Source organism: Lepidochelys kempii, chromosome 20 (assembly GCF_965140285.1).
Source record: "Lepidochelys kempii isolate rLepKem1 chromosome 20, rLepKem1.hap1, whole genome shotgun sequence".
In the NCBI taxonomy this organism is placed as follows: domain Eukaryota; kingdom Metazoa; phylum Chordata; order Testudines; family Cheloniidae; genus Lepidochelys; species Lepidochelys kempii.
In genome coordinates, this window is record NC_136399.1 from 6,810,341 (window position 1) to 6,952,523 (window position 142,183).

General features: G+C 46.5%; 7 protein-coding genes across 12 annotated transcripts in view; 6 read left to right on the top strand and 1 right to left on the bottom strand.

The window, feature by feature from the left end:
- Window positions 1-5,545, top strand: part of LOC140900770 (keratin, type II cytoskeletal 75) — an 8,409-nt gene extending 2,864 nt beyond the window's left edge. Inside the window, exons 3-9 of the mRNA XM_073318550.1 lie at window positions 262-322; window positions 860-955; window positions 1,829-1,993; window positions 2,182-2,307; window positions 3,455-3,675; window positions 4,698-4,732; window positions 5,232-5,545. Of these exons, the coding sequence (XP_073174651.1) occupies window positions 262-322; window positions 860-955; window positions 1,829-1,993; window positions 2,182-2,307; window positions 3,455-3,675; window positions 4,698-4,732; window positions 5,232-5,545 (1,018 nt within the window). The remainder of the gene's footprint in view (window positions 1-261; window positions 323-859; window positions 956-1,828; window positions 1,994-2,181; window positions 2,308-3,454; window positions 3,676-4,697; window positions 4,733-5,231) is intronic.
- An 8,977-nt stretch (window positions 5,546-14,522) lies between these two features.
- LOC140900769 (keratin, type II cytoskeletal 5-like) lies at window positions 14,523-24,049 on the top strand. Its single transcript, XM_073318549.1, is given in 9 exon segments — window positions 14,523-15,308; window positions 16,060-16,274; window positions 18,342-18,402; window positions 19,232-19,327; window positions 19,986-20,150; window positions 21,033-21,158; window positions 22,109-22,329; window positions 23,586-23,620; window positions 23,736-24,049. Coding segments are annotated over 9 exon segments (2,019 nt in total).
- A 13,920-nt stretch (window positions 24,050-37,969) lies between these two features.
- LOC140901137 (keratin, type II cytoskeletal 5) lies at window positions 37,970-44,954 on the top strand. 6 transcript variants are annotated; one of them, XM_073319452.2, is made up of 10 exons: window positions 37,970-38,497; window positions 39,665-39,879; window positions 41,075-41,135; window positions 41,577-41,672; window positions 41,927-42,091; window positions 42,312-42,437; window positions 43,032-43,252; window positions 43,781-43,815; window positions 44,611-44,742; window positions 44,815-44,954. In XM_073319452.2, the coding sequence occupies exons 1-10, from the start codon at window positions 37,970-37,972 to the stop codon at window positions 44,952-44,954; spliced, it is 1,719 nt and encodes a 572-aa protein (XP_073175553.1). The 6 variants fall into 6 exon arrangements, with proteins under 6 accessions (XP_073175553.1, XP_073175554.1, XP_073175556.1 ...); XM_073319453.2 differs by having other exon boundaries at window positions 44,611-44,718; window positions 44,791-44,954; XM_073319455.2 differs by having other exon boundaries at window positions 44,611-44,718.
- Window positions 44,955-51,545: 6,591 nt separating this feature from the next.
- LOC140901015 (keratin, type II cytoskeletal cochleal) lies at window positions 51,546-62,556 on the top strand. Its single transcript, XM_073319149.2, has 9 exons — window positions 51,546-52,010; window positions 52,985-53,193; window positions 55,263-55,323; window positions 56,956-57,051; window positions 57,312-57,476; window positions 58,568-58,693; window positions 59,580-59,800; window positions 60,857-60,891; window positions 62,330-62,556. Exons 1-9 carry the CDS (start codon window positions 51,546-51,548, stop codon window positions 62,554-62,556), a joined length of 1,605 nt encoding a protein of 534 aa, XP_073175250.1.
- Window positions 62,557-67,125: 4,569 nt separating this feature from the next.
- Window positions 67,126-77,412, top strand: LOC140901014 (keratin, type II cytoskeletal cochleal). Its single transcript, XM_073319148.2, has 9 exons — window positions 67,126-67,587; window positions 68,410-68,618; window positions 70,585-70,645; window positions 71,685-71,780; window positions 73,127-73,291; window positions 74,523-74,648; window positions 75,519-75,739; window positions 77,006-77,040; window positions 77,144-77,412. Exons 1-9 carry the CDS (start codon window positions 67,126-67,128, stop codon window positions 77,410-77,412), a joined length of 1,644 nt encoding a protein of 547 aa, XP_073175249.1.
- Window positions 77,413-88,909: 11,497 nt separating this feature from the next.
- Window positions 88,910-106,595, bottom strand: LOC140900811 (keratin, type II cytoskeletal cochleal). Its single transcript, XM_073318659.2, has 9 exons — window positions 106,090-106,595; window positions 105,079-105,287; window positions 100,621-100,681; window positions 100,318-100,413; window positions 95,571-95,735; window positions 95,312-95,437; window positions 92,901-93,121; window positions 91,562-91,596; window positions 88,910-89,167 (listed from the first exon to the last, which is right to left on the bottom strand). Exons 1-9 carry the CDS (start codon window positions 106,504-106,506, stop codon window positions 88,980-88,982), a joined length of 1,518 nt encoding a protein of 505 aa, XP_073174760.2. The 5' UTR covers window positions 106,507-106,595; the 3' UTR covers window positions 88,910-88,979.
- A 25,487-nt stretch (window positions 106,596-132,082) lies between these two features.
- Window positions 132,083-142,183, top strand: part of KRT80 (keratin 80) — a 23,079-nt gene continuing 12,978 nt past the window's right edge. The window contains exons 1-2 of the mRNA XM_073318955.2: window positions 132,083-132,409; window positions 137,856-138,070. Coding sequence (XP_073175056.1) covers window positions 132,083-132,409; window positions 137,856-138,070 — 542 coding nt within the window. The remainder of the gene's footprint in view (window positions 132,410-137,855; window positions 138,071-142,183) is intronic.

The following is a 142,183-nucleotide window of genomic DNA, read 5'->3' on the forward strand; positions in this document are numbered from 1 at the left end:
TGGTTAGTCTCTAAGGTACCACAAGTCCTCCTTTTCTTTTTGCGAATACAGACTAACACGGCTGTTACTCTGAAACCAAAAGAAGTGCAACTTGTAAAAAGCGTTACCCTATATTTCAGTAGAAAAGATAACTATGCTTCAAGAAAGGTCAATCTTAGAAACAGGCATTTGCAAATGGGAGCTCAGCCAAGAAATTCTTGCCTTCCTGCCTCTCCTATTCCATGAACAAGATCTAGCCCTGCTTCCCCTCCATCCCTACAGATACGAAGACGAAATCAACAGGCGCACAGCCGCAGAGAATGAGTTTGTGGTGCTCAAGAAGGTGAGCCGTGCTAAGATCAATTTCAATTTTCATAGTGTTTTCGGTATCGGAGGCTGAAATTTTCAAAGGTGCCTAAGAGAGCTTGGTGTTCAAATCCCATTGAAATGCCTCCTTGGCCCTACAAGGTTCAATTGTCCCACTAGGTCTTCCAAGGGGGCTGGAGGTAGCATCTTTTCCCCACTCCCACACCCCTGACACTACACTAGAGCTGGCCTGGACCTGACAGAAGGGTAAGGGAGAGATTGTGAGCAACCCCTATGTGAGCCCAGCTGGGTAAAAATGCACCCAAGGCTTTACACTCTCCCTATCTTTGGCCCAGAATGCTTCAGAGTTCTTCCCCTATAAGCTCTATGCACCCCTTAGGTGAGCTTTGCCCTTTAAAAGTCAGCAATGCAATGAAGTGTCTCTACCAACTTCCCCAGCCCACAAAGAGCCGGAAAAGCAGCTTGATCTTCACCCCTAGTCAATCCTTAGCTTCTTTTCTGCTCCAGCCAAGGCTGCTAGGCTGACGTTGTGACTCTGCTTGGTGTTTCTCAGGATGTCGACGCTGCCTATATGACCAAGATAGAGCTGGAGGCCAAGGTGGATGAGTTGATGGATGAGATCAACTTCCTCAGAATCCTCTACGATGCGGTATTGCTTCTTCTCTTGGCATCTTTGCTAGGAAATTAAATATGGCCTATGTTCATGAGCAGGCTTAATGTGGAAGGGAATCAAGACCACTACCACAGAAGGTGGTTTTGTCCATTGGATAGGGCATTGGTCTGGCAGTCGGTAGACCCTGGGTTCTGTTCCTAACTTTGCCACTTAGCCGTTGTGTGATCTTGGAGTCAAGTCATTTCATTGCTGTTTTGTCTACTTCTAGCATAAGGTCTTCAAGGCTAGGTCTATCTCATTCTGTGTTGATACGATGCCTGACCCAATGCAGCCCTTACCTCGGCTGAAGCCTCTATGTGCGACTGCAATATAAATAAAAACACATGCCTTTTTATCGTACGAGAGAATAATCTTTAGAATTTCTAAGTACATAACTACTGTATTACTTAGGGCTACTGCAGTGACTATGTACCACTCAGCTTTACCTTCTCAGACTGCTAGACTGTCAGACTTCACATCCCCTGATTGGTTTTGAATAATACCAATTCCCAGTGTGCTCCTGTCTCTGTGTTCAGCTTAAATAAAAACGCTAGAGTCCAGATTCTGATCTCAGCTACCCCTTTGTAAATCCAGAGTAACCTCATTGACTTCTGTGGAGTCACTCTGGATTGATACAGGTGTGGAGTCACTTTGGATTTACACAGATTTACACTGGAATCTGGACCTAAACTTCAAAAGATAGTGAACTCGTTTTTGATGTGCAACACCACTGTCAATCTAGAGCAGCTTCACTGGCCCAAATGGACTTTCTCCTGATTTGCACCTGTGTACATAGAAGGAGAATCACGTGCAGCATTTTCGGGACATTTCTGCTCTAAAGGTGACTCAGACGCTCATGTACTTCTGCAGGAACTGGCCCAGCTGAATGCCCAGGTGTCTGACACCTCCGTCATCCTGTCCATGGACAACAACCGAGACCTGGACCTCAGCAGCATCGTGAATGAAGTCAAAGCTCAGTACGAGGACATTGCTAACAGGAGCCGAGCTGAGGCTGAGTCATGGTATCAGAACAAGGTGAACGGATCTATAAACGGAGGACCCCGGATGCTTCTCTGGGTGTTCAGTTCTTTAAAAACAGTGCACAGAGCTATGCAGTTATTGCTGCCCCAATGGATGGCTGCTTCGGTAAAGTGCATGGCTGGGCATTAGGTTGTATATATGTGTATATATATATATATTTTGCTCTTGTTTCGGAATATTAGTTCGAGGAGCTGCGAGCCACTGCTGGGAAACACGGCGATGACCTGCGGACCACAAAGGGAGAAATCTCAGAGCTCAACCGGCTGATCCAGAGGTTACGGGCTGAGACTGAGAATGCAAGGAGCCAGGTAGGAACGGCTACCACAGGGGTGGCCAATCTGAGCCAGAGAAGGAGCCAGAATTTACTAATGTACCTTGCCAAAGAGCCACAGTAACATGTCAGCAGCACATACACACACCCCCCCGCTCCCAGCGCCTCCTCCTAGCTCCCGATCCGCTGTTTCGTGGCGTGCAGGAGGCTCTGAGGGGGGGAGGCGCGAGGGCACGGCCGGCTCAGGGGAGGGCGTGGGAAGGGGTGGAGTGGGGGCAGGGCCCGTGGCAGAGCCAGGGGTTGAGCAGTGAGCACCCCCCGGCACACTGGAAAGTTGGCACTTGTAGCTCCAGCCCCGGAGTCGGGGCCTATATTAACCTCTGAAGAGCCGCATGTGGCTCCGGAGCCACAGGTTGGCCACCCCTGGGCTATCACTAGAGACAGGAGAAGACAGAACTGCCTGCTCCTGTCGCCCAGTTTCCTGCCCTCCGCCCCACGCTATCAGCTGCAGTACAGTGTGCAGTACAGCCACACCAGCTGCAGTCAGTAGAGGGCGACATGTCACACTTAAGTAGTTTCATTCCACCCAGCAGAGGGCAGTGGTGTGCATGCGTGCTCACCCACGTACATATCTGCCTTTTCTCCATGGCACGAAATCATTCCTGCTAAGCCAGAGACTCACCCTTCACAACAGTTTGTACGCTGCAGAGATGGCCATAGCTCTAAACACTCCAACACAAGACTTATCAGCAGTACATATAAATCAGTCTCCACCCTCTGACTGTATCTTTTGCCTCAGTAGCATAGCCCAGATTAGTGGTGACGATGATGCAGCAAAGAGCTGCAATGAACATAAGAACATAAGAATGGCCCTACTAGGTCACACCAAGGGTCCATCTAGCCCAGTATCCAGTCTACTGACAGTGGCCAATGCCAGGTGCCCCAGAGGGAATGAACAGAACATGTAATCACCAAGTGATCCATGCCCTGTCGCTCATTCCCAGCTTCTGGCAAACAGAGGCTACGGAAATGTACAGGCCAGTCACCCCGCCTGGTGCTAACAGCAGCAAAGGCAGATAGGAGTCAGCTCTCTGCCTGTGAATTCTGCACTGTTAAAGGAGAGAGGGAAAAAACAGAGAGAAATGACTGGTAATTAAAAGGAAGCCAACTCCCTTCCCCTGCAGTGCACCAATCTGCAGACGGCGATCGCAGACTCCGAGCAGCATGGTGAGCTGGCTCTTAAAGATGCCAGGATGAAGGTGGCTGATCTGGAGGATGCTCTCCAGAAGGCCAAGCAAGACATGACGCGCCAGCTGCGGGAGTACCAGGAGCTGATGAACGTCAAGCTGGCGCTGGATATCGAGATCGCCACCTACAGGAAGCTGCTGGAGGGAGAGGAGAGCAGGTGGGTACAAGATCATGAGAGTGATCATAATGCTTCTGACTCACTGAGGTACAGCACTCTCCACTGACAGCTCTCAAAGCACTTTTCAATGGAGGGAGGGGAGTGTCTTTATTCCTATTCTACAGACAGGGAAACTGAGGCCCTGAGAGAGAATTGAGGTGTACACAGTGGTGAGTCTAATATAAATCCCTAGATAGATAGATAATAACGTATGCACATAGAGAGAGAGAGAAAGTTATATATGCAGATTGATATAGCAATTCAGGATAACAGATAGACAGATAGAGGAATGTGTATGGAGGATGGATGGATAGATAGATGTGTATGTATGGGGATAGCTAGATACTTCCTTTCCCAAGGTTACACAGCAAGCCAATGGCAGAGACAGAATAGAACCCAAGTCACTTTATTATTTGTATTGAAGTCGCACCCAGAGGTTCCAATCAGCGATCCAGAGCCCATTGGGCTAGGAGGTGGACAGTCCCTGCCCCCAAAGAGCTTACAAAGTCCTCACACAGGACAAGAGACAAGAGGTGGATACAACAAACATATGGAGGAGGGACCACAGGGAGCAGCATCTGCTGACTCTCAGTCCAGCCCACGGAGTGGCTAATCTTTTGCAAAATTACAATGACTCTGTTGGGGGCTGGTTTCCCTATTCAGGTAGGACGGATGGTACAGTGGTTAGTCTAGTCTACAATTTAGGAGAATCTGGTCTGGTTCCCTGCTTTACTGCACCCTTCTCCTGTGATGTTGAGCAATTCACTTTGGGCCAGATTTTTAAAGGCATTTAGGCTCCACGGACAGAAACAGACTAGCCTCCTAGGAAAACATGAAAACAGACTGTTTCGATGGACTAGATGAATATGACAGTCCATTCTGGCCTTTTAGTCAATGAGTCTTTGAAGATCTTAGCACTGCAAGGTGGCCGGAAAAAGCAGCTGTATTTACAGTATGTCGATCTTAAAAGCCGAACTCCTCCATGTGACTTTTACCTTCCTCTTGTCTGCCTTCCCCCGCAGGCTGAGCGGAGAGGGCGTCATCCCCGTCAGCTACTGTGAGTATCTCTCTCTTGTCCGGGGCAGTGTCTGGGCTTATGAAACCCGTGCTAGGCAAGTGTGGGTATTTGCTCCCTCTATGGCTGGCCCACATAAGCCATTAAAGGGTCTGCTCCTCTTGATAGTTACACGGTCTGGCCCCAGCTCATTTAGACAGGTACTGTCTCTTGATTTCAATGGAGTTTGGGTGCCTAGCTATCTCTGAGGCTCTGCAGTCTTTTATCTCCAGTGGTGGAGCCCACTCTTTTAGAGTCAGAGGTCCCAGGTTCAATACCCAATGCCGTCGGTAGGGTTGCCAACTTTGGTTGGATGAATTCCTGGAGGTTTCATCACATGATGTAGCCTTTAATTAGAGTGTCATCTTGAATTCTTGGAGACTCCGGGACAATCCTGGAGGCTTGGCAACCCTACCAGTAGGGCCAGTTAAGAGTCCATGTTTCACTGGAACCGAATATCTGATTCAACTGGGCATCTGACCAGGCTGTGGTTTTCTTGCAGCGGTGGTCAGCTCTAGTGCTGGAGTTGGTGGCGGAGCTGGTTTGGGAGGAGGATCTGGCGGCTTTAGCTCAGCAGGAGGCGGAGGAGGATTCAGCTATGGAGCTGGAAGTGGTCTCGGTGGCGGAGGGTTCAGCTTTGGAAGCGGAGTCAGCTTCGGAGGGGGCAGTGGCCTTGGCTACGGAGGTGGCAGCGGGCTGAGTGCCGGAGGAGGAAATTTCAGCACCGGAAGCGGGATAGGCGCTGGGGTGGGAACCAGCGTGGGCGTGAAAATTGTCTCCACAACCTCTTCCAGCAAAAAGACCATAAAAAGTTAAGCTTGAGGAATTCCCCACAACTCAAGTAATAGATATACACCCCCCCACACACATACCCTGCATAACTGCCTCTTGATACTAGCCCCTGCGGCAACAATCCATCACATTGCCAAGAAACCCCCGTAGCATCTTGAATTCCTTCAGCCACCCCTTTCATAATTCTAGTGTGAATGGCTGTTTCTTTGCCTCCTGGTATAGTAGTTCTTAAGCACTTGGGTCCTCATTCAGGAAAGCTGTTAAACATGCTCAAGTTACGTGTGTGCTTGAGCATTTTCTAAAAGGGACCTAAACCTTTGTTTAAACGTTAAGTCTCTGCGTAAGTGAACAGGGGCCTTTGTTGCATTCTGTGTGGCCTGAGAGGTTGTCAGCATTTTCAAACCTGGCACCCAAGCCTAAGAATCTAAGGGAGACATTTTCAAAAGAGCCGAGTGGATTTAGGCACATGCGTCCAGTTGAAAGTCATTAGGACTCGTGCTGCTAAATCTCTTTAGTGCTTGAGAAGATCTCTCCCAAAATCTATATGTAGGTTCCTAAAATGAGTAGCCTACTCATCACAGATGCTCGGCAGCTGCAACTGTTGTTGAAGTCAATGATGCTGTGAGCACTCGGCACTTCTGAAAATAAGGCCATATATTCAGACCCTGGATATTGATTAAGGAAAGGAATTAAAGTTGTGAAACTGACTTTAGATAACTGTGTTTGCAAATGTTGGCTACAGCCATGCGGATTAGATTTACAAATGGCTTATCAAATACTAATCCTCATGTTCTCTTATTGAAAGGAAAGTTTACCCCGTTGTGTTACATTTTCAAAACTAAACCAAAAGCAAACATGAGATTTACCATGCAGTTTACATGTAGTCTCACTAGGTGCCTAAAAACCTTTAAAAATCTGGCCCCAATTCGTACCTCCCATAAGTGCTTTTGAAAATTCCACCTGAGATCGCTGCACTGGAGTTTCCACAGTGTTGAAAGAGAAATACAAAGAGAAGGAGAGAAAGTGGATCTGTGTTTAAAAAAATACCTTTAAGAACAGTTAACTTTTCCAACAGGGCAATTTTAAGTCTGATTAATTTGATATTAAGAAAATTATAGTACAATTCCTAAAACACTTATGTGGAAAATTCAAGTAACATATACAGCAGATGAGAAGAATATCTTTGTCCAAGGGGGTTAGACTCTGATGTAAATTACATGGATGTAAATCTGGAAATATGTCCTTTGGTCTCGATAGAGTTATTCCGTATTTGTAATTGAAATTTGAATCTGGCCCAGAAGTACTCGATAATTTTATTTTATATTGCACTTCTTGTGAGTATAGTCATCAGTAGCAATGGTACCGCAAAAATCTCCAGAACTGTGTGTTTTAGCGAAAATTAATCTGAACAAACCACCTTCATGTGTACTATCCAGTTTATAAATACCAGGTTTGCCATGAAATTCCTTCATGTTATTTTTTGAGAATGCACCACTAAAAAAGGCTACAGATTTCTACACTTCTTCAATAATAATGACAAACAATAATTATACTCCCTTTTGACTGTTTGGTATGTGTCCAATAAAACTGGATTGTAATTTATGATGTGTTCCTGCCTATTTTTACCCAAGAGTTGAATTTATAGTACAGAATATTTCTGCACCATCTTTTACAGTAGAGGGATGTATTACTAAGAAGGAAAATGGGATTTTTTTCCCATGGCAAATGTTTAAGGTTTGTCAAAAACATGAACATTGAAAACCTGAAGATTGAGCTGACTTTCTTCTTCTTGTTGTTTTTAGCCAAATGTTTTCAGTTTTTGGCAACTGAAAGCCAAAACATTTCCTCCGAAAATGGAAACGTATTTGGCTGAAAACTGGAAAAACTTGGGTTTTGGGTTTCTGATCAAAAGTTGTCAAGGAAAGCAGATACTGTCTGTAAACGTTTTTATTTAGTTGAAAATGCATATTCCATCAAAATGTTTTGACCAGCTCTTCTAACTAGCAAAAATAATTTTGCTGAAAGATTTCGGGGAAAGACTATTATGGCCTGATCACAGTGGTCTCTTCTGGCCTTAGAAACTATGGATCTACATTTCTATTTCTGCATTTCTTAAGGTGCAAGATCAGAAAGAGACATTCACTGCATTTTTTGGTAGCTTTGGGGGAAATAACTCGAATTCAAGTTGTGCGGCTGTGGGGTTCTTTTGCTGGAACAGAGCATAAAACACCTAGATGCATTGGTAGACGTGGAGGGTGGAATATTTTAGGGCAGTGGTTCTCCACCAGGGGTACACGTACCGCTGGAGGTACGCAGAGGTCCTCCAGGGGGTACATCCACTCATCTAGACGTTTGCCTAGTTTTACAACAGGCAACATAAAAAGCACTAGCAAAGTCCGTACAAACGACAATTGCATACAGAGAATGACTTGTTTATACTGCCCCATATACTATGCACTGAAATGTAATTACAATATATATATTCCAGTTGGTTTATTTTATAATTATATGATAAAAGTGAGAAAGGAAGCAATTTGTCAGTAACAGTGCTCTGTGACACTTCTGTATTTTTATGTCTGAATGTGGAAGCAAGTAGCTTTTAACTGAGGTGTAACGTGGGGGCACGTGAGACAAATCAGACTCGTGAAAGGGGAACAGTGGTCTGGAAAGGTTGAGAGACACTGTTCTAGGGAACCTAAAGCAAGCATTAATTCCCGATTTACGTAACTTCTGAATTTAGGGTTTTAAATGACAGCATTTTTAGAGTGCTTCATGTAGCAAGAAAACACATGATTGTAAAACTATTTTAGAAATGTTTCAGAGTAGCAGCCGTGTTAGTCTGTATTCGCAAAAAGAACAGGAGGACTTGTGGCACCTTAGAGACTAACAAATTTATTTGAGCATAAGCTTTCATGAGCTACAGCTCACATCATGGGATGCATTCAGAAATGTTCACCTAGGATTTCTTCCTTGCACTTTTGTAATAACTGTTCACAGAGCGGATTGATGCTGTTGTGTTAGGCTTATCTTAAAGGAAGCTCAGGCCTTTATTTATTGATTTCCCCACCTAATTATAATTCTGACAATCACAGTTTCAATCCTAGTCCTTCTAAGTGGCGTAGCTTGAAGATGATGTGGATTAAGGATTGACTCGGTTTCGGTCTAACTTAAATCCAGTCATTACCAAAATCACAGGTGTCAGATGCTAATCTCAGTTACACCCATGTATATAAAATGTAACCCCATTATGATTTCACTAGTTGTTGTTGTTATTCCTACAACATGATATAGAGATCCTGGCCGAGCTCCAGGTTCCATTGTAACAGACCACACCCTACAACCACATAATAAACAAGAAAGAGAGTAAACATAGGCACAAAGACAGAACACGAATGCCCAGGGTCACACAGCAGGTGAGTGGCAGAGTGAAGAATAAAACCTGTGTCTCCTGAATCCCAGTTTAATGCCCTAGTTATTAGCCCACAATACCTCTTAATGATCTGGTCCAGTGTCTCTCTGTCAATTGAGAAATGCCTTATATAGAGACATTGGGCCAAATTCATCCCTGATTTACACCAGTGCAAATACAGATTAACTCATTTGAAGTCAGGTTTCAGAGTAACAACCGTGTCAGTCTGTATTCGCAAAAAGAAAAGGAGTACTAGTGGCACCTTGGAGACTAACCAATTTATTTGAGCATAAGCTTTTGTGAGCTACTGCTCACTCCAGATTTAACTGATGGCAGAATCGGTCCAGTTTTCCGGTGAATACACAATGTTGCTAGAACGCATAAATGTTCAGAAACAGAAGACGACAAATTAACTCTGTGCACAGCCTCTTTGCAAAATAGGCTTCTTTGAGAATAAATCACCTTGACATACAACAACCGCGAAAGAAACCTGTATCCCAGCAGCACAAACAACCCCGCAGGACTGGGAGACACTGGAATTCACTGTCTTTCCAGGAGAGCTTTCCTCTGAACACGAGAGCAAGATCTCAGACTGGGAGGAAATTCTACTGAACTAGAAACCTGATTTGGATGTTATAATGTTACAGAGAAAAAAACCCCAGTCATTTTGCTCAGCCCAGAAATCTGAAAAGTGTAAGAATCCCCGCTCAGCGTAGACAAAGTCTGAGATGTATTTGCATATAAAGGGGGTGCAGCATAAGACAAACAGGAAGGGAAAAGTTGCTGGGAGAAAGGCATGCCAGGATTCCAGTCTCAGCTGTCACTTCTTTGCCATATAGGACAGGGTAGGGCACAACTTTGATGGGCCTCAGTTTCTCCCACATGTAAAATGAAGATCACGATGGTGTACTTTGCAGAGGTGTTGCAAGGATTCATTGCAGTGGTTAACATGCCCCACCCTGGGAGGCGCAGTGCATTTTTATCTCCCTTTAAAGCTAACGGGAGCTGAGAACACATGGCCCCTTGCAGATTTGGGGGTAGATCCACCAGCTGGTGGCAATTGTCGTGACCAGCCGAGGAGCTGCCCTTGGGACTTTACATTTGCAAAGTGCTTTTGAGGGTTTAAAGTGCTATATAAATGCCAAGCAAATTCAATTTTCTTGCAAACTGAAATATAAACCCAGGGCTAAATTTTCATACCCAGGTGCCTGAAGTCAGTCCCCTAAAGCCAGATTTAGGCACCTAAATAAAACGACCTGATTTTCAGAGGTCTGACTTCAAGCTCCCATTGAAATCAGTGATTGGTGTCAGGCAGAGTGAGCTCTTGCATTTTTAAAAGGACCACCTAAGAAAACCTTACTTAGACTCTAAAATATTTTTGGACTGGAAGTATCTTTTTGTTCTATATATGTACAGAGCCTAGCACGCTGGGGTGCTGAGCCATGGATGTGCTGTTGGTACACAAACTATTAGTTTATTATTAATACTGGAATGCCATCAAACAATGACTAAAGCAAATAAACAAAAGGCATAAAACCAGGACAAGATATTTTCAAGTCTTTTTTTTTTCCTGCCAGAAGCCTAAAAGTATTAGGACCGATTCTTCTCTCCCTTAAAGAGGTGTCAGTGACTTCATTGACGTCAAACTAGACCTATTGCTCCTTGTTAGGATGTACCACACTTGATGTCTGATGCAAAAACAACACCACAGACAGAAATGGAAGTAGAAGCAACCAGCTGCCCTTCTGGATGACATCACTTCCTGCTGTGTGCCTCTGTTTCCCTAAATGTAAAAAGAGGATAATGATACTGCCCTCCTTTGTAAAGTGCTTTGTGAGCTATAAGCTTGGAAGGACTAGATTTTTATCGGTAAATGTCAGTAAAAGTCGACCTCACAGTACACACGCCAACCAACAAAATAATACTTTGATTGATAACCATCAGAATTCACAGACAGGCAGAGGAAGAAAAATGCAGCTTGAGAACTTATTAGAGTTTGATTTAAGGATAGTTATGTTGCATATTTAACCATGATAACGTTTTAACTTTTTGAATCTCAATGTCATTAAAAAAATATTGTGTGTGTCCCCCCCTACACGCACTCTCTGACCTCCACACAACTTCCTGCAATTTCTAAAATGTAAATAGATAAAAATAAAAACATGCTTAAAATCCATAATTTTGTGCAACTGAACATTTAAATTGAGAAACATTTTAAAAATGCCTAAAAATAGACATTGATATTGGTCAGATTTATATAAAAAAAATAGAAATCAAAGTCTGCCAAGCCTAGCTATAGAAAGGCCAGGTATTAATAGTATTATTATGAGGCAAACCGACACTTCTGATCTTTTAGTACCATGCCCTGGTAGCCTGATTTATGCAATCAGCTTCGCTCCTGATCATGCAGATGACAAAATGTGAGTAGAGGTTGACCCTCTGCAAAACAGCTGGACAATTCATGTTGGAAAGAAGGAGTGTACATTGCATTCTTTGCTCATGCAAACGTCCCACTGCTAGGTCAAACCCAACTCATGCTGGTGACTCAATTTACCTCAACAGGATTACTCAAGCGAGTAAAATGAGCAAGCTTTGGCCCTCAATCCATGGCAATATTGCCCAAGAGAGGACTTAGTAGACACTGCGCGACCTTTCCATGCCTTAGTGTCTCATGCCGCCAGTTGTTTTACATTTTGATACTCTTCGTAATGACCCAGTGAATGAACATTATTTGGTGGCAACATGCATACTTACACGTTCCAGTGTAGTCATTCATTCATTAAAATAAAAATGAACATTTTATACTTTTTAATTAAAACTTTTCATGAATACTCACACTGTGGTCCTGCTGGCATAACTTGGCATTGCTCCACTGGAATAAATGGGGCCAGATTCCCACCTGGTGTAAATGGAGGTAGCTCCATTGAAGTCAATAGATATACGCCAATTTACACTTGCTGAAAATGTGTCCCTTGCTGTTATGGGAAGGTATCGATTAATCTAAGACACTTTGGGCCTGATTCTCCTCTCCCTTTTACATCAGTATCGGTCCACTGAGGTCAGGAGACTCACAGCTTATGTCGATATCAATGAGAGGAGGATTGAAGTCTTGATATCGTCCATAAAGCCAATGCATGTTGGAATGGAATGCATGTTGCTATGGCAATGTCTGGACAGATCACATGGGAGCTGATGTCATTATCTTTGTCATAGATAACGTTACATTTATAAATGTAACCTCCAGATATGTAAGCAACCGAGCTCTTTCTAAACTCTACACTCCCGTGATTAGAGCACCCCCTTGCTACAACTCAGCCTTATCCCTACCATTGGAGGTTTAATTAAATGATTAATTTCCTGATTTCTTACCTGTTGAGCTTCAGTTGTTAATGACTCACATAACTGGCAATAAGTGGCAACAGGAATGCTGGGGGAACATACATTGTGCAAGCATCAGGTTTTCTGACTGCAATAAAAAAAATCTGTTTTAATTCAGATTCTTTCAAGTTCTCAGGCAAAGGAAACTAGTTTTGGAAAGTTACCAACAGAAAACAAGCTACGATACGATGACGATGCCCCTAAGCCTCTAATTCTGGATCCATTATCTGTGCTGGCTGCTCATGCACCTAACTCTGCAAAAATCCAGCTCAAGACAAGGTCTCAGCTGCCTGCTTTCGTTATGCAGAGCAGTATCCCATTGAAGTTAATGGAACTAACTGCATAGCGAAGTACCATTCAAGGCAGACATGGCTGGCAGAATCTGGCTTATGAGTAATTCCACTGGCCAAGATTTTCAAAAGATTTTCTTGTGATTTTCAGGGGTTTTCACAATTTGCGATACCTTCCAGGGGACCGCTTTTCAAGAAACTGCTCTCTGAGAATCAGAGCCCCCTTAAACTGGCTCAAGTAGGGCACCCAAAAGCCAAAGTGACCAAAATCACCAGAAACTTCTGAAAATCTTGACCAGTGCGGTAAGCGCAATGAGAGCATTAACCTGAGTGAGGAGGTGCAGCATTGGACCTAAAACCAGAACGCTGTGAATTCCACTAGCAAATGTCACTACTGTGCATTGATGACTGGAAACCTCCTGTTGAATATTGTAATGTTGCAGATCAGCAGGTGAAAAACAAGCACAACAAAAACACACCTTCACTCCTTTACTTTTAGGATTGACCCTGACTGAGAAGTCCAATAGAAATGAATAGGAAATGCTACCCTTTCTATACGTTTTTTTTAAAAAAAAGATTCCTATAGAATTGAATAGATAATTCCATCCCTCCTGTATCATTTCATAGGGTGGCTCAAACAGACTGTAGACTTCTCCTTATGTACCAAATGCCATAGACCGTATCCTCCGCTGGTGTAGCTCCAATAACTTCAAGGCTGAAGAGTCTGTCTGACCCCATAAAAACAATGAGGAGTCCGGTGGTACCTTAAAGACCCTGTAGAATTTAAGTAATTTCTATAGACCCCTATTGATTTCATTCCAGTTCAAATCTACAGCGCTCTTCCTTAGGGAGCATTCGCATATGATAATGCTTCTTAATGTAGTATCAGGTTTCAGAGTAACAGCCGTGTTAGTCTGTATTCGCAAAAAGAAAAGGAGGACTTGTGGCACCTTAGAGAGTAACCAATTTATTTGAGCATGAGCTTTCGTGAGCTACAGCTCACTTCATCGGATGCATACTGTGGAAAGTGTAGAAAATTGTGTATAAAAAGATCTTCTACACTTTCCACAGTATGCATCCGATGAAGTGAGCTGTAGCTCACGAAAGCTCATGCTCAAATAAATTGGTTAGTCTCTTAGGTGCCACAAGTCCTCCTTTTCTTTTTCCTAATGTAGTATCGATTTTTTTTTTTTTTTTGGAATGAACGTGATGAACGTGGCTTCATCTTTGAAAGCCATTTCAACAGTCAATTGCAGCTCTGTTTGCCATAGCTAAAAAAAAAAAAAATGAATTAAAGCTAAAAAAGCTTAAAGCTAAGCCTTTCAAAATTGCCTCGAGGATTTGCACACCCAACTCCCACTACAATGATCAAGAGTTGGTCGTCTAAATTCCCAAGGAGCCTTTGAAAAATCTCTCTCTCACATACACACACATACACGCACACCAGTGCTGTAATAGCTGAAACTGGCATTATTGGTGTCTTTAGGTATGCAGATTTCTAAGCAGATTGTGTATCATGTCCTCTGCAATAAGAACATGCAGCCCCTTTGCAATGTAAGAACCATCCCCCAAGCCCTGCAAAGACTTTGAGCATGGAAGTAACTTTACCGGTTAAAGTCAATTGTATTGTTCACGTCAATAGAGCAGCTGGTGTGGTCGTTTACAGACGCTAGCTCTGTGATAGTGGATGATCCAGCGACTAGTCCTGACACACAGGAGTAGCCTCTTCATGCCAAATCTCATGAGTCAGAGTTTCAGAATCAGGCCTACAATCTTGTTTAATTAAAAAAACAACAACCCTGTTGTGCAAGGGCAAGTAAGTGCACTCCGTTACTTTCTTGCCCACAAACAATGCATTTTTCAGAGCCAGGCGGCTACCTAGGTGTGTTTGACAAGACAAGTCGCTGCAAGGTACGTCAAGCCCATGAATGCAGCGGCTCAGCTCTGCATCCCATGCCAAGTGCTCTGAGCGGATAAAAGAAGCGGCTCCCAGCTCTCACCTCAGAGGGGTTCCATCTCCTTCGCTCTCTGCTCTTCTCCCTGCAGCACAGCTTCTATTCCTGCACTTTGCTCCCCACTCGTTTCGTTCTCAATTGAACGAGCCACCATGAGTCGAATCTCCATGAGAAAATCAACGAGCGGGGGTGGAAGCAAGACCTTCAGCTCAGGTTCTGCTGGCTTAAGTGGAGGTTTTGGTGGCGGCGGTGGTGGTGGCAGAAGCAGCTTCAGCTCGGTCTCTGTCTCTCGGGTCGGAGGAGGAAGAGCTGGCAGCTTTGGAGGTGGTGGCGGTGGCGGTTTTGGAAGCAGAAGCCTATATAGCCTAGGTGGAAATAAAAGAGTTTCCTACAGTACCGTCAGCGGAGGTCTCCGGAGTGGATTTGGTGGTGGTGGATACAGTTTTGGTGGAGGAGCAGGCTCTGGCTTTGGTTTCGGTGTTGGAGCAGGCGGTGGTTTTGCTCTCGGTGGAGGTGGTGGGTATGGGTTGGGTGGTGCTGGCGGTGGCTATGGGTTGGGTGGCCCTGGGTTCGGTGGAAGGGGTGGCCCTGGGTTTCCCATTTGCCCACCCGCTGGCATCCACGAAGTGACCGTCAACCAGAGCCTCTTGGCGCCGCTCCACCTGGATATCGACCCGGAGGTCCAGAAAGTGAAAGTGCAGGAGAGGGAACAGATCAAGACCCTCAACAACAAATTTGCTGGCTTCATTGACAAGGTGAGCACCTGTCCTGAATCCACAGGCTGCAAAGTATCTTCTCTGGATTGTTCAGTGTCTTCAAGAAAAAAAATTGAATGCTATCCTTTTCCATGAGCATGCATTGCCTGGGCAATTTCTGTATTCACCATGGTTTATCCACAGGCAGTGGATTATTAGTATTAGGAGAAATCGCTGATTTAAAAACCAGGAATTTTTCTTAAATCTCCATTTCACGCTGCGGGGACAATAAACTGTTGTTTTTTAAAAATCCTTCTCAGCCTTTCACTTGATGATAAACTCTCCGCTAGTAGAAAGAAAAGGAGGACTTGTGGCACCTTAGAGACTAACCAATTTATTAGAGCATAAGCTTTCATGAGCTACAGCTCACTCCATTGGATTCAATGGGGTTACATTGATTTGAAGTAGTTGTGAATCTGGGGCCAGATTTTCAAAGATATTTAGGCACCTAAAGATAGACCCCTAGTGGGCTTTACAAAAGTACCCAAGTAGGTAAGTGCCTAACCTGCTTAAGTTCTTTTGAAAATCCCGCTTGCATCTTTAGGTTCCTAAATGCCATTGGAAATCTGGCACCTGGTCCCAAAATGCCTATATGAAAAGTACCTGTCATATCCTCCCTACTCCCATCTCTCTCTCTCTCTTTCTCGCTCTCTGCCCTGAACTGAACAAATCAACTTTTTTCTCCTCAATGGTTTTGTGAATTGTTTGAATGGGTTTAAGCACCTGCCCGTGGGTTCTGTTTTTCCCCCAGGTCCGATTCTTGGAGCAACAGAACAAAGTATTGGAGACCAAATGGACTCTACTGCAGGAACAGGGCCAGACGACCATCAAACGGAGCCTGGAGCCTCTTTTTGACGCCTATATTAATAACCTCAGGAGGCAGCTAGATAACCTCTTGGGGGAGAGAGGAAGGCTGGATTCAGAACTGAGGAACATGCAAGACATGGTGGAGGATTTTAAGAACAAGTAAGAAAGTCTGCATTAAAATCTAGGCTATTGGCATGCATGAAAAACCAAGCCAGGCATTTCATACTGTACTGAGTATCAAAATGCCTTACATGGGCATCATGTGGCATTTGCTGCTACTCAAAGCAGATGCATACACTGAGCCAGATTCTGATCTCGGAGCATCTGGCTCTAGCTCCATTGAAGGTCAGTGGAATTACTCTAGCGTAACTGAGATCAGAATTTGACCCACTGATTTGTTAAAAATTAAACAGCAGAGGCTTTTAAAATTCATATTCACAAGTATAGTTGATGTGCAAAAATTTCAAAAGCACCGTAAGTGACTTAGAAGCTTAAGTCCCATTTTCAAAAAGTGACCTAGCACTTAGAACTAAGACCCATTGACTTCTGATTTTCAAAAGTGACAGGTACTTAGGTGCCTAAATCCTACTGGCTTTCAGTAGGACTTAGGCGCTTTTGAACATTTTACCCCATATCTAAAATGCCTTCTCTCCATCGCTGATATATACAAGACACTCTTAACCTTTGCATCCTATAAAGCATTAGGTAGCAAGACTGGCAAAGTGCCAATCTGAGAAAATTACACTTGAGGATCAGAAAAGTTTAAATAGATAGATGTGTTTTTAGGAATCTGCACATAATGTTGGCATGGTGGAATGGAATGAATTGGCTTCTAGTATTCATTTGTGTTTTTTGTATTTGTATCTTTCATTGGCTTTTTTAATGGTCCAAAATAATACAGTCTATTTTACTCATTATACTATGGTTTCTGGAGGATGGAAATACTGCATGGGAAATAGACTGTGTCTTATTTCAAATCCCTCTTCATTGCCTCTTTCATCTCATTCCCACGCCAAAATCGGATACAGAGTTGGCAAAAGCCTTCTGGAGACATCCAGATCACCTTTGCCGCAGCACGGTCAAGATAATGCTTCCTTTCTCCTATCTTTCCAAGATCCACCCTGCCTCTTTGATTTAGCCCTAAGCCATGAAGTTTCACAGAAGCATATTTTTAGCTTAACGAAGTGCTTTTGCAAAACTCCAGCTAAAAGATCTTGGAATAAATTGTACAGTTAGGTAGACAGGCTGATTTATGATGTATTTACAGGCATTTCCATGGCAGTTGCATCTAAAGCAATTAGTGACACTTGATAATGGGCCCTAATCCTGCAAAGATTTTAACCACATGCTTAACTTGATGCCTGGTGGGTAGCTCCACGGGTTTCAGCTGGGACTAATAAGAATGCAGAAAGTTAACCATGTGGGTAATTCTGTGCAGGTTTCAGGTGAGTAACCAACCAGTAGGTACCCTTACATCTGGGGCTAGATTTTAAGCAAGTGTGTCAGTTCTGATCTCTGTACTATTTTTCAAATGTAGACCCCTTCTTTCAGCAAGCCACAGCTAAAGAAAATTGGTGGTACTTATATGGCCCCAGGCTGCACAGCATCTGAGCAGCTCGCAGTTGTGAACGTATTTATCTTAACACCCCTTCACTAGCAGTGCTAGTGTCCTTCTTAAAGATGGGGAATGGAGGCATGGAGCCATGAAGGGTAACATTTTCCCAGTGCTTAAGTCACTTTAAAATGTATGATTCCATCAAAGTCCAAGGGAAGTTTGTAGCAGAGCAAGGATTTGAACTTAGGTTTCTGACCTCATGTGCCTGCACGCGACACACTGGACCATTTCCCTCTCAGGCAGTTGTAGGCGAAGTGCTACAATTAGCCACTTCACGATGTGGCTTCTGCTACCACCAGACCTGATACCACTAGCTAAGCTTGGAGACACAGTGGCGAGATTTTCATAGGCACAGGTTGCATCTAGGCACCCAACGCCCATTGATTTTCAGTGGGAGTTGGGCCCCTAACAGCTCTGGATTTAAAATCCTTCCCCCTCTCCCCATGGCCCCTATCGTTTGGAATAGGAGCGGCTTGCATCATAGAAATGTAGGACTGGAAGGGACCTTGAGAGATCTTCTAGTCCAGTCCCCTGCACTCAAGGCAGGGTCCGTGCCTTCTCCACTAGTCACTCAAGCTGATGGGTCCTGATCGAGCACTCTCTCTCAACAGATATGAAGATGAAATCAACCGGCGCACAGCTGCAGAGAATGACTTTGTAGTGCTCAAGAAGGTGAGTAGAGCAGCGTCGCTCATGGGCCTGAGTCCGAGAGGCGTGTGGTACCCGCAGAGTCCAACCAGCACCATTGGGAGCTGTGGACCCCCCCCAGCCCCTGCTCGACTGGGACCTGTCTGGGAATTACAGCTCAAACTGGCATTGGAATGTTTAGCAATGCATTGTGGACGAGGTCCTCAGCTGGAGTAAATTGGTATGGTGTCATTCACCTTGGAAATGAAACCCCTTCAGGGCTGAGAGGAAGAAAGCCTCTTCCCTACTGGCTGCATGCTCGTTACACGGAAAACAGTGGCTGGTGGCTATGCCTAGTGGTAAATCTAGTAGCCCCGCCCTTACCCTCTTGCACCCTAAACCTTTGCCACCCCCAAATCCAGGGTCTCCGGGGCTGAGAAGGGCTGGCACAAGGCACTTGGCACCAGCTACCCAGGAACTGCTCTAGGAACTGCAGTCAGAACTACCAGGATGTCCCTTTCCAGCCTGAGAGCTGGCTGCCCTACCCCCGTAACTCTCCTTGCTCACCCTCCTATCCCTCTGCCCACACCACACCCCTAACATCCCCGCACCGATTGGCACAACACTGCCCCTCCCGCACCAAGTGCTGCTCACCTAGGACCATCCCTGGCCACAAAAGAAGGGACCGGCCTTGCCCTTTAATCACACACTTTAAAAGCACTTGTACATCACGATAGAGTGACTTCTTAGGCAATAACACTCTGCTAAGGCTGATGACAGCGGACAGGTGGTTTTTTTGCTGTTGTCACCAGTGCCCTTTGGCTGACTCTGTAGCTCGTCAGGATGTCCGTGACCTTTGTCTTCTTTCCTTTAGGATGTAGATGGCTCCTACATGAACAAGGTCGAGTTGCAGGCGAAAGCAGACGCGCTGGCAGATGAAATTAATTTCCTGAGAGCTCTGTATGAAGCGGTAAGCAGCTGTCCCCCACTGTTTTAGAAACTTAGAGAGTTCCCCACCCTACTGCACCAGGCACTGATGCCAATCTATGGTATTTGTATGGTCCCCTTTAACATGGGACCTGGCACCTCATAGTCGTCAGTGTATTTATCAAAATTTTCAATGGTAAAATTTCCAAACATTTTTGTTGGTTTCATTCTGCTTTTCGAGTTCGGTTTTTGAAAAGCCCCAAAAAGGAATGTTGGTTTTAATTCAAATTAAATCAAAATGGAAAAAAAAAACCCCAAAAAACCTTGGTTTTATTAGAGGTTGAAATTGTCCACACCAAAAAAATCAAAACATTTTGAATGAAAAATTGTTGCTTAACATTGTTTATGACTACTTATTACCTGCATTATGGTAGCACCTAGGAGCCACAGTCACGGACCATGACCCCACTGCGCTAGGTGCAGTACAAATGCAGAACAAAAAGAGATCCCCTGCCCCAAAGAACTTGCAATCTAAGTATAAAACAAGAGGGGAAAGGCGGAGACTGACAGACAGACAGGGGAGCCCAAGGAAACAGAGAGACACAAGTAGTCAGCAGAATGGGCAGGGATCTCAGGGCACCAGCTGCCTCACGGGTGTCAGCTCTACAATGCAAATGACCCAGGCTTTGCATATCTTCTAGGAACTGAGCCAGATGCAGCAGCAGGTCTCCGACACCTCCGTCATCCTGTCTATGGACAACAACCGAAGCCTGGACCTGGACAGTATCATCAGGGAGGTCAAAGCGCAGTACGAGGAGATTGCCAACAGGAGCAGAGCTGAGGCGGAGTCTTGGTACCAGACCAAGGTGAGTAACCAGGATCATGAGTGGGACTGAAGGCCAATAATGTTCTGGGCTTTTTTTATTCCTCTTATTGCATTCAGTTCCTCACATAGCACCATGGTAGCCAATGGGAGCTTTATCCTTGACTCTGACGGGTACAGGATCACATTTTAGAATGATCAAGTTTGCCAGAAGCTGGGAGTAGAGGACAGGGGATGGATCACTCAATGATTGTCTGTTCTGTTCATTCCCTCTCAAGTACCTGCCATTGGCCACTGTCGGCAGACAGGATCCTGGGCTAGACAGACCTTTGGTCTGACCCAGTGCGGCCGTTCTTAAGTTACATCAGGAATGGATTTGGCTCATTGCACACAGTAATAACAATAGTAAATGACTCTGCAGAGATTTTCATCATTAGTTCTCAAAACACTTAACAGTGGTGGATAAGTATAGTTTTAAATATGGGGAAACTGAGGCAAGTACCGTTTAAGTGATTTGACACTGGTTGCCCAAAGAGTCAGTGGCAGAGCCAGCACTGGAAGCCAGGTCTCGTGACTCCCACATTACTGTTTTAACCACTAGGCCACAGTGTCTATAGTCCTTGGGGTGCAAGGCTGGGAATGCTTTCTTTATTGTAGTAATTACAAGTGTGTCTTTGCTCTAGACGCAACATTAAGAATAAGTGGAAACACATTTGGGTTCCAAGTCCTGTGATTACTAACGCTAGATGAACACACAAGGCCCAGCTGCATACATACACCTTTGCCCTGCTAGTGTCTGGAGGCTTCTGAAGTACAAGACATAGGGCTCCCAAGCTATTTAAATGGATACTATCCAGTTCCTCAAGCTGCAGTAAGTAATGGGTCGTGTTCTCCCTGCCCCGCACCCTTATGTCTGAATATTTAGTTTGAGGAGCTGCAGATCTCCGTCGGGCGGCACGGTGATGACCTGCGCAACACAAAGGTCGAAATTTCCGAGATCAACCGGGTGATCCACAGGCTGCGGAATGAAATCGACAATGTGAAGAAGCAGGTACGGTGGAGCATCTCGTGACCTGGGGCCAGCAAGTGGTTGGGCGTGAAGCAAAGGCCGGGGGCAGGAGGGAGCGTGTGCGCTGAACAACGGTTCGGCTGATGGGTTCGGAGCAGGGAGGTGGTTGAGGGTCGTCTCGTTTTGTAAGAAATGGTGATGCCAGCCTGAAGGAAGTGTGCACGGGACGCTGTGCATTGCATACCAAGCACTCACACTTGCAAGGCCTCCATTACCGTGATAGCTCATGTCTCTCCCGAATCTCTAGCCACTGACCCCTCCTTTCACTCAACTCTTCTAACTCTCAGTGGTAATTTTCTGGTGGTCCATGGAGCAGTTCTAGGCTAGTGCTCTAACCACTGGGCCATCCTTCCTCTTTCTTCCTCTATTAAAAACAGTAAAGCAGCTCTAGTTTACACCAGCTGAGGATCTGGCCACATCATGGCCAGGGGGACTCTACCCAAGATGCAATACACACTGCCGATAAGCTTGAGAACCACTGATATTGAGTACATATCTGTTTGCCCCTTACTTACACAAATTTGATTCACGTTAATGGAGGGGCTGCTGATTTACACCACTGTAAGTGAAAGGGGTCTCATGCCCATTCCATTCAGTGAAATTACTCCTGGTTTACAGTACTGTAAGCAAAAGAGGAATGACACCCAGTGGAGTTACTCCCAATTTACACTGGAGCATGCAAAAGAGAATCATACCCATTGACTTCAGTGCAGTGACTCCTGACTTACACTGTCACATGCGAAAGAGAATCATATCCATTGACTTCAGTGGAGTGACTCCTGATTTGCACAAAGGGGACTCATGCTAATGATTTCAGTGATCTGTTTATTACTCCAGGCTTACATGGGCTTACATGCCCAGAGTGAGCTTTCACTCTCACATTTGGTTACCCCATTAAATAATAACCACACTTCAATGTTCCCGGTTCGCAGTGCGCCAACCTACAAGCGGCCATTACCGAGGCCGAGGAGCGCGGCGAACTGGCCCTCAAGGACGCCCGAGCAAAACTGGCTGAGCTGGAGGACGCCCTGCAGAAGGCCAAGTCAGACTTGGCCCGCCAGGTGCGGGAGTACCAGGAGCTGATGAACGTCAAGCTGGCCCTGGATATCGAGATCGCCACCTACAGGAAGCTGCTGGAAGGAGAGGAGAGCAGGTGGGTGCACGATGCAATGCCACCACAGCCCTGAGGCAAGTGAGCAACCCAATTGCTCCCCTGAGCGCAGGATGCGAGATTGGAACCCTATAATTCCGGGTATGTCTACCCAGCAACGGCGACGTGTGACCGCAGAACCCGTGCTAGCCCTGACTGGGCAGTGACACAGGCTCCCCACGTGGGTACGCACCCAGGCTTGGACTCAAGCGGCTAGTCTGTACTGCTGTGGCTTTGCTGCTATTTTTAATGAGCTGGGCTGATCAAAGCTGCCTTGGGTATGTCTATCACACATGCAGCATTGACACCTCCCAACTGCAGCGTAGACATACACCCAACGAGGGACGGAACAAAGGCTAAATTTTCGTGTGAGCAAATAAGGTGCCTTCCTTCATGTTTGCACAGCTCCTAGCACACTGCGAGTGGCACCGGAAATATGTCCCAGTAATTAGAAGAAGATAGGTAAAATGCCGCTGTAATTGGAGCAGAGATGGGATAAGGTGCTGCAAATGCAATCCCATGACTGTGAGTACTGTGAGCTAGATTAGATGAGACTGATGTGTGATGCTTGACTGATGTTCAGAGTTTAAAGATGGGAATCCTAGTGCTGGAAGCTTTCATAAGGCTGAAAATCTAGCTGACAAAACTATATGTGTGAGGTGGGCTGGTGACTAGTCCCTCCTTTTCCATTGTTTTCATCCGCACTCTAAATGTTTTACCTAAACATCTCATCCGGACATTGGGCAAATTTCAGCTGGCTCCAAAGCTGGCTGAACAACGGGAGAGGGAAAATTCACCAAAATTCAGAAAACTTCCAGTCTTCCCCCTTTCATTTTTCCATGGCCTTAGAAAAAGTTTTTCCCTGAAATTTCCAATCCGGTTGGCTCTAATAAGTAATGGAGCTGGAATTTTCAAAGGGAGTAGGTAAGGCCTTTTTGAAAATTCCAGCCTATGCTCCTAAATCAATTCAGACTCGAAATAAGGTGCAACTTACCTAGGGCCAGGGTAGATTCTCCACCGCTATAGGTCTTTAAGTCAAGACTGGGGGCCTTTCTAAAAGATATGTGCTGGCTCAACCAGGACTTATGGGTGCAGGAATCCCTACAGGAGATTCTCAGGCATGGGTTATCAGAGTAGATGAGCACAATGGTCCCTTCTGGCCTTAATGTCTGCAAATCTGTCTGTATCGGTCATTGGCTGCCTGTGAGTTGAGGGCGCCACTTACATCCTTTCCTTCCTGTCTCTCTCTTCCCTAACAGGCTGGCAGGAGAGGGAGTTGGACCCGTGAGCATCTGTAAGTGATTCGAACTCTGACCTATCATTGGCTTTTCCAAATGAAGGGGATGTCTGGGTTTGGTTTCCCTCTGGAAAGCACAGAGGTCTCAGCTGTTGTGCTTGTCGTTTTGCAGCGGTGGTCAGCTCCTCAACTGGATACAGCACTGGAAGCAGCCTAGGAGGAGGATACGGAGGTGGGCTTTCCATGGGAGGTGCCGGAGGAGGTGGCAGCTACGGTCTCAGCATGGGAGGCGGAAGCGGATTCAGCGTTGGCGGCGGTGGCGGTGGCGGATTTGGCTACGGAGGTGGGCTCGGCATCGGAGTGGGCAGCAGTTTCAGCTCTGGAAGCGGAAGAGGCCTGGGTGGAAGTCTGAGCTCCGGCGGGAAGAGCAGCTCCAGCGTGAAAATCGTATCCAAGACCACTTCCAGCAAAAAATCCATCAGATAAAGATGAGGCCCCCAGCGATCCCTGCATGAATGAAAACACGTTTCCTAACTACTGAAAGCAAGTGCAGCCCTTAGAAATCCATTGTGTAAATAGCTGAGCTAAGCCCCTCACTCATGTCCTTTCACCTTTTCCCCGTGGATTGGGTTCAGCCAGGATCTTACCATGGAAATCTGGAAGGTTGTTGGCCAAAGCATTGGTTGCAATCTGTTTCACATGTGGGGTTCTGACCAGCACAGAGGCCAGACCGTATTCCTGATTCGGCACGTGCTTTATCGTTAATTCCCATGGGAATCGTGAACTTAAAGATGAGCTGAAGCGCTTTGCTGAATCAGGACCTGTCTGATCACCACGCCCAGTTAAATCCATCACTCACAGCTGATGGGAAGGGGGATTTCCATTTTCATGCTGTGCAAACGTGCCTAGATATATGTTGCCTGAAATCCCTTTCCTGTTTGGGCGTGTTCATTTAATTCACAGTAAAAAGAAAATTTGTAGCGGCAGCCTCACGAAATTACAAACCGTCTGTTCTAGCCAAAGAAAATAGTTACACGACACTATAATACGGTAAGATCTGTGCCCCAACATGCGTTCTAAGATGCGGGTGTCCTCCTTGCAACCAAAAACTATCTTCAGCGCTGTCATTTTCATGTGTGATCCGGAGGAAAAGGTGATTGCTTTTTTGGTGTATAAACTGAAGCACTGATTTCTAATTCTTTGTCCTCATGGCTACCGCCCCTTGACTTTCGGGCGTATGGTACCGTATGTCCAATAAACAGCATGTGTCATTTTTAAACTGTCGTTTTCCTGTTTTTTCCTCCCCAAAATATTCTGAGGTGTATTATCATAGCATCAAGAGGACCCCAATTGAGAGCAGGTCTCCATAGTAGGAGCGTCGCCAGCAGATCGAGGGAAGTGATTATTCCCCTCTATTCGTCACTGGTGAGGCCACACTTGGAGTATTGCATCCAGTTTTGGTCCCCCCCACTACAGAAAGGATGTGGACAATTTGGAGAGAGCCCAGCGGAGGGCAACGAAAATGATCAGGGGGCTGGGGCACATGACTTATGAGGAAAGGCTGAGGGAACTGGGCTTATTTAGTCTGCAGAAGAGAAGAGGGAGGCGGGATTTGATAGCAGCCTTCAATTACCTGAAGGGGGGTTCCAAAGAGGATGGAGCTTGGCTGTTCTCAGTGGTGGCAGATGACAGAACAAGAAGCAATGGTCTCAAATTGCAGTGGGGGAGGTCAAGGTTGAATATTAGGAAACACTATTTCACTAGGAGGGTGGTGAAGCACTGGAATGGGTTAGCTAGGGAGGTGGTGGAATCTCCATCCTTAGAGGTTTTTAAGGCCCGGCTTGACAAAGCCCTGGCTGGGATGATTTAGTGGGTGTTGGTCCTGCTTTGAGCAGGGGGTTGGACTAGATGACCTCCTGAGGTCTCTTCCAACCTAATCTGCTATAATTCTATGAGCTCAGGCCTGCTGAATTTCAGGCCAGGACATTAACCAGAAAAAATCCTCCTTTTCCCCTGAAGCTGCACACATTTGAAGAAGTGGACAAAGAGGAGTGGGGCGGATAGCAGGCGCCAAATGTTTAGCAAGATTTCATGCCTCAATGTTTATTGGCAGTGTCTAAACCATTATAACACCTCCCCCCCCCCCAAAATCCTTATTTAATTGTGGAAATGCTGAAATACACCAATGAAACTCAGTGCGTTCAGAATAAGAATTTGTGGAATACAGTGGGAACAGGTGACATCCCCAAACTGGCCCTACCCTAGCAGACACATGCAATGGGTACTGTGGCTGGTCCTTCACAATGGGTACAACCCACCCCTTACCTTTCTGGAGTTTAACTTTATTTTTACTGAAGGCTGAGATTTTCAACTGGTCTTAGAGAAACTGGATTCCTACCCAGATCCCTCAGGTGGCCAGAAATCTCAGCTTAAAAACCTACAACATGGCTTCACAAATGTCTCTTTGTCCCCAAGCGCCCTCTAGTGGTGGCTTCTCAAGCTTTCGCTCTGCTCTTCCCTCTAGATCTCTCTTACCCCAGAAACACACTCCTCCTTTTAATGGTGCGAATGAGACCCACCCAGTCTGAGTACCAGGCTGAGCCAGTATAACAGCTCTGCAATCTGACTCCCAGTGACAACCAGAGAAGCAACAGAATTAGAAATGTTTGTTAGGAAGGAAACACTGTCCATATTTCATGAACATAACTGTATAAATGATCCATGGAGGGTAATTCAACCCTGTTGTCTGTGATCAGACACCATAGCCAACAACTTGGCTGTGGGACAGACCAAGGGGAAATTCCAACTCCACTAGGTATTGTTTACATTGCAATGGCAGGGTGCTTTCCAGCAGCATGGTTTCTAGGGCTTTGTTTTGTTAAGCGGAAGAAGAGAATTACCCTCCTTCCAGGAGAAATGAAGAGATGTTAGACTATTGATGAACTAAGTGTTGCAAGAGCATATGGTCTGCCTTAAGTTGGAACCAGATCTCTTAGTCCTGTCGGCACCCCTGATCAATTAAGGTGGGGAATTTCTAAAGGGGCCTCCAATGGATGCTGGATGCTTAATAGCCTTTAGGTGTCTTTGGAAACCTCAGCTTACACACAGAACGATTCCCATGTAGCTTTTTGCTTCTTCAACCCACCGCTAAATAGCAGGGATACCAAAACTGAGGGGGGGGGGGCTCTTAGTGGAAATACCATGAAGGCTCCTTCCCCATGTAAACACATATGTGCTGGGATTGGGGGAGGTGACAATGGGACCCAGAGAGTCTGGAGCAGGTGCAATGGGGCCCAAAGGTGTTGGGATGCAGGTAGGAACCCCCAGGACCTGCCTGCCTCCCTCCTGCCCACTGAACCTCAGAACTTATCTTCACTCCCCTCCTATCCTCCCAAACCCTGGCCCCATTCACAGGGAGCTTTCACCCCGCCCCCAGCTAAATAGTCCTGTTCATAGAAAGGAGGCAACAGTACTCCACGATGTATTTAGATTCCTGCCTCTAGAGCCTTCAGTCCTATGCAGAGCTGGCTTAAGAGAACAAATCCACCTTAAACTGGATAGTGAAGACATCGGGTTTTGATGGCTCCTAATAGCCACAGAACATGGTTCTGGAGATGAATTAACAGTTCCCTAAACTCTACAGAGATGTTCTAGAGGAGCGTTAACAAATGCTCCCACAAGAATCACCCCCTGTGACGCCCACTGGATCTGTGACGGACAGTCCACGGGCTCAGCTGTAATTGACACATTTGATCTCTTAAGGAAATACAGCCCCTTTTAAAAGTGGACCCAAGAGGAGTTTCCTTCCGGCTGAAATGCAGGTCAAACCCAGCCAAGAATCTCCTAGGGCTGAATTCTAGATGCTTAGGGCCTGATCCTTCATTGTCCTGCTCCTTGTGCAGTGATTTACAAAAGTGTGAAGTGAGTGTGATAACTGCAGTGAGACCCAGATTGCACACTTCCCTGCAGAGCCCCCTAGCCTGCAAACAAGACCAGGAAACCCCCGGAGGATTTAGAGAGCCGGGAACCAAGCCGGGAATCATTTCTAATTCTGTTATTTTTCTGGTTGTCACTGGGAGTCAGAAGCCGGGAATCAAGCCCATAGAGTCTAATACATTGTACACAGACTAGGATAATGGGAACACTCAGCTAATCGCTATACAGGCTTCTAGATGCATAGATTCCAAGGCCAGAAGTCCCTGTGATCATCCAGTCTGACCTCCTGCATAACTCAGGCCAGAGAAATCCCCGCAAATAATTCTTAGAGCAGATCAACGGAGGTGGTTCAAAGGAGCCTCTGAAATATTACAATCTACAAAGGAGGAACTGAGACTGCAGATCTGCAGTATGGTGGCCATGAATAAAACCTGTGGTTCTGAAGAGGGGCAAAGAGACAGAGGCAAGTTACCCCACAGAAGGCTAAGTGCCAGCGAAGATTGCTGCCTCAGGAGAAGATGTCGTGGAGAGAGCAAGTCACACCTACACTTCAAAGCAATCTAAGAGCATGAGTGGCCTCCGGGTACCGCTGGCGGGCGGGGACATGCTAGCAAAGGAGTGGATCGCCCTGTTTCATGGTAACGCCCTGGTGGATTTCATCCCAGTTTGTTCCTTCAGGGAAGGAGGTTTTTTGGTCCTATGCCCCTCTGAGGTCATGTGCATCCTCCAGCTGCTCAGGAGCTTGTCACACAGCCCTCCCACGCCTAGGCAGTACCGATGGCTTGGAGACCTGGCCTCCTGCCATGATTGCCCCTGGCCAGGTCCCTACCACCTTTAAAGGGCTCTTCCCCAGTTAAAGGGAGCCCCCCAGGCTGTGTTCCCTTCTCTCTCTAATTGCTACAGGGAAAGCAGGAGGGGGCAATGCGTGTCTCACTGCCCAAACCCAGCCCAACCCCTCTTCCATCTCCCTTCCGATCCATGCAACCCTGACTCAACGGAGAACGCCCTTCAAGGCATGAGGCAGAGGGAGGTTGTACTGTGAAATTGTCTGACCTCCCTTTCCCTGCAGGAGGGGTAAGATCCATGCTTGGATGAACGGATTCGTACCTGGATTTTGGAGGCATGATCTGTCCTGGAGCAAGGGTGGCGTCTCACAGACAGACTTGATCGCTGAGCTTCTGTGATGCAAAGAAACAGAAGGCAAGACCGACACACACACTTGTATGGCAACTGTCAGTAGTTTAGCCATTGCCCCATCTCTGCTGTCGCTATGAAATTCCTAGGTGTGGCCTCTGACGGAGAGCTGCCTTAGACCAGTCATCTTTCCTTTGATCTTCTCTTGCATGTCTATTAAACTTTGCTTCATTTAAGACACTTTTGAAAGAAGCTGGGTTGGGAAATGACATTTTTCGAGAGGACATAAAAAAATAATTTTCCAGCCAAATCTGAAAAAAAAAAAAGTTTAAATGAAGCAAAGCTTACTAGAAACGTTTTGTCATTTTCTTTGAAAACCCCCAAACTCCACATTGTTCGGCTTTGGAAATTTTTCTAGGAAAACTGAACTTCAAAAAGGAACTCGATAAGTTCATGGAGGATCGGTCCATCAATGGCTATTAGCCAGGATGGGCAGGGATGGTGTCCCTAGCCTCTGTTTGCCAGAAGCTGGGAATGGGCGACAGGGGATGGATCACTTGATGATTACCTGGCATCAAGTGTTTTGTTCATTCCCTCTGGGGCACCTGGCACTGGCTACTGTTAGAAGACAGATACTGGGTTAGATGGACCATTGGTCTGACCCAGTATGGCCGTTCTTATGTTCTCATGAACTTGCTTTGGTAGAAATTTCCATTACATTGAAAAGGCATTTTCTATCCAAAAAATATTTAAATGGAACATTTTCAACCAGTTCTAATTCTTTCATCTTAGTCTGCTCCAGGGACAGTCACCCTGCTCTATTCTCAATGGCTAAGACAACAAATTTCTTCTCCGTGACAAAAAGGGGGAAGGACTCGAATAGTCCTTGATGCTAAGTAGTTGGTCCAAAATATTGCCCATCCCCAAAAGGTGCTTGCTCCAGCCAATGAGAAGCCATGAAAGACTAGTTGAATATTAGTGATGGGAATGGGGGCCCCAAGGTTACCAGTCAAAGTGGTCAGGGATTTTTTGACAAAACATATTTTATAGAAAAATGCTGATCTGGTGGAACCAAACCTTTTCACAGAAAAGCATTGGATTCAAATAATTAAAGATAGAATATGATACATTTATGAATGGGATTCGTGACAGGGTTTTCTACGATAGCAAGGGGCTGGGCTCAATGCTCCTGGAGGTCCTTTCCAGTCCTCCATTCTGCATTCCTCTGAATTTTCTCAGCTAAATTTTTTTTTGAAAAAACATTTCTACATCATCACAATGTTCCAGCTGGACATTTCTGAAATGGAAACTCAGCTGTTTGGTGGCATAGGAAGCTCCGGGAGGGACATGGGAGGAGTGGGAACGTGGCGTGCTCAGGGGAGGAGGCGGGAAAGAGGCAGGGCTGCGGCAGGGATTTGGGGAAGGAGTCTGAATAGGGGCAGGGAGGGGACGGAGTTAGGGCGGGGACTTTGGGGAAGGCGTTGGAATGGGGGTCGGGGCAGGGGAGGAGTCTGGGTGGGGCCAGGGGCCGAGTGGGGGTCAAGCACACACCGGCGTGAGCAGAAGTCGGCACCTCTGCTCTGGTTTCACCCCTCCGCTGGGGCTGAGAGGCAGAAGTGGTGAAGAAACCAGCAGGCCAGCGCTGCTTCAACTTAGACTTCCCCCGTGTAAGAGGAATTCTCAGCCGGTGGGATCGGGCCAGTCTCTGCTCCCTTTGCATGGATAGTTTGGGACTAAGGTTACATCTACACTTGGAGCTAGGGGTGAGATTCCCAGCTGGCACAGACATATTTGCTCTAGTTCTCATTGAGCTAGCAGGCTAAAAAAGTATGCTAGATGCCTGAGTATGTACCCAAGGGATCCAGGTGGGTTTGCTCTCAGGGCGGCTAGCCTGTGCGGCCGCTCCCTGCTACCGCAGCTACATTACTATCTTCGGCACACTAGCTCGATGAGAGCTGGCGTATGTGTACACAAGTGGGGAATCACACCCCTAGCTCCAAGTGTAGATGTAGCCACAGAGGTTGGAGCAGGCCAGGGGAGGGTGAGGAGAACCTCACCTCTAAGACCAGATGAGCTCAATGGCAAAACAGATATCTGCTTCTGAAAGGTGGATTCGTTCATGTGGTGTGCATAATAAATTTCTCCAGCCAGCTACTAAGAAACACAATGTTTCGACAACAGTCTAGGGTGGGGGCTGCATTGTCATGATCAGTCACCCCAAACCTGTGGCTGCGGCTCCTTGCACATTACTTTTGCCTTTTGTCTGTGGCTTCTTCTTGGAATTCCTTTCTGATGAGTGACAGCCACACCATCCCCGCCCTATGGTAAAAGCTGAATGGAAAGTTTCATTTATTTCCTTTTAAGTTGGTTAGAAGAGTTTTCTTTTGCAACAGACTCCACCCCAGCTAGTATGTTCTTTGGCTAGAAAGACATGTTGCAAAAGTAAAAGGGGGTAACCAGTGAGTTTTGAAGTGCAGCTTGGTATCGAGGGCTGTGATTTTCAAAGAAGTCTATGGGATTTCAGTAGGTGATTGACAGATGCATAGGTACAGGGGGACTGGATGCAGTCACAAACTACTTCGGGCTCCTTATTTTTCACTCATCAGGGGAGGAAACCATTTAAACCTGAGGTCTTGATTCTCCACTGTTGTGCTGTTTGTGTGGTCATTCACAGTTGTGCAAAGTGACTACAATGAGGGACCAATACGCTGTCAGCAGCATAAGTGAACAGAGAACTGATCTGGTATCATTCTATATCTATCAAGTGATGGGTGCTGTCTTTGCTGAAGCACTGGGGACCCTACAGAGCTAAAAGGATGAGCTGTTTCGCACACAAGCTGCTGTGATGATAGACATATCATAGAATCATAGAATCTCAGGGTTGGAAGAGACCTCAGGAGGTCAGCTGATCCAACCCCCTGCTCAAAGCAGGACCAACACCAACTTGATCCTGTGTGGATCAAGCAAAGAGGGGGATCTGTAACATGCTCACCAGTGGGTTACATCTGCACAGGTGCAACAGATGACCCTCAGTGCAAGTCGGATGAGAATCTGGCCCAGAATATTGTCTGCAAATCAAATATCCTTTGGGCTTGATCCTGCATTCTCTTACTTATGGGACTATCCCTTACTCATGGTTTCTGGGACTATGAATGAGTCTACTCAGATGAGTAAAGGTTTGCAGGACTGGGCCTCAGAGCTGCAACGCCCGATTGAGCCACCTGCATTGCTATCCTGGCATACTTATTGGCGATATTAGTGCAAAGGCAAGTCTATGAGATAATCAACCAATATGAGGGCTTGTCTGCATGGAGACTCAGTGCACGGCAAATTAGGGTGTCAATCTACAGCGCACTAGCTTGCCATGCACTAACTGGCCACATGGACCCTGCTACAGTGCACTAAAGTTCTGTTGTGTGCTTTGATCTACAGCTGCTTTCGGGATCTGGGCTAAAGGAATAACAGCTCTGGGGCCATGTCCTGCAATCGTCCTGGAACTCAAGGAGCCTGCTTCTCCTCTCACACCAGTTTTACATGGCTGTAACTCCACTGACTGCAACTGACTGGTACAAAGAGGCTGGAACAGGCCAGGGGAATGGGAGGGGAGACCCTATCTTAAAATGAGATTCACTCAATATCAAACAGGCATCTCCCTCTGAAAGACGCACTTGTTCACATGCCCAGAAGCGCATCATGTGTAAATGTAAAAAGAATCAGGCGCCAGTGGGCTGCTCAGATGAGTAAAGGTTGCAGAATCTGTCCCTTGCTTAACTTAAAAGTCCACTTTTATAGTATAAGAGGTGCAAAAAACGGACCTCATCCAGTGCACCAAACGCCCCAACGACAATGTGGGTGGAACGAGACAGTCGCTACACTCTCGAATGAACTCACACAGTAAAATGATAAAAGACAAAAACACCCTGTCACTGGTGGGTGACGACTTTTCACAAAGCGATCACTCCATATCTGACCTCTCAGTCCTCGTCCTCAAAGGAAGCCCGCCCAATACCTTCAAAAGACAAGCCTGGGAGCTGAAATTCAGGGTTCAAAAAAGAACTAGATAAGTTCATGGAGGATCGGTCCATCAATGGCTATTAGCCAGAATGGGCAAGGATGCTGTCCCTAGCCTCTGTTTGCCAGCAGCTGGGAATGGGCGACAGGGGATGGATCACTTGATGATCACCTGTTCTGTTCATTCCCTCTGGGGCACCTGGCACTGGCCACTGTTGGAAGACAGGATACTGGGCTGGTGGACCATTGGTCTGACCCAGTGTGGATGTTCTTATGTTCATAATTCTGGTAAACACCAAAAATGATGGACTCAGTAGAAACCCTGGTTTTATGTCTCATTACAACAATTTGTAACCCACAAAGGCTTTTGTCTAGCACTTTTGTCAGTAAAATTTTTGTCAGTCACAAGTGTGAAAAAAAACAGGCTCACGAGGGGCAGTTCAGTTATGCTGGAGGGAGAGCTCTGTAAGGTCTGGAGTGTAGCTCTAGCCTAAGGGTATGGCTACACTTGCAGCGTTTTTGCACTCTACGTTTCATCGATGACAGGAAACCGGTGAAAGAAAAGCGCTGGTTTGTGTACTCACTTAATTCCTCCGGCGTCAGAGCGTGTTTGCACCAGCAGCACTTCCATCGCCGATAAGAGCAGGGTTGTAGGGCAGCTACCCCACAGTGCAGCTCTCTCGCTAGGTCTTGTGGAAAGAAGGGGATGAGCGGAAGGCATTCTGGGTCCCTGCTCAATGCCCCGTGGTGCACTGCTTCCTAGCCCAGCCGCCCCATTACTTCCTTGTTTCTTTCGTGGCATTTTTAAAAAAGAAAACCCTGCTGTCTGGCTGCTTTCCCCGCCACATCTACCAGCAAAGGAAAAGGGAGTTTCAAACTTCCTGGGGCTTACAGGGGGAGGGGCGGACATCCCTTTACCTGGCGTCAGAGCAGCAGAGATGCTGGGCAGAGTGGTCACTTTTGGAACTGTGGGATATCCTCCGAAGGCCAAAAGGTGTTTACACAGGTAGAACGTATCTTCACTTTCACAACAGCGCAAAAAGAACAGCGGAAAGAGCTGTATGCCTCTCGTGAAGGTGGTTTTCTTTTTGTGGTGAAACTTCTGTGTTTCACCGCAAAAAAGTCGTTAACAAGTGTAGACGCTCCCATGGTTTTAGTGCAAAAAAGGGACTTTTTGCGCTTTAAATGGCAAGTGTAGACATTGCCTTACTCTTTGCCCTATGACTGCAGAGCTGTTAATTGCCCAGTTCATTTTGAATGGTTTCTTGCAACATATGTTAACTCCTTATACTTAACAGTCTGCTCCACCTTGTATTTAGCTGTGATTACCTTTCCCAGACCCGAAGAAGAGCTCTGTATAGCTCAAAATCTTGTCTCTTCCACCAACAGAAACTGGTCCAATAAAAGATATTACCTCACCCACCTTGTCTCTCATAAAAAAAAAATTAAACATTTAGCATTTCATTTCATTTTTCAAATAATATTTCACGCAATAGGTTTCAGATAAACAAAGATGAACATACATCAATATAGAACACAAACTCTTTCTGGGACTACAGGTGTCCCCCCACTGCAAGTTAGTGGGAGATCAGGGTTTTCACTACCATTCAGGACTCATCCCTAATTGTTGCACAATCCCATTATTACAGTCTGCAGATACTTAGCCATGTTAACAATAGGACTGGAGGTTTCCCAGGGGTATGTGCTTGTGAGATCACTCTGCCTGTATAAACAGATTTGGCATGAATCATATACTTCTTGAATTAGCTGGAATGCACATACTGTCTAAAACCACTGCCCCCCGCCCCCCATGAATGTCAGCATGAAACTGGACAAAACCCAGATTAATTATTTTTTCAATTTACCAGCTGAATCCACTGTGAATCCAAAAGCAAAGCAGGTGGCTTGCAGGAAGAGGAGCCTGGAGCAAAAAGCTGAGAAAGAGGTTTTCCATTGCTAAACCTCCTTATCATGTGCACTGAAAATCTAGATTAAAAGAGCCAAAGAGAACTGGTAACAATTGACTACACCCAAGTATAAAATATCAGCAGGTTGCATTCTAGCAGCTGCCATAAATAATGTTGCAAACCGATTTCAGTTCCAACCCCCTTGTCTTCACAAAGCATTCACCGCCTTCCAAAATGAGCCCCTTTTTCGCTTTCTGCTGCATGGTGATGCCCCAGCTACATCCCAGAAAATGCCAATTAAAGGTCTTCAGTTGTTTTTTGAGATTAAAAATATCCCAATTAGGCAAAGCTACAGCAAAACTGGCTGCAGTTTGAATGGCAAAATTAGGAAAGGCGTTTGTCCTAATTAAGGACTAGTGTCTTTGATTGATTGCGTGGCGGAGTAATGGTTTTAATTTAACAGGGACATGACTAGTTGAAAATGGCCTATTAAACACACTCAATAGACGATTTCCTTAATTTTACAGGTATGGCAATGCAATACAGGTGCACTTAACACATAGGCATAGCTCGTTATGGCCCAACCCTGTAAAACGCTGAGCAGCCACAACTCCCATTAAAGTCAATGGAAGAGGAAGGTGCTTAGTCAACGCCATGCAAGTTCAAGCATCGGGGTGGCCAACCTGGGGCTCTTCAGAAGTTAACATGCGGCTCCTTGTCTAGGCCCCAACTCCGGGGCTGGAGCTGCAGGCGCCAACTTTCCAGTGTGCCGAGGGGTGCTCACTGCTCAACCCCTGGCTCTGCCTCCACTACACCCCTTCCCACCCCCTCCTCTGAGCCTGCCATGCCCTTGCTTCTCCCCGCTCCCCGCCAGAGCCTCCTGCACGCCAGGAAACAGCTGATCGGGAGGTGCGGGGAGGGAGTGGGGGGGGGCACTGATCGGCAGGGCTGCCGGTGGGTGAGAGGCGCAGGGAGCTGATGCGGGGTTGCTGACGTGATACTGTGGCTCTTTGGCAATGTACATTGGTAAATTCTGGCTGCTTCTCAGGCTCAGGTTGGCCACCCCGATCTATGTGTGTAGCACCTGGTTTAAAGGGTTTACAAATTCTTCTGGAAAACCCATCAGAGTTTATACCCTGTGCAATGAGAATAGCAGCAGATAAGAGAGTTTTCTGAGTTCCACAGAGCCAGCAAAGTGTCAAAGCAGCGTCAATTGCCAGGCGAGTTTCTCCTTCTTTGTTCCCGCTAAAGAAACGAAGACTGTACTATTTCAAAGCAAGCTAGGGGACATGTGCACCCGGTTTCCATTGATTTTAATGGCAGCTGTGGAAAATCTCAGCCTAAATACATATAAAATATCCCGAATGGAGTAACCAAGCGGCGAGATCAAAATGCAGTGTAGTTGTAGCCGTATGGGTCCCAGGATATTAGCGAGGCAAGGTGGGTGAGGTCATACATTACTTCACCTGCCTTGTCACTCAAAACTCAGGGCATTCAAGGCTGTCTCAGCAACATTATCTCAACCATTCTCCACTTATGGGCCCAGATGGGCGGCTAGTGCAAATCACCGTAGCTCCACTGACTTCAGGGAAGCTGCGCCAATTTTCCCCCGCTGAAGTTGTGACCCACTGATTTCAGCGGGGGCTACACTGATTTACACCAGTGGAGGGGTGTGGCCCATTGATGCCAGTGGTGCAACACCAGTTTACATCAGCTGGGGTTCTGGCATGTGTAGTATTTTCTATTCCTTTTATTTCTTTATTTTTTGCACATCAGAGAAATAACATAATGCAGCGGCTCGCAACCTGGGATGGGTGCAGGGGGGGGGGGTGGGGATGTCATGACTCCCAGGGAGATGGCGAACACTTGTGTCAACGATTGACACCATCCTACTATTCTCATCCTCCTAAAAGGGAGAGAGCTCCTGGTTCAATCTTTGCTATACGGGAGGAAGTTCTTGCACTGTGACCCCATGGAAAGCATTGAGACATAGAGCCCCTTCGTGTATTATTCGTCTCTGTTTTGAACGCATACTATAAAATACACTGTAATGCTGGGTTACCATTGCTGGAGTGGCATTACCTTCTGGAATTCCCTGACTTCTTTTCAGTTGCTTGATTTAGCACCCCGAACATTGCACCAATGTTATCTACCTGCCAGTAGGGCTGGGGGTTTTCAATCCCATACAGTTTTCCCAGCTTTTGAAACATTTTCTCTTCCCAAAGCGAAACCAAAAAGCCCAAGTCCCAACAATGTTTGTGAACTGGGGGGGGGGGGGCATTGGGGGGCAGGTTATCCATTCAGGTCCATTCATTTCATTTGAAAATTTTGAATCTTTTTGTTTTGATTTTTGACATTTTGTCCTTTTCTTTTGAGTAGAATTTAAGTGAAATTTGAAAGGAAACCTCCCCCTCCAGAAAACATTTATTTTCCACACTGTCCAAAAGGGCCATTTCCACACGTTGACCCTTTTTTAAAAAAAGCCATTATTATAATTTTGACAAGTCAACAATGTTGGGGCACAAACCCTTTCGGTGACAAATTCTCCACCAGCGGTACCTGCCACGTCTACCCTTCCACCATATCCCTCGGTTTTATGGTTTTTATATATGGACACATTTTCAAAAGAGCTCAGCATTATGGGTACTCAGTCTTTTTGGAACTCTGGCTTTTATTTAGGCCGTCCGTGGGAATGAGCGCATTTGAAAATCTAGTTCCATGGTGCCAAGCACCAGGGTAACATGTAAGTCTCATGTAAAATGACAGGATTAAAAAATCTAGAACAGAACGTTTTATTCTCTCTCTCTCTGCTGCAGTGAATGGAGGAAATCCATTTTGCATATGGAACATATTGTTTATCTTATAAATAAATTTAAATCTTATAAATTTATCTTATAAAATGCTAGCTTTGTGCCTTGAATAATACAGGTGAAAACACCTTGCTTTTAAGGTAGAGACGGGAGTGCAGGGTCTAGGCTTAGAAATGGCAAAGCATAAGGGCTGAACCAGTAGTATTAGAGCAAGGCATGTCAGCAGTTTGCTCTCTGGGCCCCAAATGACTAGCACATGCCGTGAACTCTTTGACACTGCCTTTCTTGTTGCCTACGCAGAGGCCAAAAGGCGACAGTTATTTCCAAACAACAGGAATGTTGCTCAGAAATGCAACTATTCCATTGCACAGGGGTGTGTCGGTGGAGTGAGCTCACTGTACAGAACGCTGCAGGGCACACCAAGCCCAATTAATCAGGAAGATCATTCACATCAGGAAGCCAATCCCAGTTCCTCAAGCACATAAAAGAGGTCACCTCAGCCCTTGAAGAACAGAGGTTCATCCTTCTCTTCTGTGTTCTGTTCTCTTCTCCAGAAACCTCACTCCTTCCTTCCTTCCACTACTTCCATTTTACCCAGGCCAGCTATAATGTCTCGCCAATCCACTGTAAGGTGCCAGAGTGGGAAACTGGGCTTTAGTGCCTCTTCTGCCATCATCCCAAACAGCTGCCGCACCAGCTACAGCTCACATTCTGTATCCCGGGCCGGAGGTTGCGGCTCTGGTGCTGGAAGGGTTGGTGGTGGTGGCAATTGCTTTGGCAGCAGAAGCCTCTACAACGTGGGTGGATCTAAAAGAATCTCCATGGCTGGCAGCAGTGGTGGCTTTCTGTGTGGCGCTCCAGGCCCAGTTGGTTTTGCTGGCGGCGCTGGCTACGGATTCGGTTTCGGTGGTGGAATAGGCAGGGGCTATGGGTTAGCTGGAGCTGGGTTTGGTGGAGGAAGAGTTGGCCTCGGGTTCCCTGTTTACCCACCCGGCGGGATCCAAGAAGTGACCATCAACCAGAGCCTTCTAACACCTCTCAACTTGGAAGTCGACCCCACCATCCAGAGGGTGCGTAAAGAGGAGAAGGAGCAAATCAAGACTCTCAACAACCAATTCGCCTCCTTCATTGACAAGGTGAGCTATAAGATTTCATAGATATCTTGTCCTGATTGTTCAGTGGGGAGGAAAAACAATTGCATTTCCTTATCGGCATTGTCTGTTCATCCACAAACAGAGCCGGGGCGCGAATCTGGCATAACCCCACTCATTTGGGGCAGATCTATCAGTCCACGGCAGTTGATATCAGCATCTGGCCTGTAGAGGCTGTTACTGACTATCATCTCGTGTTGTTAATCAATGAGCTGTCAAATGGCCAATCACTGCCCATTTAAGCTATCAGGGAACCAGACCTCCAGACTTGAATTTTCCTATTAAGTTGGAAAGGTAACATTGAAACAATGCAATTACATGTAGGTGGTTCTTTTAAAGTCAAGGTATTTTGGGGACTTACTTACCTGACAGCATCCTGTTCAGCTCTTTGTTGATTGCATCAGATTTGCCAGAACAAGCAGAAGAGGGCTATAACAACAACCTTTACGTTTTTGTTGACCAATCAGCATGCATCTGTGGTCAAAGCAAATGTTAAACTGTCTTGGGGACCTTTTTGTACTCAGCCCAGGGAAGGGAAATAATAAATATTTTAGATTTATTTTCCACTTAAGGCATTAATTTTCCCCTGCCTTGTCCCATGTGTCATCATTTGCACCTATGCAAAATATGTGCAAAATGCAACTCATCTCTCCTGAGAATATAAGATTTCATAGCTATCTTGTCCTGATTGTTCGGTAGGCAGGAATATGGTATAAGGAACAGGGGAATCGGCTTCTAATTAGATTGCAATATGGGCAAGATCCTTGAAGTCAAATTTGCTACACCCATTTACACCAGCTGAGGATCTGGCCCTGACTATCTTCCTTGCGACTGCCAGTCTTGCTCACTAGTTCGTAAGAGCTCAGTGAGAGCGGAGGGTACTCAGCATCTCTCAGCAAATGCTCAGTACCTTGCAGAATTGGACCCTAAACATGCATGGGAATTAACCTGGATTAGGGTTACCAGATGGCAACTGTGAAAAAACGGGACGGGGGTGGGGGGTAATAAGCGCCTATATAAGAAAAAGTGCCAAAAAAACAGGACTGTCCCTTTAAAAATGGGACATCTGGTCATCCTAATCTGGATGATCCATATTATTGTAATACTTTTATGGAACCATTTAAGCATCTTCTGGATCCTTGTGATTTTCAGGTCCAATTCCTCGAGCAGCAAAATAGGGTGCTGGAAACCAAATGGAGCCTGCTGCAGGAACAGGAACAAAAAACCGTGAAAAACAACATTGAACCCCTCTTTGAAAATTACATTGGTAATCTCAGGAGGCAGCTGAACAACCTGATGAATGAGAGAGGAAGACTTGAAGGGGACCTGAACAACATGCAGAATGTGGTGGAGGATTTCAAGAACAAGTAAGTCCATCTCTCTAGCTGCTCCCCATCACCACAGGGTCAGGGATGCTTAAAAAAAAAAGTACATTTGCACTGTAATATCAATCCGATAAGGAAGGGACAAGACTAATAAATCACCAACTGCAAGTTCACTAGAGAGATACATCTTATAATGTGTGGATGCTATCACTTTCCCATGGTTAAATTGACAGGTAAAAATCTCTCTACAGAGTGAAGGGACAAGAGGCCCAGGTAAAAAAAGAAAAGGAGGACTTGTGGCACACTTGTGCTACAGCTCACAAAAGCTCATGCTCAAATAAATTGGTTAGTCTCTAAGGTGCCACAAGTACTCCTTTTCTTTTTGCAAATACAGACTAACACGGCTGTTACTCTGAAACCAGGTAAAAAAGTATTTTGTGGATGACACATTAGGTGCAGAATCTACAAAGATTTATGAATGCAATTATTGGTCTGAGTAAAATAACTCACGTGAATTAGACTTCGGGAGACTGCATCCTGAAACTGTAAGGGAAGAAGCAGTGAGAAGGACTGACTGCCAGGAAGAGAGAAAGAGAACAGAAGGTTTTATCGAGAGCAGTAGTTCTCAGCCAGGGGTACATGTACTCCTGGGGGCATGCAGAGGTCTTCCAGGGGGGACATCAATTCATCTAAATATGTGCCTAGTTTCACACCAGGCTACATAAAAAGCACTAGCGAAGTCGGAACAAGCTAAAATTTCATACAGACAATGATTTGTTTATACCACTCTATATACCATACACTGAAATGTAAGTACAATATTTATATTTCAATCGATTTGTTTTATAATTATATAGGAAAAATGAGACAGTCATCAATTTTTCAGTACTACTGCGCTGGGACTCTTTTGTGGGTTTATGTCTGATTTTGTAAGCAAGTGGTTTTTAAGTGAGGTGAAACTTGGGGGTTCGCAAGACAAATCAGACTCCCGAAAGGGCTACAGTCATCTGGAAAGGTTGAGAGCCACCGATCTAGAGTACTTTTCTATAGACATCAGTTTGCACGTTTTAACTGGTTTAGCATAGACATGCGGATCATTGCCTGAGTTATCCTGAAAACTAACATTCATGCTTAGCACGCACACAAAATGCTCTTGGGGAAGTGTATTCTATCAGGCTGCAATTATCTCCATCAGTTACTTGCCTACACAAACATTCCCTCTGCCCCATTCCATTAGGTATGAAGATGAAATCAACAGGCGCACAACTGCCGAGAATGACTTTGTGACACTCAAGAAGGTTAGTGGTGTTTGTATAATGCAAGCGTTATTATTGTTTGTCTTTCAGCAACACCTAGAGATCATTGTGCTAGACGCTGTACAGACACAGAGAGAGAGGCAGACCTTTCCCCCAGAGAGCTTGCAATAGAGAAGACAGAAAAAGGGTGGGAGAAAGGGACGATTATTAGCCCTATGGAACTTAGTCAGATCTGAGGGACTTGCCCACCATTACATAGGGAATCTGTGGCACACCTGGGAACTGAGCCTAGCTCTTCAAAGCATCAGTCCAATGCTTTAACCACAAAACCTCTCAGGTCAGCCATTCAGCCACAACACTATTAACAGCCATTAGAAAATCCTTTACATTTTTTCTCCTCTAGAAAATGAGTTTGGAGCCAATCATGTTGCCGGCCTGCTAATGAAAGTGCTTCGCTCATTGCAATCCATTACTGTCTTTCAGGATGTGGACAGTGCCTACATGAACAAGGTGGAGCTGGATGCCAAGGTGGACTCCCTGACTGATGAGATCAATTTCCTGAGAGCCCTGTACGAAATGGTAAGTGCTAGCAACCTGAGGTCTCTTTCAGTGGGTTTCAAATTAGTTTTCCCAGCGATGTGCAAAATTCTGAAGCTTTTTTTTTTGGCAATGACATGGTCTGTCTTGACCGTTCCTGACAGTTGTTTGAGTGACAGCCCCTTACCATAGGCTGGAGCCTCTGCTTATGGTACACAGTGAAAAGTTCAGTTGTCTACTCATGAGGAAAAGTCTCTTTGACTGACAGTTCACCCGAATATTGGCATGAATTGCAGGAACTGGCTCAGATGCAGCAGCAGGTCTCCAACACCTCCGTCATTCTGTCTATGGACAACAACCGAGACCTGGACCTGGATGGCATCATTGCTGAAGTCAAAGCGCAGTACGAGGAGATTGCTAACAGGAGCCGAGCTGAGGCTGAATCTTGGTACCAAACTAAGGTGAGTCACCATACAACAACAGAGGGTTGAGTTCCAATTAGCTGCACATTCGGCTGTCTACCACTATTGTTGTGCTTCTTGACTTGTGTCGCTGAGCATTCAGAGGTACCAATCAGGGGTGAAGTGGCGACTGATTGTGCACACACGTAATAGCATGCAACGCCTGCCCCCAAAGAGCATGGACTTTAACGTGATTTGTGTGTCCCTTTGTATATGGCAGTATGAAGAGCTGCAGGTTACTGCTGGCAGACACGGGGATGACCTCCGCAACACCAAGCATGAAATCTCAGAGCTGAACCGAGTCATCCAGAGACTGAGGAATGAAATTGACAATGTGAAAAGACAGGTAGGGCACTGCGGAAAACACAGGAGGGTATTTTGTGTGCGGGTGCTTCATTATGGCAGTACCAAGCCTTAGGCCAACCTAACTCCTAAGATGGATGCAAATGCAACCCCATTAATTTCTGCTGTACCAGGACTGAATGTGGCCCCTTTGGTCTCAAAGTAAAAATGTCACTAGAATTTGACCAGACTTTTCTGCTCATAAATAAAATGAATCAATAATATAGGGTCAGAACCTCAGTGTCAATGAAGTTGATGCACTTTACACCAGCTGGCAATCTGGACTTCAAAGGGTTAAGCTGCATGATACTATCCCTAATGTTTCCCCTGGAAATGATTGCAAACATGTTAGATTGAAACACAGAGAGCCAAATTTTCAGAGGTGTCCATCAGCCACGTTCTGCTAAAGTTAATGGAGCTAGGAAGATTTACACCAGTTGATGATCTGTCCCAAACTGTAGAAAAGCTGATGGGAAGAGATGAGATGCTCATAGATTATTCCAGCTTGATCTGCACCCAGGCTGGATCAGGCAACTGCATACTAGGAAGGCAGAACAGTTTGATGTTTCCTACGGATCGCTGTTCTTCTCTACCGTAGTGCGCCAACCTGCAAGCGGCCATTGCTGAGGCGGAGGAGCGCGGCGAACTGGCCCTCAAGGATGCCAAGGGCAAACTGGCTGAGCTGGAGGATGCCCTGCAGAAGGCCAAGGGAGATTTGGCACTTCAGCTGCGGGAGTACCAGGAGCTGATGAACGTCAAGCTGGCCCTGGATATCGAGATCGCCACCTACAGGAAGTTGCTGGAAGGAGAGGAGAGCAGGTGGGTGAAATGCAGCACATTCATGTCCGGATTTTAACAGATGCTGAGCGCCCAATTGTCCAACTGAGGTCAATGGGAACTCCAGGTGCTCAGCATTTCTGAAAACTCCCCCCTGGAGCAACTTGTCTTTATGCTGGAATCAATTTAAATGTTAACGAAAAACTTGGTCAAAAAGTTTTGAAATCTGGATGAAATATATTTGCGATTTTTTGGGGGAATATTTTATGAAATTAGTTTTCTCTTTGTCAGCCAGTGTGTAGAGAGGTTTTGATTATTTTGAAATGTCAAAAAAAAATTTAAAAAACCCTGAAGGCTGGTCAAAAGGCTTCTGTCAAAACTTTTTTGTTTAGTTGGAAAACTGGGGGTTTTGGCTAACTGAAAATTTTCCTAGAAAGTGTCTGCTTTCCACACAAAAATTCAACTACTTGAGGAAAAATTTCATGGACATTTTTCTGCTTATTTCAAGACTGTCTCTTGTCAGTGGACATCACCTGAATTCTTACTTTCCTCTCTTCTCTTCCCCAACAGGCTGTGTGGAGAAGGTGTTGGTGCAATGAATATCTGTAAGTCACTTGAATGCACATATTGTACAAACTTCATTGCTTTAGACTCTGTAACAGTGCGGGACTCACCCAGCGGTGCCTCCTGCTGGTCCCTCAGGCAATTAGCTCTCCAGCCATTGGAGCGCCCTCTGCTGGTCGCCATCCCGCTCACCCCCGTGTCCCTCCTGGACCCTGGTGCCGTTTTACCAGGGGTGTTGCCCCCTTGCAATACCCCCACACGCTTCCTGGGTCTCCCCTCCCTGGGGAACCCCCACCCTCTATCCCCACCTTGCCTCAGCCTATGGGCTACTTCCAGTCACCATCTAGCCCCCTTTCACTGAGACCAACTGCAGTCTGTACAGGCCAGTCATCATAGGCAAGGGAGGTTTGGACCTGCTGCCTTCCTCTGCAACCCAGTACCTCTGTGGGGCCTTGAACAAAGGCATGCAGCCTGGGGAGTTGCTGGTCTGGAGCTCCGCAGCCCCTCTGGCCTTTCCCCAGCCCTGCCTCACTCTAGGTACCCTTAGGCTTCCCTGGCAGCTAGGCCCATCTCCCTCCTCAGCTAGAGGGAGACTGCCTGAGCGCCTGGTTCACAGCCCCTTTATACAGGCCAGCTGTGGCCTGGTTGAGGCGTGCCCCAGCTGTAGCTGCCTCCCCAATCAGCCAGCTTACTAGCTCTCAGCCCCAGCCCTCCCCAAGGGCTGTCTTTTGACCCTTTCAGGGCCGGAGCGGCTGACCACCCCGCTACAGTCTCCATTTGCCACTCGGTGGCCACCATTCCGTGAGATCTAAACACACGGTGCTTTCTTTTTGCAGCTGTGGTCACCTCAACTGTTGGTGGTGGGTCTGGAAACAGAAGTGGTGTCTGCATTGGAGGTGGAAGCGGTCTCGGCATTGGAGGTGGAAGCGGTCTCGGCATTGGAGGTGGAAGCGGTGTCTGCATTGGAGGTGGAAGTGGTCTCAGCATTGGAGGTAGAAGCGGTGTCTGCATTGGAGATGGAAGCGGTCTTGGCATGGGAGGTGGGCTCAGTGTTGGAGGAGGCAGCTTCAGCTCTGGAAGCGGAAGAGGCATCGGCGGGTTGAGCCTTGGAGGCGGAAGTGGCTCTAGCGTGAAATTTGTCTCAACTACCTCTTCCACCAGAAGAAGCTACAAAAGCTAAAGCTCAGAATTCAAAGTCCTCACTCCGCGAATGAAATATCTCCATGGTTTCCTGATGCTGACACATTACTGACCTACGAATGGGACCACCATAATGAATAAGAGCAACGTTTTCTAACCTTCACTTTAGAAACCAAGCTTAAAAAATGTTGGCCTATATCTAAATTTTCCAAACGTTGCCTTGAATCAGTTCTTTTTTCAATCTTGCTATCTATTATCTCTCACGTAGAAACCTATCACCTCTATCCAACAAGAAGAGAAAGTACATATTTCTCCAAACAGCAGGACATGTGTGCTTTCCTCAAAAACTTTGAATTTTTGAAAGCTGAAAAGATGATGTTTTTGACAAACCCAAACATTTCTGTTAATTTTCACCCAAAAGTTTTCAGCCAAACATGCCAAAATCTCCCCCCAAAATGCGGAAAATTTGGTTTTCCTCCAAAAATGTTCAGTTTAGGGGCTACCTTTTTTCCCGTGAAATATTGAATTTTTCTGGATAAAAAGATGTCCCCATTTTCTGAACATCTCTGGTGATTACATAGCCTCGACAAGTCCTCGTGCAACTAATAAAACCACCTTCCCTTTCTCATGTATTTTTCTTTTTCTCCATACCAAGGAGTAGCTCATGGATTTGGATATTTTTTACGCCAAAGCTCAGTTGTGTAAGTTTTAGAATGGCAAGAGAACCGTTATGTTAAGCACTTTCTGAATAATGTTAGAACCAAGCACCTGATTATTATTGCTTGTCCAGATCTAATGTACATTTCAAAATGAGGTCTCTGAGTCCATTACAGGACACAATGGACATGGCTCTCTCTCGCCATAGCTTGGACACCTATTTATGTTACCCAGGTTATTTCATTATTCAGTTGTACAAACAGTTCCTTGTCTAGAAATTTACAACACAATGTGCTTTAGCTCATCCAAATTGTATTGAGTTCTGTGTGCAACGGGTGTTCCCAACTTGTTCGGCATTTGCCACATTTGTATTTCACATTGCACATAATTCCCACTGTTTTATTTCCAATGGACTTAGAATTGAAAGTTATCTGGCCTTATGTTGTATATAAAATGTGTCGCACTATTGTTTGTTCTTTGGGCTCAGGAGCTCGTATTGTTGGAAACTTCTCGTCACTTTCCAGTGTTTGTCTAATAAAATGCATATGTAACTTATTCTGCTGTCCAGACCTTTAATTAATGTTTAAGGCAAGGGTGGCCAACCTGAGCCAGAATTTACCAATGTACATTGCCAAAGAGCCACAGTAATACATCAGCAGCCCCCCATCAGCTCCATCCCCCCGCTCCCAGCGCCTCCCAACCACCAGCAGCCCAGCTGATCAGTGCCCCCCACCCGTGCCTCCTGATCAGCTGGTTCGTGGCATGCATGAGGCTCTGGGATGGAGGGGAGGAGCGAGGGCATGGCAGACTCAGGGGCAGGAAGGGGTGGAGTGGGGACAGGGCCTATGGCAGAGCCAGGGGTTGAGCAGTGAGCACCCCCCGGCACATTGGAAACTTGGCACCTGTAGCTCCAGCCCCCGAGTCGGGGCCTAGACAAGGAGCCGCATATTAACTTCTGAAGAGCCGCATGTGGCTCTGGAGCCCCAGGTTGGCCCCCCCTGGTTTAAGGGAAATGGACACACATTTGTAAGGCAGTTTGCTGAGGGGCATACACATCAGGGCCAAATTTTGCTCTCCATTTACACTCTGTGAAATTCCATTGACGCCAATGTTTTGTGTATAGCAACAGAGTCGTCTCCTTTTAATTACCTTGGGAGTCCTCTAGTGGCACTCGCTGTGTTCTATGGTTTTGAAGCCACCTGAAGCCCGTTAACAAAGGACACCCCCCTCCTCCCGCCGCAGTGGAGCAGCATGAATGTAACCGAGGGTGATTTCGTTCAAACCGTTGGGTGAGGAGGAAAACTAAGAATTGGACAGGAAAAAGAACTTTGAGTTCCTTTGGTGTGAAAGTGAGTTCCCAGCCCTGGAGGGCTTTGCTTGGTTTAGGTAAGATACAAATCTCTTTCAGCATTGGAGCTATATTGAGTGATCTCCAAATCCGTCCAGATGCTGGGTAAAATCTTGGCCTCATTGAAGTCAAGGGAATTTTGCTACTGACTTCTATTTGTTCAGGATTCCTCTCATTGGGTATTAAGTAGTTTGAAGCTGAAAGGCTTGATTTGCCAGGGAAGGGCGAGGTGTCAGGGTGGTAAAGATTTCTAATCTTTCTCTTCATTTCATCTTCTGCCAATGGAGCTTCCCTCCCAATTGGTTCTCACGGGTCTGAAAAAACTTAAGACCAGATTTTCAAATAACCAACTGTTTTCCTGAGGAATTTCAACTCAGCATGTCCACGCTCCAGTCCAGTTTCATGTTTTGGGTTTTGTTTTGGTTTTTTTTAGTGAATCAGATTAAAAATGTTTATTCTCTAGTGTTTTGCAAGTTTGGGTGAAGAATCAGGGTGAAGAATTTGGGTGAAGAATCAGAGCTCCTTGCTCTATCTGATTTACATTCACCCTGGTGCAAAGGCCCAGCAAAAAGCCCACGAGCAATTTAAATCCCCTTCATAATAGGTCTCGTGCTCTTCCTCTGTCAACGAGAATGGTCAGACAAAGAGAATTACCATCCTGCGGGAAATTCTGGCATTTCCATATTTGTTTTCATGCCCCAACAGTCCAAATGTAGGAACTTTTCATGGAACTAAAAGTTCTGAAAACGTTTCAATTTGAAAACGTTTCCATTCAATATTTTCAATAAAAACATTTAGTTTCCGGTCAGGTCAACATTAATCTCTGTGTCCACTTGAACCATTGTGGTGCCTCATGGGAGTTGTGGTTCCAAACCACTCATGCCCCCTTTCTCCTATATGGGCCTTGCTTGCTGGCCAGACTATATCTCTCATGAGGCACTACAGTCTTTCCCTGATGCTGAGCCATTTTGAAATTTTTTGACCAACCCACATTCTACCCTCTGTGAGCCTGAATCCCTCCCCTTTGTTTGAGGAGAAGAGTAAGAAGAAGAGTCTCCAACAGACGTTTCCCTCTCCCATGGGTTTTTCCACAGGGAGAGACATGATCTAGCCCTGAGACAGAAATAAGTGTCAGCCAACACAGGTTGGAAGAGCGGCTAGGGATGAATGGGAGGAACTGGCAATGGGAAACTTCCTTTATAATTTGGTGAGGACACAAAATGAAATGAGAAACCTACTCAGTGAGAAAACTGACTGGCACATGCAGTGCAAGAGAAAGGAGGCCCATGTGCTGTTAATTGCCAAATTCCAAAAGCTTGACTCCCTTGGGATAATTAACTCTGCTTTTATTCATTATTTTTAAAGGATGGGGAAAGGGACCTCGTGTCAAAAATAGCTATCTTAGTAAGATAACAATAACAACACCTAGTCCTTATGCAGTGCTTTTTCATCAATACACTGCAAAGCACTATGCAAAGGAGGTCAGGATCACCATCCCTATTTTTCAGATGGGGAAACTGAGGCACAGAAAGGCAGACAGTTGCCAAAAAGTCACGCAGTGGGCCAGAAATAGAACGGAGGTCCTCTGAGTCCCTGTCCAGGGTGCTATCTACCAGGCCATGTTGCAAAGACAAGGTAGTATACTTCTGGAGCTAAATTTATATCTCCGAGTTTAAAGTACATTTTAGCCTTAGATGTTTGGAATAGAAGAGGCTGATATTTTCAATCAGCTGGAGAAACTATCTGTCTAGTGTTTTACACTGCAATATTGCAGCGTCTGTCAACATCTCAGCGGTACACCACGCTTCATTGCTTCAGTTTTCAAAATAGTATCACCTTTATAGATTTTATGCTATGAGTAACACAGGGATATAAATCTAGTTGCCTCGTGCAAACAGATTTTATGGTTCACCCTATCGTGTAGATACAATAGCTGCAGGGGTTAGTAAAAATGTAATTCACTAACCTCATAGTAATTAGAAATGGAAAAGACCTATTAAAACACCAAGTTCAGCCTCTTGCAAAGGAAGAAGAGACTCCCCTGATGGAGACTGTGTGAGATGTTCATAGAATCCAAGATTTTAAAACTCAAAGGGAGCATTCTGGTCACCTAGGCGGCTCTCCTGCATAACGCAGGCCAGAGAATTTCACCCAGAAATTCGCGCATCAAGCCCATATTAAAACCCATATTAAAAACGGATATTACATCAGGGACACCCTAGCAAATCATGCTGGTCATGGGGACTGTCCTGGTTAAGGCCCTGATTCATTCAAACACTTAAATATGCACTTAAGTCCCTCAATAGGGCTTAAGCATATGCTTAAAGCTAAGCGTGTTAAGTGTTTTGCAGAATTGGGGCCTAAGAGAAGACACCATTTAAAGAGGTATATTGAATCCCCCAAATTTAAATGAAAATTACATGCTGGCCTGAATTAAAGGGCAAGAACTGAAATAACACTCTTTACTTCTCAGTTGTATTTCTTCTTTGTTTGGCACTGGAGGGCCAAACTCTGTTGCGACTTGAAGTCAAGGCCCAAACTCCAAGATTCAGCCCTTAACAAAAACGCAGGAACTCAGAATTTCCCACTTATTTAAAACCTAGTTAAATACCAGTTATTGGCTGGCAGCAGGGCTCAGTAAATTACACATTCCTCTTGGAGTCAGATGATCTAGGTTCTGTTCCCCAGCTCTGGCTGCGAGATTTTGGACAAGTTGCAAACTCTCTGTCCTTCATCGGGCCCCTCTGAAAAATAAGCATAACATCAGTGCCTCTTATCATTTCCCTTTTAAATATATTGATGCAAAATGCCAAGTATGACCAATTATTATTAACACTATCTGAACAGCTCACCATTAAGCCGAATGTATGACCATTCCCTCCTGGCATATCCACAGTCGTCATTATTTAGGATTATGAAGCTTTATGGACACCTAAACGAGCTAAATTGGTTCTCTGGGAGATTTCCCCAAAATATAGACATTCCAATGAAGTGCACCATAATTAAGAGGAGTTCATGTTACTACTAAGGAGAATTGAAGTGTGTGTGGGAAGCCACTGTCCTTGCTTCTGAAAAGGCTTAAGATGCCCTTTCACCTCAATGCACTAGGATATTTACTGGCATATTTGCCTTTATTGTACAAGGTCGTGAAAAGCTGTGCCCTAATAGTAGTTGGGGAACGGTTGTACAATATCATACCAAGAGATCTTATGAACAAAATTGTTGAGTGAAGTTCTACGGCCTGTGTTATGCAAGATGTCAGCCTAGATTATCATGGAATCATAGAATCATAGGACTGGAAGGGACCTCGAGAGGTTATCTAGTGCAGTCCCCTGCACTCAGGGCAGGACTAAATATTATCTAGACCATCCCTGACCGGCGTTTGTCTAACCTGCTCTTAAAAATCCCCAGTGATGGAGATTCCACAACCTCCCTCGGTAATTTATTCCAGTTCTTAACCACCCTGACAGGAAGTTTTTCCTAATGTCCAACCTAAACCGCCCTTGCTACAATTTAAGCCCATTGCTTCGTGTCCTATCTTCAGAGGTTAAGAAGAACAATTTTTCTCCTTCCTCTTTGTAACAACCTTTTATGTACTTGAAAACCGCTATCATGTCCCCTCTCAGTCTTCTCTTCTCCAAACAAACCCAATTTTTTCAATCTTCCCTCATAGGTCATGTTTTCGAGACCTTTCATCATTTTTGTTGCTCTTCTCTGAACTTCCTCCAATTTGTCCACATCTTTCCTGAAATGTGGTGCCCACAACTGGACACAATACTCCAGCTGAGGCCTAATCAGCATGGAGTAGAGCGGAAGAATTACTTTTCGTACCTTGCTTACAAGACTCCTCCTAATACAGCCCAGAATGATGTTTGCTTTTTTTGCAACAGTATTGCACTGTTGATTCATAGTTAGCTTGTGATCCACTACTGCAGTTGTCCCTTTGGCCCTTAAAATATCCGAAGCTACAAGCTGTTGAATTCACTGGAGTTGCTTCAGATTTATACCCAAGTGTAAACAGGGTCAGAATCTGAACATTATGAACAACTCGTCTTTCAAAACTTAAGAACACCATTCATCTGACCCTACTCAGGCACGACACACTTTGACTTCATGGTGGTAGCGATGCCTAAGGACTGGACAAGGACGGTGATCCCTGGAAGCAGAAGGGTGGCAAAGCCGGTCCGTTCTGAAGCAAAAAATGCTAATGGTGCTGTCTCAGCAGCTACAACTTTCCTACTTAATTCCCCTCAGCTTGGAAAATGAAAGGCTGTTTGTGCAAAGTTAAAAGCAAACCCTGAGGGAGCCTTTGGAAAAAAAAATTAATAATCTCTGTGGTGAAAAGTACAGGTTGGAAAATTCTGGTTAGCTTATGAGTTTATAGGTTGCGAGGATATTATGTTCCAGGTCAGCCCAGTGATTAGCGGGTTGGGAAAGATGGGCCACTGCCAGGCATACCAAACTGATTCATTCAGCCAAATGATCTGAGATCTTCTGTGACCAAGCCCAGCTCTTCAAACAGATAAAAAGGGGGAACACTCCAGACCCGAGCACAGAGCACAGAAGGATCTCTCTCCTCCTTTGCATCTCATCCCAACAGCTCCTCACGCCTTGCGATTGGAAGCCATGGCTCAGAAAACCGTCAGCATTAGGTCAGGTGGAGCCACTAGGAATTTTAGTGCCTCCTCTGCCGTTATCCCAGGTAGCCGAACCAGCTTCAGCTCCATTTCTGTTTCCCGGGGAGGTAGCGGAGGTCTGGGACGGGTCAGTGCTGGTGGTTTCGGCAGCAGGAGCTTCCATGGTCTAGGTGGAAGCAACAGAATTTCCGTTAGCGGAGGCTATCACGCTGTTAGATCTGGATATGGTTATGGATTAGGTTACGGTGGGGCTGGGTATAGGATTGGTGGAGCTGAATATGGGTTCGGTGGTGGATTCGCACCCGGAGCTGGTGGCATCCATGAAGTCACTGTCAACCAGAACCTCCTGGCACCCCTCAACCTGGAGATCGACCCCACCATCCAGAAGGTGCGGAAGGAGGAGAAGGAGCAGATCAAGACCCTCAACAATAAATTTGCCTCCTTCATCGACAAGGTAAGGCATGATCAGCTTCATCCATGAAGCCTATCCCTGGCATGCATGCCACTGGCTAGTCAAGATGTGTTAAATGTTCTATGATTCATATTGTTCTCCATTATGAGTGACAAAATCTTCACAGTCAGTTCATATCTGGGTTTTCACTCTGCACCCTGGTCAGATCCAGGGCGTTAGTTCCATCTGCTACAATGATACAGTCCAGCCACGAAATATGGATTTCAATCCTTCATCATCCCGTCTCTCAGAGTTCTGTAACATTTGCATATGAAGTGCAAGATTCCTGATGTTTTTTACTCGCACAATTAGCTGGGGAAAATACTTTTGTTCTTGAAAACAGACAAGTTAAAATAGCGTTACCCTCTTTGTGAAAGTAGGCAAGGAGATTTTGTGCCATGGCTGGTCAATTTCCATTATGCATTTGCATGAGCAGCTCTCTGAGCCTGTTTTCTTGCCAAAAAAAAAAATAGATTGTCTAACAATTTGCATAAGAGTATTGGTTGAACATGAAGTTTAAAACAAATTGTAGTGCCTCTCTTTTAAGTCCCACCTCAAATAACATCTGTTTATCACTTATTAAGCACCCAACAATGTGAATAAGATGTAAAGGAAGATATGGTCTCAGTCCCAAGAGCTTAAAATGTAAAATGTTTGCTGATGCTACAGTGTTGTTGTCGCTGTGTCGGTCCCAGGATATTACCTCACCCACCTTGTCTCTCTGCTGGCACCAGAATATACACGCGTTTATCTAGACAGATGGAAGCAATTGACTATTAGCCCCCGTTTTTCTGACTTGTGTGGTTGTGTATTAGATGTACATGCCCATTTAAAGCCATAATGCACGTAAGACAAAGTCCCGGACCAGAAGACCTTCACATCTAGTTCATAAGAAGTGCGGCTGAGGTGTTGTCTTTTTCCTGGTAAGTTGATGAGGCTACTTCAAATGCTTCAGTATTTTGTCTGATGGGATTTAGGTCCGGTTCCTGGAGCAGCAGAATAAGGTGCTGGAGACCAAATGGTGCCTGTTGCAGGAGCAAAAAACCACGAAAAGTAATATTGAACCCATGTTTGAGGCTTACATCAATAACTTGAGGAGGCAACTAGAAGCTCTTGGAGGTGAAAGGCTTCAGCTGGATGGAGAGCTGAAGAACATGCAGAACACAGTAGAAGATTTCAGGATCAGGTAAGCAAAACTGGAAGGAATTCTATTCTGCTACGCAATGCTCTGCTATTGTACTCAAATTCTTATGCCATACCCATCGGTGTAGTACTGGAAAACGAAGGCCAGGTCTGCACTACAAACTTACATCGGCATCAGTACGTCATTCAGGGGCGTGAAAATCCATCCCTGAGCGATGTAGTTATACCGACCTAATCCCCGGTGTGGACAGCGCTATGTCAACAGGAGAGCTTCTCCCGTCCACACAGCTACCACCTCTTGCAGAGGTGGATTATCCATGCAGACGGGAGAAGCCCGACACACCTGCCCTGGAGCAGCTACACTGCTGTACATGAAGACAAGCCAAGAGGAAATAAAATGACACAATGTGCAGAACTGCGTATTCATGCACCCTGACTGTTATACCCTCAGCAGGTCAGTGGCAAAACTCTCACCGATTTCAATGGGGCAGGGTTTTTTCCCTGACTTTCAGAAGTCCCCAAAATTCCAGTTTAGGGACTCAATGCAGAAAAGCACTTAAGAACATGCTTGAAGTTAAGCTCTCTTTCTGAATCATGATGCTTTTCTGAATCAGGGACTGAGAGCGTGTTGTTATGAAGTCTGCTGGGGTCAATGCAGGAATTCCTGTGTGAAATTCTATGGTTTGTGTGACTCAGAAAGTTTAACTTAATCATCACCATGATCCCTTCAAGCCTTGAAATCTATGACTCTCGGGATCTGTTTCCAGGGATGGACCGCACAGCCCCAAGGGTTCACTCTGGCCTCAAGCACGCTCAGTGCTTCTGCTGAACCCAGCTGCCCTCATGCCCCCCGTATCGGCAGGCACGGGTTGTCTCTGAGGAAAGCACGTGCATAAGTGCTCTGCTGAACAGGGATGAATTGGAGCCGCTGTCCTGAAATTATCCCCCAGAATCTCTAATTGGCTAATGGGAAAAGCCTGTGGCTTGTTTCATGGCTGTACATGGAGGCGGGGAGTTGAAAGGAGCATGGGAGATGCTTGCTCTCCTTGTCGATTTTATTTTAGTGGGTTTTGGGGGGGGCGTTGTTCCGTTGACTTTTTAAACAAATTTGTCCCACAACAAGAAATACATACTCAGTTTGGCTTTTACAGAAATAGGCACACGCTGAATGAATTTTCCCTCTGTAGCAGCTAAGATACATACAAACCTATGCAGGCTGCCACTTTGTTCCATCATAACGCCTCTAATGGCTGTTGTATTCCCGAGGCGGAGGTGTCTGAAATCTTTCCTTCCATGAAGAGTCAGGCCGGCCTGACTTGTTTTATTAGCTGCACAAAATCTCTCTTTAAATTGTAGCCCTTAATCTCCCCCTCAATGAATTAATTTATGATGGGCTGGGCAGCAGTCTGTGTTTAGTGTTAGCCTTTATACTCCCGCAAGTGCTCAGTGGTATCGCTATGTACTACCAAGCAGGAGAGTCAAATCCTGGACTCAGACTCTGGATTCTTCATGTACCAGAAACAAGCACTGGGCCAGAGTCTGCCCTCAGACCCCCTGCATTTGCGGCTCCACTGAAGTCAACAGGACGAAAGGCATCAGTGCAGAATCCAGCCCCTACTGACTAACGCAGGTGTGGCACGGATGAGCTCAACCAGGTCTCCTCCCACCCCTTCCAGCCTGAGAAAAGTTACAGGGATTACAAGACTTCTTTCATGCAGGATGGAAAATTAGAGGAGGATAAAACATGCCTTTAATGAAGGCTTGTAGGTTCTCTGATGACATCCTTCCATTGTCTGGCCCCGGGGTACCGTATTTGTAACTAGACTGGTCACATATGCCTGCCACAATACAGGCAGAAGATACACAACATCATCCTGCTGCTCCTTCTGATGTCCAAGGAGGCCTGTGCCCAGCTGGTAAATGGTCTATCAGAACAGGCTCTGTCAATTTCCTTGATAGCCACTGTAAATATCTTGGCCATTAGTAGCAACAGCCCAGGGTATGCAAGGAAAACCACATGGCAAGGGCTCGGAGAGTGCAGGTAATGGCTACTAAACAGTTATACTTACACCAGCCGTAACAAGGCTCCTGTCTACCCTTCTTCCTGCCCAGGTACGAAGATGAGATCAGCAAGCGCACGGCTGCAGAGAATGAGTTTGTGGTGCTCAAGAAGGCAAGTGATCTCGATAAAAAAGGAACAGGGGACTTAATTTTTTAAAAAAGAATTGTTTGTATTTGTTTTACACTTTCAAGCCTGAGAGATCAAAGGGCGCAGCTCTCCCCCCAATCCTCGCTGGAACCCTTCTTGTAGGTAGAGCTGGCGGACCGGTCTGCCTCTCCTTCTGCCATCCAGCCAGGATAATGATGGGCCTCTGGATCAGCCAGCAGCACCTGAACTTCCTCTCCTAGGGCCTGGCCCAAAGCCCAGGGGACCAGCTCCCAAGGGACACTGAGTCAGCCCCAGCTGTTAACCTCTACCCTGGCTGTTCTGCCACTTCTCAGGTTGACACTACTCTCATCTCTCCATGCATATTTAGAGCATTTACCCACTCCCATCCAGCCTGCCATGCGCTCCCCATCTTACACAGCCCCTGCCCAGCAATAGCTAGAAGTTAGCCCAGGAGCTGGGAGACCCAGCTTCAATTCCCTGCTCTGTTGCTTGGGTAAGTCCCCTAGGCCCAAATGTGCAAAAGGAGTAAGGTGTCTTAGGACCAGTTTGGGGACGACAAAACTCCCACCGAGCCCCGTAGGTGCCGAAACTCACTCTGCGCCGAAACGTTTGCCGTGAAAGTTAACAGATGTTCACTCCCGCTGGCCGCCTATCTCCCGCCTAAGACCCAGAGCAATTCACAGTTCATTACCAAATAGCTGGGAAGGGAGACCTCCCTCCTAGCTTTTAGCCCACTGGTTAAGGGATGTGGGAGATCCCCAGTTCAGGTCCTCTCTCATCTGAGGGGGAGAAGTGATTTGAAGAGGGAACTGCTGCCTCTGAGGTGAGTGCCATAACCACTGAGTTACAGGATATTCTGACCTAGGACTCCCTTACTCTCTCCTGGTGAAGCTCTTGCACACTGGATTAAATAATTAGAGTCATGGGAGCAGGGCAACTGGCTCCTGGGGCACTCACCTCCCAGGTGAGTCCTCTACCCAGCAGGCTAGAGTCATCTACCTTGCAATTTATACCTGTGCTGGGGGAGAGGGGGGCAGATGGGATGTGGCGTGTACGTACTCTAAGAGCCGCCTAAAGTAGGATGCAGTGTAAATACACCTTCAAAGAGTCAGCCGGGGCAGAGTCATCTGAGCACCACAATGGCTAACTCCTTTTGTGCCTTCAGGCCTTAGTGGCTCTGTGCCTCAATTTTCCAGCTGTGAAATGGGTATAGTGCTTCCCCATCTCATAGGGACACTGTGAGGATAACTCCATTCAAAGACTGCGAGGTGCTCCGTAACCTTGGTAACGGTGGCCATGTAAGTCCCTTAGGTCCTGAACAATCCAGGGGGCAATAGACAAAGGTGTGTAAGGAAGTTCAGTGCCCAGTGCCCATGGGATTTGGGTGTCTAACGCCCTCAGATTGCTTTGGAAATTCCATTCAATAGCTACAGGGATGATCATGGGGGAAAGAGACTGTTTAGAGCCACTCTACATTTTGTCCACCGAAAGCTTTTTCATCCAAAAACCACAGAGATCAGATAGCCCATACATCTGGGTTGTTCTCCGGCAGCTTGTGTTTGGCCATGCTGGCCCTCATAGGGGAACACAGCTGTGCAGTGTTTGGCTAGACAGTCTCTGTTCCTATGTTTTCAGGATGTGGACATTGCCTACATGAACAAGGTGGAGCTGGAGGCTAAAGTGGATGCCCTAACTGACGAGATCAACTTCCTGAGAGCTCTCTATGAAGCAGTAAGGACCATTCTAATTTTCCCAAGTCTCCTGGGGCAAACCTAATGCCATTTTTCACCCCACCCACCCCAGAAGCCAACTTTACATCAGAGAGAATCAAACCACTCAGAGATACATGCTCATAGCCATGCATGGAGTTTACAGGGCTGTGGTTCCCTTTATGTTGGTGTTTTACCATGCAACGTTTCTGTGAAGAAGGCTCAAAACAGGAGAGGAGGAGAGATCCAGATCCCAAAATGTCATTTTTCTTTGATTTCCAGGAATTAGCTCATTTGCAGTCACAAATCTCAGACACGTCTGTCGTCCTTTCAATGGACAACAGCCGAAATCTGAACCTGGACGGCATCATCGCAGAGGTCAAAGCTCAGTACGAGGATATTGCTAACAGGAGCCGAACTGAGGCGGAGTCTTGGTACCAAACCAAGGTGAGTGGCACTGGAGTTCTGAGAGTTTGAACTAGGATATTCATCACTAGGTTTGGTGGAGAGAAGTTCGTCAAACCAGTTTTCTGTGGAAAAGTGTCGTTCCAACCAAAGCGAAAATTTCCGCAGAATTGTTATCGATCCAGACAACATTTTAAAAAAAGAATTGGAGGGGAAAGTTTCAACATTATCAGAACATGTTTTGCTTTTGAAATGACTTGTTGTTTCAAATTTATTTCATTTTATTTCTTTAAAAATAATTTTAAAAGGGGTCAAAATGGAAACAAAACATTGAATTCATCGAAGCTGAACCGAAACACAATTTGCGGGGAGGGGGGAGAATTTCAGTTTATGAAAATTTTTGAAATTTTGACTCTTTGCCCCAATTCAGGACAATTTTGTTGTGGTTGTTTTTTATCTCAAAAGTTTTTGCAGGATGGAAAAGTACGCCCCAAGAACAGACCTAGAGTTTCACATGGGGTTGTACACATGAAGGCTATCCCATACTGCCTTTCATACCGTCACCGTTATACTGATATTTTCAGTATGCTAACTTGATCAGAGCTAGAGCAGGTATGTCTACCTGAGCTGGAAACTACACCCCCAGTGTAGATACACCCTTAGAAATGCATTTCACCTCCTTGCCATATGGACCTTGAATTTCTTACTGAGGCAGGGGAACAGTGAAATGCGTTATAGTTTCTAAGCAAGACTGAATTTTAGGATATGTCTACATTTGGGTCTGGGTTGTGATTCCCAGCTCATGTAGACATACTAACCCACCTCGAACCTGTTGGTCCATATTCGGGGCAGCTAGCCCGTGCCACCGTTGCCACTGCCCATGTGATCACAACTACACTCCTATTTTTAGCACACCAGCTCAAGGAGAGCTAGCGCAAGTATGTCTATGCAAGATGGGAATCACACCCCTAGCTCTAAGCATCAATGTAGCTACCCACAAAGGAAGAGGTGGAAGAAATCAGTTCCCTTTAATAGTTTCCCGTGGCTCACTGTGATCCCCTATGTTGCCCATTTCACCCTCCTCTCCATGTCTGACTGTGTCACCTCTATCCCACCCCTCCCTTCTATCACAGTATGAGGAGCTACAGCTGACCGCTGGCAAACATGGGGTCGACCTGCACAACACCAAGATCGAGCTCTCTGAGATGAACCGCATGATTCAGAGGCTCCACTCTGAAATTGACAATGTGAAGAAGCAGGCAAGTTACATGCTGGGACGTGGGCGAAGGGGAAGGAGGGATCTCAGAATTTCAGGACTGGAAACCCCCTAGGAATTCAGGACTGCCTTAGCAGCAGCTCCATGCTACCAAAAGTATGAGAGGCAATGGCTGGAGCATGCTGTACTCCAGCAATAACGGGCAGTGTGGAGAGATGGGTTCAAATCCTGGTTCTGCCACTGGCCTGCGGATGACCTTGGGCAAGTCACGTCACCTTTCTGCTTCACTTTCCCCTTCTGTAAAACGGAGATAACTACACTGAGCTCCTGTTGTAAAGAACTTTGAGAACTACTGAGAAAAAGCACAATATAAGAGGTAGGGATTATTATGATGATGGTGCCGAGAGGGCTGAATAAGTTACACAGCCCTGAGGTTGTTTTAGGGGGCAGGGGCTGGAGGGGGTGTCAAGCTTAGAGATCTAGGGAGTGCAGAGGTGGCTTAAAGGCACCAAATGGAGATCTGGGCCAATCTCTATAACCCTGAGTTTCATATTGAGTCAAGAAATACATACAGACTCCCCCCCGACTTACACAATCGTTCCGTTCTGGAAAGCCTTGCATGACTCAAATTTTGCATAAGTCGGAAACATATACCCGTACATTGTGCAAAAATTTACGCAACTCGAAAATCCTATTTCTGGCTTATAGAACTTTTTCCGTAAGTGCAAATTTGTGTAAGACAGGTCTTGCGTAACCCGGGGAGTGTCTGTACACACAGTTCAGTGATACGGGCCACAAGCTTGCAACCTTTCTGCTAGCATCCTTGCCACCCCTGATTGGTCCTACTGAAATGCTCAGTCTAGTAGATTGCAAATGCACATGCGCTCCCAATGGGATTCATTCATCATACTCATTTCCTGCCTTCGCAGTGTGCCAATCTGCAGACAGCCATTGCCGATGCTGAGCAGCGCGGCGAACTAGCCCTTAAAGATGCCCAGGCAAAACTAGCTGAGCTGGAGGAAGCCCTGCAGAAGGCCAAGGCAGACATGGCGCGCCAGCTGCGGGAGTACCAGGAGCTGATGAACGTCAAGCTGGCGCTGGATATCGAGATCGCCACCTACAGGAAGCTGCTGGAAGGAGAGGAGAGCAGGTGGGTGGGCTATACATTAGAGCTGGCTGAAAAAAATACCTTAAAACAGTTCTGGACAAAAAATGGCTTCTCGGTTTAAATTGTTGCAAAAAAAAAAAAAAATCAGTTTTTGTCAAAAAAAACCCCAAAGTCCAAAAATTTCAATTGCCGAAAAGGAAATATTTTCACATTCCCACTGAAAACTCCAAAAATATTCAGCCAGGGGGAGGGGTTGAGGGGAGGAAGATTGATCTGGGGGTGAAGTAAGCGAAAGCTTGAAGAGTTTCAAAGACATTTTTTAATAAAATGGGAAAAGGGTTCGTTTTAGTTGAATTTTGTGCAGGGAAAAAGAAATACACAGAAATTGGAGTTATTAAGGCCTGTGAATATGGGACACAATTCGATGCTCAGAGGATGAAATTGAATCCAGATCAGATGGCCAAAAATATTACATGTGCACCACTTAAGAGACTCAGGGTATGTCTACACAGCAACTAGGCACCTGTGGCTGGCCCATGCCAGTTGACTCAGGCTCATGGGGCTCGGGCTGTGGGACTGTTTTGTTGCTGTGTAGACATCTGGGTTCAGGCTGAAGCCCGGGCTTTAGGACCCTGCGAGGTGGGAGGCAATGAAACAGCCCCGCAGCCCAAGCCCCGTGAACCCAAGTCAGCTGGCCTGGGCTGGCCACAAGTTTTTCTTTGCTATGTAGACGTACCCTTAGGTGTTACATAGGTCTTTTGCACTGGCCTTCTGCCCAGTGGTGAATTTCAGGGACAGATCTTCCACTGATGTAAACGTTGGTATCACTCCACTGACATTGACAGGGCTAGGCTAGTGTAAATCAGCTGAGGTTCGGGTCCTAAAACTGTATTTCAAATTTCAAACATAGAACGTATTGATCTTCCTACAAGTTAATGGGTATTGTTTCAATTTCGCATCCGAACTTCACCAAGGAAGACTGGTCTTACTGTAGTGCTAAATGTTTTAGCCTTCTAAATTACTCAGTACCACAATCCTGGGCGGCAAATTGCTTATAACAATCATAACAACACCTTCCTTTTTTTCCCCCTCTAACAGGCTAGCTGGAGAAGGTGTTGGTGCAGTGAACATCTGTAAGTATTCTGGCTCCCAAATGCTAGATGCTCAATGAGATGACAACTCAAAGAGAGTCATTATTCCTAGGAAGAGCTAGGGTTTGCTGATACTGCAGAGCAACTGAAATACAAAGGGATAGCGATCAATTGTTCTCCATGTCCACTGAAAGTAGGACAAGAATTAACGGGCTTAATTTACAGCAAGAGAGATTGAGGTTAGACATTAGGAAAAACTTTCTAATTATAAGGGTAGTTAAGCTCTGGAATAGCTTTCCAAGGGAGGATGTGGAACCCTCGTCATTGGAAGTTTTGAAGAACAAGTTGGACAACCCCCTGTCAGGGATGGTCTGGGGTTTCTTTGGTCCTGCCTCAGCGCGGGGGGCTGGACTTGATAACCTCTCGAGGTCCCTTCCCGCCCTACATTTTTATGATGCTATATGAGGCTGCAATAAATTATGGTAGTAGATATCAGAGGGGTAACCGTGTTAGAATTCACAAAAACAAATTGTTTTTGTGAATTCGTTGTTTTTGTGTATACCCCTCTGATACTTAGTACCATGCAAGGTAGCAGATATGTAATGCATTTGAGGTTTTGAAGCTCTGTATGGCACAGTTGAGACAGCAGTACCCCGAATATTTCTCTTAGGTCAGATCTTGAACATGAGAACGTCTCATCATGTATTTGGGATGCAAATCACCCTTGTGAAAAGGGGCAAGCACAAGGCATGTGAACCTCCTAAATCCCACAAAAGTGGCGCAGAGTCTCTGTGTGTCGGAGTCTGAACAATAGTGATTTCCACCCTTGGGCCTACGGAAGGCAGTGAGAATACTCGTGTGAGAAAGGGCTATTGTCAGTGGAATGGAATGCAAGGGTCTTGCCCCGAGAGCACCTTTTGTGACCAGAAAGACATCAACAAACCAACAAGAATCCAGAATTAAACCCAAGGTCTGGAGGGTAAAGATTGAAAGACCTAAATGGGTCCTATTCTGCTCTCAGTGACAGCGGGAGTAACGCCATTGAGGTTGGCAAAGTCATAAAATCAGTATAAATGGGAAGAATTGGGGCCGTACTACATAGTTTGGCCCAATAAATGATAAGGAGAAAAAGCATATGGGTCCATCTCTGAGAGACAGGTACTTGTAGACCAGGAAAGGAGAAGGGTTAAATTAAATGAGCAAAGGGGAAACTTTAAGGGAAGCCAAAATTAGGCAGCCTGATTTCAATGGGATTTAGTAACCTGCCCCCTGCAGGGGAAGAATAGAAACTCTGCATGAGTATTAGGCAACTGCATGGTGATGAAATATACTAGACAGCAGGAGGATCTCCAAGGGACCTGGTGGAAACCGTTTGAATCTCCAGGTTCAGCCATTTGAAACAAAAGGTTTGCCTTTCCTTCTGTGACTGGCAGGCTGCTGCTCCGTGCCATCTAAACCTCTGCTTTCTTCCGCTTCACAGCTGTGGTCAGCTCGGCCGGTGGAAGCAGCTATGGCGCTGGGGGTGGGCTGGGCCTGGGGGTCGGGCTGGGAAATGCGGCTGGACTCGGCTACGGCATTGGAGGAAGCAGCTTCAGCGCCAGCAGCGGGAGAGGTCTGATGGGAGGATTCGGAGCTGGACGGGGAAGCAGCTCCAGCATGAAGATCGTCTCGAAAACCACCTCGACCAAAAAGAGCATCCGCAGCTAAAGCACCAACCAAGCCCGCAATTCACCCCAGCCTGAAGAGAAGAAATATGACACGGCCTCCTTGTGGCAGCACAGCCCAAACCATCTCCAAGGCACAGGCTTGCAGGGGAGGAAAAGCTCCCAGTAAATACCATTTAAAAGCTGCATGAATCACCTTCCCATTAGGTGAGGCATTTATTGGCTTAAGGAAGACAAGCCTTTTCTCCACCCCGCTTAACTCGCAGGCGTAGTGCATCAAACCCCAGCCGGCGCCTTAACAGCTTCATGCGAATCCTGAATGAATAATTGGCCCTGCTGGTTAACGAGTTCCGGGGTGGCAGAACTTGGCTCATCGAAATTAACAGATTTTGATCTTCTCGCTGCTCTTGCTTGGATCAGTGTAAATCCGGAGTAACGCCAAATCCAGATTTACACCAGCGTAACCGAGAGCTGAAGCTGGCCCTATGCATGGCTACATGTAAATGTTTTTTCTCTAAATAAACATCAGGCTTGCCTAGTGAGTCATGTTCCCATCTTTGTGTTCCACATTAGTCAACTAACAGAGGCCTCTCTCTCCCCCTAGTGCTTGGGAGGTGCAATATCTCTCACCAGCGGGTTTGGCGAACAGGTGTGTTACATCCAATAAGAGGCGGCCTTAATATTTCTGAATTCATCTTGGTCCTACCATATCCCCTTTCTCTCTGGGGTATTTTTCTCACACTACCTGCGTCATATAATATAGTCTTCGTTGCCACTGGTTCGTCTTCTATACTAGACTACCGCTTGCTTAATAGTCAGTGGATTCGCTACTCAGACCCTCGTAACTCACGCCTATATCCAATGGGGCATTAGCACCCACATAGCCACAGGTTTCTAGATCCTGTGCAAACCTTACAATTGAACCAAGCTCCTCTCTGTCAGCCAGGAGAGCACGAACATGAAGTAGAGATAACACAAGATCTATGGCTTATATGTGCACAGTAACAAATACACAGAAACGAAAGGGTGAACATTATGCTTTGGTGACCGTTACGAGCCGTATCACATGTAAAAAATGTCTGTATCTCATTGCCTGTGTTCTTCGCTTGTGTTTTTATCTGGGGGAGCCGAGGGGGCGGGGAGGTTCCGAGCTTTTATGTACCACGATCCCCATTACCACAGTTCCTATTACTTTATGCTTGTGTTGAAGTATCCTGATTTCATGAAACTTCTTCAGTAAACTGCAATCAACCTATCTGTCTGCAATGTGGCCTTATGGTCTGTTATGCAATTTACTCAAAAGCCTAACTTTATAACACGTTTTATAAGACTGGCCCTATGCACAGATGGAATTATTCATTACTTCCCATATTTTCCTCCTAGTTATTGCAGTCTGAGAGACAGAGTTAAGTCGAAGGTAGCATTTAAAATATTTGGTGGGAATTTTCCCTCTCTGCATATGCTGCCTTGTCTACTTCTCAATTCAAGGCCACACAGCTGTTTGCATTTTTCTTTTCGATTTTTTTTTAACGTGCCATTAAATTCACATTGAGCACTTTTAGTGATGATCATCTTTGCTCCCTGGCTGTGTTCAGCTTCATGAATGTTCTGATCTGCATAAGAGTTAATTACCCAGAAGGACTCCTTCAATAGTTTGCCTTCTAGCAGAAGAGGAAGGGGTCCTGCAGGAGTCCCTAAAATCCCAGCTGCAACAATGAAGGTCCTGATTCTGATCTCACATTAGTTTTACACCAGTCTATCTCCATTGACTTCAACAGAGTTATTCCTGAGGCAAATCAGTGTCATGTATCAGTGTCACTCCACTGACTTTCATGGAGTCACTCTTGGTTCACATACGTGTAAATGGGCTATGACTTCACTGGAGTTACTCCTGATTTACATTAGTGAGTTCAGTAGCAGGACTCGCTACCTGTACACAAATGCGAAACGTGGGTTGTGTGGTTAACACAGAGAGCAAAATCAAACAATGTTACAGTGTGGTCTGGGGACTATGGTGTGACAACACGATCCCTGCCTTGATATAAATGTCTATGTAGATGGTCCCTATTTGGGTTCACTCATTTGTGAAAGAGAGGAAATGAGAGCACACAAGAAAAATGGAAGGAAGCAGGAGCAATGTGGGGAAATGACAAATAAGAAAGAAATAGGGATGAAGCGAGAGAAAACAGTTGCAGAACCCCCAGCCCTCCCAGCCGCCCAGCCCCTGACTGGGGAAAAAGGGGGGGAATGAAAATATTGGGGGCCCATTTTAAACACTGTATAAGTGAGACAAAAGAAGCCTGATCTCTTGTTCCTATGTCCCACATGGACTGATCTGAAAATAATTAATTAGAGCTGAGCAGAGGATGGAAATTCCATTTCAGGGAGAATTTCGAGATTTCAAAATTTGTCTTTGATTCAATTAGGAATGAAACTGGAACATTTCTAAATTTGCCACTAAAGCAAAATTGTGGGGGAAAACCCTGGATCAATCAAAAGGTTTCCGCCTTTTAATTTTATATCATAATACAGAGTGCAAAAAGTTTTAAATTTCAAAATGCGAAAGTCACTTAAAAACTAAAAAATCAAAACATGTCCCTTTGTAAATGTCAAAATGGAACATTTCAATATTGTCTCCAGAGCCCAGGATCTGGAATATTTTATCACTTTGGAGAGATTCAATCTAGTTTCCAAACTTTACCACTGAACAGAGCAAATCGGAAAACCTCCCAACATTGGGAAAACATGTCTCTAGATCTGACCCCTAAATCCCAGCTCTATAGCTTGTGTTGAGAGGTAAAGTCCACATAACATTTTCCTCTTTAAGGCTCAAATCCGGAGATCTGTACTCTGTGTCAGCCTGTGCTTTATCACTGCATGGGTACACCATGTGGAACAAGGAGGCTTCCACACCACCCATCGCACAGCTTCCAGACACAGCTCCTGTACCTGAGCACAGGGACTGCTCCCTGCTAACGCCCCCATAAGGGGTAGGCAAGGGGAGAACGGAGGTGGGACCAAATTTCTGTCCCTATCCTCACTAGCCAATGGAGCTTCAGGCCAAGATGGGCAAACTCATGCTGACGGGTGGCATCCTAGCGTGCCATCATGATGCCAAGTCTGCTAAGAACAGAGCTCACAAGTTTGTGTTGGTTCAGCAGACTTGAACAAGGCTGGTTCACACAAGCTGATTAGCCTGAGCTCTTTCCATGTCTACAGTTATAAACCTGAAAAAGAAAGAAAGAAAGAAAGAAAGAAAGAAAGAAAGAAAGAAAGAAAGAAAGAAAGAAAGAAAGAAAGAAAGAAAGAAAGAAAGAAAGTTAATTTCATGTCTTTAGTTTTACAGCAGATGCCAACAGACTAATACGTGTCTCAGATGTTTCTCAGTATCTTGGGTCCAAACCTGAGAGATGCTGAGCTCTCACGATTCCTGTTGGGCTAAATCACCAGAGATGTTAATCACATGTACCTCCCATTCAACCTCAGCCAGCAAAGGTGCTGAGTAGGAAGGTGTGGAACAGTTCCCTAGTTTGTGCACGTCAGTTTCAGGAGTCAAAACTGTGACCCTGCCTGCCAATAATTGAGACCTCCTGTGAATGTCAGAAGAATCAGGCCAGGGTTGAACCAGCAGCTGCAGATACATAAAAGCCTGAGACTTCCATGGCCAGATCCTCAGCAGGTGTGAATCACTGAAGTCAATGGAGATTTTTCACCTGCTGATAATCCAGCACAGTCGATACTGAAACAAAGACCCAACACAAAAAGATCTGTCCATTTTACTTGTGAAGACTTGACCAAACTTTCTTGTTCTCTCACGCTCTTAAATTCAGATCTCAGTGCAGACAAGCCATCCCAAGCACAAGGATGATTCAACATTAATGTTACAAAGGTTTGTTTAAAGAAATCCATGAGAAAGCAAATTATGGACCCAATTCTCCTCTCACACACCCCAGGTTTACCCTGGTGTATTCCCTCTGGGCCTGAATTTGCTCTCTTATACTAATGTAAACGGTGAACAGCTCCACAGATTCCAAGGGAGTTACAGCTGTATAAAACCAGCGCAAAGGAGAGGACAATCGGGCCTACTGGTGGAGTTACACCAGATTTACTCTCATCTAATTGAGATCAGAATCGGACCATATGATCAAATCACCAGAGTGTTCCCAAGCCTGTGCGGGCAACTTAATAAACAAGATACTTTTTTTCCCACAAGACAATTACTCCTTTCCTAATTCGCTGTATGCTAAGCCCATCAAAAGATGGTTTTTGCTTCTCTTTAATCCCTATTATAAAAAAAGGGAGTTTTACAAGCACACTTTTTATAGAGCTGGGATTCCCTGCAATGAAACTAGACCGTCTCCTATAACTTATGATAGGTGTGTTTAAGTATAGCTCAAGTTGCTGCTCAGCAAAATGTGCAGTGGGGCTAACACCCCAAGCTCATAAACCTCATCATTATCCAGCCAAGGCCTGTTCTCCTAACAGATAAAAAGGTGAAAGCATCAGTTCTGATTTCAGAGGGATCCACGCTTGGCTACTTTTCACTCTGCTGCCCTGCTCAAGCGTTTCTTAACTTCGCCATCTGCCTTCATTCCTCCTCTAATCAGCTACAATGTCTTGCCGATCCTATCACATTAGCTCTGGAGGCGGTGGTGTCCGGAATTTCAGTTCTTGCTCGGCTCTCATACCAAGAAGCATGAAGCAATACAGTTTCAGCACTGTCTCATCTCGGGGAGGCGGTGGCGTGGGCTATAGAGGGCTAGGATACTTTGGCAGCAGAAGTCTCAGCGGCGTAGCCTCTGGCAAACCCAGAATGGCTGTTGGTAGCTGTCATTCTGCAAGATATGGGTATGGGAATGCTGATCTTGCATATGGCTACGGCGGTGCTGGCTTTGGCTACAAAGTGGGTGGGATCGGTGGGCCTTGTCCACCCACTATCACAAATGTCCAAGTCAACCCGCTCCTGCTCCAACCTCTCAACCTGGAGATTGACCCCAATGTTCAGTCGGTGAAATACCAGGAGAAGGAGCAGATCAAGTGCCTCAACAACAAATTTGCTTCTTTCATTGACCAGGTGAGATGGGCGATCGCAATCTTCACTAGCGGTTCACCATGGGAATGTCAGACACAACTCGCACAGACACTTCAGAGATGAAGCCTGAGATTTTCTATAGTTTTTAGAGGTTCAAAATGTCTAAGGGATTTGGAGTTCCCAAATAGCCTAAAATTACAGTGAAGGTCTGATTCTCATACACCCTAAGGCCACTTTATGGCACTCCAGCAGTGCAAAAGGGCCTTAATGGGGGGTATAAATACACTATCAGAGTGCGGTAAAGTGGTTTTAATGTAAATGAGAATCAGGCTCCAAGTTTCTAATGTTATATTCAGAGAGCTCCTTGTTTTCCTCCCACGCCAGCATAAGTGCTGATTTCACTGGAGTTACTTCTGATTTACATGGGTGTGAGAGACTGTCTAGGATCTGCACTGTTTCAACCATAAATAGTATAAACCAGAGGAACGCTTCGCTTTCTCTGTAACTGATTGATCCATTTCTCATGTATACCAGTATGTTTCTGAATAACCTCATTATAAAGAGATGAGATCAGAATTTTACATTTCTGTTATCTCCATTCTTCTGAAAATACATGTATGACTTGTGTCTTTTGTTTCTAATTTTGCCGATTCTGGGGAATCCCTTCTGGCAGTAGAGATTTCATAGATTATAAAGCCAGAAGGGACCACTGTGATCATCTAGCCTGACCTCTGTACAATCCAAGCCATAGGACTTCCCTGAATTAATTCCTTGTTTGAACTATTGCTCCTATTTGTTACAAGTCTAATGCATTGATACGTTTTGAAAGCTTCAAAAGTGAACTTTCTTCCTCTTGGGATTCAGGTCCGATTCCTGGAGCAGGAGAACAAGGTGCTGGAGACCAAATGGAGCCTTTTGCGGGAACAAAAACTCTACCGGAATAACATGGAGCCCATGTTTGAAGCTTATATCAGTAACTTGAAGAGGCAGCTGGAGAACCTGGGATGTGACCGAGCTAATCTGGAGACAGAACTGAACAACATGCAGGACATTTTGGAGGATTACAAGAGAAAGTAAGTGTGAAAAGATGCAGTTTAATAATAGGTTGTTAAACAAAATGTCTCCAAACATGTACATAGCTGCATGCATTGTTGACTCACCACTATTCAAGAGGGTAGAGAAGCTTCTAATTATAGGTAGGCAGTTTCAGATATATCTTGACTAACTAAATAACCGCCCGGCTTTTCAAAGATGCTGAGTGCTCAAAAATCATAAGAACATCAGAATGGCCACACTTGGTCAAACCAATGGTCCATCTAGCCCAGTATCCTGTCTTCCAACAGTGGCTGGTACCAGATGCTTCAGAGGGAAAGAACAGACCAGGGTAATTATTGAGTGATCCATTCCATCATCCAGTGCCAGCTCCTGGCAGTCAGAGGTTTAGGGACACTCAGAGCATGGCGTTGTGTCCCTGACCATCTTGGTTAATAGCCGTTGATGGACCTATCCTCCGTCAACTTAGCTAATTCTTTTTTGAACTCTGTTATACTTTTGGCGTTCACAACATCCCCTGGCAATGAGTTCCACAGGTTGACTGTGTGAGGAAGTACTTCCTTTTGTTTGTTTTTGTTTGCCTATTAATTTCACTGGGTGACCATAGGTTCTTGTGTTATGGGAAGGGGTAAATAACTCCTCCTTATTCACTTTCTCCTCACCATTCATGATTTTATACACCTCTTCATAACCCCACTTAGTAAGCTAAAAAGTCCCAGTCCTTTTACTCCCTCCTCATATAGAAGCTGTTCCATACCCCTAATCATTTTTGTTGCTCTTCTCCATACTTTTTCCAATTTTAATATATCTTTTTTGAGACCTGGCAACCAGAACAGAACACAGTATTCAAGGTGTGGGAATACCATGGATTTATATATTGGCATTATGATATTCTCTGTTTTATTATCTATCCCTCATCACTACTGATCTTGGCCTTGGGTGCTACCTCTAGGCAGCCAAGTTTGTAAATGTGTTATTTATTCCACAAATATACTATAGCTACAGCATAGGGTTGCCAATTTTGGTTGGACATATTCCTGGAGGTTTCATCACATGACATAATCTTTAATTAAAGATTAATCTTCAATTCCTGAAGACTCCAGGACAATCCTGGGAGGTTGGCAACCCTACTACAGCTCCTGGTACAATGTAATCTTTCTCCATAGGCCTGCTGGGTGCTACTGGGATATAAGTAATAAATAATAATATACTAGGACATTATCACTTTGGGAGAGCTATACATTACACCAGTTATGGGTTTACACTATTCATTAAATAATCTGCTTGAAGAGAACTTTACAACATTTTAGTTAAGTAGAGCTCTTGGCAGATACTGTGAATGTGAATACGTACAACCAGGCTTGGAAGGATTCGATTTTTATCAGTAAACGTCAGTAAATGTCAATTTCACCATACACACACGAACAGATGAAAAAATATTCCCCTCGATTTACAGGTTGGCAAAGTAAGAGAAATGCTGCTTGAGACCTCATTAGAGGTTGATTTAATTATATTTATTTTGTGCCTTTTGACTTGTGATGGTGACAATTTCTTTCTAGTGATTATAAATCTTTACGGTTTTGAACCACAACATCTACTGTCATGAAATAATTTCTGTCTGACCCTCGCCCCATTCTCTGAGCCCCCCGCATAATTTCCTGCAACTGTGAAAATGTAAATAGATAACAATAAAAAAACCTGCTTAAAACCTATAATGGTGCACAATTGTGAATATTTAAGTCAATACAAATTTCAAAATATCCTCAAATAAATGTCAACATTCTCTGTTGAAATGACAAAAATATCAAATTCTGAAAACATATAGCTCATACAACATATGGTACATCAACTGACTGAGTGTACAGTTGTTCTGGAATTCCAAAATGCACCACAATTTTTGTTCCTTGGCAGGGGAGTGTGTGTGAGATCCATATTTTTTTCTCAGCTGAACAGTTAAACAAAAAATAATCCTCTATTCCCCATCAGGTATGAAGAGGAATGCAATCGTCGAACCTGTGCCGAGAACGAGTTTGTAGTACTTAAGAAGGTGAGCAACGCGCAGATAGGCTACAACCTTATCAAACACCTGCTGCCCAGATGTTAATAGAACGCTGATGGGATATAGTGATTTTAAACTCATCTGAAGGAAAAATAATGCAAAGTTCATACTTACATAAATAGAACAGGCTGAAATTATTTGAAATGCCAACCACTTTTTCCTGAAAAATGTAAAAAAAAAAATCACTTTATTTTGCCATTTTAACCACTTGAAATAATAATTTGTGAAATGATGGTTAGAGGTGAAAAAATTCCAACATACATATGTGACGTTAGAGACGAATATTTTTAAAGATATTTAGGCACTAATATTTAGGCAGTAATATTTTTAAAGATATTTGGGTATTGCTCCCATGAAACTCACCTAGATGCTTTTGAAAATACAACTAGGCATCTATCTGTATCTCCAGGTATCTAAATACATTTGTAAATCTAGCCTTTGGTCTCACTGAAAGTCAGCAGGATTTAGATTTCTAAGTGCCTGAGTTACTTTTGAAAATGACGCATGTGCTTCTAAATCACTCAAGTGTTTTGAAAATATTATCCTGTGGTCTTTGTCCATTAGAGCTTTTGAGGATGCGTGCTTCCTGGAAACTCTAATTCCTCTTATCAGAGACATTTAGGGCCAGATTTTCCAAAGTACTCAGAACTAGACTTGTATGAATAACAGAATTGTTGATTCATTGGCAATTCTGAAAACTCCAATGGGAGTTAGATGCCCTTTGAGCCTTTTAAAATCTCCCAGTAGCCACCTAGCCTTACCCTGGTTTGGTCCTTCTGGCTGTTGATACAACAGACCATTAGGCTGGTCTATGGAGATGACCTATTTATCTTCCTTTCTCCTGTATATTAATTATTTTGCATGTGAAACTATAAAGATGGAAAGAATGAAATAATATGGAAAAATTAAACTGCTTAGAAGTGACAATCCAGGTGATGAAGTTATTAACCCAATTTTGTTCTAGCATTAACAGAAATGTCTTATAATCAATTAGAAGTGCTTTCACTGTATTTCTGATTCTCTGCAGGATGTGGACTGCGCTTACATGAACAAGGCAGAACTAGACGTCAAAGTGAAATCCCTCATAGATGAGATCACCTTCCTGAGACACGTGTATGAAGAGGTAATTACATTTCCTACTCCAGTCAGGCTTTTATGAGGAGAAGAATACAATGAATGCTGGTATTTTCCAAAGGGCTTTATGGGAGTTAACCTCCCCAACTCCCGCTGGCGAAATTCATGAGGTGTTTGGTGCCAGACTCCTTTAGTCTAAGAATCAGAGAGTTTGCAGCCAGAAGGGACCACCAGGTCATCTAGTGGGACCTCCTATGTAACACAGGCCACTAAACTCTACCCAGCTTCCCCTGTATTGAGCCCAATAATCTGGATAAGGCTAAAGTATTACAGACCTGAGGAGACTAAACTACTGTGTGCCACAAGCAGGGGACAGCAGGGACCAAGATGCACCAGTGCCTGAGACCCCTTCAATGGCAGAGAATTGAAATTTGGAAATCCCTTTTAAAACCCCTACCTGAAGCGAATAATAACGCCTGGTGGCAGATGATCTGTTAGAGGAAGGAAGGAGACAAAGGCCTGGTTGGTGTAAATGGGCACATTTGAATGTGCCCATTTACCTCAGAGGAGGATCTGGCCCTGTTAGTCAGATGAATCCATATCGAGCCGAAGGGACTAGTTCCATGGCGCGATCCTTGGTAAGACCCACAGGCCCAGATCCTCAAAGGTATTTTAGTGCCTAACTCTGATTGAAATCAATGGGAATTAGGTGCCTAGCTACCTTTGAAGATCAGGGCCTTAAGGCCTGATTTTCATTTACACTCTGGTCTTTTTTACACCACTCTGGCAGTGTAAAGGGGCCTGACAGTAATTTACCGTGGGGCGACATTTGCACTTGGTTTAAGGCCTCTTTCCACTGCTAAGCCCTTAGGGCCAGTTTTTTCTTTCACTTGCTCTGTGCTGACACCAGCTTAGCTCTACTGATTTCAGAGGGCTCCTTCTTTGTGAAAGACGAAGATGTCTGCCTCAGGCCTGGTCTATGCTTTAAAATTTGGGTTGCCATAGCTACAGTGTTCAGGGATGTGAAAATCCAGACCCCTGCCACCACAGCCTGGTACAGAAGAAAACTTCCACCAACCTAGCTCCCATCACACCAGCCAGAGGAGTTCCCACAGTGACGCACAGACTTACATTTTGGGCTTACAGGGACATAGCTACAGTGCTGTAGCGCCCACCATATAGACATGGCCTCAACCAACCTTGCTGGAAAAAGAGATTAATGGACACATTTAACTGAAAACCAGGTGCATTCCAATCAAAAATCCCTCTCCTCCATTTTGGATTAAATGTGAATCTGCAAAATATGTAGGAAGTATCTTGTTACCTGTGAACAGAGGACCAAAGCCAGGAAAGCACCTAGAAGCAAATGACTGATGAATGTAATGTCTCCTGCAGGAAATTGCTTACCTCCAAGCGTCCATTTTGGACACCTCCATTATTGTGCAAATGGACAACAGCCGAGGACTGAACATGGATGACATCATCGCTGATGTCAAAGCTCAGTACGAGGACATCGCTAACAGGAGCCGAGCTGAGGCAGAGTCCTGGTACCAGTGCAAGGTGAGAAAGAGATTATGGATGGCTCTGACACTGATCTCATCAAAGAAATAGTTCAATCCACATGAATGAGAGCGCATACAGACAGGACACTTTCCGTAATTCAAGAGATGCATGAAATGACAGACAGGCTATGTCTACACTACTGTGGTAAGTCGACCTACGCTACGCAACTCCAGCTACGTGAATAACATAGTTGGAGTCGACATACCTTAGGTCGAGTTACCGCGGGGTCCACACAGCAGGAGTTTCTCCCGTCAACTTACCTTACTCTTCTCGTCAGGGGTGGAGTACAGGGGTCGACTGGAGAGCGATCTGCTGTCGATTGGGCGGGTCTTCACTAGACCCACTAAATCGACCCCGGTGGATCGATCTCAAAACGTTGATCCTGGCTGTAGTGAAAACCTGCCCACAGTGTATGAAATCTCCCAAAACTGTGTTAGGATTTAGTCTCAGTGAAAAATTATCAAGATATAGGCTATATCCTCAGCTGTTCACACTTAACTTCACTGGAGTTACACCAGTTTATTTCTGCAGAGGATCTGGTTTTACGGAAATGTTATATCTTCCCATTCAGATTTAAGGCACTTTTTAAAACTCGGGTTCCTTCTCTTAATAATAATAATAAATAATAATAATAATAATAATAAAAGCAGCAAAGAGTCCTTTGGCACCTTATAGACTAACAGAGGTATTGGAGCATAAGCTTTCGTGGGATGCATGTGACGATGCATGTGACATGCATGTTAATAATACCAACTTCTTCTATAGCATATCATTTTCTTTGATATATCTCAAAGTGTTTTACAAAAGGGGTCAGTAGCATTACCCCATTTGACAGATGGGGAAATAAAGGCACAGAGAAGGAAGGGACTTGCCCAAGGTCACCCAAAGCAGTGGCAGAGCCAAAAATTGAACCCTGTTTTTCTGAGGCCCAGCCCAGTGCCTGCTCCATAGGCCAGTCTTGGCTAGACAAGAATGCTATGAAACATGTTTTCACAATCTGTGTTGCACCTTCAGCCATTACCCACATAGAGGACAATAGTCTCCTACAGCTGACCTCTTAAGGAGCTCCTCTTTCAGCTCAAGTAGTAGAGATCTGTGCTTTAGTGCTCAAGATATAGCATTCAAACTCTGCCAGAGACCCATGAGTAGCTCATCATAGTTACACTGCAGCTTTTGGTACTTTGTTATTGGTCTGTTTATTATAATTGCATCTTCTCTCTCACCTAAGTATGAGGAGCTGAAGGTAACCGCTAGCAAACACTGCGACAACCTGCACAGCACAAGGAATGAGATTATGGAGCTGAACCGGGTGATTCAAAGACTGCATGGAGAACTTGAAAATGTTAAAGCCCAGGTGAGTGTGACACACTGGCATAATGTGTATAATGTATCAATAACAACACACAAATGCTATGTATAGGATCCAGTGCTACGTGATAACTAAAAACTGTCCCATTATAACAGCTCAGCAGTAAAAAAAAGTCTTAATTAAAAATTAGGTTGCACCCCTTGACCATTCTGAAGAACTGCTGGTGCCTAGACTAGTGACCAAGCCATGAGAGGGTAATAGTTTACTACTGCTACCAGCTAACAGAGTTACTCCTTAACTCAAGTGGTAGAGGCCTGTATTGTGAAGGTGACACACTCAGCAGAAGTCTAAAGTTAAGCAAAAAGAGTTAACAGTTTTGGATGTATAACCAACAAGAAAGAAAGAAAGAAAGAAAGAAAGAAAGAAAGAAAGAAAGAAAGAAAGAAAGAAAGAAAGAAAGAAAGAAAGAAAGAAAGAAAGACACTAGCAGAATCAATGGTTGGGTTTTTCAAAGCCCATTCAAATTAGTGAGTTGTGTGCCTAAATCTTCTAGTCAGCTTTGAAACTCTCAACCAGTGGCCCTATCTCTGGTAAGCCGTTTATAAAGCAAAACAAGATAACTAGAATAGCTGGTCTGTCACCAGAGGCCCATGTCATGGCAGCTAGTCTGTAAGATCTAAATCTAGGGACTCAGTGCCCCAGGCTGTGTGCTGGGTACCTCAATGGGAAGGCATCCTCCATCCCTCAGATGGCAAAGTGGTCGTGAATTTACTCCAAGGAGCATACCTCAGCCTGATCAGTTTTTCAGACCGAATCCAAAATGTGAGCATTCAATTTATAACAAATGAGAGGCTATCAGAAAAAGAGTCTCTTAAAGTGAGTCACACGGAGTGCATTTATCTCCTGTCTCTGCAGCGATGCAAACTGGAAGGAGCCATAGCAGAAGCCGAGGAACAGGGAGAGATGGCTCTCAAAGATGCCAAGTGTAAACTGGCCGACCTGGAGGCTGCACTAACAAAAGCCAAGCAGGACCTGGCTTGCCAGCTGCGGGAGTACCAGGAGCTGATGAACGTCAAGCTGGCCTTGGATATCGAGATCGCCACCTACAGGAAGCTGCTGGAAGGAGAGGAGAGCAGGTGGGTTCATAGCACAATCCTGCAAATCACTGCTCAGGGAAGAATAACGATTAATTTAAAATGCCCATCAAAACAGAGGGTCCAATCCTGCAACCCTTTCTTCAAGTTATAGTCCATGTACTTGCAAGTCAGCTCATTGCAAACAGTGGGGGAAATTATCAGAAGCACATAACTGATGTAGAAGTAAAGCTGAGTGAAATTCAGCTGAAACGTTTTTACAATGAAAAAATGCAGATGCAGGTCAATTGAAGCATTTTATGAATTCATGCTGAATTCACCCAATTATTGCTGAATTCACTGAATTATTACACTTAAAAACCCCCCATGGACCAAAAATAAAAAGTCTCATTTTGGTTCCTTTTAAACGAAAGGGTTTGATTTTTTTTTCCATCTGAAATGACTTTTCACTTCAAAATTTAGTTCACTTTCATTAAAACAAACTTTAAAAAAATTAGAACAGAACAAGACAAATGAAACTAAAGATGAATGAGACATTTTGTTCAACCTAAAAGGATTTTTTCCCCTGATATATATATATTTCTTTTGGTACTCTGAAAAATTTTGTTTCAGGTAGACCCAAAATATTTTTGTTTCTTCAGTTCGGTCATTGTCTCAGAAAATCAGTTATTTGCACAGCTCTACTTACGATATTAAATCCCTTTTGAAGTCGATAGCACTTAGGGTGACCAGATGTCCCAATTTTATAGGCACTCTCCCGATATTTGTGGGTTTTTCTTATATAGGCGCCTATTACCCATGATCCCCTGCCCTGATTTTTCACACTTGCTCTCTGGTCACCTTAATAGCACTTAGGAGCCCAATGCACCTATGCACTTTTGATAAATTTACCCAATAGGTCTACTGGAATGAGTAAGTACTGCCCATGTGCAGGATCGGGGCCTATCGGAAAAAAAATTAACAATGTTTGTGTGTATTGGACAGTCAAATCACATATTTCCAAACCACAGTCCGAGTCTGCTGCGAACATCACCTGATCTCAAGGCTTACAGCTAATTAATTATATAGGTAATGATAATAAGCAGGTAGCTAAAACATAAGAACATAAGAATGGCTAGACTGGGTCAGACCAAAGGTCCATCTAGCCCAGTATCCTGTCTTCTGACAGTGGCCAGTGTCACGTGCTTCAGAGGGAATGAACAGAACAGGTCATCATCAAGTGATCCATCCCCTGTCGCCCAATTCCCAGCTTCTGGCAAACCCTGTTTCTTACATTTTAAACCTTTCTTCATTTTCCCCTTCTAATAGGTTGTGTGGAGAAGGTGTCTGCCCTGTCAATATTTGTAAGTACCAGGAGTGTTCTCCTTCTTAGAAGTCCTATGTGATTCATCTTTTACAGCAAAAGTCATAACCTGAGCTGCAATCACTTGCTTTTTTTATTTGCAGCTGTGTGCAGATCCCAAGGTGGGGTTGTGTGTGACGGCGACCCCTGCTTCGGAGGCAACTATTCTTCCAGCAGCAGAACGCTACTCAAAACGGGAGGTGTTCTTAGCAGCGGAGGTCTATGCGACGCTAGAAGTGGAAGAAGCATCGTCACAAACTTGGGAGACGTATGCGCACCGTGCAGTCCTACCGGCGGGTACAGCACTAGCAGCGGAAGGAGTTCTAATGTCAAATGCGTATCAACTACCAGCTCCTACAGAACAAAATATTAAAGGAGAACTTTAGAAAGTCCTCCCTTCACTGCCTAGTGACAGCAATACCTGCTACCAGCACTAACGTCATTAGGGGATTTTAAAAATTACAGCCCATTCTACATTGCTTGCTACATGAAGCATCTTTAATTTCTGGAGTAGCTACTGTTACGAGGCAGCTGCCTGACCTTTAGTTTTACAAAGCTGCTCTTCTGAAATTTTCCTTTTCCTCCTGGGTTACTGAGGTCTAGCTTGTCTGGCATTATAACACCATGTAATTAGGGTATATTGTTAGGGCGCTGTATGTACTAAGGAATCGAATCATTTGTGAAGATATGTGGCTCAAAAGGAGGTCTCAGTGATAGAGGGAAATTCAGAGTCTCACTGTTCAATGCCTTTCCTCAAACGAGTATGAACCAAATACGAAAATGAAGATCTATCATTTTGCAGCTCCTACAGTGTATTCCATATTATTAGCTAACTGCACCAGTTCACCACGACAGGATGGTTTGCAAAGAGCAAACCACTGATGTGCAGATAGTATCTTGTTCATAATTTCCTGCCACCATGCCTGTTTTGTTCCATTTTTCTTTGTTTTATTCCATTTTTCCAATAAACTGACACAGCAGAACAACACTTGCAGTCGGGTGATTTCCAGTTTTGAAGTTTTAATTAGGCATTTAATTAGGCAACAAGGCACGTCTCCTTATCGAGACACTTAAAAAAAATTCAGTTCTAACGAGTGAATTGCTCCCAGAACTCACTGGCCTTTGGAAAATGTACGGGTAATCTTCTAATAGCGGTAAGAAAAGATGGAAAACTCATCAGGTGCTGAGAAGCACATTGATAGCACCTTGAGAAGTGCCAGATAAATACAGAGAGATCCCTACAAAGATAGATAGATAGATAGATCGTGAACAATAAAATCAACCAGAGACAGCAAATGTGAAACTGGATCCAGTATACAGCAGTGAATAAAAATGATAAATACAGTTGTTCTAAGAGAGGGACTCTCAAATATTTCACCATCATCCCCCATTTTTATCCAAGCAAATGGCCTCTGGCAACCTCCATCCCATGTGCTGATCACATTCCTAGAGATCAGCAACTAATGAAATACGAGAATACTTGAAATACAGGCAGTTGTAGTAATTGACTTACTGTGACATGTCCCAGTGACCTTGTTTCTGCACACAGATGGCGTATCCAGTCAGGCAAAGGCTGAGCCAAATTGCAGTGCAGTGGCCTGCCAGTCCCCCAAGTGTGGCGGGGGTCCCCAAAGGCGACGGGTGTTCAAGGGAGGAGGGGCACTCAAGACAAGGGAGGGGGGCAAGAGTTCCAGGGAGAGCAGGTTGAAGGGGCCTAGGGAAGTTGGCTGGGGAGAGTGGGACTCCCATCGGACTCCTGTTCCCCCAGTTCTGAAAGGGACAAGGGGAAGATGATGGGGAAATAAAACTAAGGGAACAGGCACTAAAGGGGAGGCAGGCCGGCAGGCAAAGGAGTCCCAGCGTCCCTCATTGCACCACCTCAGTCAGTCACCCCTGGAGCCCTCCATCCTGCCCCCTCGCGTCCCTGCCAGCAAGGTCTCAACGCCTGCAGCTCTGGCCGATACCTCTTCTGCTAGGAGTTCCCTACTGGCTAGGAACCAGCAGGGGGAGCACTGGAAATGCCCCAGTGCCAGATTCACAGCAATCCCCCCCGCCCCCGCGCAGTGGTGGGAAAGAGTCACTGCAGGGCACACCATAGTCTGTCCACAGGCGATCTGGCAATTACAGGCCAGTGCGCCTAACTTCAGTACCAGGCAAATTGGTTGAAACGATAGCAAAGAACAGAACTGTCAGATACCTAGATGAACATGATATGTTGGGGCAGAGTCAAGACCGCTTTTGTCAAAGCTCGAGGTGGAGGGTCCCGGTCAGCCCCGGCGAGAAAGCTGGACTCAAGGAAGACCACAAGAGGCCCAAGGCAGCGAAGAGGCGGGGAGCCTGTTGGGGCTGCCATGAACCAGGCCACATTAAGAGGCACAGCCCTCTCACGGGAAGAGAGGGGCCACAGAAGGAGGTGCCTGGGGGCCTGGAAGGGTCAAAAATGAACAGGGTCGATGCCGCAGTGATAATGGCACATTGGCCGTCAGGCCACCACCGGGAGGGGGTGGAGGCAGCGACGGGGACGGAGGGGACCCAGCGGGAGGTCGGGACCCAGACCATCACCGGGCAGGTCTCAGACAAGGGAACCGGAACAGAGTGGGCCCAGCAAGAGGCCGGGACCTGGGTGATCATGGAGCAGGCCACAAAATGGACCCAGACCCTAAAGGTGGAGGGTCTGGGGGATGCTGACCTACGTGTGAAGCTGGAGGCAGTGGAGCAGGCCCACCGAAAGGCGGAGACAAACCCCCGGGAAATGGCCAAAGGATGGGAGGCGGCAGAAAAGAAGCAGGCTGCCCTGGAGGTACAGCTTCGGGGAGCCCAAGGGAGGAGTCCCCCCTCCAGGGGTGGGGATTTTGAGGGGGGGGTGTAGTGGGGCAGTTACCCCGCTCCTGGGGGAAAAGGTAGGCTGATTGGGGAAGCGGCCACAGCTGTGTCCACACCCAATCAGGCCACAGCTGGCCCTGATATAAGGGTTCAGGGAGGAACTGGGTCAGTCTCACTCCAGCTTTGGAGTGAGAAGGACCTGGCTGCCCGGGCGCTCAGGGTACCTGAAGCAGAGCGGTACTCAAAGTGTCACAGCTAAATACAAGGTGGAACTGATTATTCAGCATAAATAATTAACATATTCTAAGGGACTAGTCAAGGTGAAGTGGCCCATTAACACCTCCGGATCACAGGACAAAAAAGGGGGGAAGGTGGTTAGTGGATTACAGATTGTTGTAATAAGATGTAAATGTCTGTATTAAGATCAGGTTTCAGAGTAACAGCCGTGTTAGTCTGTATTCGCAAAAAGAAAAGGAGTACTTGTGGCACCTTAGAGACTAACCAGTTTATTTGAGCATAAGCTTTCGTGAGCTACAGCTCACTTCATCGGATGAAGTGAGCTGTTGCTCACGAAAGCTTATGCTCAAATAAATTGGTTAGTCTCTAAGGTGCCACAAGAACTCCTTTTCTTTTTGTATTAAGATCATGATTTTTCGTGTCTCGCAAAATTATGAATCTAAGCTCCCAAGTTCATCTTTTGAGGATGTTGTGCAGGTTTCCTTTGAGGACAAGGACTGAAAGGTTAGCTATGGAGTGATCAGTCTGTGAAAGTGTTTGCCCATACGTGACACAGTGTTCCTCTCTCTTAACATTTTCCTGCGTGAGTTCATGCAAGAGTGTGGTGACGGTCTGTTTCAGGCTGGAAAGGTCTGACCCCTAGTGGTTATAATGAATGGCTACAGTGCGTGCTGAAATGAACATGGGGAATGTAGGGTAGCAGGACTGAAGGCAGGGTTGGCAGCCTCCTTAGTAAAAGCTAATCAAATTAAATAGTATTACATTATTTCCAGCTGATATGTATATTATCTGTCCGGAGTCTACATGTGGCTACCAAGCTTTGAGATGCTCCTCCAGGGGCATTTGTTGCCCTGGGAGGTGTTGGGCATGACTGAAAAAGGGGGGATTGAGGAGGGTTGGGTGTGTTTGAGGAATATTGGGTGTCCTGGGGCAGGGCAGGGGGTGGGGTGTGCCTGAGGAGAGTTATGAGTCCCCCATGGAGTGTAAGGTACACCGGACGGGGTATTGATTCCCTTAGGGAGTAGTGGCTGGCTGTGTTCAAAGGGGTGTTGAGTCTCCTGGGTGTTGGTTGGGGGGCTATTGGGGGAGAGTTGAGGGGGTGGAGTCCTCTGGGGGGTGTTGGCTGTGTCTGATAGGGTATTATGTCCCTGGGGTGGGTCTAGGGTGTCAGGTGTATGAGATGTCTAAGGGGGTGTTGTGTCCCCTGAGGAGAGCAGGTTGTGTCCCCTAGGAAGGGAGGGTACCCAAGGCGGTGTTGTGTCCTCTGGGGAGGGAGGGTTCCTGAGAGGGTGTTGTGTCCCCTAGGAAGGGAGGGTCTCTGAGGGGGGTGCTGATTTCCCTGGGGAGGGCGGTTGGCTGTGTCCCCTTGGGAATGTTCAAGACCCCTTCACGAGGCTGTATGAGCAGGAGTCTGGGCAGGGAGGGGATGGGACTGCTGGGTATGTGGGGTGGAGTCTGAGAAGCCTGTAGAAATCTAGGGAAGGAAGAGTCACCGTCTCCTCACCTCCTTCCCTGTAGCTCTGTTGCTCCTTCAAGCCAGCAAAGGGAGCAGCAAGAGGGGAAGCTGAGAGGCCTGGTCTCCACATTGGCTGCATGCAGCAGCCCACCTGGATGCTTGTAATTCCAGTGCCATTTTTGCTAAACAGGTGCCCTGAATGAGGCCTATTCCTCACATAAGCACCCTCGAGTTCCCAGCTGCTATTCTGGTCTAGGTTATACCTGGCAACAAAGCGGCGAATGAGCGGGACAGCAAGAACCAGGCACCTGGCTAAAAAAATAGATGTCCTTCAGAAAGGCAGTGGTGATCCAGTGGATAGAGTGCTAGATTTGGGTCTGGACCCCTGCGATCTGTTCCCAGCTCTGCCACTGGCCTGCTGTATGATCTTGGACACTTCACTTCTCTGTGATTTTGCATCCCTTCCTTCACCTTGCCTGATTAGGCTATCAGTGCTACAGAGCAAGGCCCATAGCCTATTATGTGTTTCTACCAAGCCTACCAAAATACAGTCCTGATCCGGACAGGGGCCTTTAAATCAGCGTTGCTAGTTCTAAAGATTTGATTGTGAATCTTGGAATAGTTTGTTTTTTCTTAAAGCTCCCAACTCCTAGAATCAAATGATTATATGAAAATCTTGGCTTTTCCTTAAACAAAAACAAAGCAAAAATCAAGTTTCTAGCCCACGTGGTTGCTTGAAAAGCTTGACAATGTGACCTCAGTGCACCCTACTGTTGCAAACAACCCGGCAGGGAAACAAAAAGAACCCCACGTTTATTATTATTTTTAAACTCATGATTTTTAAGCCAATCAAATGGTTTTGGGGGAGCCAGACACCTTGAACATTTTGGGTTGGCAACACCGCATAATACAAATAATAAGCTTGCGCCTGGCGATAAGTCACAAAAGGAAATATTTCTTCACACAACACACAGTCAACCTGTGGAACTCTTTGCCAGAGGAAGTTGTGAAGGCCAAGACTATAACAGGGTTCAAAAAAGAACTCGATAAGTTCATGGAGGACAGGTCCATCAATGGCTATTTGCCAGGATGGGCAGGGATGGTGTACCTAGCCTCTGTTTGCCATAAGCTGGGAATGGGTGACAGGGGATGGATCGCTTGATGATTCCCTGTTCTGTTCATTCCCTCTGGGGCACCTGGCATTGGCCACTGTTGGAAGACAGGATACTGGGCTAGATGGATCTTTGGTCTGACCCGGTATGACCATTCTTATGATCTTAAGTAGAGCTCAGGGAAAATTTTCAACCAAAACTTTTTTTCTGGTGAAAAACGCAGATTCAGCCACACCGGAAACGTTTTGCAAATTGCCCATTGTTTTGCATGTGATACACTTTTCTTCCAACCACGAACGGAATGGATGTTTGCTGCAATGATGGCACTTCATAAATTCAAATAGCAGCCTCACGTAGGCAAGGGTTCATCTATTCTTAACTTTTCTATTGGTAAATGATACCTGCCATTTGGCCAGGTCAACCAGAACCTGGAGGCTGATTTCGCACAATGAAGCCTTATTGTAAACACCGCGTGGGAGGAATCTTTCCTATGAATTCTCAGCCTCATTTAACTCTGCATTTTTCATGCTTTGTTGGTAGAGGTATAAAGAAGCAGGCCGGGTGCCACAGCGCTATAATAACATCGCCATGCCAAGCAGATTAAATACACCCCACCGTATCCAGCAATTATGAGGCTATAGAACAGTAAGGCCTTGGGGCCATGCTGTGTGTGGTAGAAGAGTCCCTGGATTATTTCCATGTGGCAGCTACAGAAACGGGACTTTGGGAAGGGTCATGTCTAAATCTAGGTCTTTGTGCACCCAACATCTCTCTGAACCATAATCCACCAATAAGCCACCTGAGAACAGGCCCTTGCCAGTGTCAGGAATGTATCAGCCTTGCCCTGCTCCCATGGCCTGCAAAGGGATCAGTTTCTCATTTTCTGGGCTAGACTGGGTCTCTTATGCCACACCCCTGCCTACAGTCACACTGCCCCAGAAGAAGCACTGGGTGGCGGAGTGTATTTCAGGCATTGTCTCTCCTGGAATTGCCTCCTCCCCATGGGGAGTGAACAATCTTTAAGGATAAGTAGATTGCTCTCCAGGGTTGTCCAGCCGTGTGTGGATGGGTCTGGTCCCACCTCCTTTTTGGCCCCTTTCCAGCATCTTGCTCGCCACAGGAGGAAGCAGGAACGTACACGTACAGTGCACCCAGGAACGTACAGTGCACCCAGACACAGGAAGTTGCGCGACCGCCGTTGCGTACAACAAAGTTTTTTTCCATCTCTTGCAAAAAGTTTCGACAAAAACGTTTTCTCCGTTTTTGCCAACATTTTTCTACAAAACTTATTTCAGGAGTTTGTCAAAAAAACTAAAAACACCCAGTATGCAATTTTTGTTTTGGTTTTTGGTTGGCTGGTCGGTGTGTTTTCAGCAACTGAACGCCTACAACTTTCAGCCAGGCACGCAAAAACAAGAACTCATCACCTCTCCGGATCAGGCCTATACTGAGTAGTTAACGTGCACATGGGAAAGCTGCTCTCTATTAGAGCTGGGGGAATGACCGATTTTTCAGTTCTGTGGCAATTCTGAAAAATTGGGGCAGGGGGGAAGCGTTTTGAGTTGACCCAATAATAAATTTTTTCAAACCTTTTGGTGAATCAAAAAGTTGGGGAGAAACCCTGTGTGGGGGTCTGTCTCAGTTGGCTGGAACCAAAATGTTTCATTTAGATTTCAAGCTTTTAAAAATATATCATTTACCATCTTTTATATCACTCTCAGGGCTATAGTTTAGTTTGAGAATAACCGTGCCTAGTTCTTATATAGCCGCTTTTATCTATCCATCTCAGAGTGCTTTACAAAAGCACTTTATCAAGATCCATAGTTTGCATATGAAGAAACTGAGATTCGCTGAGGTGAAGTGACTTGCCAGCTGGCCAGTGTTAGAGCCAATAATAACACATGTGTCTCCTGAGTCCCAGTCTAGTGCTCCATCCACTACACGACACTGCCTCCCCTAGTCAGTGACTATGAATCCAGTGCTCTAATACTCCAGGGACAAGTGTTGTACCAATAAAATAAAAACCAGCAGGATCTTATTAAAGGGAAAAAGGCAAAATACCACATTTATTGTGAATACAGAAAGAATCATAGTAAGCAGTTAGTTATAGTTATAACATTCCATTCAATCTCAAATTTATTCTCACATTCATTCATACAAACATACACACACACACACACACAGGTTCTGCAAGGTTGTTATCATAGTTACCAGCCTTAGAGTTGCTCATGCCAAGCCACTGGCCAGGTGGTCTGGACATGAGGAGGGAGCAGGGCTTTGTCAGATGCTCATCTGATGCTCCTGGAAGTTGGTTTGCAGAATCAGACCCCAAAGTTCTCACTTTTTAGAGTCTATTTTTATAGGAATTTCTTCCTATGGCAGTCTATGGGAATTGCTTCATCATGCTGTTGCTGAATCAATCAGCAGATAGCACATTCCTGACGGCTCCAAGATGTTATCTTGTTCTTTGGTTCTCCCATTCTTGAGGCTGTTGGGTGGATTCCAGTCTGCCCTCCGGGGGGTCCTCTGGTTATTTCCACTTGACGCCTTCTTCAGCCGATGGACACGGGATTCTTAGGCTGGCACCTCCCTGATCATTCAGTTATTATCCACACCAAGCATCCATCCACATACATCCTCTATCTCTATTTTAATCACAATTGTTAATACAACAAAAGGGCGGGGAGTCTCTGGGTGCTGTTTCTGTTGTTCGAGTATTGCTTTGAGTCTCTCTCTCTGTGAATTGCTTTGAGAACAGACTCTGTCTAGGATGTACTAACACAATTAGCAGCTTGCAAGTTTCACACATAGAGGGAGAGAAACAGCACCAAAAACCAAGAGACCTCTTAATTAGTAATACCCTGGAATTTAAACTCTGGGGAATCAAACTCATTTGTGATTTTAATACAGAACTTCTTTAATATGATCCAACACAAGGATGCTATAAAGGGAGCCCAAATAGATAATAAGACATGCCATTTTTTAGAAGCTCCCAGGCTTTCCTGCCCCCAACTTCAGTATGCAGAATTCCACAGGCAAGAAAACCAACTGTGATTGCAAATGACTACAATGGGTTAACTTTATTAAAGGCATGATGCACACTCCCATATCACAAACTCAGGAAACTTCAACCGCAGCTACATTGCAGAGAAGATATGGTTGATAATGCAACACAAAATTATTTGCAGGGATTTTTGTTTTGTCTCTCATACAGTCACAACAACAACAACAAATGTGAATGGGGTAATTAGTTATTTCCATGAGACATTTAAACCTAAAGACCTGTCTTGACTGGCATAGCCAGTTATTGTAATGAAATAAGAACACACCTAGCCCACTATCCTGTCTGCAACAGTGATCAGTACCAGAGCTTCAGGGGGAGTGTACAGAACAGACGTGGACAGATCCACCTCTTTCTTTTTCTTCTCCCAGCTTCTGGCAGTCAGAGGTTTAGGATTGCCTCAAGCATGGAATTGCATCCCTGACCATCTTGGCTAAAAGCCATGGATGGACCTATCCTCCGTTAACTTCTTTAGCTCTTTGTTGAACCCAGTTACACTTTTGGCCATCACAACATCTCCTGGCAACAAGTTCCACAGGTTTCAGAGTAACAGCCGTGTTAGTCTGTATTCGCAAAAAGAAAAGGAGGACTTGTGGCACCTTAGAGACTAACCAATTTATTTGAGCATGAGCTTTCGTGAGCTACAGCTCACTTCATCGGATGCATACCGTGGAAACTGCAGAAGACATTATATACACACAGAGACCATGAAACAATACCTCCTCCCACCCCACTGTCCTGCTGGTAATAGCTTATCTAAAGTGATCAAGTTGGGCCATTTCCAGCACAAATCCAGGTTTTCTCACCCTCCACTGCCCCACACACAAACTCACTCTCCTGCTGGTAATAGCCCATCCAAAGTGACCACTCTCTTCACAATGTGTATGATAATCAAGGTGGGCCATTTCCTGCACAAATCCAGGATCTCTCACTCCATCACCCCCCTCCAAAAACCACACACACAAACTCACTCTCCTGCTGGTAATAGCTTATCCAAAGTGACCACTCTCCCTACAATGTGCAGGATAATTGTGCATTGGGTGAAAAACTATTTGCTCTTGTTTGCGTTAAACCTTCTGCCAATTCATTTCACTGGGTGATCCTGAGTTTTTGTATTATGGGAAGGGGCAAAAAACACGCCCCTACTCACTTTTCCCGCACCATTCATGATTTTATAGTCTATCATATCCCCCCTCTTAAACAAGGGCAGAGCATGATCTTCCTTAGCTCTGGCAGAGACCTCAGAATCAAGGAAACAATTCTCACTCCTCGGGGCCAGTTTTTTAATACTTTCTAATGCTTTGGTGGAGGCATTGTGGTATTGTATTGGTGTCAATGAGATCAATACCAGCCCTATTACTATCTTAAGCATCTGAACCCAAAGATAGAATAAGTATAGCACTGATAGTAACCTAAAGATATCTGAGCAATTTCTAGCCGCACTCCGGCTTCTTTTATGGCAATCAGGGACAGTCAAGTAGGTCTCTGTTCTTCATTACAATTCCCAACCCATAAGCTTTTTATTCATTCTTTCTTACACTGCAGCCACAAAGCCCTCTAGGCCAAATGACATCACCCATGTTGTAGCAAAACCACAAAAGAACTGGGAAGACAAGGCATTCGCTGTATAAACTACAGGGTAACAAAAGAGGAAGAGCGTGGGAAAAATCTGCATCGGAAAGCGACGACAACTAGACTTTTAGTGGCAGATCCTCAGCTGGAGTAAGTAGCACACCTCCTCTGAAGTTAATAAAGTGACATCGATTTATACCAGCTGATGGGTTGGGTGCTTGGATGAAAATGAATTCAGTCAGACTTAGGAAAATCAAGCGTATCTCTGCTGAAGTCAACAGACTAGCACTTTGTGTGTGAGAGGAATCTGAAGCCCTCCTTGGGCCAGAATTTCAGCCGGTATAAATGTGTATAACTCCACTGAAGCCAATGCTATGCTGATTTACACCAGAAGTGTATCTGGTCCATTGTCTGCTGCATGTGATATTAAAGGTGTATGGAGTAAGATCCCAGTGTTTGCGACTTATGTCATCATTTACAATTAAGCAAAGGAGTTGCAGAGTGTCAAACACCACCTGTCTGATTGACAGCACTTTGCACCCATATAAATGACAATACAAGCTTCAAGAGTCCCTAAATATTTCTACCATAGATAAACTCTTTGGGCTTGGTTCTCCTCTCACTTGCCTCACTTTTATGTCTATACAATTCCAGAGGCTTTTATGGAGTCGCTCCTGATTTGCACCAGTGTAAGTGAGAACAGAATGTAGTAACCATATTGCTTACATTTTGTGGTGAAACAAATTAATTCCCACTCTCTGCACGCTTTTAAAAGAAGATTGTCAATGCAGTTTGTACTGAAATAACAAAGTAAACTCTTATGGGCCATGGCACCATGTATTCTCTTGGAATGGTGGAAATAAATGGAAGCTATTTATTTTTGATCCAGCATACCAGATTGAAAAAAGAGTGGCCAGAAGAGAGGCCCAAGGCTGAAGAATGTACTGCAAAATTTAAAGTAATTTTTTGGCCATTTAGTTTTGGGCAATTTTATGCCCTTCAAACTTCACTGTGTGTGCGTGAATTTCTGCATTCTAAAAAGCCAAATTTAAATGTCTGCATTTTTTTCTGTAGAAAGAAAGAAAGAAAGAAAGAAAGAAAGAAAGAAAGAAAGAAAGAAAGAAAGAAAGAAAGAAAGAAAGAAAGAAAGAAAGAAAGAAAAGCCAACTTCTTTTTCTAACAAAACATTTTTGGATTCTTAACTAAGAGCTGGGGTTTTCAAAACAGCCTAGGGGGTTTAGGTGCCCAAATCCTATTCAGAGGGAGTTCAGCACCTTATTCGCTTGGGCTCATTTGAAAAATCCCAGCAGAAATTTAGAAAAACTTGATGTTCAAATGGTTTTGCCTTTGGGTGGGTGAAATTCACCTTCATGCAAAGAGCCAGACAAAGGGCTATAGTAGGACTTAAGTCACGTGTAGGCATTATCCTGCCCTCTGCACAGCGGTGAATTTCACGCTAGATCCTGCTTTTGGTGGCAAAGCTCAATGGGGCAAAGTCAAGCCCTGGGCTGTCTGCGGTGGGGTCATGCACTGTGATGTATCTTACTGGCATTTCATTCATCACTGCACAATTTTGCAACCAGTTTGGCTGTCAGGAGACAATAAAACCTTTGTCTTTCTATGCCATTTATTTATTTTTGTACTCATATTCTGGCAGTGATGAGCTTGGTGTTTGGAGCTTAGTTCCTGTCACTTCTTCTTCTGAAAGAGGTCGTCCTCAGAGAGTACGCTTTCATACCACCAGGGCTCCCTCCGGAGGAAAAGAAGAGTCCCCCGCTGCCCATTCCGCTTCCCAGGCCAGTTCCTCCTCCAAAGCCATACCCACTCGCGCTGCTGTATCCGCCTCCAGCACTAGAATTGACCACAGCTATGGTGCAAAAACAAAACCATCATAAATGCCTGGGTTTGCAGATCCACTCCAGTCAGGAGAGCACAATGCAATTGCAGCTGTGCCCAGCTGGTGCAGAGAGGGCCTGATTCTCCATCGCCCTGCACCTTGTGTCATGATTCACCCCAGTTCAAAGAGACTGCCAAGTGTACAAAGCAGCCATTTTGTGTGTACTTTGCACTGATTTTGCACTGGTGTAAATCACAACAAAGGGTGCAGAACAATGAAGAATCAGGCCAAGATGGTGTCATGGGAACAGGAGCATGACCTGGCAACGAGGCCCCAGTCCTGCATTAAGAAGCACTTCTGCCCACCCCTGTACCCATGCAGACTCCCATTCACAATGGGACTCCCACAAGGAAGCAGGAGTCTGCACCAGTGTATCTCATTGCAGGATCAGGGTCTAAGAGTGGCCAGTGCATGGCAAATGGTGCATTTTTGGTGCTAGCTAGAGCTGTGTGGCAACTGGATTTTTCCTTTTCACAGGAAATTCCATGCATCCAAAAAAACATTCTGTTCCAGAATAGAATGAAAAACAAATTTGAAATTTTAGTTGAAATAATTTTTAAAAACAACTGTTTCAGATTGATCGAAACGTTTCTTTTCAGTTTTGGTTTTTGAAAAAGAATTAACTTGCATATTATCAAATAAAAGAAATTAAGCGAAAAGTCTTTTTGAAATGTACAATTGGAACGCTCCATTCAGATTTTTTAAATGACATTTCATTGAAATCGACACATTTCTGCAAAACCCTTTGGTTTCAACAAAATGGCATTTTCCGATGGAGAAATGTTCAGTCAGAAAATTTCTGACCAGGTTTAGTGCTAACATCGCACAGACAGAACATCTGGTGGATGAGTATTTTTGACTTCAATGGGATTATTGATGTACTTAAATTTAAGCATGGGCTAAAGTGATTTGCTGGGGCTAGAATATTCAAAATAAATAAATACATGAATAACCATTATGGAAAAATCCTGTCAAATTTGATAGAAAGTTATCCGTTTTCATACACACTCTCATATTAAGCTGCCGTTTATAAAGGGTTCAATAAATGATCAATAGGTACTAGAAGCATGTCACATGCGGCAGCTCTGGCGCTGGGGTTCAGGAAGGTTTGTACGTGGGGCAGCTACCATGGCTGCGCTCGTGATTTTAAAGCCCTAACTCAAGTGAGCGTTGGCGTGAGTATGGCTACTCAAGCTGGGAATCACACCCCTAGCTCCTAGCCATGTCAATGAGAATCAGGCTCTGTAGGTTTGGAGGGCGCGTGAAAGGTCTATAGCAGGGGTGGGGATCCTACAGCTGGCGGGCCGGATCCGGCCTGCTGCTTCATTTCATACCGCCCGGGGCAAGTCTCTGTGCCGTGGGCCGGAAGCCCCGAGCCTCGGCACTCCCCGGCCCGTGGAGCTGGAGCTGTGAGCGCTGGCTCACCAGAAGTCCGGTCGGCTCTGCGCAGTGACCAGCAGCGACCGGCAGGTCCCTGCAGCCCCTAGGAGCAGGGGCAATCAGGGAAGCTCCACGCACTGCCCCCGCCCCCTGTGCCGGCTTCGCAGCTCCCATTGGCCGGGGGAACCGCAGCCAATGGGAGCTCCGGGAGCAGCGCCTGCAGGTACGGGCAGCACGCGCCGCGCAGAGCCTCCTGGCCCCTCTGCCTGGGGGCCGGACATGGCGGCCGCTTCTGGGAGCAGCGCAGAGCCAGGGCAGGCAGGAAGCCTGCCTTAGTCCCGCTGCGCAGCTGACTGGGAGCCACCTGAGGTAAGCGCCACTCAAACAGAGCCCACACCCTGAACCCCCTGCCCCAGGTCAGAACCCACTCCCCCACCCACACCCCTGCCCCAGCCCTGAGCCACCTCCCACACCCAAACTCCCTCCCAGAGCCCACACCCCAACCCTCCTCCCGCACCCCAACCCCCTGACCCAGCCCTGAGCCACCTCCCGCACTCCAAACCACTTGGCCCCAGCCCGGAGACCACTCCTGCACCCTAGACTCCTCATCCCCAGCCCCACACCCGCACCCCCAGCTGGAGCCCTCACCACCTCCTGCACCCCAAACCCCTGCCCCAGCTTGGAGCCCCCTCCTGCACCCTGAACCCCTCATTTATGGCCCCACCCCGGAGCCTAGGGAAGCCCTGAACCTTTCCCCCTCCTCTCCCCCGTGGGGCTTTGTGTGGCCCATGACTGATTTTTTCGGTGGGTCAGTGGCCCTTGATAGAAGAAAGGTTCCCCACCCCTGGTCTATAGGATACCATTGGGGTCTTCCTCATTCATTTTCTCTAGGGATCCAATAAAATAAAATCAATGGCCTGTGAACTCTGAAGCACGTTTTCTCCAATCTCTCTAGGGAAGGAATTAATTGTAAAGCCAACTCACAGATGCTGACACTGCCAACGTGGTCCCCAGCCAACCTGTGGAGGGAGGAAAACAAAGGCAAGAAAGAAGAAGTTTGGTTAGACTTCTCATCAGATATGGTACCCAGAGGCTTTTGGCTTTGAAGACCAGCACAATGGGAATGTATTATGATTGCTATTATAAATAATGAATATGAGACAGCTGTATCATCAGGTACTTTGTCCTTTACTAACAAACGTGCTTCATCCCTTCAAGACATGCATTGTTAATGGCACGTCCGACTCTGACAGGAGCTGATGGGGTAAATCTGGTTGGAAATTTTCCATCTACATGAGTTATTTTTAATAGAAAACCATTTTGTTGTTGTTTTTTTTTGTTGACAAAATGGGTGTTTCCATGGAAAATGTCACTTTGGTCAAAACAATTTTGGAATTTGGGTTCAAAAAATGAAAATTTTCCCATGCCCAATAATCTGTTTCTACACTGAATTTTTTTTTGCCAGCAAGAGAAAACAGAACATGCTTTGAGCAGGGGGTGGGACTAGATGACCTCCTGAGGTCCCTTCCAACCCTGAGATTCTACGATTCTATGATTTATTTAAAAAAATGAAATGTTTTGAAGAAAAATCCCATCAAAACTAAAAAAAAAAATTCATTTTCATTGAAATTTTTCACCGGGGAAAAAATCAGCTCGAAACGGGATTTTTGCCATTGATGTCCATGAGAACGCAGCAGGGCACTGAAATCTGTTCTGGGCTCGCGTGGGACTGATGTGGTGCATTCGCTTTTCCCTGCCTCTGGGGTTAACTTTTCTCCCACCTCCACGAATATTCCCAATCAACAGACACACCGTTGCATTAATGCCCCAATTCAGAGAGGAGCTGAGAACTTGCCTCTCCCATTGATGATGACGGTCATTGAATCCCATCTCTCAGGATCAGGTCCTGTAAGTCATTTACCTTTATGGAGCAGTTTTAAAGCCCTGAATCCTGCTCCAGTTAAGACAGTGGTAAAACTCGTTGACATCAAAGGAAGTAGGACTGAGCCCCGGATACAGCAAATGATGTCTCATGGGAAACTGTGAACAACACTGGATCTGATTCCTCACTGCCTGGTGCCTGTCACCATTCACCCCCACGTGCAAAACCGGTGTAATGCCCCCGATCTGATGTGGGAGCATCACACCTCTTCTTTGCACAGGTGTAAATAACCATTCAAAGTGTAGGACAACGGAGAAATGGGTCCTTCTTTCTAGAAACGATTTTGCGTGCTGCGCACACCATGGGTCAGACCCTCTGGGGTAAATTGGCCTAGTTCTGATGAACTATGCCAATGATTTTAGGCCTGTATATTGCACCCACCTGCTCTCTTCTCCCTCCAGCAGCTTTCTGTAGGTGGCGATCTCGATATCCAGGGCCAGCTTGACGTTCATCAGATCTTGGTACTCCCGCAGCTGGCGGGCCATGTCCTGCTTGGCTTTATTCAGGGCAGCCTCCAGCTCCTCCTGTTTTGCCATGGCGTCTTTGATGGCCCTCTCGCCACGTTCCTCGGCCTCAGCAATGGCTGCCTCCAGCTTGGCACGCTACAAGTGCACAACACGGGACTTCAGTGTGTGTTTCAGCCCCTTGGTGTGGTATTTCTGTTCTACTATCTAGCTATGCCCTCTATGGTATCCATCCATCCCTCTATGCCATCTACGGTATTCATCCATGCATGACATCTATAGTAACCATCCATCCCTCTATGCCATCTATGGTATTCATCCATCCATCTTTGTACTGGATGGACAGACACACAAATAGCTAGACCTATCCATCTATCTATCCATCCATCTATCTGTTGATGACATCTTTGTATCAGAGAGAGATATACACAGAGATGGACTATCTATCTATTTATCTATGTATCTAATCTAGGCATTCCCAATGCACAATGAGTTAGTTGACTTCTTCTTAGAAGTCACTCCAGCTGGAGCTGCCATTCTAGATTGGACCTTGGGTCCATCTATGGTAGTTGGGCAATGAGCAAGACCTGACCTTCCAGAGGAGGACAAAAGACTCCCAGTGCAATCTGCCTGTCTACAGATGGATTGTATTTCTAGTGCACCCTTTACTGTAGGATCAACATTACATACATCTGTAGAATAATACAACTGTTGGGATGGAAGGCTTGGTTTTAAACTGCCATTCATTATTCAAAAGCAGCTTTACTGGCTCACACTATTTGCTTATGAATGTGTGTTCCAGCCACCCTGCCCTGAAACCAAATAAACACCGCTGAGTGATTTACAATAGCTTATCTCCCCACTTTTTGTGCACTCTGGTTATTCATTGCAAATATCCATGCCTTGCAGGCAGTGAGCCATCAACTTTGCAGGAGTTTTAAACATCCCTTTGATGCACTGATTAAAGCGGCAGGATAAAGTGAAGAAAAACCCCAGCCTGGCTGAATGAGCAGATTGTGTGCACATCTGGCTCTTCCCTGATACAGAAAGGGAGTGGAGAAGTTAGGTGGATGGATCATACAAGTCAGAGATGGCAAAGAATTGAAGTGTCATGTCCCTCTCCGTAACCCATGCAGGATTGCTCCCTATTGCACTGAAATTAAAAACCCTGGATGGCTCGTGGCAGCTGACTTGGGCTTGTGGGTCTCAGGCTGTGGGGCTGTAAAACTGCATTGTAGACCTTGGGGTAGAATGGCCATTTGTCCCGTTTTGGCTGGGACAGTCCCTTTGTGGCAAAGGTGGGCATTTGTCAAAAAAGTGGGGAGTGAAAGAACATGCGGGGGGTGAGTGGGGATGCCAGCCCCGTGCAGAGTGGGAGGCAGGGCTCAGGCAGAGGGCAGACAGGGCTTAAGCAAACAGCTACGCCAGCCCCAGCCTTGCGTGGGGGGCAGGCAGGGCTCGGGGGACCAGCGATGCCAGCCCTGCATGGGGGGGCTCGGGCGAGCAGCTCAGGACAACCCTGTGTGGGGGGAGGCAGGGGAAGGTCTCAGGCTAGCCCCACACAGTGTCTCTTTTTCCCTTTGGGAAATATGGTCACCCTACATTGAGGCTCAGGTTGGAGCCTGGAATCTGAGATCCTCCCCCATCGCGGAACCCACCTTGAATTGTCCCTTAGAGTACATACTAACTACCTATGCTAAACAATGTGTTCCACCTTGAATTTAGCTGTGACGCTCAAAGTTCTTTTCCCAGACCTGAAGAAGAGCTCTGTGTTGTTTCTCTCACCAACAGAAGTTGGTCCAATAAAAGATATTATCTCCCCTGCATTGTCTCGCTATTAACCTGTGTGTCAAGCGCATCTGCTGCAGTGCTTCATGGGAGTTGTAGTCCCATGTTCCTCATGGCCCCATTCTTTTTTATGGGCCCGGCTCGCCAGTCAGACTCCATCCTCCATGATGCACTGGAGTGCCTCGCTGTGGCTGAGCCATCATGACATAGAGCCAGGAATAGAAACCACGTTTCCCGACTCCTACAATAGTGCCCTATCCACTAGACCATGACTGTAATGGAAGTACTCCCAGAGTAAAGCACTGGCCAGTGGAAGTCATGGTGGCAGTACTGGGATCAATATAACAACGGACACCTGGACATGTTGCCTTCCCTCGCAAGATCTTCCTCTTCTGACATTATAACTGCAGCTTTCTCCAAGTGCTTTTAATAGGCACTGACCTTAAGACCTCTTACTGTATTTATGAACCTTCTTTCTATTAAACTCATGACTCAACACACTCTGGAAGAAGCAGCAGGAAAACCAGGCCAACGCCTCACCTGGCTTTTCACGTTGTCAATTTCAGCCTGCAGTCTGTGGATCATGCGGTTAATCTCCGTGATCTCGGTCTTGGTGTTGCGCAGTTCATCACCGTGTTTCCCCGCAGTGGCCTGCAGCGTCTCAAACTGTGGTACACAACAACAGCTCCGTAAAGGACAGTCATCATGGTAGCTCTCAATGGCCCCTCACAGACTAGCCTCTCCAGACACATATTGAATAGCAGAAACTCCGAGTTCCCCTATTTCCATCATCGCTCACCTTGGTTTGGTACCAGGACTCAGCTTCCATTCGGCTCTTGTTGGCCATTTCCTCGTACTGCGCTTTGACCTCAGCGATGATGCTGTCCATATCCAGGTTTCGGCTGTTGTCCATCGTGAGGACCACAGAGGTGTCAGAGACCTGTGCCTGCAGCTCACGAAGTTCCTGCGAATTACATTAAACACATTATAATCTCAATTGGCTAATTTTCTATCTCAGCTGAGCTTCAGGGTTGCCAACTTTCTATTTGCAGAAAATCGAATACCCTTGCCCCGCTCCCTGCCCCACTCCTTTTCCAAGGCCACGCGCCCCTGCTCACGCCATGTCCCTCCCTCTGTCGCTCGCTCTCCCCCACCCTCACTCACTCACTCATTTTCATCGGGCTGGGGGAGGTGTTTGGGGTGCGGGGGGTGGCGAGTGGTGGTGAGGGCTATGGGTATGGGCTCTGGGGTGGGGCTGGGGATGAGGGGTTTGAGGTGCAAGAGAGGGCGCTGGGCTGAGGCAGGGGGTTGGGGTATGGGAGGGGGTATGGGATCTAGGCTGGGGGGTGTGGGCTCTGGGGTGGGCCATAAATGAGGGGTTCAGAGTGCAGGAGGGGGATCCAGGATGGGGCAGGGGGTTGGGGTGTGGGGGGGTAAGGGCTCCAGCTGCAGGTACAGGCTCTGGGGTGGGACCAGGGGTTTGGGGTGCAGGAGAGGGCTCCGGGCTGAGGCAGGGGGTTGGGGTGTGGGAGGGGGTATGGCCTATGGTCTGGGGGGTGCAGGCTCTGGGGTGGGGCATAAATGAGGGGTTCAGGGTGCAGGAGAGAGATCCGGGCTGGAACAGGGGGTTGGGGTGTGGGGGGAGTGAGAGTTCTGGCTGGGGGTGTGGGCTCTGGGGTGGGGCCGGGGTTTGAGGTGCAAGAAGGGGCTCTGGGCTGGGGGAGGGGGCTGGGGAGCAGGATGGGATGGGGGCTCTGAGCGGTGCTTACCTCAGGGGGCTCCTGGGAAGCTGCCAGCATCTCCCTCCGGCTCCTAAGCGGAGGCACGACCACGTGTCTCTCTGCACTGCCTGCACCTGCAGGCACCGCCCCCTCAGCTCCCACTGTCCAGGGTTCCTGGCCAATGGAAGCAGCTGAGCTGGTGCTGGGGGCGGGGGCAGCGCACAGAGCCCCCGTGGCCATCCCTCTGCCTAGGAGCCAGAGGGAGATGCCGGCAGCTTTCCGGGAGTCACACAGGAGCTTGACTTTTAACGTCAGTGGTGCTGACCCGCAGCTGCCAGGGTCTCTGGGTTCCAAAACCAGACACCTGACAACCCTAGCTGAACTGTTTGATCTCTCTCTTCTGTTCTAAGGTGTTACTTGTAGAAACCAATTAAGATCAGAAAAGAGAAGCAAAGGAAAGGAAAGGAGATAAGAAGAAACTTGTCAAATAAATCATTAGCCAGGAAGGAATCCAACTAAGTGTCGCAATACAGTAGCTGCCAAAACAGATCATTCTGATGCTGCAAGGTGAAGAAAAAAAGCAGAGATGTACCTGACACCTGTATCCAAACTCACCCAAAGTTTAAGGGGGGTCAAGGAGCTTTGCCCCTCTGTAGAGAAAGGAGCCCAGCTGTGATGTGAAGGGCCAGATCCAAATTCATTCAAAGTTTGGATCCAGAGTTTTGGATCAGGCCCAACTTTACTACAAAGTTAGGGCCAGATTCTACCACTCTTAGCCAAGGATGTAAAGAGACTATCTCGCCATCTGAGCAAGCCAGGTTTAAAGTAAGAGGGCAGGGAGGGATAAATTAGAGATGGCTGCTCCTACTCTCCCTAGCAAAGGCAGGTGAGAGCTCCTGCAGTGGGGTGACCACCCCACACGGGACTGAAAGGGTTAAGGTGGCGAGGCAGGCCAATGAACTCCAGAGGCTGGAGGAAGAGCCAGGAGCAGGGAACTAATTGGAAGCAGGTTCAGCTGGGCAGGAACAGGTGGGGCCTGTAGAAAGCTAGGTAGCTGGCAAAAGTTGAGGAGTGCTGGGAAAGGCTGCAGGAAGGCAGGCAGCAGTCACTCCCTGGGAAGCGGGAGAAGGTTTGGAGCTGGTACACCCAGAGAGAGAAGGGGAACCAGGTGTGGTAGGAAGCAGTCTAGGGAAGGAGCAGTGAGGACGGAGACAGGAAAGCCCAGAATGGCTGAGCTGTGGGGGGTCCCTGGACTGGAACCTGGAATTGAGGGCAGGCCTGGATTCCCCTGCCAGCCACTGAGGGAGTGAATGGGAAGACTGCCTAGGACGGCTGGACAGGAAAGACTGGAAGGGGGAAAGTGCTGAGTGATCTAGCCGGAAGGAAGAAGACGCTGTGGTTCCTGGAGTGAGAGTGTGGCTGCAGACCAGAGGGAGAAGCAGAGCAATGGCATGCAAATTGCAGAAGGGGCGTCAACCTCAAGAGCTAATCCCCAGAGTGACCAGGAGGAGGCGCCAGACCAGAGGGGAGTGGTGCCCTCTGTGACAATTTGGTGGAGAACGCAGGCACATGGTTGCTCCTGCTACAAGGGGAGGTTGAGAGACTGTGGTGGACTGTGAAAGACTGTATAAGGCAGTTACCCTGATGCAAGGGGAGCAGGACAGACTATAATAGAGACACTTGAGGCAAAGTGGCAATGGAGCCGCAGTGCGCGGAAGCTTTCTTTGCAGAAGGCATTTAGACCCTCCCAGGAAGGACTCCAGAATCCCCCCACCCCCTGCAGAAGTTGGGGGGATGACAAACAGCAGGGATGGATCCAGGCCCTGCTGCAGCAGGTGCTGGAGAACCAGCAGAGACAGTGGGAGACACGTTGGTATGTGCAGAATTATTTGGCACAGCTGGCCAAACTGCAGCAGGCTCTAGTTATAAGCTCCTGCAGGAAGAAATTAGTAGAGGCCTCAGGGAGCAAGATAGGAAGGAAGATATCAGAGCTAGGAGGCTGGAGGCCTGGGCACCAGGAGTGTTACGCCTGTGAGTGAGGAGAACACCAGAAAAGGGAATGCCCCTGCTAGGATGGGGAAGAGAGGAAAGCCCCAAAGAGTGCGTCCTGTGGGGAGAACAGGAAAAGGAGGGGCATGTTTTGCCTGTGGTCAGTGGGAGCACCTTTGGAGGAGATGCCCATACATGAGCTGTGAGGTGAAGGCAAGCCCAGGGGAAGGGGCTGCGCAAGAGAAGGCCAAAAGGAAGCCTTGCTGACAAGGCAAAGAAAAGGGTTTGCTTTGGGTGCCATGAGGCTGGCCATGTAAAAAGGCATTGCCCACTTAAGAGAGGGTGTGGTAGCAAAGGGGAAGTATGGGTCCCAGTGAGGCAGGAAAAAAGGGGTTATGAGATAGAACAATTGGGACAGAGAGGGCCCAGGTGAACGTAGGAACGACCACAGAAGGGCAGCAGACTACGGTGGGGACTCAGACCCTGATGGAAAGGGTATTGGAGGCTTTCCAATCGGAACTGGAGGGAGACCCAAGGTGGAGTCTTCAGGCATCATGACCAGGACTCAGTGAACTTCTTTTGCCACCAGAAAATCAATATTAATTTTTTTTTAGCTTGCACCACTTGCATCTTCTGCAGTAAACTCGCTTCAGAAGGAAACCTGTGATCCCCTGGCTCCCGAGTCTGTTTAAATACAAAGCTCACATGGAACAAAGAGCCGGATTTGCTAAACGGTGATTTGAGTCGTCTATGCAAATTACGATCAACCAGGGGGCCTACACGTGTTGCCACAGGAAGAGCTCTATTGTCAACTGTCCAGGACCCAAAGGGAAAATTTCGAAGTGGAGTATAAATTAAGGCTAGTTGAAAATTTTCCACTGAAACTTAAAATTGGATTTTTGACTAAGCAAAATAAAATTTTGTGAGAAGTGTCTGCTTTCCAGGGCAAATTTCAATTTTTGGCCAGAAAATGGAAAGTCTGAAAACGAAAATATTTTGATGATTAAATGCCACGGTGGTGCCTCATGAGTAATTGAAGTGCCTTGTGCCCCCATTCTCCTGTATAGACCAGGGTCCCCAGTTGGACTTCATCTTCCATAGTGCACCACTGCTTTGTGAGTGCCGTACTACACTGCTTTCCCCTACCGTAAGGAAGGACTGTGGTGCATCATGGGAGACGTAGTCTGACTAGGGAGTCTGGTCTATAGAAGAGAATGAGGTCCTGGAAGTACAACTCACAGGAGGCACAAGGATGGCATTTCATAATCAAAATATGTGGAGTTTTCGCCAAAATATTTTGTCTAAAACACACACACACACATGCGTTTTCCAATCAGCTCTATTAGAAATGCAGTCACAAAATAAATTCACAACACTAGAGTTCTTCTTCAGCTCTTGTGTCTTTCATCACGGATGACAAGAAATCATTGCATGAGATCACAGGGACTGCAAACTTCATTTGATCTGTTTTACCCTCAAGCTGTTGCTTGGGTGGCCATGGGCTGTATTTTATGACACCGGGGGACTGGGACAAATATAGCACTTTAGGGCTTCATTTTTGAGCATCACTGAACAGATCCTCACAGTCTGAACCTCTTGCTCATATGCATAGGACCTGATTCTCCTCCTTACAAAAGTATAACTCTATAATCTTTCCGGAAGCTATTCCTGATTCTCACTTGTTTAAGTGAGAGAAAAATCAAGGTCTATCCATCCAACCATCCATAATATTTACATACCATAGCCACAAATCACGAAGCATCTCCTTGGAAACGTCAATCACTGATGGAGTTACACATCATCAGTCTGTCTATGATAGAGGGAAAGGGCACTTACTGCTTCGTAGAGAGACCTCAGGAAGTTGATCTCATCGGTCAAGGCATCTACCTTGGCCTCCAGCTCCACCTTGTTCATGTAGGAAGCATCGACATCCTGAAGAATAATCAAGACACCAAGTTTGGCTTCTGTGGAGGTCAGGGGTGCTCACTGTCTCTGAAAATCAGGGTGTTTATTCAGGTTCCCAGATAAGGATTCGGGTGTTGCCTACGTCCAGGGCTAGTCTATACTAGAAACATTACCGCGCCTCCGCCCCTTTGAAACTCAACTTCTGCGATTTCGTTCAAAGATCGTGCCACTCACCTTTTTGAGAACGACAAACTCATTCTCTGCTGTCGTGCGCTTGTTGATTTCATCTTCATACCTGATGGGAGGAAAGGAAGCGGCGTGCGTGAGAGTGAAAGCTGGTCAGGAGTTTTTAGACAAAACATTTTCTCGTCGTAAAATGCCCGTTTGTGGAAACGGACACTGTCGGTTTGGATAAATCTCCCGATTTGAGAAATGGGTTTTTTTTTTTTCATTTTGAAATTGTACAAACAGGACTGTTTTACGTTTTAGACACAAAGCTTCGTTTTTCGGTTCCAAGTGACTTTTTTGTTTTGAACTTTCACTTCATTTTCTTGACCTTAAAAATAGCCTTAAAAATGTTAAAACGTTGAAATTGAAACACAACATTTCAGTTGGGCCCAATCTGATCTTTTCCCAGATTATCAGTTTACACATATCTGGGGGATTTTGACTTTTTGTTTTGATATGGGGTGGGGAAAAAGTCAAATCTCAGAAACTCTCATGGAATGGGAAAGCACCCACCTCTAGCTAGACCCCAGCCAAAAATTCACAATGAATAACTTAGCTGATCAATTTAACCTCTTGATCCATTTGAGAATCATCTCCAGTCAGCGTATGATTTCCCACGATGTGTTTGTCATTTGAAATTGTTTGCTGCAGGTTCTGCAGAGTGCTATTTAAAGTGGGGGGGCCACATAGATTTGCCCCTTCCCTCATCTTACCCTCCTTTTCCCTTCTTAGGGCTCCCCCGAGCCGCCTGAGCTCCCAGCCTATGAGCAGCCCCTACACTCACACCCTCCAAATTTAAGAAAATAATCCTTAGTCCTAGATCCTCAGCTGGTGTAAATCAGTAATGGTACTACTCCTATTTACATCAGCTGAGGGCCTGACCCTTGGTCTGCCCAAACAGCTCATTGCAAGTGTCTAATATTTGAAATTCATGCTGTGTTATTTGTCTTTGATTGGACACATAAGTCACATGCTATTGTTTAGGCTGCCTGTTTGGATGAGCGGTAACTCATGGAATCAGATTCCTGGTGCAAAGAGTCACAACTTCCTCCCCAGGATACCCACCAAAAGCGAATGCTGGTCCAAAAAGGGTGTGAACAGTTACAGCAAATTCATTCAAACATCTTCCAAACTTGTCTGGTAGTATTTCCTCCTCCTCGTTATCATTGCTATTGTTATGCATATCTTTATACCAGGATTTCAAAGCATTTTGCAGGCATTGATTAAGCCTCAATATACCAGTAGAAGGTAATCAAGTCTAATTAGCCCCTTTCACAAATGGGGAAACTGAGTCACAGAGAGGGTATGGCTCAAATTTTCCAGTGCTCTCTAATTTGGGCTACATCAGTTTCTGGTTATCCATTTTTATCACGAGCTGTTTGTACTACAGTTGCATCTAGGAGCCCGGGTGACGGACCAGGATCCCATTATGCGACGCACTGTACAATCACAGAGCAAAAAGACCCATCTTTAGATGCAATGGGCTAGATCCTTTACATCCTTCCACAGTCTTAACTGGAGCCACACTAATTTACACCCCCAAGGATCTGGCTCATAAACCCTGATTTTTAAGAATGCTGAACATTCATAACTCCAGCTGAAATTAACAGGCACTATCGGAGCCCAGCGGCACCTCTGAAATGCAGGCCTGCACGTAAGTCACTTGCCCAAGTGAATCCACAGCAGAGTGGAAAATGCAACCTGGAACAACCTGAAACCCAGTACAACAGCCCCTGAAATCCCCAGCACAGCAACTCCGTGTTTTTCATTCTAGCTGAGCAGAGCTGTCTGTGAGATACTATTGTTGGGATCATAATAGCTGCTCTGTTTGCTTACACGGCTGCTGCACAGCTGGTACGAAACCTGTTGCTTTCCAAAGTGCTTTGAGGAACCTTGAGTTCAACAGGCACCCTGTAGGCTGCAGTTCTGGTTTATGTTGCCTGCAGCAGAACGGTGCGTTGCATATACAGAGTCAGGTCTTCAGCTCGTAAAACTCAATGCGACTCCATTGAAATCAATGGAGCTGCACGAATTTATAGGAGCTGAGGATCTGGCATTCGTGAGCAAATTGCATACCCTGACATTGACACTGGCATGCTCTGCACACAGAACCTGTAGTATGGAGAGAAAGGGAATGAAATAAGTGAACAGATGTCAAAGGAGTTACCTGCCTCACCCCAAATAAGGGTATGTCTTCGGTGCACGTAGGTCTGAGCCCAAGCCCCTTCCATCCCCATACAAATCGTTCTGACTTGGGTCAGCAAGCATCCCGGTCCCAGAACCTTGCTTGGCCAGAGGGTCAGAGGCCGAGTCCCGCTCAGTGGATGGGTCCAAGCCCTGTCATTTTGCAGTGTGGATGCAGCTCAAGCACAGACCCGAGTCAGAAGGACTGAGTCATACACTATGAATGTATTAGCACAGCTGGGAGACCCGGGTCCAGCAATTGTAAGCCCCAGTTTACAATGCAGTGTGGATGGTCAAGCGCAGACGTGGAAACACCAAGTCCACAAGTCTGGGTCCCACAGACCCGGGTTTACAATGCAGTCTTGGCATGCCCGTTATCGGTGTCAATCCAGGTACCGAATTCAGTATGACTCGCACCTGATCGGATGTAAAGTGGTGTAAATCAGGAGCAACTCCACTGATGTTACTAGTGTAAAACTGATATGAGTGAGAGAAGAATCACAACCATCTTGATTAGCTTCATGCTTCAAAATGCTTAGGGCCCGATTCTTATTTACACTTTGACCCTTTTTTACACTGCTCTGCCTTTGTAAAGGGGCCTTGCAGTGGGGGTTAATTACAGGCACACTCAATTTAAGACCCCTTCACCTTGCCAGAGCTTTGAAGTCCCTGTGCTTGATTCTCTACTGCCTTTGCACCTGGGCAGGCATTTACACCCACTTTGCTCGGCACCAGAGAAGCTACACTTACGCCAGCTGAGGATCCTGGGCTGAGGAATGGAAGCTTTTTAAACCCTCTTCGCACAGGTGTAAAGCACTGCTCCATAGGTGAGATATTAATAACCCAAGCAATGGCGGACATCCATTAGGCAGGAGATAATGCAGCCCCCAACAGTCTTTGTTTTGTTTCATCTACACGCCTCTCAGCTGCACCTGTGCAGGGATTACCGGTTATTGACTTTTCTCCTGACACTCCCTGGGGTTTATCTGCGCTATTTACAGTTCCTGTCTGCTCCAGTTTGCCAACTCAGATGGGCGCGGCCTGGGATGAAAGGAGTGAGGAGTGGTTTGAGTTGGACTTTCCCAAAGGAGTTGGTTAAGATTGAGAAGCCCCTTGTTAGATCACAAGTCATTTCCCCCCCCCATTGTTTCCATGGGTCTATGTCAACGACAGGTAGGCAGCATTATGAATCATAGGGACCTACACTATAGGCAGCGTTGCCTACTGAATAGTTTTAGCACTGAAAGTGGCAGTGTGGACACAGCTTTGGGAGACCTGTCTCTGCCACTGGCCTGCTGAGTGACCTTAAGCAAGTCATTTCACTGCCCTGTGCCTCAGTTTCCCCACCGGTAAAAGCATTGTAAAGTGCATTGAGACCTACTGACAAACTGTGCTGTATAAGAGCTAGGTGTTATTATTTTTAATAGCTGTGATATATGTAATTTAGCATTTTATACGATGATGTTGTGACATTACCAAAGCAGAACATGGTGATGTTTTCAGGAAGAACTATTTTGAAAGCGCCATTCCACACACAAAAAATTGAAAAAATTCCTTTTGTCTGTTACAATTCAGAACCAAAACACATTCTGAAATGTCAGCATTTCCCCCCGGGAGTGGAAATGCTGTTTCCCAGCCGTCTCTAGTACAAAGTCTCTGTTTGCAAACAAAGCTTTCTCCCTGGCTGCAATCGATCTGTCTTTCCTTCTGGAGAGGGTTTCCGTTCCCTCTTCCAATACTGTAACTGTAAGTCAGCCAAAGGTCAGCCACTGACTACAGGGTTGGAAATCTCTTCTGAATGAGCCATCTAAATTGCCTTAGCACATACAGATCACGTCCCTTAGAAGTTTAGATAGATTCTACAGAACTGTGTTGCTAGAAGCGCGTGTGTACAAATGTAACACTGGCAGACCCTGGTCGTCGGTGGGCGGGATCGAACCTGGGACCTCAGTGCATGAGCCTCTACTGCATGAACTAAAAGCTATTTGGGGACACACACAAACACACCCCCATATGGCCCTTAGCTAAGGTTGTAGAGCAGACTCATTAATATAACACACACACACACACACACGTCTCGGTGCAACCAGATGGGACAGAACACCACACCAAGCAATAGCAAGCAATTACTGTGCTGGCGTGTAAGCTATTTTCTGCAGGGGGTCATAGTCCCCTGCCTTAAAAAGGATCCCCCATTGAAGAGCCTGAGCCACCTTTGCAAGGATGTCAGACAGCTCTCCTGGGCTCAGCATACCGTTAGACAACTAGATGATACATTACTTGTTCCTGAAATCCTCCACAAGATCCTGCATGTTCTTCAGCTCGCCCTCCAGGCGCCCTTTGTCATTCAGCCACCCGTCGAGCTGCCTCCGCAGGTTGTTGATGTAGGCCTCAAACATGGGAGCAATGTTGCTGCGGGTGGTCTTTTGGTCCTGCAGGAGGCTCCATTTGGTCTCTAGTATTTTGTTTTGCTGCTCCAGGAAGCGGACCTGCAAGCCAGGAGGGGAACCAGACCTTGTTAGCGAGCCAGCTATAACGGCACAAAGCTAGGAGAATAGTCTATCACTGCAAGGACATGCATGTTGTATGAGATGTGGGGGAAGGGAAAGGCATCTGAACTATTCAGGGAGAGAGTTTGAGATTCTGAAACGAGATAACACCCCAGATTTCTTACTACTGGTTCACTAGGCAAATGCAGCTTTTTCTTGTTAGAGAGGGACAGATTTGGCTTCCCCTGGGAATCTGCCTAATGACTTTGAGGGTAACTGGATCATAGAGCTGAACGCCCGTCACCCTTCGAGGGGATTTAAAAATTCCCAGCCTGGATTCCCATCCAAATTTTACAAATGGGTCAGTTGCCCAACTGGGGTAAAACAGCGGAGCTAAATGGGTGTCAATTAACTTCAGTAGAGCCACACCGATTTACAGCAAGCCTTGAGAACAGGTCAACTCAAAGCCCCAGATCCAAGCACTGCCTTGAATTTGGTGGCGTTGGATTGGCACCCAGATCTGACCTTTTGGGGCTTCTGAAATCTCTGGGATTTTTACAGCGTAGCCTAGGTTCCCTGAATGGCCCCAGCTTAATCAACAGGGAGCAAGCACCAAGGCCTTCACTGAAGCAAAAATTGTTGTGGAAGTCAACATGACTAAGAATTCAATAAGGGCTACAGGATAATTTTACCATCCATCTTTAGAACTACGGGGCCTGATCCAAAGTCTAGGGAAAGTCCCCCGCTGGTTTCACTGGGGTTTGGATCATCTCCTGAGTTGCCACCCGTTCCTGCATCTCACCTTGTCGATGAAGGAGGCGAATTTGTTGTTGAGGGTCTTGATCTGCTCCTTCTCCTCTTTACGGACCATCTGGAGGGTGGGGTCGATCTGCACGTTGAGGGGCGTCAGGAGGCTCTGGTTGATGGTCACCTCTTGGATGCTGGCAGGTGTGAACCCACCACCGGCTCCTGCGCCAAACCCAGTGCCCAGCCCATATCCAGAGTGGACGCTGTAGGAGCTGCCTCCTCCAGCGCCCAGCGAAATCCTCTTGTTGGCAGAGCCTAGGCTATAGAGACTGGAGCTGCCAAAGCCACCTGCCCTTCCCAAGCTGGCACCCCCGCCCAAGGCACGGGTCGAGGAGACAGTGCTGACTCGGACCTGTCTAAAGCCCCCTGGGGGAGCAGCCGAGCGAGAACTGAAACTTACAGCCCTCGACATGGTTACTGGGCTGGGTTCTGTCCTTCCCCTCCCGAGAAAACTCAGGCAGGCTACAGGGGAGATCAGGAGAGATCAAGTGCGTCCCTCTGAGCCTCCCTCTCCTTTTATCCGTTAGAAGAGCAGGGCTTGGTTTGAGGGCAGAGAAAGGATCATTTTACGGAGGGGTGGGTGTGTCTGGCAGCTGTCCTACCTCTTTCAATCTGCTGAAGGCGGACCGTTGACATAGTATCTCTGCTCTCCTCTCACAGATGTTAGCAGAGGGTTCTTTTACTCCTGAACCTTCCTTTGTTTCCTTGCGGCTTAGAGAGAACTTTCACAGCCTCGAGACATTGGCATTATTTTGGATATTTCCTCTAGGTTCACACAAGCAAAAATAAAAGGCAGCCATCCCTTAGCAGTAATTTCAAACATAGGGGGACCTGATTCTCATTTACACAAAGCCCCTTTACACTGCTCTGGCTCTGCACAGGAGCCTTAAAAAGGAGCAAATGCACGTGACGTTGCCAGGGCTGTTCTCCATGACACAGCCAGAATGGGGGGAAGGGGCCTTTTGAGAATCAAGCCCAGACAATCTGACATAAATCAAGAAATCTATAGCAACCACCTTACTTCCTCCACAAGAAACAATACAGTAGAACCTCAGAGTTACAAACACCTTGATAACGGAAGTTGTTCAGAACTCTGAAATATTCGTAACTCTGAACAAAACATTAGGGTGGTTCTTTCAAACGTTTACAGCTGAATATTGACTTAATACAGCTTTGAGACTTTATTATGCAGGAAAAAATGCCACTTTCCCTTGATATTTATTAGTTTACATTTAACACGGTACGGTCCCGTATTTGTGTTTGTTTTTGCTTGTTTTTCTCTGCTGCTGCCTGATTGTGCATTTCTGGTTCCAAATGCGGGGTGTGGTTGACTGGTCAGTTCCTAACTCTGGTGTTTGTAATGCTCAGGTTCTACTGTATATGGCAGATCCCAGTTAAACTTCACAGAGCAGGAGAAATAAGGAAAGGCTCTCAGTGAGCGCTCCTCTGAACGGAGCTGCAGCCTATATTATAGACGAGCCACGCAGTGTGCCTGGCATCTTTCCGTTTCTTCTGACTTGTTTCCCTTCTTGATCTAAAATAAAAGCCAGCTGAGCCTGGAAGTGCGTGTTTTGCACTCGGGGCAAGGAAATGTGCACCTGTGTAGCTCTGTGGTCAAAACAAGGAAGGTCAGCTCCTGGGGTAATCCATCTGACTCCCGCACAGAAGGATGCACAAAGTAAAAATATTTTTGAAAGCCTCTCCCACTTCTGAATGTCTGCAACAAGAAAGCGTATATCCCTGCTAGGCTCTTTAAGCCCTGCCCTGATATTTGAAAATCGTGCATGGATATTTAACCCCCTGTGCTCTTCTGCAGGGCAGAATGGGGTGGGGGGGGGCGAGGGGGAGGCAGAGAATGATGGTACAATGTTCTGGCTAAATCACTTTCAAAATATTTGCCCTCCCCTGCGTGGGCAAAGTGGCAGGCAGCTGGAGTGGATCTCAGCCGTTCCAAGCAGGATCCTCTATGTTAACCATGTAGAAGAAATAGCCATGAACTTTATTGACTGACAAACACATTGGATCTGCTGCTTTCTTTCTTTGCACCAGTGCTCAGGTTGGATTCAGTTAACACATGCTAGCAAAGCCGAGCCCCAGCATAACCTTTTGCCTAGCATACAACTGGCTCTTGGTTTTTAGCTGATTGAGCTTGACCGTTGACTTCTTTGTATTGTCATTTACATGAGTGCAAAATGGGGATAAAATGCAGCCAAGAAAATCTGGGTGTGTTTCACATTCAGTTTGCACAAAGAGAAAAGGACAACATAAATTGCAAGGCAGGAGGGAATCAGACCCATTAAAAGGTAACCTTGATCTCAGTTAAATCCATATAAATCCAGACTTACGCTAATGAAGCCAATGGCCCGCCCTAATTCAGATGGCACTTATACCAGTTCTAACCCACGGTAACTCTATTTATCACAGTGGACTTAGTCCTGATTTACATCAGCAAGAGAGAAGAATCAGGTCCATTAAAAACCAGTTTCTACTCTCATTTACACTCAAATAACTTCACTGATTTCAACCAAGTTAACTCCGGATTTAGACCAGGGAAAGTGAGAGCAGGGTTTGGCTCTGCATGTTTTCTCTGGCAGTCCCAGCAGATTAGAAGCAAAGTTTCTTTTTGTTGTTGTGGACACCATGGTAACTCTGCATAGTTTTGCACCTGGATGGACTAATGAATACTTACAAATCAATGTGAATGGCCCTTAGTGACTCTGCAACAAGACACAGTATGAACCTGTTAAACACCTTCCCTTTGGGAAGCAAAAGCGTTGGAGTTCTGGATAGAGCTGGGGCAACATTTCCCCAAAAAGTCAAAATGTTTCATTTCACCTTTTTTCAAAACAAAAAGTTTGGACTTTTTGATTCAAACTGAATTTTCGTTTTGAATTTGATTTAAATTTTGTTTTTAAAACATTTTTAAAGGTGGTGGTGGAGAACCTTCCAAATGAAACAATGTTGCATTTGACCGGAAACAAAAACCCCCCACCTTTTTCGGTTTGCTGAAATTTTCAAAAAATGTTCGTTTCAGATCGACGCAAAACTATTTCCCCTGATTTTATGGTTCAGCCATAAATGGTTCAGTTATTTGAACAGCCCAGGTTCAGGTTGTTTGTTTCCAAGCTTAATCTTTCTCTTTGTTGAGTCACGCCACCCATCCGATGCAAGTCTGAGAGCAGTCCCTTTTCTGCGTGCACACAGAGGAAGAAATGGAATGAGTCATAACAGAGAAAATACAAAGTAAATACGAAGTCCTTATATAAACACATGGGCATGCACAAGGAGGTGCGGCCTCATTTCTGCAGGTCCTTGCACAGCAAGAGCTAGCTGCTGCACTCTGGTGTCTAAACACAACCCTCTGCATTAAGCAGCAGTGAATCTAGCCCCGTGTGAACCTGAGTTGTTAATGTCGAGAGTGGGGGGCAGGAAAGAGAGGCTGCGTTGGCAGGAAACGGACATGATTCTCATCATGAAAACAAGGTGCTTATGTACCACAGATTCGTAAATTTTCATAGAATCATAGAACTGGAAGGGACCTCGAGAGGTCATCTAATCCAGTCCCCTGCACTCAAGGCAGGACTAAGTATTATCTAGACCATCCCTGACAGGTGTTCGTCCAACCTGCTCTTAAACATCCCCAATGATGGAGATTCCACAACCTTCCTAGGCAATTTAGTCCAGTGCTTAGCCACCCTGACAGTTAGGAAGATTTTCCTAATGTCCAACCTAAACCGCCCTTGCTGCAATTTAAGCCCATTTTACAGCCAGACGGGACCATTAGGTCATCTAATCTGGCCTCTTGTATAGCGTAGGCCATAGAAGTTCAGCCAGCTACCCCTCCATTGAGCCCAGTAATTTACGTTTAGGTTTGGCAGAAATAAATTTCTATTTTTTCTTCATTTCGGTGGATAATATTGATTCTTATTTTTAAGCATTTTTCACAGCTGCACAAAATTATGGGGTTTAAGCAATTTTTTTTATTGATTTAAATTTTCACCATTTCGGGACATGATAGGAGGCTCGGACAATAGGAGGGGTCAGACGACAATTATTTCATGACAGGCGACACTGAGATTCGGAAAGTGAAAGCGTTATCGCCGTTGAAACACCGATTGCCAACGTCAGGTGCAAATAGCCTTTGATCAAACTTTAATACGTTCTCAAGCAGCATTTCTCGTATTTTGCCTATCTGTGAGTTTTGATTATTCCCAGTGGAACTGTCTTTTGATCAGTTTCCGTGTGCTGCGGTGAAATCAGCATTTACCTGCAACCCTTTGCAGTGTAGACATACCCAGAATAGCCTGGGTAGGATGATGATCCCTTCCCCAAATGGTGCATCTGAGCAGTATCTGGCTAGTGATTAAACACAGGCATGGGTTAGAGTTTGCCCTCCTATGGAGGTTCCCCGGTGCCCCCGTTAGTAGGCTGTGCTGGTGAATATGGAGCTGAGGAAGAGCAGTCATAAGTGTGTCTGATGACGGAGCCAGGAGGAAAGAGAAGATCCGCACTGCAGACCCAATTGTAAAGCAGCAAGCTCTGCAGTAACTTGACCCCGGCCAGCCTCCGCGTGACTGAGAATCTCTTGCAGAAGCGCTGGTTGTGCAGGTTAAGCCTGCTCGGGGCGGAGGCTGGGGGCTGTTTTGATCCACAAATTCTCCACGATTGTCAGTAAGTGAGAAACTTGTTTGGGTCAGTTCCATCTTCTCTTGGTCACCTTGAAATAGGCACCTCTCCCTCCTCTGCCTCTTGCATCTAGCAGCCTCGCAGTTGTGTACATCAAGACAGCGTACTTTAAAAGAGAGACCAGCATTACATCACCACCTTGTCATTGAGGGCCTGATCCAGGCAAAGAACTGACTCCCTTTGAATTCAGTGGGAGTTGGCTCAGATCAGAACACACTGGGGCTTGAACCAGGGACCCCCAGAGATTAAAAAAAAAAAAATGGCTTACTACAGTTTGAGCAAATCCAGGCTCTGCAGAGTGGGCATATGTAACAGACCCTCATTGCACCATGACTTCAGTTACTACAAACATCAACAGAGCACACCATAGGGTTCTTGTGGCTCCATTCATTCAAAGAACACTTCAGAGGCAGCTTTCTTCTCTTGTGTTTGATTCGTAGATTGCCTCTGGATTTGCAGCTGCATACAGTTCTGATGCAGACTGGGTACACAAGACACCACCCATGCTCTCTCCTGGAAACTTTGTTTTTTCTCATTTGCCATCTTTTAGATCCCATCCATATGGCCAGAATTCTTATGTTTTGAGCAAACCTTACACTTTCAATACAGATGGCTTCTATTTTAGAGTAAGAAAAATAATAAAGAAGAGATTAAAGTCTGTGGGAGAGAGCACAGTGTGTTTGCCTCTGCAACAGGCTGCAGTGGAGCTGTGCACAAAATGGTCCCTATCTCCGGCAGACTCTTAGGGCTTGTCTACATGGGGACGCTCAGGAAAATTAATCCAAATTAACTAAAGGTGTGAATTTAAAGTGGAATATGTAGAGCACATTAAACTCCTTTGTGGACAGTCTTACTCTGAATAAAAGTGGCTTTAATTCAGGTTAGCTGAATTCATTTTCTAAGCAACGATTTGAATCATAGAATCATAGAATATCAGGGTTGGAAGGGACCTCAGGCGGTCATAGAGTCCAACCCCCTGCTCAAAGCAGGACCGATCCCCAATTAAATCATCCCAGCCAGGGCTTTGTCAAGCCTGACCTTAAAAACTTCTAAGGAAGGAGATTCTACCACCTCCCTAGGTAACGCATTCCAGTGTTTCACCACCCTCCTAGTGAAAAAGTTTTTCCTAATATCCAACCTAAGCCTCCCCCACTGCAACTTGAGACCATTACTCCTTGCCCTGTCCTCTTCTACCACTGAGAATAGTCTAGAACCATCCTCTCTGGAACCACCTCTCAGGTAGTTGAAAGCAGCTATCAAATCCCCCCTCATTCTTCTCTTCTGCAGCCTAAACAATCCCAGTTCCCTCATCCTCTCCTCATAAGTCATGTGTTCCAGACCCCTAATCATTTTTGTTGCCCTTCTCTGGACTCTCTCCAATTTATCCACATCCTTCTTGTAGTGTGGGGCCCAAAACTGGACACAGTACTCCAGATGAGGCCTCACCAATGTCGAATAGAGGGGAACGATCACGTCCCTCGATCTGCTGCCAATGCCCCTACTTATACATCCCAAAATGCCATTGGCCTTCTTGGCTACAAGGACACACTGCTGACTCATATCCAGCTTCTCGTCCACTGTCACCCCTAGGTCCTTTTCCGCAGAACTGCTGCCTAGCCATTCGGTCCCTAGTCTGTAGCTGTCCATTGGGTTCTTCCGTCCTAAGTGCAGGACCCTGCACTTATCCTTATTGAACCTCATCAGATTTCTTTTGGCCCAATCCTCCAATTTGTCTAGGTCCCTCTGTATCCTATCCCTGCCCTCCAAGCGTATCTACCACTCCTCCCAGTTTAGTATCATCCGCAAATTTGCTGAGAGTGCAATCCACACCATCCTCCAGATCATTTATGAAGATATTGAACAAAACCGGCCCCAGGACCGACCCCTGGGGCACTCCACTTGACACCGGCTGCCAACTAGACATGGAGCCATTGATCACTACCCGTTGAGCCCGACAATCTAGCCAACTTTCTACCCACCTTATAGTGCATTCATCCAGCCCATACTTCTTTAACTTGCTGACAAGAATACTGTGGGAGACCGTGTCAAAAGCTTTGCTAAAGTCAAGAAACAATACATCCACTGCTTTCCCTTCATCCACAGAACCAGTAATCTCATCATAGAAGGCGATTAGATTAGTCAGGCATGACTTTCCCTTGGTGAATCCATGCTGACTGTTCCTGATCACTTTCCTCTCATGTAAGTGCTTCAGGATTGATTCTTTGAGGACCTGCTCCATGATTTTTCCAGGGACTGAGGTGAGGCTGACTGGCCTGTAGTTCCCAGGATCCTCCTTCTTCCCTTTTTTAAAGATTGGCACTACATTAGCCTTTTTCCAGTCATCTGGGACTTCCCCCATTCGCCACGAGTTTTCAAAGATAATGGCCAATGGCTCTGCAATCACAGCCGCCAATTCCTTTAGCACTCTTGGATGCAACTCGTCCGGCCCCATGGACTTGTGCACGTCCAGCTTTTCTAAATAGTCCCGAACCACCTCTTTCTCCACAGAGGGCTGGCCATCTATTCCCCATGTTGTGATGCCCAGCGCAGCAGTCTGGGAGCTGACCTTGTTAGTGAAGACAGAGGCAAAAAAAGCATTGAGTACATTAGCTTTTTCCACATCCTCTGTCACTAGGTTGCCTCCCTCATTCATTAAGGGGCCCACACTTTCCTTGGCTTTCTTCTTGTTGCCAACATACCTGAAGAAACCCTTCTTGTTACTCTTGACATCTCTCGCTAGCTGCAGCTCCAGGTGCGATTTGGCCTTCCTGATTTCATTCCTACATGCCCGAGCAATATTTTTATACTCTTCCCTGGTCATATGTCCAACCTTCCACTTCTTGTAAGCTTCTTTTTTATGTTTAAGATCCGCTAGGATTTCACCGTTAAGCCAAGCTGGTTGCCTGCCATATTTACTATTCTTTCGACACATCGGGATGGTTTGTCCCTGTCACCTCAACAGGGATTCCTTGAAATACAGCCAGCTCTCCTGGACTCCTTTCCCCTTCATGTTAGTGCCCCAGGGGATCCTACCCATCCATTCCCTGAGGGAGTCGAAGTCTGCTTTCCTGAAGTCCAGGATCCGTATCCTGCTGCTTACCTTTCTTCCCTGTGTCAGGATCCTGAACTCAACCAACTCATGGTCACTGCCTCCCAGATTCCCATCCACTTTTGCTTCCCCCACTAATTCTACCCGGTTTGTGAGCAGCAGGTCAAGAAAAGCTCCCCCCAGTTGGCTCCTCTAGCACTTGCACCAGGAAATTGTCCCCTACGCTTTCCAAAAACTTCCTGGATTGTCTATGCACCGCTGTATTGCTCTCCCAGCAGATATTAGGAAAATTAAAGTCACCCATGAGAACCAGGGCGTGCGATCTAGTAGCTTCTGCGAGCTGCCGGAAGAAAGCCTCATCCACCTCATCCCCCTGGTCCGGTGGTCTATAGCAGACTCCCACCACTACATCACTCTTGATGCTCACACTTCTAAACTTAATCCAGAGACACTCATGTTTTTCTGCAGTTTCGTACCGGAGCTCTGAGCAGTCATACTGCTCCCTTACATTTGGCCGCATGGGTCTGAGTATCCACTGCTCTGCACTTTGTGATGCTATTTACAGCTGTGTAAAGGGAGGGGTGATGTGCCACCCGATCGCGGGTGCCAATGACACCACCTTACAGTGGAAAATTAGGCTGTGTGAGTGGGATGAGAAGGGGGCCAGTAATAATACATAAGGAGTTTTAATATACCAACACCCAGGCCTTTCCTTAACGAAAGACAAAACATGTAATTAATCACAGCCTTCCCAAAGGCGTCTGAAAATAGGCGCTAATCATGACATGGCTAACACAAGCAGCTCCCCTCCTGGTATTACCCACAATCCCTGTGTACAATAAACAACCCAACAGCAAATGACTCAGGGCATGTCTACACTGCAGTGTAAACCCAGGATTTGAACTCAAACCTAATCCCCCCTACCATCTACACACAAATCACGCTAACCTAGGGCTCAGATCTGGGGTGCAGAGTCTGAGCCTGAGTCAAGCCGGGATGCAGGCTTCAAACCCTGTTGCTTTGCAGTGTAGACACAGCCTCGCTGGACTCATGCTTTGGGAGTCCACCATGAGTACCCCACAAGCCGACTTCCTTTGTCCTCTGGTTGGTTGAGTTTTCCCACATTGCACCATGAGCCAAGGGCTAGAGAGGCCATGTTTTGGGAGGGCGCTAGGAAGTCTGGGATTGGGGTGGTTGGATTTAGGCCCACATAATGCAGTGTAGATGCTGCAGTCCCAGGTTGGGACTCAGAATGCAACAATTCCTTCGAGGTTTTTAAGGCCTGGCTTGAGAAAGCCCTGGCTGGGATTATTTAGTTGGGGTTGGTCCTGCTTTGAGCAGAGGGTTGGACTAGATGACCTCCTGAGGTCTCTTCCAACCCTGATCTTCTATGATTCTATAAATTCCTAACCTAGGTTTACAAATGAGTGTAGACACTCAAGCCCTAGTGTAACAAACCCAGGGCCTGCTAACTCGAGTTCTACTAACCCAGGGCTTTCATGGCAATGTAGACATACCTTCAGGGGCCGATGGCCTTCTTGCCCTGGGGGGATGCTACAGATGGGTTATGGGGAACAGCTGCAACAGCTCATCTGCAACTGTCTGCACTACAGTTTGAACAGGCGCATGCAGTGATGGGGCCAGATCCATGCAAGGGGGCACAGACTCTCTGCGAGGTCTACGCCACAGCATGCTGGAAATAGATTTTAAGGCCAGACGTGACCATTGGATCACCAGTGGTCTCCAACCTTTTCACACCCAACATCACTTTTTGAATGTAAGGGCAACCCAGGATCTACCCCACCTCTTCCCTGAGGCCCCGCCCCTTCCCCAAAGCCCTGCCCCACTCACTCCATCCCCACCTCTCTCTGTCGCTCGCTCTCCCCCACCCTCACTCACTTTCACCAGGCTTTGGTAGGGGGTTGGGATTTGGGAGGGGTTGTGGGCTCTGGGCTGGGCAAGGGGTTCGCGGTGTGGGAGGGGGCTCTAGGCTGAGCCTGGGGCAGGGGGTTGGGGTGCGGGGGGGGGAGAGGCGCAAGCTCTGGGAGGGAGTTTGGGTGCAGCAGGGGGCTCCAGGCTGGGGCAGGGGGTTGGGGTGCAGGAGGGGGTACAGGGTGCTGGCTCTGGGAATGGGGTCAGGGATGAGGGTTGGGGTGAGTCCTCCCACCACTTACCTCTGGCGGCTCCCGGTTGGTGGTGGAGCGTGGCTGCTGCTAAGTTAGGCTCCCTGCCTACCCCGGCCCCACACCACTCCCAGAAGGGGCCGACGTGCCCCTGCGGCCCCTGGACGGGACGGGGGGCACGTGGCTCCGTCTGCTGCCATCTCTGCAAGCACCACCCCCGCAGCTCCCATTGGCCGGGAACGGGGAGCTGTGGCCAATGGGAGCTGAGGGGTGGTGCTTGCAGAGATGGCAGCACACATAGCCACTTGCCCCCTGCCCCATCCAGGGGACTCAGGGGCATGTCAGCCCCTTCTGGGAGTGGTGTGGGGCCGGGGTAGGCAGGGAGCCTGACTTAGCAACAGCCCCACTGCACCACCAGAGATCGCGATCAACTGGGAGATCCTCTAGGATCTCCCAGTCGATTGTGATTGACCGGTTGGTGACCACTGAGTCAGTCTGACCTCTTGTGAATCACAGGTCACAAAATTTCACCCCTGTGTTGAGCCCAGTAACTTGTGTTTGGCTACAGCGTCTCTTCCAGAAAGGCCTCCGGTCTGGCTCTGAAGTAATGTGCAATTGTGCAAGTCCAGATACGTCCTGTAGAATACACCTGCACAGCTGGGTGGATGCCAGGGTGCGTAGAGCATAAAGTGTTTATATAAACAGTGTAATATGATTGCATGTATACAGTGGCGCATGGGTGAGGTAGGAGAGTCATCCAATTGGGGCACACGACTAGCCAGCAGATCACGATACTGTGTGACCTCGGGCAAGTACCTCCCTGCCTCGGTTTCCCCCTTCTGTAGAATGGGCATCGTGAAACAAGGAAGCTCAGGAGGCTTCATCCATTAAAGTTTCTGGGATTCCTGGCTATTACACTGAACAACGCCACAGCAAAGCCTCTAAATAAACAAGGAGCGTCTCAATGACACAACGCCAGTGGGCGTTAGGCACTCAAGTGCTACTGGTGCCTTTGAAAATGTCACCCTACGAAGCTACCAGTGAATATTGTCTCTGGGCCAGATCCTCACCGGCTGTTTATACCTTGTGTTGTGGCTGCTGCCTCGGTAACTGTTTGTCCGGTATGTGCGGATGAACGGTGCAGCTGAATGGTGCTCACTGAAGTGACTCATTAAGGAGTCCACCTTGGGACCCAGCAAGGTGCTGCATGTCGCAAGATCCTTAAACATCTGTTTGTAAGCAGTGAGTTTTCCCTTCCTGGGTTTTCCTTCCTTTTTGTGAGTGACTCTCTTGGGTGTAACTAATTATATATTTCCTTCTGTGTCCTACACCTTTAAATCTCCATGAAGGGTGCAGAGACAGGCAGTCATTTTGAGTTCATTTCAGTGCAGACCATCTCCTGGAAGACTTTACCATAGGTTCCCCTAGCGATTTAGGGTTCCTCTATTTTTGGATGCCTAACACAAGACACCTTAAAGGGCCTTCCTTTTTTGCCAACCCCAAACATTCAAAAATCACGAGTCAGGTCTCCAGAAAACACGAGACGGGCTTAAAAATATGGGGTTTTCTTTTTCAAATGAAAGCTGCGATTTTTCATGCAATATCATGATTCCGGCAGCTGAAGCTTTAAGAAAAATGCTAAAAATCACAAGACTTGTGATGAGGTCTTGAAAGTTGGGCACCCTTGGTTTGGTGCTTTCTGAAAATCAGGTGTCTCGAGAAGAGAGCTGAAAATTCAAGGCACCCAAAAATTACTAGTCTTTCTGAAAATAAAGATCTTTAATTATTGACGTCAGTGGATCTACGGCAAATTACACCAGTTGGGAATCTGACCCACTGTCTTCAGTGAATCCATGTTGATTTATACCAGCTGAGGGTCCAGCCCAATGCATATATGTTTTAATTAATTAATCAGATTGCATAATGTGCCAGATCCAAAGCTGGTCTAAATTGGCATTGCTCCATTGAAGTCAAGAAAGTAACACTGCTTTACACCAGCTGAGGATAATTGCATTTCTATGGTACTTTATGGGCGTGATACAACACTGTGTTACTCTAGTGTTACTCCAGGCTCAGTTGAAATGAATGGAGTTACACCAGGATAAATACGAAGCTAACACAATAGGTAACCAGAACCAATCTGCCTTATCTTCATCTGGTGTAAACGGGTGTAGCTTCACTGAACTCAATGGCGCTGTGCCAGTTTACACCAATTGACCCCGCACGTTTAAAGCAGTGTAAAGGCATTTGAAACTTGAGTTTCAAAAAGACTTAGCCCCCAACATGTGGGACACTTTAGAGAATCTCATAGACCTTAAGGTCAGAAGGGACCATCATGATCATCTACTCTGACTTCCTGTGTATCACAGGCCACAGAACCTCACCCACCCACGCCTGGAATAGACCCCTCACCTCTGGCTGAGTTACTGAAGTCCTCAAATCATGGTTTAAAGACTTCAAGTTACAGAGACTCCACCATTTACAGTAGTGTTTGTGTTTGTACAGTGCCTGGCACATCGGTGTCCTGGTCCAGGATTTAGCCCCTTAGGAGGTCCAACAGCAATAGGAATGATAACTATAACCATTCTGCTGCCTAAACGGGAGCTGAGCTCTCCTGAAAATCTCGGCCCAATTGTGAGCGCCGAGATCTTTTGCAGATCAAAACCGTCAACGCAAATTTTTTGCTTAAAAGTCTGAAGGAATGTTCATGGGCAAGTTGCAGGGGGAAGGGAGAGACAATTTGCTGCGTTTGCCCTGGTAACTCAGCACCGAGGATGCCTTAGCTGGAGTCCTGAGTCCAGTTCTTGGCACTGCTCTTTAGGAACGATGTAGACAAATTGGAGAGACTCCAGAGCAGAGCCACAAAAATGGTGAAAGGTTTAGAAAACCTGACCCGTGAGGAAAGGTTAAAAAAAACTGGGCAAGTTTAGTCTTGAGAAGAGAAAACTGAGACGGGACCTGATAACAGCCTTCAAATATTTCAAGGGTTGTTATACAGCAGACAGTGATCAATTATTCCATAGGCTCAACACTCACCAGCCACCTGCCGATCAGCTGTCCGACGGTGGGCTGGAGGTGCTTGGTAGAGGGGACGGAGCTGGGATGGGAAGAGGTGGAGCGAGGGTGGGACCTTGGGCGAAGGGCGAAGTAGGGGCGGAGCCGGGGGGTGGAGCACCCATAAAGAAGTAGTGGACTTAATCTGCAGCAAGGGAAATGTAAGTTAGATATTAGGGAAAACTTTCCAACTGTACCAGTAGTTAAGTCCTAGAACAGGTTTCCAAGGGAGGTTATGTAATCCCTGTCATTGGAGATTTTGAAGAATAGGTTGGCTGTCGGGGTGATCTAGGTATGCTTGGTCCTGCCTCAGTGCAGGGGACTGGACTGGACGACCTCTCAAGGTCCCTTCCAGCCCTGCATTTCTATGATTCTAGGATATTATCTAAGAAAGGAGACTTTTTCAAAGCAGGAAGGAAAGAGGCAAAATTCCTTCATACTGCTCCGTTCCCAGCCTGCATCCTTGTATCAAATTGAAGGGCTGATGTTGGCAGCAGCGTAGGGTGGATTTGATCTCTGACAGGCACAGGGTTAATAATGACAATCTTTCTTACACCAATGTCATCAGGAATTCAGTTACTCCAACCATGTCTATGGGGGTTATGTGAGTGTGAGAACAGTGTAAGATCACAATCAGGTCCTTGAGTGTGCGGGGCCCAATTTTCCACTGCACCTGGTGTTAGTCATTCCGACCTGGGCAAAGTGTTCGTGCTTTCCACAGGGGTAAGCGACGGCACGAGATCCTATGTGTGCATGGAGGTGTTAACACCATCAAAATTGCCCTGGAAGAACCAGATTCACCAGCGCTGCCTAGGGTGTGAAACACCAGCATGGAATTTGGCCCTGGGAATTAAAACTAGGATGAATCAGATTATGTATCACAAACAAAGAGGATTAAATACTCTCCTGAGAGCTTTTGTTTGGAATTTTCTCTTTCTCTCTCTCTCTCTCAGACACACACATGTAAACTCTGCAAGCAAGAAGATAATTCCTCTGTCCCCCTCAAGGGGAAGTGCACTGACTCAGAGCAAAAGTTACTGCCTGGTGTAAACTTGTGCAATGCGCTACAGGGCATGCGATTTGCTGCCAAAGTTTCCCATCCAGACCAACTAGGACAGCAGGTGCACTGTTCCAAAACAAAAAGAACAGGAGGACTTGTGGCACCTTAGAGACTAAGAAATTTATTTGAGCATGAGCTTTCGTGAGCTACAGCTCACTTCACGAAAGCTTATGCTCAAATAAATTTCTTAGTCTCTAAGGTGCCACAAGTCCTCCTTTTCTTTTTGCGGATACAGACTAACACGGCTGCTCCTCTGAAACCTGTTCCAAAACAGGTGACACTAGGAGTTAGTTGCCCAAACAGCATTAGCTCATGCCTACAGCACCACTGACAAGAACCCATTAAACGCTTGACCTCAACACTGACCAACAGATAGTGCGCGAGTTGCATAACCCAACCAGCTCTGCAGCTGGCTGGGTTGTATCATTTACAAGGTGGTTCACAGCTTTGGGAGGCATCTAACCCCTGCTTCGCGCTCATTCTGAGCAGCTGCTATCAATGGAACACGGTAGCGGAGAATCAGGTCCAACGAAAGTACCTCAGCCGTAAGTGGCAGGAAATCAGGCCCTTTGCCTTATAAAATATCTTTTTAAAAATCAAATTTTTGACTGTTTGAACTTTCAGATATTTGAAATGTTGGATTTTCTAATTTGTGACTTTTGTAATGTTCAAAAATTTCAGTTTTTATCCCCGCCACCCCTTTTTCCCCTTTTTCTCTTCCTTTTTTGCCACTGAGTGCCATGAAATGAATAATTTCTGGGGTCCTTTCTCCTCAATCACTTTTCCCACTCTGTACCTTTCTTAGACTTCACCAATTTGGAAAACGTTACCGAGTGGAGAATAACAGAATTTCATTTTTCCTGGTGCGTGGAAAAAGGAAAAGGTGGTGTGTGTGTGTGTGGGGAGGGGGGGCGACAAAACAAAACGGGGCTTCATTCGTGTGGTTACATTCTGTGGTAAAAAGTGGGGGGGGGAGACCTGAAAACTGAAGTGAAACAAATTTCAATTCGAAGCAAAACTAAACGGAACATTCGGTTTCACAGCGTCCCGCTGAAAAATTTAGTTGAAAACCTTTTCCTATGAAAAATTCCACACTCGACAAACCTTTATTTTTCATCATTTTCAAGTAATGGCTCTAGCTAGCCACTCTGTCTAGTGTCTTCCTCCCTCTTTATGACTCCTCCTTCCTCTGATTTCTCTTTCCAACACAAGGCTCCCTTCTTAGCCCTGCTCGGGCTCAGCATATCGCTACAGTTGTTTTCCAGTACCACCCTGGAACAAAACTGCCCTTTACCAGAAAATAAGGAGGTGGTTGTTTTGTTTTGTTTTGTTTTGAAACAAAGGTTGCAGGGCATTCTAACCTCACGATCCATCTAGTGCAAGCAGGTACGCAATCGTATAAATACCCACATTGCTTCATAAACCGCTAGCTTTGAAATGTTTGCAGCGCCCACTGTAACAGAATACACCATGACTGATGCCATAAACAATGAGTTAATGAGACATAATATAAAACCACAGGGCATCGTTAAAAAAGATGATGCAACAAAGCAAGCCAGATCCTAATCTCATTTACAGCGGTGTAATATGGTGTACTGTAACTGCATTGAATTACTTTATTGTGGATTGGATTATATTTAGCAGCATATGTCAGAGCACTTTGCAAAGACAGGTATGTATCACTTATGCCCAATGGGGAAACTAAGGCACTAAACAGCCATTTCACTTGCTCAAAGTAACACAACAGGGAATAACAGTAATACCTAGCTCTTATATAGCACTTTTCATCAGGAGATCTCAAGCCACTTAACAATCTTTAATATTTTTAGCCTCACAACACCCCTACCAGGTAGAGAAGTATTATCCAAAATTTACAGCTAGGGAACTGAGGGGCTACATACAACCCACAGGGCTGAGAACAAAAACCAAGATTTTGGGGGTCCCATGGTAGCATGTTAGCCACAGAACCATGCAGTTTCCCTGTGCATAAGGGTAACTGAAAGTTCACACTAGGCAGCAGGTTTAAAACAAACAAAAGGAAGTATGTCTTCACACAATGCACAGTCAACCTGTGGAACTCTTTGCCGGAGGATGTTGTGAAGGCCAAGCTAAAAAACAGGGATCAAAAAAGAACTAGATAAATTCATGGAGGATAGGTCCATCAATGACTATTAGCCAGGATGGGCAGGGATGGTGTCCCTAGCCTCTGTTTGCCAGAAGCTGGGAATGGGCAACAGGGGATGGATCCTTGATGATTTACCTGTTCTGTTCATTCCCTCTGGGGCACCTGGCATTGGCCACTGTCGGAAGACAGGATATTGGGCTAAATGGACCTTTGGTCTGACCCAGTATGGCTGTTCTTACGTTCTTACATTATGTTCTAATTTGGCTGTGTTTTTTGTTATTGCTGTGTTCGTGACATGCAAACAGATGTTAGATAAGAACACAAACAATTCTTTGTCGAAGATTGCAACATTAACCCTACTTTATGTCTTCAAATCCGGAATGTAGATTCGTAGATACTAAGGTCAGAAGAGACCATTACGATCATCTAGTCTGACCTCCTGCACAATGCAGGCCACCGAATCTCACCCACCCACTCCTGCGATAAACCTCTCACCTATGTCTGAGCTATTGAATGTAAACACACAAGACCCGAAAACAGAGAGAGAAAAAGCAGGCTGCTCACTAATTCAACTCAGACAGCTCACCCGGCCTTATTCAAGGCTGGCTCTTAGAAGGTTGGCTGTGATAGATGACCCAGAGCTCATGCATCCCTATGGAGCCCACATAGCCTACAAGCAGTCAAGAAAAGAACCCTGATTGTTTAAAGTAATAGCACACAATTTGAATATGGTTTTCAATGCACCACAGTTATTACTGAAGTTGTCTATCCTGGCCTATGTTCACCACTGCTGAAACTCCGTTGAGGTCACTGATGTTAAATCAGGGTCGAAGCTGGCCCAGGATAGAAGGGAATTATCCACAATTACGCCTAATTTGGAACCATTTGTACACTGCAGGTTTGAAAGACCTCAAACAGTATCAGCTTCTTGTTACGCTTGGATGAGGAGAGACTGAAAACCAAAAAAGGAACAGAGAGGGAGAGAAATAAAAAGAAACCAACCAATGCCAGGTTTGAAAACAGAGCCGAGAGCAGCACGGAGTAAAACACACAGAGAGATTTCCCTGGGTAGCTAAGCCCTTAGTCTGATGCAGTTAATGTGGCCTGGTGGATATTAAATTAGGACTAAGAAGAGCTGGGCTCCTTGTGTTGTGCCTCAGTTTCCCCATCTGTAAAATGCAGATAATGATACAGCCCTCCTCTGTCAAGGACTTTGAGAGCTACTGATGATCAGGGCTATGTAAGAGCCAGGTATTCTCATCTCACCCAACATTGCACTGGAGCAGCTCATGAGATTTTAGCATTGCCGAGTTGGAAATTAGCCCCTGGGGTGCCTTGAACTTCCTCATTCCAGCCTAAGCATAAGCCAGAAGCTGATGTGAACTTTGCCCTTTGGATAAGTGAGTCTGTCTGTGTCCCTCTGTTGCCTCTTGTCTTATACTTAGATTGGAAGCTCTTTGAGGTAGGCACCTAACATAATGGGGACCTCCTGGTCCATAACTACTGGTAGGCAGTGTGATTTAGTGGTTAGAGCACTGGGTTGGGATTCAGGAGACCTGCGTTCTATTCCCAGCTCTGCTACTATCCTACTAGTTGACCTTGAGCAAGTTACTTCACCTCCCCATGCCTCAGTTTCCCTGTCTATAAAATGCAGATAATGAGACTGACTTCCTTTGTAAAGTGCTTCATGATCTACTGGTGAAAGTGTTATGCAAGAGGGAGCTACTATTATTGTCACTGCAATACAACTAATAAATACATCATTAAAAAAAATAACAGCATGCAAGAGCAAGCTAAGCCACACAAGCCAAAGTCAGGCTTGTACCTGCCCCTAACCCCAACACCCGTCCACACACAAAACCCTCTCTCCTGAGCTCACAGTCACAAACTTGTGATGGTCAGAAGTGCAAAGAAGCAGACGCTGAACCAAAGGCAGGGTGGCATGTGGAGACCAGAGAGGCATATTCAGGGAGCTGGCACAGACACTGTGTTTACACTAGAGAACTGAACCAGCTTCAGGTGAACCCATTTAAACACAAATGGGCTGAAATTTTCCAAGTGGTTTAGTGGATTTAGACACACAGCCCTCTTAATTTCAGTTTGCATCTAAAGCTCTTAGGTGGCTTGACAATCTCAGTGACATGCCTCAATACGTCCACAATAGCAATGCTGAACTGGTTTGAGTTTTGCCTCATAGGCGTTATTCTAAGGGTCTAACTCTGCAGTGAAGATAACTTGGGTGATCGGCACCTGGGTCTACCAAGCCCAGGTCTGAGCCACCACACTGGAAAGCCCTCTCCATAGTAATGTGTCCTCACTGGTGCCGTGCTACATGGGGGTGTGTCCCCCTTGGACTTTCCAGGGTTATGTCCCATGGGTCCTTGGAGCGTCTTGTGGGAAGGCATTGGAGGGTTATCAGCATCAGAGTGATTTAGCCTTCACTGCAAAGTGGTTTAAGTGGGCAGGATACCAGAGCAACAGAAGAACGAGTCTCTAACCCACCCCCCAGCCAGGCCAGCTAGCCCAAGTTGAAAGCACCACTAAACTGGGGAGAGAGGGTTTTGTGTGTGGCCAGGTGTTGGGGTTAGGGGCAGGTACAAGCCTGAGTTAACTTGGCAGTGAAGACAGACCCTAAACCATTTCAGCTGCAGTGCTTTCTGGATACCTATCCCACAATTCTCAGCACAGCTCCAAGAAGCAGTGCATTTTGGGAGATTTTTGCAAGACCACCAGTGCAGCAGTGACTAGGACAAGTTGACCTGTTTTAGCTTATCTGCGTCCACACTGGTACTAAACAAGTTTGGACTGAGCCAGTTTAACTTTGAACCAATTTAACTGCTATTCTAGGTAGCTATTGGACCAGCATTTGTGTGTGCGTGTGAATACAAAGCGTTCCATCACAGTCTGAGCCTTTAACTGGGATTTTTAAAAGAGACCAAAGGAGTTAGGCACGCAAATCCCATTAAAAGTCAAATAACTCCTTTGAAATTCTTTTAGAGTAGACCAGAACAACAAGACAGGGAGTAGAAATGGGTGTGGAATACGTTTCCCGCCCCCCCCCCCAATCCTGTTTTGCATTGGGACTAAACTGATACCACTCAAAGTTCTTTGTGAAAAAATAAGGGAGTGCCCCACAGCCCTGATAGTCAATGGGCCGGTAGTTAGGGTGCTCACCTTGTAGACTGGTGACTCCGGTTCAACGCCTTGCTCTCCCTAATTCAGACCAGACACTTCAGTCTGTTAGAGCGCTGATTGCAGGGGAGTGACCTAACCACTGGGGTGTGGGTCTCTCTGGATCTGAGCAGAAAAATTCCATCCTGAACCTGATAAACTGCTCCTGGCTAACATGACTTTTGATTTCGATGAACTGGCATTTTCAGATGAAAAATGGTTTAGTCGGAAAATTTGCAACCAGAGCCAGCGGGGGGGTCGTTCCAGAGGTGCTGGGGAGTGTGGGAGTTTCTCTCGGCCTTCCCCTGCAGGGCAGAGGGAAAGAGACCTGGTGTCCACCAAGGAAGGCGGGCAGGAGAACAGGAAGAGACAAATGATTCTGTCACCACTTAATTGATGTTGTTGTTACTTATTATTTAGTGCCTGAAATTCCCAGGAGCTTACGTGGGCAGTGAATGGGTTGAAATCATCCTTGTGTGTGAAATTGGAAGTATCGTGCTGGCCTGTCCCGTCCTGCCTTTTACAACTCTGTAAAATTCTCTTTGGGTGATGTCTTTATTTATTTATTTTTAGCATCGCTGTTAGATTTGGCAGCAGAAATCTGGGTGAGAGGGGAAAGGAAGGAAGGGGGCAGTGGGGTGCTAGGAGGAGTGGTGGGGTGGGGATGGATTTGGGGGAGCAGATAACAAAGGGAAGAGAGAAAGGAAGAATGAACTGAGACAGAAAGGGGGAAGGACCAGGAATAAATGAGAAAAAAGAGGGAATAGATGAATAAATAACAGGGGAGCAGAATAGTGTTGGAAGAGAGCTGGGATGGGGAAGGAGCCAGGGAAGAAAACTGGAGCAGTGGGACCCAGACTGGGACCCTTTTTTTTCCATACAGAGCAACCCCTACTCCGATGCTCCCCAGCCCCAGCTTGCTGAGGTCAGGCCAGATTCCCCCTCCCATTTAGCAATATGGGAAGCAATATGCAACCCGCCGGACACCCGTATGTGAGCTTCCAGGTTGAGAACCCTTGGACTAGAGCAGCGGTTTTCAAACTTTAGCAACCCGAGGACCCCCGTTTTGATTTTAAAATGTTCACGGACCCACACCCCCCACCCCACTCAGCCCCAGGCACCGCACCCACTCCATCCCTTCCCCCAAGGACCCACCTCTTCCCACCCCTGCTCCAACCCTGCCCCTCCTTTTCCCCACCTCTTTCCGCCCCCCTCCCCCAAGCGTACCCCCTCCCCGCTCCTCCCCCTCCCTGCCAGCGCCTCCTGCACACCGCTGAACAGCTGTTCCCCAGCGTGCAGGAGGCGCTGGTAGGGCGGGGGAGGAGCTGAGGTAGGAAAGGGGAGGAGTTGATCAGTGGGGCCCGCAGGGGTCCATGGTCCCCAGTTTGAGAAATGCTGTACTAGAGGGATAAGCTGAACAGAATGACAGAAGGGAAAGGAGAGAACTAAGACAGGAAGGCTAGTTAAAGCACTAGCCTGGGAGTTGGGAAACCCAGCATCCATTCCCTGCTCTGCCACAGATTTTCTATGTGACCTTGGGCTAGTCACTTAGGCCCTGATCCTGGGAGGTTTTTAGCCTTCTAGCGTCCATTTAGTTTCGCTAGGAGTTAGCAGCCTAACTATCTCGGAGGCTCTGGGCCTTAGTCTCTCTCTGCCTCAGTTCCCCACCTGTAAAAGGAGGCTAATAGCACTTGTGAGAATTAAAGATTATGAGGTGCCCAGATACTCCAGGGAAGGGGGCCAGATAAGTAACAGCGTGACAGCATCCAAAGAGCAGGACTGGACAAAGACCCAAATAGAGGAAAGAGAAAGGAACTGCTCCCCTGGTATTTACACAGCTGAAAATCAGGAATGAGGCCGGGGGAGTTATTCCTGTTTTATGCTGCTGTGAGGGAGAGCTGAATAAAGGGATTGATTGTCTCACATACTTGGAAAGGTGGGGTTGAAAAAAGTAGCCCAGCCAGACTTCCCCCAGGCTTCCCTTCTGGGACCTTCCCCCTCACCCCCTCGAGGAGTCCCAGAGCCCAGGCTCCGGCCCGAGCCCGAAGGTCTACACAGCAATTAAACAGCCCCATAGCCCAAGCCCCACGAGCCTGAGTCAGCTGACATGGGCCAGCCCTGTGTAGACAGGTCCTTAGGGAGAGAATTGGCCTCCAAAGCACACCAGTGTTTGCTTTTGCACACACCCGTGCAGCCTTCTCCAATACAGTGGGGTCTCAGGGGTGTTAGTGAGGACACAGCTTGGACCTCTGTCCTTATTATGGTGGCATCTGCCATCTCTGGGAGGGAGAGCTAAACACTTACACAGCCCAAGTCAGGGCTTAACCCACAGGAACAATTTGAGCTTTACATGAGACCTCCCCGGGGGGAGAGGGAGGGTCGGTTGTCCCACATCTGCCCGCTGGGGGGTTCTAAACCTTCCTCTGCGCCTCCCGGCCCCCACCTGTGTCACAGACAGGCTACTGCATGGCATGGACCTGGGTCTGATCCCAATGCCCTATCCACCACCCATCCTAGTCGCATTTGCCCGCCCCGAGATAGATCTGTGATATCGAGCCATTCCCGTATGCCTGCGTTGATTAACCTCCTGCGGTCCCACTTCACATACGCCTCACAGGCCTGAACTGGTTTCAATGAACCCTGTTGACCCAGGCCATTATAAAGCCAAGACTACAATAGCATTCAAAAAAGAACTAGATACATTCATGGAGGATAGGTCCATCAATGGCTATTAGCCAGGATGTGCAGGGATGGTGTCCCTAGCCTCTGTTTGCCAGAATCAGGGAATGGGAGCCAGGGGATGGATCACTTGATGATGACCTGCTCTGTTCATAACCTCTGGGGCACCTGGCATTGGCCATTGTTGGAAGACAGGATACTGGGCTAGATGGACCTTTGGTCTGACCCAGTCTGGCCGTTCTTATGTTATGTTCATGCCCATTCCCCTCTCTGGGTCTCCCATTCCTCTCTTGCCTGCCCTTTGTTGTTCAGACTCCATGGGGCAGGGCTGGCTTCTTTATTTGTGACACGCAGGGAACCTGCCTATAGCCCAATAAACAGCGTTGAATGAACTAAGAAATAACCCCACTAGGCAGGAGAAACCTGTGTCAATAACCGGAGGAGGTCAGTTTTGGGGTGGTGGGGGTGAATCACGGCAAGGTTTCTAGGAAACCCGTGGTTCGTCTGAACTAGCTGGATTGTCACGTCTTGCAGTGACACAGGGGCTGGGTTTTTGTTTGTCAACCTTCCCCCACCCCCGACTCCACGGCCCAGAAAGTGCCAAGTGTTATAGACGGGAACTGCAGATTGCAGCCTTCAGAGACCAGCCCATTTTCACTTGCTCCAAATACCTTGCCCAGGCAGGTATTTTCAATTGCTCCAAATACCACCGGCTGGAAGGGAAGGAACACCCTGAGACAGAACGGCTGCCTCTCCCAGAGGGCAGGGGAGAGACACAAACACAAAGCAGGATTCATGCTGGTGGCACTCAGGGTACCCGCTCCCTCCATCCCTGCAGTAAGATCACACAGTGATGCCAATTCCTGCTGCGGGCTTCCCAGCGGCAGTGCCATGCCAATGCCGGGTCAGACTGGCAGGCGCTTCCCCATAGCAGTGCCCTGGCTGGATGCTCCCCGTATCAGCCTTGCAAATAGCTCCACCAGAGAGGACACCAGCGGTGTGAGCTCTCCTACAGCAGTGCCGTCTCTTAAAGGGCCAGACTGGGCCCCCTCTTACACAGCCATATAGGGCAGAGTGAAGGGAGGAAGGAGCCTGTACCTTGCAGTTCCTGCTCAGAACAGCACTCCCTGCCCAAGCTGGAGAGAAGAGGCCCTTACCAAATTGCATCTCCTCCCTCCGACCCCCTGTTTGCCCCACATGAAGCTGGGAGGGGGTCGGGGGGTGGACAGAGCTCACAGGTGCTGCAGAGGGAAACAGGGGGTAGCAGAGCATTCTGGCACTCCTTAAAGGGCTATACCTCTCTGCCCGGCGCAACCAGAGAGCTCTAGGGGACGTGTCTACTCTGCAGCTGGAAGTGAGCCTTCCGGCCTGAGCAGACACAGCCGCTAGCGGGGTTCAAGCTAGCGTGCTAAAAATAGGGCGGACACAGCAGCTCGAGATGGAGCGCGGGGTCTGAAGCCCGCCTGCCCCCTTCGGCTCGGGAGCCCAAGCCGCAGTGTCCACACGTGCCGTTTTTAGGACACGGGCTCGAGCATTCTAATGCAAGTCCATTCACCCAGGCTGGGCAGGGTCCAAGGCCCCCATCATCATTGTGATCACCTAGGCTGACCTCCTGTATAACACAGGCCCGAGAACTTCCCTAAAATAATTCCTTTTGAACTAGAGCAAAGCTTGTAAAAAACAAACAAACTCCAGTCTTGATTTAAAAATTGTCAGTGAGGGAGAATCCACCATGATGTCTTGGCAAAATGTTTCAGTAGTTAATTCTCCTCACCAATATTGATGCTCTCGCTATAATTAAACCATGAATGAGCAGCCCACAATGCAGGCTGGGTAATCTTGCCTCGTCTTTCAAGAGACATGAGTTTCTCCATTTCCTACGTCTGGATTTTGCTTTGAACCTTTGTGTTATTTTTTTAATTATTTGTATTCCGAAAAGCCCTCGTGTGAACTTGTTGACCCATCGTGCGAGGCACCGTAAAAACGCTCACAATGGTTGAAAGTTGTTCAACGAAACGTTTGTCGCCCTTTGAAAATGCCGTTTCATCAAAAGCAAAACGGAAAATTGAAACTGGCCGCAGAACGGTGTCGCTTTCGATAAAAGTTCGTTTTTTTTTTAAAAAAAAAGTCACAGACTTCTCGCAATGGAACCTTTTGATTTTTCCTTTCAAAGGTTCTTTGATTTGGTATTAATTGTAAATTATAATAGACATTTAAAAAATAGGAATGACACGTTCAGATGGACCAAAAATTTTCAAACTTTTTGTTGAGTCGGAAATTTGGAATGTTTTTGGTTTTGTTCCAGTTTGGAATGAAAACAAATTTCAAAATGTCAACATTTCCCGCAGAATGGACATTGTGAGCTTCAGCCAACTCGAACCACCTCAGCGTAAGGGCTAATCTCTTCCCCCAAGAGTTTCTCATCTAAATAGACAAAGGGCGGAAGACAGGCTATAGCACTTTAGCCTCATGAGGAACTAAGAACATAGATGGTAAAATTGTCAAAAATGACTCACAGTGACTTAGGCGCTTACGTTTCATTGAAAGACAATGGGACTTAGGCTCTTGGGGCCAGATTTTAAAAGATTTTTAGGCACCTAACGATGCAGGGACATGCCTAGTGGGGTTTTCAAAAGTACCTGGGTGACAAACTCCTACTGGGTGCTTTGGTGCTTTCAAAAATCCCACTAGGCACCTCTCTGTGTATTCAGGTGCCTAAACACCTTTAATAATTTGGCCATAAGGGCTCAAGCCACTTTTGTAAATGGGACTGAAATTCCTAAGTCACTTAGGGTACATCTACACTGCATCATAAGCCCACATCTGTGGGACCCTGGTCTGTGGACTCAGTATTGCTGAGCACGCACTTAAGCATCCACACTGCATTGTTAACCTGAACCCGGCTCTCACAGCTGTGCTAACGTGTCCACACTGTGCTACCCAGATGGTCTATTTGTCTGCAGCTTCAGTTGCCTCCCCACTGCAAAATGACAGGGCTTGGGCCGGCGTGACAGCAGGACTTGGGCTCTGACCCATCCCCTTCGCAAAGTCCTAGGACCTAGATCCTGAGCGTTTGCTGATCCAAGTCACAGTGATCTGTGTGAGGATGGAAACAGGGCTGGGGCTCAAACCCGAGTGAGAGCGAGGGCATAGTGTGCAGATATATCCTTAGATGATTCTGAAAATTGTATTCATACCCAGCGTCACAGAGGGGGCTATGACTTTCTCTGATGACTAGTGATTTTGCATGCCTTAAATTTTAGGTGCCTGACCTAAGATGACTTAAAAGGGCCTCATTTTTAGAAAGTGCTCAGCACCTGCCCTCTGAAAACCAGACCCTTGTAGGGAGCGATAGCTCAGTGGTTTGAACATTGGCCTGCTAAATCCAGGGTTGTGAGTTCAATCCTTGAGGGGGCCATTTAGGGATCTGGGGCAAAAATTGGGGATTGGTCCTGCTTTGAGCAGGGGGTTGGACTAGATGACCTCCTGAGGCCCCTTCCAACCGTGGTATTCTATGATACAGCCAGCCAGCCACCCAAAATTGCTGGTCTCCTCTGAAAGCCCAGGGTAGAGTCAGGAATTGAATCACCACCTTGTGAATCATTGCCCATTACCTTAATGACATACCTATCCACTTTGTATGAGGGAGGCAGATCCTTGTGCCACTGGCTCGTTTCTTCACCATTTAAGGATGAGGAAGTCGGCTGCTCGGGGCACGTGGGTGCGAGCGATTTCATTTCCCTGTGAGTATCAGGGCCTGTGTGCTCGCTCCCCAATCAAACAAGCTGCACATGAAAGGCGGGAACGTAAACAAACAAAAAAGAGGCCAACAGGTTGATCTGGATTACCTCAACGGTCACGCCCTTCTCATTTTATGAACATAGCAGCGCAGGTGTTTGTAATGCATTAGCTAACCCCAGCTCAGTGGAGGCAGGAATTAAACAGACCATATTCCCCAAGGTGACACTTCTCTTTCCCGGCAGCAGCGGGTGGCTTAGTTCATACACCTTCCCCTACCTCCCCACCACCTGCCAAGCCAGGATGACCAGCCACTCCAATGAATTCAGCAGCCTCAGCAGCAGTTCCCTCTCATCTTGGCAGGCATCATGGAATCAGACCAGGGGGAGCTCAGTCGTGACGTCCTCCGAATACTACGGCTGCAGCAGTCCTGGCGATCCAGCCAGCAGAAGCTTCAGCACCTCGAGTCTTGGTGGACACACGTCTTCCTCTTGCCCATCCGTCTTCAGCAAGGAGAAGCTCTGGACCCCACTGCACCTAGACATGGACCCCACATTCCAGCAGAGGAGGAAGCAGGAGAAAGAGGAGATGAAGATCCTCAACGACCAATTTGCATCCTTAATCGGGAAGGTAAGAGGAGCGCCAGGTTCTAGTGACCACAGAGGCCAGCAGGGGATGGGCTGTGAAGTGCCTGTGGCAGGAGAAAAGGAGGACTTGTGGCACCTTAGAGACTAACCAATTTATTTGAGGAGAGATTCGCAAGGATAGCCATTCCCTGGTGCTAAATATTAGCTAATTTCCCCAGTTGGGGGGATAGTTCTTTCCTCCTGTGCTGTCTATTTTACCAAAAGTTTGCATGATTATTAGCTAACTATGGTAAGTAGCCCAGTCCACCGCTTCCAAGACCCTGCCCATCCCCATCGGCTAGTAATCTCCCTGGGAAAAGGGAAACTCGGCCACTGACAGAAGTAGGTATGGGGTAAGCAGCAAAGACAGGGGCTGTGAGGACAAAGGATAGAGCAGAAGGAGTTTCATACCTATAGCTGGGCAGAGAACCAGCACAGAAGCTGCAATCAGTAAACTAGCCTATGGTTCCTGCTCGTCTTGTTGTCTAATGGCTAAAATGAGAGAAAACTAACCAGCCAACAATGTGGCGGGTGATGGGGGGTTGGGAGGAAGGGTGGCTGGATCCGCTAAGCAAAGCTCTCCTGCAGAGAGTCTTTCATCTGCTAAGATCCAGGGGAAGGTAGAAGATTTCTCAAAGCAAAACAGTTCGCCTACTTGAGGCAGGTTCCTGCAAAGCTCTTATACTCTGTAATCAGATGGTAATCTCCCGAAAGGGTTGCTTCACTGAAGTATATTATGTAGGCAGTTAATGCCAAGCTACTATTATTTAAAATAAAAAAAAAAAACCACAGTGCTAATATGGGTCTGAACTAGTACCGTGGGGCTCTGTTTTCAACAGCATCTGCCCAAACTGCACCTACACAGGGTTCCGCGTTTCTGCGTGCATAAACAAGCATCCAGGCAGGCCCAGCTGCCCCCTGGAGTGTGCAAATGTGACCATCTGTGCATTGCACTTTTTCAGATACCAGCCCTGAGAATGAAATCTAGGGTGTATGAAATTCACCCCCGGGCAGAGGCCAACATGAGACCCAGGCCCCACTTAAACCCTCAAAACTGGCCTTAAGTGGCGCATACGAATCCCACTGGTGAGTGTGTATTACAGGGCCTCTTCTGTGTCTGATCCACAAAGCGTCTGGTACAACCCTAGCTAGGGTGGGTTGGCTCTTTAGCTCAAGGGCTTCTAGCTCTGGAGATCTCAGGTGTGTCAGCCAAGATGGCGCCCATCTCCCACTGGCCTCCTACACAGGGGTGAATTTCAACCCATTGGCAGAGAAACGTAACAGACACTTGCGAATGTGCCACTGGACAGGGAGTGTGTCTTTTTATCAGGAATTCACATGACCTCAGTCAAATGCCACACAAGCCATAAACCCCCAGGGAAGTAGCTGTGGCCATAGCTGGGAGGTGGGGGTTGACCATTCCCAGTCAGAAGGCCACGCACCTTTGGGATCTGCCACGCGGCTGAGGATGAGGAGTCCTGATCAAGCTCTTACTGACTCTGGGTTTCTTTTTGATGTGGCTCACATGTGTTTGGAGAGGAGGCAGAAACGGCTGGCTAGTGGGTTCTCAGTTCTGACCTCTTCTGCAGTCTAATGAATGCAGGAACACAGGACGCTGGACTGGAAGAGATCTCCTGGGTCATCGAGACCAGTCCCTGCTATCTCAGGCAACCCTGGCTTCTCATCCTGTTCATACTTAGCAAACTAGAAACAAGAGACCTCCAGGGATAACGTGTATGGCAGGTTCTCCCATTCTGTGCTCAGTGGTGATTATCTAAGGCCCATAGGTCAAATCTTGGGTCCCCCTATGAATAGCCCCAGTAACTTTGGAAGGAGGGGAGTGGCATGCTCTCCCCTCAATCAAGGCTTAGGGACCAGAACACCCAGGCTGCAAGGTCTCAGCCATCCCTGCAGCCTCTGAACAGGAGTAGCAGCAACCACCAGCTATGCCCCTTTCACACTGGTGTTTGGGGTCCCTGTGTTGTGCAGGGACCTGGTAGCCACTTCCCTAGCCCACGAGCCACCCCCCTGTCCATGACCCCTCCTCACTGAGCACTGCCACTGAGCACTTGTTCGGTGGCACTTTGCAGGTTGGCTCTCCATGCCCTGCTGCCTTGTACCTCTGAAACAGGGCCTTTCCTAGTGCATCCTGGAGGATCTTTCACACAGGCCCGGGGTGGACTTGGCTCAGTGTTTGTGCCGGCCGTTTCCAGTGGTGCCTCTGTAAGCTTCTCTGTTTAGGTGTAGGCACATCAGGGTAGGGGTTGCCTCTTATTTTATTTATTATTTGTATTACGGTAGCACCTACGGGCCCTAGTCATGGAGCAGGACCCCATTGCGCTAGGTAGTGACCCCTGTTGTGCTAGGTGTTGTATTTTATTGATTAGGTGTACTATGTTAGCAGCTAGCCACTTACAATCTAAGCATATGACAAGAGATAGCAGATGGATGCAGACAGGGCTGGGGAGGGACACTAGGAAACAATAAGCTAATATTGGTCAGAGGCAGAGATGTCAGCAAAGCAACTGCCTAACCATTGTCCAGCCTTCCTTGTAGGCTGCATGGCAAAGGAGAGTTTTAAGCTGGGGGTTGGAAGGTGGGTCACGAGGGGGCTTTGCAGACGTTCACAGGGAGTTCCTCCAAAGCCTGGGGGGGGGGGAAGGGGGCATCATGGGAGAAGGCAGGATGGTTCTCCTTGTGTGAACAGTGCTTCGCACAATGGGGTCCTGATCACAGCTGGAGCCTCGAGGCACTACTGTAACCTAAAGAAGAAGGCAGATCAGGAGGGTCGTTCTGTGACTGCTGACAGACGCCAGACCAGAGACAAACTAAGCCGATAAAACACACTCTATTAGAGGGTCTTCTCCCAGGGACCAGTGCAATTTTCTACCCCTGGGCAAAGGAAGTTAGATCAGTCCTCACCTGCTCAACGTCTTGGATGGGCAGGAGCAGGCAGCTTTGCACAGGTGATGCTGTTACTATCCTTCAGAGAGGACGCACGGTGTCTCATGAGTGAGCCATCCCCTCAGTTGACTTATGGCCGCTTTACAGCATTTGGCAGCTGTCACCTGCCAAATTAAGTGCAATTAAAGCAATTTGTTTTGTGCGTGGAGAGGAGAGCTGGCAATTAAATCATTACTGGAAGCACTTTGAGGCTGAGCCGTATGGCTATCGCTGCGAATATGGGAGTGTGCCAAGTTAGACTGGAGGGTGGACGACCTCCTGCATGTACCAAAAAAAAAACATGCCCGCACACACACACACATACTGACAGGATACAGCGTCTGTAATTCTTGCGGTGATTGTATGTCGTTCCAGAGGGGTGCACGGCCCTTGGCAGTGCAAACGTTGGAACCTGATTCACACGACGTTACTCCAGTTTTGCCCCAGCGTCGGCCTACAATTATTTATTTATTGTATGGCTGTAGTCCCGAGCAGCAATAGTCACAGCCCAGTACAGCTCTAGTTGTACAAACACAGATCAAAAAGACAGTCCCTTCCCTGAGGGGCTAATAATCTAAGTCACCCTTCTGATTTCAGTGGAGTGACACTGGAATACGCTGCAAGGACGCAGCAGCGAATCAGGCCCATATTTATGTTTTAGGACCAACAGTTATTACTGATACCTGCAGGGAAGTGAATATCATGCTGGCCCAACTGGGCTGAGGAATTGTCTCATCATAGTGTTATCATTTGTAGTATTGTAGCAAGATGGAGGCCCCTCTTGTGCCAGGAGCTGCACAAACACATAGCAAGAGACAGTTCCGCTCCTAAAGAGCGTACAGTCTTAAGGGGAAGAGGCTGGCGGGGGGGGGGGCGGGGGGGCGGGAAGGATGGTCCAGTGGCTAGGACATGAGTCTGACGCTCAGGAGATCCCAGTTCATTTCCCTGCTCTACCTCGGATTTCCTCTGTGACCTTGGGCAAGACACTTCTCGCAGTGCCTCACTCCCCTGACTGTAAAATGGGTTTAATAGCAGCACCCTACCTCACAGGGGTGTCGTGAGAATAAATGCATCAGAGATTGAGGCGTACTCAGATACTACAGTAATGGGGGGCCAAATAAGTACTTTAAATAGAGGGGAAACTGAGGCACAGAGAGGTGAGTCACTGGCAGAGCTCAGGTCTTCTGCAGCCCAGGGTGGTGTGCTACTCGCTGGACCATGTTCCCTCAAACCAATCCCCAGCTGCATGAAGCCGGATGGACGCAGCCCATACAGAAATCAAAGCACTGCCAGCATATGTAACAGAGATGCTGCCAGACAGACTGCAGGCTGAAATGGGGGTGGGGGGTGTGTGTGTGGAAGCCCTAGCAGATGAAAAGGGAAGTTGTTACTTGTAAAGAAAGACTGCAAAGATGGACAGAGAACAGAAGGATCAGGCAATCAAATAGGGATGGCGCCTATAAATGGGTGGATGGATAGATTCAATGCATGGGCCGATGAAGAGTGTATCTCTGTTAGCTCACAGGAATGTTATCCATGCTTCAGATTCATATTGAGAAGGGGTGTTTACACAGAGGAGATAGTGCCCTGTATTGTTTATGCCCTAATCACATCTGATGGTGTGGGAAAGATTCCAATACAGATTAGTATTATTCTGTCCATGAGACCTTGCCTTGGGATTCTCCTACCAGCCTCTTCTCTCCACTCCTATTCATTTCCAGGGGTTGGTTTTGCTAGTTGAACCCTGATCTGCCACATTCTCTAGAGGGTGCTCTCAGCAGCCATCCACACTTGCTCCCCTCTATCCTGGGCCGCTCTTTGCATGTCCTCTATGTTGTTCATTCCCATAAGTTTACCCTCTTTAACGTTCAATGGAGGGGTTCTATTGGTTGGCCTTTTGTGTGTTCCTTCAGCTGCCCAATGGCATGGTAGAAGCTCTGGCTTCAGTCTTTATGCACGTCCTAGATATTTTCCACTGCTTTTGTATAAAGCTTTGGCACTTAGGGGTCGAACTCTGACAAATCTCAGCATTCATTGTAAAGTCATTCCATTTAATAACTAGTATTTTTCTAAGGCTTTTGTTCTTGACGGCATTGAGATGATTGTCCGTCCCCTTGGTAGATCTCCAGCTTTTCACATCCATATGTGAAGACGGAAATAACCTTTGAGTTGGAGCTTCATAGCTTGGTCTTTAAGTTGTCAGGTTTTGATGCCATGTCCAATAGGATGCGCTAATCAGCTGTGATTTGACTTGAGTGATGGTCTGTTGAGAAACCACTGAGTATGTAAAGCAAAGCCTCCATATGTCAATGTAATGCCCTTCTGTGCCTGATCTGCGTGGGATGGAATTTTTTTACCGCTCCTTGCTTGAGAGCCTAGTTGGGTCCCCCAAGATATAAAGGTTCATGCATTTATTTCTGGGGTTCCCCATCTAGTGTGTTGGCTGAGGGGTGGACATCAGCCTTCCACCATCAACCTTCCTAATGTCTCCGGATTCCATTCTGCAGGTCCAATGCCTGGAGCGGCAGAACAAGATTCTCACGATCAAGTGGAGCTTCCTGAAAGATCAGGACAATTCCCGTTCTGAATCAGACATCAAACTCCTCTACGACCAGTACATGAGCAAACTGAAGCAAGAGATAAGGGCTATCGGCCACGAGAGAGAACAGCTGGAGTCGGAGTTGACTGAGGTGTTGAAGTCCATGGATAACATACGAAGCAGGTGCCAGTTGTCCTAGTTTGTTGGGGGTCTTTGGAAATAAAGGGATTAATTTCAGCCTATTGTTAGGTACCATTTCAAAAGTATGGACTGTGGATAACTAAGATAATAACATGGAGTTCTTCTCTTGTTGTCCATACTCAAAACCCTCAAGGGTCTGATTTGGCGGGGGGGGGGGGGGGATGATGAGCTTTCAACAAGAACTGCAGGTTCTGAAAATAAGGCTCACACTTTTTTCATGCTTAATGAACTTAGACAAGTAGACAAATAGAAATCCATGGAGAGTGTGAGAGAGAGAGAGAGAGAGAGAGAGAGAGATTCTAAGGGCTTGTCTACCCAATTTACATGCACAAAATCACATTTGCATGAACAGTGGTGGGATTTTTGAATGCACAAGTGCCCTGTTTGCACAAGTCAATGAGTGAGGTATTCATTTCGGTGTCAAAATACACTCATTTCAAGAGAGTGCTCTGAGCCCCTATGAAATGTGCCCCCTTCTGTCATGTTCTCCCAATCTGTGACTTTAGAAAGTGTGACTTTACCCCTGGCTTAACTGTTGTATTGTCCAGTTATTATGGGTTTACAACTATTAATGAGCCTGATTCTTCTTTCACTTATGCAAATTTTACACCAGTGTAACTGCATGAACTACAGCGGAGTTACTTCTGATTTACACTAGTGTAGACTGAAGAAGAATCAGGTATAATATTCATTATGAGTCTGACTCTTAAACCCTTTACACCACTTTGGCAGTTGAGGTAGTGTTGCCTAGTGGTTACAGTATGGGACAGAGACTCAGCAGTCCTAGGGTCTATCCTTGGCTCTGCCAGTGGCCTATCTGATAACCTTGACCAAGTCACTTTACCACCTTGTGCCTCAGTTTCCCCATCTGTGCAATGGCAATAACAATGCTGTTTGTCTGTAAAGCATTTTGAGATCTACTGATAAGTGCTATAGAAGAGCACAGATGTAAAAATTAGTATTACTTAAGTGGTTGTAATTATTTAATCTAATTTACGTAGAATTTAAGCCCACACTGTCAGAGTGGTGCAAAGGAGCCTTAGTTTCAGTTAGAGTCATGCCCCTCTGAATTCAGCCCCTTTGTTAATTGACAAATCATCCCCAACCATTATGGGTTTTGAACATATTGGTTATTTGTACCTTTTCAGCCGACACTGTGAACAAACCATTTTCACACAATGGCCTGACCGCTCACCTTGCTTAATTTGATCTGTTCCCTCATTGGGATGGTTCATGGAACTGGTGAATAATTAACAGTGAATGTGCTTCGCAGAGCAAATTCAGACCAAACAAACCACTGGAGTAAAAATTCATGGCATTTTGGGGCATTCGTGAAAAGTTTCTTGAATGAATGGTAATCATGCAAATTTGTGCTTAGCTATTTGACCCAAGAAGTCATAGTGAAGCCAGCTCCCTGCTTTTATTCCGGGCGGGTTCCTCAGCAGATGAAAACAAATGTAGCTCCTGGATGATTCACCAGCTGAGGATCTGGCCTCAAAGCCTGGACTTTCCTTTACTCTTCAACCAGCACTTGATTTTGCACAGAAGGTTTTTTTCCTCAAGCATTTAGAAAATGTTATTCTTTATCTCATATTTCCCCAGGCTGCTATAATAATACTTACCTTTTATCATCCAGAGATCTCAGGGCACCCTTTACAAAGATGGGTAAATATCATGATCCCCATTTTACAGAGGTATCACTAGACAGCAGCAGAGCAGGGATTAGAACCTAGGTTTCCTGATGCGGAAGCTGCTTGAAAAACAGAATTTCTGTCCTCTGGGAGGTTTCAGAGTAGCAGCCGTGGTAGTCTGTATTCGCAAAAAGAAAAGGAGGACTTGTGGCACCTTAGAAGTACTCCTTTTCTTTTTGTCCTCTGGGAAATTCTGATGTTTTGACATTTTGCTCGGTCCTGCATTGGAATAAAATGTTGAAACTTTTCATGGACCAAAAATGTCCAAAGAATTTCAATTTAGAAATATTGTAACGTTTCATGACCCAGACATAGGGAGAGATAGAGAGGGGTGCATCATGGGAAATGTAGTCTGGCCAGGTAGCAGGTCCCATACGGGACAATAGAGGCATGAGGGGTCCAAAAGTACGACTCCCATCTGGCACCAGGGTGCTCAGGCGGACTCAGCGATCAATGTCAAATCAAACAAACAACGAAATATTTTGTTTTGCTTTTCCCAACAGAAAACTCCATCAAAACCAACTTTTCCCCACAGAGAATTTGCTGATTGGAAAATGCCTGATTTGAAATTAGTCGAGCAGTCCCTAGCTAGCTCCCAGTCCACTGACTCAGACAGGAGGACCTTGGTACAGTGCGTTTTTGCTCTTCTGCACCCTGCTGCATTGCTACTCAATAGCCAGACCAGTTACCCTTAAAGCTACACACTACCCCACAGGTCCTCAGGGTCATCCTGACGGAGAAAGTGAGCTGTGCTCTGAAAGGGTCACTCAACCCCCTCACGAGTCACCTCCCTGCTCCCAGGCCCACCACATCTGAAGGCGCGTCTCTGCCACCCTTCTCCAGCCAAAAGCTGGCTAAGCCGGATGGGGGGGGGGGGGGTTGGGGGATGAGCATCGGTTGCGGACAAGCCCGGCTGCCATCCTGTCAGGATTGTTGTTTGCGCAGTAGGTGACATGATGTCAATGCCCTGCAATGAGGGAAGCGTTTTCAGCAGGGATGGGGGGGGGGGGGGGGGAGGATGGCGCGGGAGAGAGGCAGGCTGTAATTAAGAACAACATACGTGTGCTGGCATCAAGTCAGACATTCCAGTTAAGAAGCAGAAAAACCAGAAGAACCAACCACTTCTCCCATTCGCCTCCCGATCAGGGCTTATGAAACAGTTAAATACCAGGGCGAGGCAGAAACAATGGCATCACCTGTCATTGTCATTTTTTCCCCTGTTCTCCTCCCTTGTGCCCTTCCCCTAGACCCGGCTACTTTAGCACTCAGATTGTAAGCTCTCCGGGACAGGGATCATCTTCCTGGGTGGTAACTGGCGCTCTGACCTCAATGCAAATGATTATTACGAACGATCAATGATTAAGAGGAGCCACAGTAACTGTGGGATGAGTTTGGGTTCTCTATTCCCATGTAGATTGGTCTCCTTTGCAAGGGTTACGCTCACTTGGGATCCGGCACGTTTCAGTTAGTTGTCAGATGGAGGCTACATTTATATGCAGGTTATAAAGGGTTAGTGGCCAAGCAAGTCACAAGCGAGAGTAGCACGTCCCGCGCACTCCCCATAAAGCACATCACTACAGGTGTGGAAGCCTGGTTATGAGCCAGGGTTAAGAGCGACTGATTGACTCCGTAACAATTGATTAGCCAGGTCTTAAAACCGCTAGGAAGCGTTTATTAACCCTTTGCAAACTCTTTATGCAGGTAACCCTCAATATAAAGGTGTAACGATGCTGCCTCTGGAGGGACACAACTGAGAGTATCAGTTCAGGACAAATTGCTTAGAGCAGGGCAGTCACAGCCCAAGGCTGGGGTCCTTTACTATTAAGGCACATCAAACCAGCCATACAGAGAGGGCTTCGGTCTCACCCCACTGGCTAACCAGAAGTCATACAAGCAATTCCCTTAGACCAGTGGTTCCCAACGCGGTGCCCGCAGGCGCCATGCCATGCCCGCCGGGGCATTTCTGTGCACCCGCCTACTGACAAGGGAGTGCGGCCGCCAGACAACCCGCCGCCGAGGATTGGCAACGCCACTGCATTCAGCGGCATTATGGCAGCGACGCTTCTTGACGACACCCCTTCTCGGCGGCTGGTCATCCGGCACCTGCCATGCTCTTCTGGGAAGATGAATATGCTACTGCAACAGAAAGGTTGGGGACCACTGCCTTAGACAGTCCAGTTTCCCAGTATCACCACCAACGCCACTCGTTACGGGGAGGAATGGTTATGAAAACCAATACCCCAGTAAAACAAAAAAGGTTCTCTCGGTCCCAAAGGCCCAAGCCCCAGACCCAGGTCAATATACTCATTAGACTATCAGGGTTGGAAGGGACCTCAGGAGGTCATCTTGTCCAGCCCCCTGCTCAAAGCAGGCACAATCCCCAATTTTTTCTGCCCCAGATCCC

Bases quoted from the DNA above. Each gene is read 5' to 3' on its own strand.
- LOC140901137 (XM_073319450.2), top strand. From the start codon at position 37,970: ATGTCTCGCCAATCCACTGTAAGGTGCCAGAGTGGGAAACTGGGCTTT. The intron at 41,136-41,576 runs GTTAGTGGTGTT...ACTGTCTTTCAG, and splicing joins ACTTTGTGACACTCAAGAAG to GATGTGGACAGTGCCTACAT. The intron at 41,673-41,926 runs GTAAGTGCTAGC...CATGAATTGCAG, and splicing joins TGAGAGCCCTGTACGAAATG to GAACTGGCTCAGATGCAGCA.
- LOC140901015 (XM_073319149.2), top strand. From the start codon at position 51,546: ATGGCTCAGAAAACCGTCAGCATTAGGTCAGGTGGAGCCACTAGGAAT. The intron at 57,052-57,311 runs GTAAGGACCATT...TTTGATTTCCAG, and splicing joins TGAGAGCTCTCTATGAAGCA to GAATTAGCTCATTTGCAGTC. The intron at 60,892-62,329 runs GTAAGTATTCTG...TCCGCTTCACAG, and splicing joins TGTTGGTGCAGTGAACATCT to CTGTGGTCAGCTCGGCCGGT.
- LOC140901014 (XM_073319148.2), top strand. From the start codon at position 67,126: ATGTCTTGCCGATCCTATCACATTAGCTCTGGAGGCGGTGGTGTCCGG. The intron at 68,619-70,584 runs GTAAGTGTGAAA...ATTCCCCATCAG, and splicing joins TTGGAGGATTACAAGAGAAA to GTATGAAGAGGAATGCAATC. The intron at 77,041-77,143 runs GTAAGTACCAGG...TTTTATTTGCAG, and splicing joins TGTCTGCCCTGTCAATATTT to CTGTGTGCAGATCCCAAGGT.
- LOC140900811 (XM_073318659.2), bottom strand. From the start codon at position 106,506: ATGTCGAGGGCTGTAAGTTTCAGTTCTCGCTCGGCTGCTCCCCCAGGG. The intron at 93,122-95,311 runs GTGAGGCGTTGG...GTGCACTTGTAG, and splicing joins TTGACAACGTGAAAAGCCAG to CGTGCCAAGCTGGAGGCAGC. The intron at 91,597-92,900 runs GTGGGTGCAATA...CTCCCTCCACAG, and splicing joins CTGGAGGGAGAAGAGAGCAG to GTTGGCTGGGGACCACGTTG.